The sequence below is a fragment of the Trichoplusia ni genome, chromosome 1 (assembly GCF_003590095.1).
Source record: "Trichoplusia ni isolate ovarian cell line Hi5 chromosome 1, tn1, whole genome shotgun sequence".
NCBI lineage: Eukaryota > Metazoa > Arthropoda > Insecta > Lepidoptera > Noctuidae > Trichoplusia > Trichoplusia ni.
In genome coordinates, this window is record NC_039478.1 from 17,506,741 (window position 1) to 17,616,307 (window position 109,567).

The 109,567-nt window shown below is 33.4% G+C and overlaps 1 protein-coding gene across 2 annotated transcripts; it reads right to left on the reverse strand.

Annotated features, from left to right (window-relative positions):
- Nucleotides 1-4,148: 4,148 nt before the first annotated feature.
- Nucleotides 4,149-72,870, reverse strand: LOC113497649 (prolactin-releasing peptide receptor-like). Of its 2 annotated transcripts, none has more exons than XM_026877289.1 (3): nt 72,697-72,870; nt 7,908-9,359; nt 4,149-4,991 (listed from the first exon to the last, which is right to left on the reverse strand). In XM_026877289.1, the coding sequence occupies exon 2, from the start codon at nt 9,308-9,310 to the stop codon at nt 7,910-7,912; it is 1,401 nt and encodes a 466-aa protein (XP_026733090.1). In that variant the 5' UTR covers nt 9,311-9,359; nt 72,697-72,870; the 3' UTR covers nt 4,149-4,991; nt 7,908-7,909. The 2 variants fall into 2 exon arrangements, with proteins under 2 accessions (XP_026733090.1, XP_026733101.1); XM_026877300.1 differs by lacking the exon at nt 72,697-72,870 and adding an exon at nt 24,886-25,002.
- Nucleotides 72,871-109,567: the final 36,697 nt, after the last annotated feature.

A 109,567-nucleotide genomic window follows, 5' to 3' on the forward strand; every position in this document is an offset into this window, starting at 1 on the left:
TTTTACGCTGTTAATTAAGGCTGATAATATTTTGCTGCCATTTTAACTGAATATTTGGTAAATATGACTACGTATTAACTCAATCAACCGTTGGATGCGAGTAATGCGGGAGCGACCGTGATGAAAACTAGGAGGTATTTGTTACTAGCTTTTCGCCCGCAGCTTCACCCGCTTCAAGGTCGGTTATATCGCGTTTCCAAGAGAACTCTTCAAAAGTCCGGGATAAAAACTATCCTATGTTCTTTCTCAAGGCCAACTCTATCTCTGTACCAAATTTCATTAAAAACACTTCAGTGGTTTAGACGTGAAAGCGTAGAGGACAGACAGAGTTACTTTCGCATTTATAATATTAGTAAGGATTTGTCCACATTTTATGTTTTTTTTTTGTTTAGTAGGTATACACAAAGTATTTTCATTTCATGCCTCGAATTTTACTTTCGTTAGTGTCGTTCCACCTAAAATAAACAATTACACTCTCAAAAGAAAAAACAAAAAAATAATATTCTGCGGAAATACTTAGCATATTGGCACATACTCATTTCAAACACAGGTTGGATATAACTTGGCACCTATCTGCATACAGCTCGCTTTATTAACGAAGAACAATGCCGCTCTGGTGGCGAGCAGGCCGCGAAACCAATAAGAACGCAATCAGCGCGGTATGCATGCAATTCACATTGCCGCAGACATGAGCTCGCATCATTTCATGTGTTCGGCTGTGGAGCCAAGTCCAACAAATTCAATAAAATTAATTTAAAATGCTGATATGAAGAAATAAGTTTATGATTGTTTGGACTTTTTTTGGAATGTCTTTTATGTCAATCGTATATTCGTTTATCTTGGCTTTGGGTTAATTAATTTTGTATGAAATATAGAACAGTTTATTGTATTACAAAAGAAATGAGTTTATCATAAAACAAAAGCCTACAGCGTCATACAAGTTTGTGATACATATTTTAATGTATTACAAAGTTACGTTAACTACAAGACTTTTTATCCAGTCAATATTTGAAATATTCCTTTATAAGCGGACTCTGATTTCCCCGGGGCGATCAACCCTTTGATACAGAAGCGACCATTCACTTTTATCTTGCCTTTGTAAATGGAGACAGACTATTAAATATTATTTGCCTCAACTTGGCTGCATATTTTCATTGTTTAAAAAGTTCGAAAATTAAATGATTGTTTGAAATTTGATTGAGTGTTCAACTCGTTGGTCTAACGAAAATATTTTTACATCTTTCAAATTAAAATGTCTGGAAATTGTAATTTCTGACGGCCTAAGTAAGTACTTACCACTAAAAAAGCAATGTATTTAAAGCGACCCTGAACCGAATATCATAATTGAATATTATTACAATTTGAATGAGTCATTTTGAATAATTACGAATGGTACAGTAATTTGAATTCAAAATTAATAGTATTTTTCGCACAGGAAATAAAATAGATTCTTTCTTGCTTTTTCATTGTTTGCTATGCTTGGATTGCAGCAATCTTGCTGGCTGATTGAATCCAATGTTTTGCCAACTCAAAGTCACATGACTCGAAAGAAACGATACTTATTTCTTGGAAGGAATATTTGTTTGTCTTGACCCATTAGATTGGCGTTAACGGTTGCAAAATATCACTTACGTTTACGAACTAATCCTTGCCCAGGAGAAGGGCTTATTTGGTCATCATTATTATTATCAAATCATCACACAAACGTTGTTTGTTGCTTATAATCCCTGCACCTGTCAAAAATTATACACAAATTTAGACAATTTCAAGATTTTCCTCAACATTACAGTTAAATAGCCTTTCCCTTACTTTGATACTTATTTTCCGAGTTTTATCGAAACACTTGGCGGTGCTTGTGACCAGGTCACTGTAATTCGCCATTAAGCTAACTTGCCTTACTCGAGTGAGCACCTTAAGAGGTCGTTCCTTGTTCAGTGGTGTCGTGAAGGCTGCGATAAACGGTTATTGTCCTTTTACAGAATCTCGTTGCTATAGCAACCTTAGGGCATGGTGAAGTGCTTTTTTAATAGTGAATTAATACGGGGGTTAAGTGGTTAGGAGGAAAAAGGAGGTTTAAATGTTTGCAAGACGAATAAAAAAGAAATATTATCAAGACATGTTTGAGTCCAATAGGTCCGACCAATGTTCTTGTGGAATAACGGTAGTGGAAAAATATAAAAACAAACATAGCTATAGTTGAGAGAAATCGTCGTGATGATACTTTAATTTCATGGAAAAAGGGCTAGACTCGAAAAAGCTACTACGATTTATAAAATTAAAAAAATATATTTGAATAAGATTAAAATAGATATTTATTTTATGGAAATAGTATTTCTGTTTCGAACTAGCAAAATAACACTACATTTTTTGTCTTTGTCTTCGAGAAGCTTTTCGTAACGAATTTTATTAGTAGACAGCTAAATCCTCTTTGTACGTGAGATTCCATTCTATTTAATCATTCATGTTTTCTAATTAATTTACACCGTCTGAGAATAACAAAAGGGGTTTAATTTTATGTTTAAGATCTGTTCACCAAAAATGTTTTGATACGTTATTCATATTTCAATTTAATGTATAAACCACTTTTGTTTGTTTAATCCTTTACATTTAAATACATCGAGCGTCAAGAAAAGTCATTAAGTCCGCATTGTACGAGAAATTTAATTTTCCAAATATTTCCAACCCCTTAACCTCCTTTTAAGGGTTGTTGTCCCTTTTGTCATCAACAAAGCATTTTAATTAAATATTAATATTGCCACTTATTAGCAATAAGTTAAAATGGGGAATGTGAAAACCGCTGAAAATTTAAACTTCACTCAGTTAAGCGTCCTCCTTCCGGCTCATGTTGTCCTTGTCTCTATAAAGGGGAATGTAGAGACAAACTTGAGGCTAAACTATCTTAAGAGATATTCAATTCAGGTTTATTACTGACTTAGCTGACTGGTTTGGATCTGATGTAGAGTTATTCGGGCGTTATATTTTTTTTTTCCTGCTCTAAAGCATTTATTCCCTTTATCGCGATGATTTTACAGACAAGTCGTAGTAACTTCTAGCACACGTGAGACCTACAGGTTTTAACTCTGACACTAGGTTGTACTATCAACGACAGGATAAGAAGATGTGCGAACAAAACGTGCCTGTAAAAAATACATTAACAAAAACAATTATCGTTAGGTTTGAAGCTACCCTGAAAATTACAGCGTTCTAGCTTATTGGGAAGTGCCTCAGAATTGAGTTACAAAAATCCTACCGAAACGACAAACAAACAAACAAGAAAGTGAGTGAATAAAAACGTGGGAAAAAGCAAAAACAAAAACAAAAAATTGAAATAATTTGTTTTCATATTTACATTTATCAATTGACACTGTTCATATACCTACATTATGATTCTATTACCCAATACTTACTTGTTAACAAACGCCAATCTTTTTCTTTTAATATGAATTAATCGGAATACATAATACATTTTTCTGGATGGATGAGGTCATTTGGTCCATTTTAATAAGCATCATGGTTGGGTATGAAAGCCAATCGTGACGGCCGCGGCATCGCGTCATTCGATATTTCAATTGAATTTATTAGCATGACATATTTTTGGTTAAGTAATAAAATGAATACTTGTTTATTAATATATCATTAGATTGAACCTAAAATATTGTAAATAAATGTATATTTAGATATGATCTAATTTGTTTTGGTCTATAAAATGCGTGTATTTATTGCAAAAATATCTTATGAGTTTCAAAAACTTTTTTTTAGTTAGCCATCATCTATGAAATTAAATTTTGAATTTAGTCAAGTGTAAATATCTTTCAACGTTTACGCTAAGACTTTAACAATCCTAATCTGAACAAAACTCTTGTGGTTTCTATTGAATAAGTTTATTTACTTTGCTTGGATTAAGAAGATTCCACAACGGCTACGGTCTATACTTTTCCCATTATTGTCAATTCAGTTCTATTGGGCAGATTCTATTTATTTCTAATCAATGATTTGGAATCGAGTAGTATTTATGGAGGGTTGAATATATTGCCTACGTGGGTAGGTAGGTACAAGCTTGGGTTCGAACCAGCAACGACGTGGATACGAATCTGGCCATTGCACCGTTAGGAAGGAACGCATTAACAAATTTCAAAGAAACAAAGACATACAAAACAACCAACCTCCTTTTATTTCTCCACAAATGTAACAGTAAACATGTATACTAAGTACTAAAACATTGATTTAATTAATATTTAGATAACACTACTAAGCGGTTAACGAATACTTCAAACTTACAGTTAAATTAAATCTATTTACAAAACCTCACTACTTATAGTTAAGCACTTAATTTTGTACAATTTCGTAATTATATGAGAATTTCTATAGATATTTGATTAGTGCTTTTCGACAAACTCAAAATTTCAAACGTCGACGTTTTTAGCAAAGAAAACATTACAAGATCATGGGTCGCTTTCAAAAACGTTTTTTAGCTAAAGAATTTTCTGTACAGTTTTAAACGAAGGAGTGAAAGAGACTATTTTGTAATATCACTATCTCCTTCTAATAAGGGACGACAAAGTAAAAACATGTCTCCAAAAGAATTTCTTCACCACGTACGTACGTTACAAAACTATATATAAAAGCTAAAAATGGTGACGTTTGAAATCGGGCTCAACAGTTCAATCAAGAAACACCAATCAAAAAGAAACCTTATTTACAATACGTTAAGACATACATTCTGGCAGTCTGACTGCCATCAAAATAGAAATTAATGAATAGGCCATTTGGATACTTGCTTTATTTTACTGACTAGGTTAAAAATTAAGTTTATATGACATAATCTACTGATTTACATTTATTTACATTACAATAGCAGCGTTTAGTTACATAATCACAGTAAGCAAAGCAAGTTAATTTTCTATACATGTTGATTCGATAAGATAAATTAAAATTATAGCTAATATGTTACAATGTCAAAAGTTTATCGATATTATGTCGTTGTCTCGAATCTGAAACAAAAGGAAGCAAGATTAAATCAAAACATATTTTGACAAGTTTAAAATCTGTTAGGATTACATCACAGGTCAAGATAGTTTAAATGAGCCTAAAGTTATTAAGATCGCGTGGTGTCACTACGGGGATGACAATCATCTGGTTTATATGAATGTATAGACGTTTATTTGTGTTAGGATACATAAAATGATTAATTTCGTGAGGATAAATCATAATTTAATGATGCAACGGTTTACAAAGACGTACTTTTTTGGATTCCCCGGCCAGTTCGACTTTCGACCCTTTCGCTGCGTCAGTTCATGATAAAAGACTCCGGTTGGGTGCGACACTAGGCGGGCAATACCTATAAATACGCGTGATTTAATCGTCGCACCATTTAATTATGAATCATCCTCACGAAATTTAATATCTAAAAACCTTAAGCATTTTATGTATCCTAACACAAATAAACGTCTATACATTCATCACAAGTTTAATAAAAGAAAAATACCTGAAAAAATTCAGCCAGAGAATTAGCTCCATCGTTTCTCATGAGACTAATAAAACCATTATCCCCAAAATATATTTGTGTAGCACTCCCCTGACTACCCTTACAGAGGAAGAACGACTATTCTTAATTATGTGGAACAATCAAAATAATGATAATTGCAATCTACCGAAATGCCTTCCGTTGACGAAGCAATGATACTGATATATGGGGCTCAATGGGGCAATATAATTGAAAATGTTCACATTTAACGTGATGGATGACGGATGAAACCTCAAACTTCAACTAACCTTACTAGTCCTTCACGAATTTGTGGAAGATAAAATAGTTAAAATTACAATTTTAAAAACTAAGAATTTACAGACGGATTGGATACAAATTTAAATTAACAGTATTTCATCGTTATTATGAACAAAACTTTAAATGAAATACTTCGACGAATGCTAACTGAATTTCGACAAACAATGGCATAATTTACTCCGTTTCACTTCATATGCAAATATACGGCGCGTTTCTCATAAATTATTATAGATCGTTAGTTTAATTAACACCCGCTCTTGTCTTCCAAAACTATGGGTATTGGAATATTTACCAGCTGTGAATGTTCATGTTTTTCATGAAGATAAATGTAAATGTATGTTTAATATGTTCCCAATGTATTGGGAAGTATATTCCTGATAGCAAAAATAACCACAATTTAAGGTCAAATTAACGATAAAAAGGTCAAATCATAGTGGTGAAGTTAAAGAACGTGAAGAAATAAATTAAACAAATTCAATTATACAAAAGATCGTTCTAAAGATATGCAAAGCTTTCATAGAAGACAGGGTATAAACGGACAAAGAGACGTGCATAAAATTTTATATTCGACTAGCAAGTGCATAGATATGGTCACGCTAAGAAAAGGGAGAACAACAAGAAAAAGTCCTTATCAGCATAGATAGGGTAATAAAAAACAAAAAAAAACAATAATTGATAATCATAAGATTATGGACAAAAATGAAATTTTTGAGATTTCTTATACTAACCGATTCGCACTTGTTAAGTTTTGTAACTTATGATAAAGCATAATCTTTCCTATACAATATTATTGTACAAGTGACTAGGCTTATGTACTACGACATCATCTAGGCCTTATTCTATCTTAAATTACCCCAAATTCTGGGGGGAATTACGCGAAGCCAGTATCCAGTCTTCTTCTCATCAATACCTTACACATAATAACACAGATTCGGTTGCTACGAGTATATAATCATATTCTCGATTAATTCTCATGTAAATTGGTTTCATGTTAGTCATTGTGATATTCATAGTTGACAAATTGAATTGCCGTTTCCGGGTATATTTACTGTTCGCGATAATTTGATGGATCATTGACAGATTTGAGGCTTATTGTGAAATTGTCACTGATACTATTGATTGATATAATTAAGGGCTGGTTTGATATCAATTAGGTTCAGAATGTTGGACGAAAGAGATTTGCTATTTATTAAAATTACTGACTGCATTGTCACGTGGTGTTAGGTACAACAACAATAATACCAATTACGCTGAGGGATGATATGCTACATTTTCGTTTCCGTTAGAACAAACTTTTGTGATCCATAAACGTCCACAACGACTAGGTATGTAAAGGGTTTGTATAAAGAATTCCATTGCCTTGCAGCCAAACCAAAACGTGGAAAATGTAGCAAGACGGTTCTGGGTCACTACGTAACAGTCTATCTGCGTCCTCTCTGAAGGAAATGGGTGTCTATGAACGTTACCTTATCTCACCAACAAAAAAAAAGAAGTCGTAAAGGAAGTTTTCTTTTTAGATTAATAACACGTCCAAAACAACCATCCTCATAGTTTACTAAAAATTGGAACGAACAAGTCAATAGAGGGCAATAGAAGAAAGCAAAAAAATATTTTAAAAGTAATGGTCTAATAAACCAATAAACTTTTTAACGAAAATCTGATCTCTAATTTAATTTCCAGCGTCACATTTTTACACCTAAAGTTTTTTTATAAATTGACAGCTATAAAGTCACGCCTGTAATTGGTCTAAAAGTTTGAAGGCGCCTATAACTTCTACAATTACGTTAATAAAAGGGGAAGGTGAGAATTTAAGGATTAAGTTACGTAAAGATTTCGAAGATCGAACTCGTATTTAACTTCTTGAATATCGTCACGGAATCGTTTTATTTAACGGGATCGGCCTTTTGAGTTTAAAATACTTTTATAACACATTTGGGGGATACAGCTGTACGTCTTTAAATTCAGTGTAAAAGTATGTGTCTCCATTTCTTTGTCAAAACAGAGAATAGTTGTGCTTTCAGCTTGGAGCCTGGAGCTCTGAGTCCTATTTCAATCTAGAAGAGTTCTGTAGTACTGTTGTTTCATTTAAACGACAAGCTTACTAAGTAGGTAACAGAATACTTACAATTATATAGGAGATTTCGTCTCCTTTGGATCACTTAATTGCGATTCCTCGTCTATTAACTGTAGGTTCACATTTTCACTTTTCGTGTGAAACGTGGCTGAAATAGTCTTATCTTCTAAAAGGATGTTTTCCACCTCAACACCGTTATCCTTTTTTCCATTGCCTTCTAATATCCGTTGCTTTATTGAAGGTCCTCTATTGAAAGACGATGCCAACAATGTCTCTTGAATAGTATCGTTACCGTTACAAATTTTGTCGGCTTTGTGAGTTGGCATACGGCCGGAATGATAGCTGTTCCTCACTCCACCCGTCGACTCAAAAAAAGGAAGCACCTGTTTGAACTCTTTCCTAAAGTTTTCGTTCAGCCATGCGTACAGGAATGGGTTGTAGCATGTCGATGCCATCGCCATCGAGTGTGCGAGAAAAAATGACACGAAGTAGTAGTTCCACTCCGTCATTTGTGCGTAGAAATCGTTGAAAATATTTATCAAGTTAAGTGGTAGCCAAGATATTCCAAATATGGCTACCATCGATATGAGCATTCTATTTGTGCGTCTCTTTCTATCCCTGTCCGCCTCTTCTCTTCTGGTATTCTTAGCACCTGGTTTCGACCTCGCTCGGTCATTCAATCTTATGCTAACACACGTGTAACATATTGCTATTATTAAAAATGGTATTAGAAACTGTAGTACAGTAGTGAAGACTCCGAATACTTTTCTTGACTTATCGGAAGGCCAACTTTCCTCACAGTAATATGTTCTATTATTTGTCGTTTGTATTCCCATGAAAAGGCCGTATGGGCAGGTGACGACTAAGGAGAACACCCATATAAATATTATTATTAGTATACAAGTATTTAACTTCATTCTGGGATGAAAGGGGTAGATAATGACAAAGAATCTGTCAATAGCTATCGATGTTAAGGTTAGTGTGGATATGTACACGCTCGTGCCTTGTGCGTATGGCATTAGATGGCAAAGGAGTCTTCCAAAGACCCATCTTCCTAGGAATGTGTACATAGGTGTTAAAGGCACAGCAAATATGCATAGCAATATATCCGAGAGTGCTAGGTTCGTTATAAAGAGGTTGGTGACTGTTTGCATCGCTCTGTTCCTGAAGACAACATAGCAGACGAGGACATTTCCGAAGACGCCAAGAACGAAGATCACTGTGTACAGGATGCAGAAAGCTACTTGGACGACCTTGACGTCGATAATATCTGTTGTTTTATTGGCCTTAGGTTCGTCTATCACTTCTACTGATTCTCCTGTGAGGGTCTTGGTGAGGATCAAGACCCCCCCTCCAATAACTGTAGTTCCGTTGAGAGACATAGCAACAGGAGCATATCGGCTAGCTAGCGCCGCCACGTCATTGGCACTGCTTGTGTTGAATAACGACAGCATGTTAACTCCAAAATATCATCGAGGCCTGATCTGGATCTTGCCAGTCCATCTGTGAACAAAAAAATAAATGTTTTATAAACCATAAGTAATTATTCTTGAACGTAATAAAATGAAATGTGTTCAAAGAGACCAGAAATATTAATGAGCAGAAATATTTTAAACAAACAATTCCCAACCCTCGCTAAGTAAATTTAGACTTCATTTCCTTATTTGAACCTTCTTCCATTATGCATAAGAGTTAATTTTGTTAAACTTATTTTTAATGCTTCTAAGATGCTTGTAACTTCGGCGGTAACCATGGCAACACGAACGATCGCCATTAAACCCGAAACATTATTGTGGATGTGTTCTATATGACGTCATTTTCTGGCAACATGTGGATTACCAAGCAAACCTTTTGCTTGAATTACACATGTTTTTGTCAAGTTTCGGGATGACATTTATATCCTTCATCTGTTTAATTACCCGGGATCAGAGGGCTTGGACCGTCGTTTGTTTTATTTTGTACAAACGCAAAATATTATTAATACTATATGGTAGCCGCTGGCGAAAAACATCGTGAAGAATCCTAAATGATATATGGAATCTGGTACTGCCAACTCGCAGTGAGCCAGCTTAATGATCGATGCTCAATCATCACTTAATACTCAATACTCAATATTTTTATTGTCACTTCGACTTACGAGTAAGTCGAAAGGAAGATTAAATAATTCATGTTACCGTTTGATTTCACTGTAAGTCTGTTTGTTTTGTAACAGGGATTAACACAACAAGAAGGATTCTGGGAGATATAGTAAACCCTGAATATTGTTATACTGTTAACAGAATAACGACTTAACATTTAAGCACCTAAAATATTTCGGGTAACGTGTTCAATGTTATCTAAAATAGTCCTGGGGGAAGGGGACATGGTGAAATATTGGCGGAAAAAATATTGTGGTTTCGAATGGAATTTTATCCAGCTGTGTTGCAAAGAAGAGAGATGCCACTATGTGTTTTGTAGTGCACTATTCTCTTCCGCAAATTGCAAGAGTTCCCGGTAAGGACAAAAATCTAAATTAATGAATGGTGATATGACTTCATCTAAAGCTTTTCTGTGATCTTAATCAGATCGACGGTCCACCATGTAGGGCCATGTTGGACTGATCTTTTTTTGTTTTTAAGAGAAGGCCTTTCTTCAGCAGCGGACGTTTCCGGGCTGATATGATGTTGATGAATATAAATACTTTAAATCTTAAAAGTTATATTCTGTAAACGAATATTTAGCAGGTAATTAATTCGAAAAACCAAAACCGAAATAAACGCAGTTAATAAATGTCAGTACAATCCGGTATCAAAATTTTGACTAATTAATTTAGACTATTTGCTAGATAAAGGTAGACATCATAATAATATGAAAGTTAGTAATTATCGAGTTTATTCATCCATAAATTAATTCCTGGAATTTAATTACGAGAATATCCTAGAAATATATTATCAAGTTAAATGTCAAGAGTCGTTTTTGACATTTATACGTTAAAAATTATTTTTATAAAGTGAAGTTTCGAAATGTTTGAACAAGAAAAGTTTGTCCTTCCAATTGCAAAAGTCACGAAAACGTTTTTCTTCAGATACGCTTTGTTTAATACTTAATTAAAATGTTATTAGGAAATGTAATTAATTTGTTTTAGAATTTTGATGCCTTATTTTTGTTTATTATGCGTAAAGAAAATCTTTTTAATGTCGATGTTTTTTTTTTTCGTAAAAACTGAAATAATTTGTTTTCCTATAATGTTTTGAGGGTTCCGTACCAGATGACAATCTGGCTGTCATCAGGTAATTTAAGAACCGTGAAAGGTGGACAGATAAATTCCCAAAAACACAATTAACGATGGTACGTACGCAAATTAGTGTCAAATTTTCTTGCATAGTTGTATTTCATTGCTAATTTGTAAGCATGGTATTAATTTTTACGGAACCCTAAGCGTCGCGAGTTCAACTTACATTCGATCAGTTTTCTCGTAACTTAATAGGAGAGATAGGTGGACAAATCTAAGTTTCAATGGACAGCATTGTAACTTGGCGTAAAAAAGCTCTACTTAGTAGTCTAGTTTGACTTTATTTTGATTTTGCTTTTGAAGAGAAACGGCATTTAAAATATAACTGTGATTCACTAAGTTTCTCAAATGAAAATGCTTATAATGCGATTTCGTCAAACAAGTCCTTCCTCTTGCACCTTCTTGAGAAAATACCTTTTAGTGTCAGATATTAAAATCTTGAGAATAGGAAACTACGGACGCTGCGAAGAGCTGATATTAAAATATAAATAGGACTTAGCAAGTAGAAATGGAATATTTAAAATTGTAGATGAGGAAGCTGAATGTACTTTTCTTGAAAGAAAGAAATATATGGTTCTGGCAAAATTTAGCTACTATAGTTTTTGAACCCTGTACTCGTGTCGTGTATAATAAAAAATACTCTAGCTATCCGTATATAATATTCAAACAGCATAGGTACCAGACAAAAAATCCATAAACAGTCCTCAAAAACGATTCAACTGTTTGCGACAACGTGAATTTCCATTTCAATCAAGTACAAAATGATTTAAGTCAAACAAAAAAGTTTGAGGAGAGCCAAAACCTCGTTGGTCTTAGTTTCTAAGATTCTTAAATGTCTTTGATCAAACCAAAAATACTTAGATTTTGATTCAATTTAAAACTTTGTTTCAATATTGGAGTCAGTTGGTTTGATGCTCTCAAGGATCTTAGACTATGGACGTCACGATGTTACGTCAGTAGTTTTCATAAAGGTCTCTCATACGTTTCACTTGACAGTAACATTACAAAGTGCGACACAAACGCAGTACAATCAACCTCACTACTCTGGTTACCTTTGATTCCAACGTCGCCCGTATTGAGAAGCACTTAGGTCTATTTTCGTAATCCATATTTCCATTGACGTTTTGGTTAGGGTACCACAAAATGGTCGTAAAGAACTAGAGGATTGTAAATTTACAGCTCTATGGTAGCGTACGGTAAGTGATTGGGCTTTTGAGGCAACAATACAGGCACGGGAACTATATTTGTGTGAAGTAAACAGTTAATGAGATTTTGGCATTTCTCTACGGGTATCTGCCCAAATAATACACAGCTATAGAGTTTGTAAATGTATCAACGATACACGAGTAAAATTTCCTGTGGCACCACTAGCATGCTAGAACAATGCCATTTGTCTAGTTTGTGCATATTTCATTTTGATGGCGCTTTCCGAAAAAAAATCTTAGTCCTTTTATTGTTTATTTCGGCAACGGTACCACCGTACCACCAATGAACAGAGTTCAGTTTAATAGTATTTTTATACGATCCTAAATTTAGAAATGGTTTGTTTTTAAACTGTTGAGTTTTAACTATGATTCTCATAGGAAATGTACACCTACACAATAAGGCACACCTTCACCTAAGTACAATATTCATGTTCAGCTAATTTTAATTTATAAAAAATGACTTACTGCACGCTATTAGCCTAACTTTTCCCGACTCTGTCAACACGGAAATGAAACACTTCTAATTCTAGAAAAAAATTGTCCTACGAGACATTGAAACACCTATGGCTTTGCATGGCAGCACTGGATTAGAGACCCCAATCGAGTATGAGCACTCTCGTATTGAGACACGTCTTGCTTTCACCTACAAACCAAGAATATAAGTAGCTTGGCTCTAAAATCATTAGTAGATATCACAATATAGTTCGCTCTTCCTCTTCTTTCGTTTTTTCTTTCTCCTTTCTCTTTTTATAGCCTTGATTTGGTCTCTGGTCCAATATGATGCGTTCGAATTCGTCCAAAGTTTTCTAATAGCAAAAGACGTTGGTTTCTTATTTGGTACAGTCTAATACATAGAGCTCTATTGTGGATAAATAAGTTATACGCACTGTAGGTACTAAAACATCTTTATTTTTAGCATAAAATAGAAAAGCGCATTGCAGTGTTGTCCATTTGTCGAAGACCTAGCAACGCAAAGAGCGGCGTTCGTCTGCCAAAACAAATACACGTCGCTTTCTATTTAGTTTGGCATTTATACAGCTTGCCATCAGGTGGCGTGCTGGTATTAAAAGTAGATTTATTGTTTATATTATTAAAATGTCTTTAGCTTAAGGTTTTTGTTTTCGTGCGATTGGTTCATGATGATTCTTTGTGAAGAAAAATCGAATGTAGAACTAAGTTTGCCTTTTAATGTTTAACATACATTTTAGGTCAACATGATCATTATGGTTTACTTCTGAAGTATTCATAAACTACAGGTCTAACAGGAATGCGTTGACCGCATTCACTGTTATGCAAATATGATAAGGACAAAAAAATATTTTTTATTTTTACTCTAACTTTAATTTATCTAGAATTTTGTCTCCTGCCCTAACTTAGACCACCACTAACTTCGCTAGTACGTACAATTGTAATCGCTTCACGAAAACATCTAAAGTCGTTAAAACAGAATTAATGACGTCACAAATTAACGAACAGACTCAAATTCTCAATCCTTCGCACATTTCAATTGAGTTCGTCCCTTCTGAAGGACATCTACATTGAAGACTTTATAACTTCTCACGATTTATTAGAGAATTTGAGATTATGGGCCGTTCTCAAGCCATGAGTGTTTGAATTCGTTAGGCAACGACAATTTAGGACGAAAATACTAACTTAATCAAGGATTTTGCGAAATTATTGAATAGGATCTTGAGAGTGACGGGTAAATAGTAATTACAATGTATTCTGTGCCAACGCTGGACGTTTTAACTTTCTCTTTGTAAAATTTTTTTTTTTTTTTCTAATTTTCTAAATCCGGCATGTAGACACCTTCGCTATCACAGTAGAAACAAAAGTTAAACAATAGAAAAGTTCATTATTATTATATGACTCACAGGGCATGCGTATGATTAGGAGTGTTCGCTTTGATTATTAAATTTTGGTTTATCTTTCATCCTACGGCAAAAGTCATGTCTATATAATAATATTGTATTTATTTTCAAACAGATGAAGATCACGTAAACGGTATCGCAAATCGATCTTACTTCGAGTAAGGAACACCTAATAACTTGAAATTGGATAATAAATTATCGTTTTACGACACTTGAGGCCTGTATCAAACGTAAATACCAACACAAATTGATGGGTAGCCAAGTTTTATGGGCTTCAACGTAAATATGTATGATGGTATGAAAACACGCACTTAGCTAGGGAATGTGTAATTAAGTTAAAAGGTACGACTATCTGTATTATAAGTTTAAATATTGCGGCTTAGTGGTGCAGTGAGCGGTTTTGTGTGCAAGCCATTGTCACCTGAAACCAAGGCGTACATGGAATTGTACCAAAACTTAAAAAAAAACAACTGCTAAACGGAGAAGGGAAATATTCTATGGAAACCAGGGTTGTGGTAGACGACCACTTTGTAAATAATATTTATGCAGTTGTGGTACAGTACACTGCTTAGAATAGATCTCTCGTCAAGACAGAAATGGAATATGAAATTGACAATTATTAAAATGATCATTGTGTCATAATTAAATAGAATGGAATTTGATGGGTACTGCACATAATATTCCGACATCCAGTGACACTATTCATGCATTAAATGAACTCAATATTGTCAAAAACATTACAATATTTTCGTAAATAACTATTTTACAATATTATGACAAGGCTTGATTATTATTTTAAAAATTACCAGACGTTAGAAGTTTATCATATTTGAAATATTGCATAGACGTTAATGAAAATGAATATTACTAAAAAACAATGACAATAGCTTATCCAAAAAAACACTTAGATATCCAATAATAATTCTGTCTCCATCCAAATTTTGTGTTATAATTTATAACTTTCTATACGCGAGTATTTTCATTTCAATATTGAAATATAAGGGTGACTTTTGCCCTTTCATAGTTTCATAAAAATACAATCATCATTACAATGATATTCTTTTCAAGTCAGCTGGCGAATTGCAAAACAATAAACCACTGTTTCCTTTGTTTTCAGTCACTGTAAACAATATTATAATAATGCCAACGAAATTGACAACAATAGTAAGTTTTAGTGAATTTGTTGGCAACTTGTCAAAATAACAATGGCGTAATAAAATAAATGTGAATAAAAATACTAGCCACATATTTATGTTCACTTAAATATGACATAAATATTGCTGATATGAAAGCCAAAGTTGTTGCTGGTTCAATACAGTTTGAAGGATAAAGATCTTATTTCCATGGTCTGTGTTTTCAAGGTTAGGAACTCGAAATCCTATTAAAAAGGAGTTAGAAATGCAAAAAGAAAAACAAAAAAGAAACATATAATTCGTACCAACGGCATACAACCGGCTTCAATTGAACCAAGCTTGATAAAATTTTGATGGGACTAAATGACAGGTATTTCACGTTAAATGAAAAAAGAATAAAGTCAGAGAACAAATTCAGTTCACAAAAAAAAAAAATTGACGTCTTGAGAACCTTTTTGAAGTCGGTATAAAACTTAATTTCAAATAATTAAACGAAACCAAAGTAAAAACACAAGTTAACATTGTAAGCAAGTCAAACAAACCAAATCGACAAATAGTGATAAAACAGCAATAATTGCTGCTTCGGACACTCGAAAACCAATCGCATTCTATTTACATCGGGTAATCTCTTAAGTACTGCTATCACTAGCCGCGATGCCTGCTGTAAGTAAATCCATTTGGCTTAATAATCCCACTTCAGCCCCATTAGAACTTGGTACTAAGACAAAACTACAAGCAATAAGGAAAACACTTGTGTTTGGATTGGGACTTGAACATTCTTTTATTGAGGAGATTTTTATTTGGTATCTGTCTTCCTCCTTTTTTATATTTTATTTTTTTGTCATAGTTTTGACCGCGCCGATGTCCATTAAAGCTAGAATAGCATGTTCCTCTCTTAACGCAGTCGGATAAAAAACATTTTTGTTAATTTATAATATTAGCTATTTTCATACCAAAAATGGTGTCAAACATACATACAAACAAATTTTCGCCTTTATAATATGAGATTGATTAAAAGTTAAAGCAACTGCAGATATTGATCCATATGTGACAGCATTTTGACATTCCTTTAGCGTAAAGGTTTATATGAAGCTGATTGAATTGAGAAGTTTCCAATCATGCGTCTTATCCTAAAGTTTATCGTTAATTTTATGTATATTTTAAGTTTTTTTATATGATTTTGACATTAACTGTACCTATTGATTTGGTTTATAATTCATTTAAGATTCTTAATGATTTCTTAGAGTTCACAGATTATATTTAGATTACATCATGTATACATGTCATAACATCACAAATTGGTGTCGAATGTCAGATAGATAATTGGGCTATATTAAGTGCCATAGATATGAACCAGTTATGAAAACAGGCCAATTTAGTTTGTTGAACGGCGTCAAAATGAAATTTTGCCATACATTAAAGTTCTAACTACATAATTTGTATCAAATTCCTAGAAGACTAACAATCAAATCAATCAAAAATGTAAAATAAATGTTGTCTTTGGCAAACAGCCAAAGACAACATTTATTTTACATTTAATTGATGATTCAAATTATGATAATACAGGCAATCAATATTTTGCTAGCGGTCGCCCGCACCTTCACCCGCATGGGATATCGCGGTAAAGTCTAATCCTTCCATTTTAATTTGAAGTTAATAAAAACAATCCCTATGTTACTTCTAATCCCTCAAAAAACATGTGTGCAAAGTTTCACGACAATCGGTACAATATTTTTCGCGTGAAAGCGTAACAAACAAAATTACATTCATTTCTATAAATTAGTAGGAAAATCTAAAACATCAAGTGCTACACATAAATAAAACGCAAAACAAATATTGTCTTCAGTGAATCGCATCTTCTATTTATCGGTCTTATTTATTAGAATGAGCAACTAACAATACTGGGAAAGGTAAAAACAAACAAATAATTCTTCTGAATTTATTCGATATACAATCTTGCAAATAAAGTTGGTTCACGAATTGATTCTAAGGGCACCTTTCTACAAGACAAATGAGTTTCTATGCAGTAGGCAGAAGGTACTAGGTAGAATTACGTAGCATTTTCTTGTCATTTTCTCATTGTTTTTGCAGAAAATGCATTGCGTCGGTCAGATAAATTTTAGTGTAAAGGGGTCTTTAGTAAAATAGTTCTCAAAGCCCAATATATATTATGTATAATATCAATAATACTTTTGCTTTATTTTCCTTCCAACGTCTTATTTTTTACCAGAGTTAAGTAAATTCTGCCGTCAAGGGATTAAGCTTTCCAAAAAGATTTTCAGTGTCGAAATATAGTTTGATCTAAATACAGATACCGTGATCGGAGAATCTGTATCACCTACGCATCGGGCCTCATCCTCCTACGTACGAAGGTAAGGTTACAACGTTCTGTAATTTGAGACGTTTTATCAACGTGAAACTTTGATGAAGATTGTTTCTAAGTCTTTTCATTATTCATCTCTCTTTTATCTTAGAATATCTTATATCTACGAAAATACCCGGTTTTTTGGAAAGTTCACATGTGGACGCAGAACTGTCATCGGCCTTTTGTTTAGAACTTGAATGTCAAGTGGGACGAAATACTATTAAATTTTTAAATATGAGTATTGCAAGTATGGAGATAATAAAAACTGGCCAAATGCGAATCAGACTCGTGTCAAATCGGTAATAAACGACTACCAATCAAAATATCCAACCAATTCATTTCTTAAATGCGATTTCGATTTATAAAACATTTGTTGCTATAGTATCAACAGAAGACGGTTTGAATTTTACCTAAAACCGGATTCATTTTAAAATGCCTATCGTTAAAAGTATTCAATGTATAGTGTATAGGTAGTATCTGATATAACAAAATAGTCAATTTTCGACTCGTAACCTGACCAGTTGTTTATTAAGTACCTTTTAAGAATCATTCATTACTTTTTGATTTTCCAAATTATCTTCAACCCACGCACATCGTAAATTGAGCAATTTTAGTTTCACAGATTCCATATAAATTCCAGAGAAATATATTTTTTCTCTCGGAAAATAATCCTTCATTATCATTACTGGAACTTTTCAGACGAAGCAAGGCAATTTCGAAGTGCGACGTGACTTTGGCAGTTTGGTCTCAACATGTATCTGTCTGTGTAACTTTGATGGTTGTAATAGGATCTCCAAAGTTTTGGCTGTCGATAGCCTATGATATTAGAACCTAAAGATACTGTTATAATTGTTATTATAAAGTATAGGTGTCAGGTCATTTCGCCGCTGGAGTTGTCACATGAAATCGAATTAAAAAGTATGCATCTCAGCATACTCGTTAGGAGTGATTTAAACTTAAAGTAATACTGCTCTCCTTTTAGCTAGTAGCTCTTCCTCATGTACTCCTACGAATATCTTCTTGGTACCACCCTCATAAACACTTACTACCTTCTCTTTGATTTACTACGTACCTACCTGTAGCTCCTCTCCAAGTATAACTCGCATTACTACTAATGCTTTCTCCCCTGGTACTGATTCGGCTAGCGGTGAGGGTTTTAGAGATTAAACATTCAACTTAAAACCGCCAACACTAAAAAGAAGGCCCGAGGAATTAACATAATATTGTTTTAATGTTCTGACCAATTTTGACCACAGCAGCCAACCGGGTGCGCGGAACATAACTGTATAGTGCACAAACACAGGTTCACTATCTACTTCCCTTAGTCTTGGGAATAGCTCGATGGGACGGTAATCTTACACGACCGTAGATGAGATCAGACGCAGGACCCACATTTTTACCAACCATCCAAAACACCACACTAAGCTCTTTAAACAATATTTTTGGCACAGTCGTTTAAAAGCGAAGTTGTGAACATCCAACACATGTTATTATCTAGAATGAAATCAAAGATAACACATCGCTTTCAGATAAGCTTTCCAAGCACTTCAAACTTTATGTTACTGGCAGCGTTTCAAACTCTTTAAAGAGGTTGCAATGCAATGCTATTCAAGTAGCCGACTACAGAGTAAGTGGACTATTAAACTTATCTGGAAATAACAGTCTGTCAGCTATAAGTGTGTTTTGATTTAAGATCTTAAGTACTACCTAAATAATTGGATGAGTTTAAATAAATCTAATTTTAACTATGCTTTTAAAAAACATATTGCATTGTAGGATTTTTTATTTTATTGAGTAAAGTAAAAATAAAATAGGCATTTTACTTACAGTTATTATTATGAGAAATAGTGTAACGTCACTTACAAGTACACTATTCATCGAGAAGTGACGTTGTAAGCCACCTCATATTTTACTACCTTTGATGCGTTGTATCTTAGAATTTGTAACTGTTTGAAATATATTTCTTCTCAAATATTTATTAGAGCATCGTTTTTAATCATTTATGCGATCTATCTTCTAACTTTTAAGTTAATATATAAATTTGTTTCAGTATTTCTAGTCTATGCCTGACAGGCCTACTCGTATGTCAGAACTCTCAGTTTTGCGCGTCCGACTCGCACTTGACCGGTTATATATAATCATCACATTACCTACATATTACCATAATTGAAACAAGACTCTTTTGGACCTTATACAAATCTGACCAATACGAGGATTTTATCTATTTTCAGTCATCTACAAACTATGACAACAAAAAATTCAAGTACGGTACAGTACTGGAGTACCTACCTACGTATTCAACTTTTCCTAGGATCTAAGTTAAATCGAAATAAAGAAATTTATCGCCCACACGCCTTATTTCAGACAGTTCGTGACATTAATGTCAGAGCCTGCTGTATTGTAAAGTAAACAATGGCTTTTATTTTTTCCTTTGCTAAGTAAAGTTGAGACACATTACGAAAATGACAGTCTATTTTTGTTTTTAAGCCTAAATGTTATTTTTCATCTTAGTTTGATCTTAAACGGTAATGCTTAAACGATTTGTTATATTTAGAGTAAAAACATAGTCAATGTTGTAAATCTGTTTAGAAATTTTACCTTTTGTATCTCGTTAGCGTAATTAGGTGCTCAACCTCGGCTCAATTAAATTTTATGAATTCTATGATAAGTTTCCTACTACAAAACTATTATGTAGACCGTATGTCCTTATAAATTCAGCCTATAATTTTGTTAAGTTTATAAAAATCACTAAACTTTACATTCCCATTGATAATACTTAGATGGACAACCAAAATATATAAAAAATGAAGTATTTCTATTATTCCTTTTTTGATAATACTAACTCTTATTTCTGCTTCATCCGCATGGACATCAGTTTCCTCAGCACAAACTTACAATCAGTTTTTCGGGATGAAGCCTATTCTATTCCAAGCCAATATCATCAGTAATTTCTGCTACGGTAAAAGCTTGTAGAAGTCACTTATTTATAGTTGGTGTACCTGTGGCATAAGCTCTCTCAGCAGTACTGCTATGTATGTGAGAGCAGGACAGAGCACTTCATTCCCTGTGTCTTCCATCTTGCTTCCACAGCGGTACTTCTTTAAGAGCTGTTCATAATCACGATGGTCCTTGATAAGAACCTTTTTTCTTCAATTATCGACGAGTCTGTTTCTAATGTTCCATTGATTCTCGCTTCATATCTCATCGATTACAGAAACAAAATGTCCATTAAGTTCTGTATCTATTTTGCCAAACAAATGTTCAGTATTTGTCAGTCAATTGTTTTTGGTCAATGCACTGTAGAACGTTGGAGAATCGTCTTATAAACGCCTTTATTGCTGTAAGGTTATTGGCCATCATAAACTGTCTAACACTTTTTGATCCCGCAATTTCATCAGATCCGTTAAAATACCTGTATGTATATGAAGGTGTATAGAATTGGACCTACACAAAATTATCATATGTCATTCGATATTTTGGGGAAAAAGATTATATTCCAAATTCATTGTGATCCCTGACGTAATGTCGGTCGTATAAGGATCGTTAAAGTAATGGCTTGTATTGTAAAATTCGACAATCAAATATCAGATGACACGACTCGATGCGTACTTGAAGACAGGAATTCGAAGGATAATAATGGAGGCCTACATGTACCTACTCATAAAAAATAATATAAAGGAAGGAAGGAATTATGTTTCTCTGTCTATGACGCTTCATGGACAAATGACTTGCTTGGTTGACGATGATTAAGACAATGTTTGCTATGGAATAGCTGAATTCCAAGAAACAACAAAAGTAATTTTTTATGATATCTGATCCACACAGGAGCAGTTATGGTTGATTAAATTCTGATGAAAAATAATGAGTGACATCAAAACTGTCGTTGGTTTGATCTTTTGAGAGCAAAAGCCGTTGTAAACGTTGTGTACTCGATCCCTAAATTCCTTTAAGCCCCTATTTGTTTTGGTACTCGAATTATTTAAGGTTGAATTGCGCCAAAAGTGTACGTTGGGATCAAATTGTGGATGACGGAAGTAAATATTATAGGACTTTTTGGGAGTAGGTAATGTGAATGGTTTTTAAGTCGTTATATACATGTTTGGGATCTGACTAGAAGCACGACTTACCTGAAATATAACGCATTTTAGAAATAGAAAAGGCAAAAAGATTTTTTTTTACCACCTTTTGTCAAATAAGAACATTTCTTTTTGGATGGGAAATTTTCAAATAACTCCTTCCGTTTTGGGTTGAACGGAAGGCAGTGTCAGATTCCTATTGACTAAAACCTACTCATGTTTCTTCCTTTGCCCTTTGTGTACCGGGGCCAAGTTAACCCCTTCGGACAATCCCGCTGCCCCGGCAGGGTCATTTAGAAACTTAAATTCTGAATTTCGGGCTTTATTGGATACAAAAAACTTAATTTTGTGGAAATATTTGTGTGGAAAACGCGATTACTATACTGAATTTATACTCTTCATCTTGTATTGAACAGTAACTTCAGTTCGCAAGTCACTTTTCACTTTAATTCGAATTCCACTAGTTGGAATGGCTTGACAACAACTGATTTAAGGAAACTGCAAACGTCGTTTGAAGTTTCTCAATCGGTTCAGTGATTGGCCCAACGCTAAAGCGCTAAGCTAAGTTGTGTTCAATTCATTTGAAATAACTTTAGACTACTATTTGTAGAACTAACTAAATATATGTTTTTTTATGAATCTTGAATTTGCCTGGGAAATGCATATAAAGGTTTTTGCCGTGGTACCTCGAACCACCAAGAAACAGTAATTTCAGTCTAAGACTCCACCTGGCTCCTGGGATACTGCCTTTCAGAATTCTAGAAATGATATTTCAACAATTAATAGAATCACTTCATTTTAGTTTTTTTCTTTTTTATGTCGCGGGGTCTCACGAACATTCAAATCAACAAATTCACACAAATTTTTGTCCTAGGGTATGCACTGGCAATCGAAACGGCGACGTGGCGTGCAGGTTTGGCGTGGTGGCCTACACCATTACTCTCTGTAAAGTCATTTTGTTAAGATTTAATGATTTTATACCACACCCTCGCTACGTATGAACTTAGCTTACTGTAGCTGAACTTATTTCATGACCATTTTCTAGTTAAAAGATAAAAATGTTCTATATAATGAAATATACTAGAATAACTCGGTCTGTGCTCTCATGTATTATGTAAGTTGAGTAGAAACACTTACGATCTCGGATGTTGGCGGCGTGCCAAGCAAATATAGCTAAGAAAAATCTAGATTCTACAAAATGATTAAGGTATCTGACTCTTGATATTGTTACATTTTAGTAAGAACGGAATATCAAAGGCAAAAAAATATTAAAAAGTTGAAATGCTATTATTTGATAATCTCTTATTACTGCTTTTAATGTTATACCTGACGTTAAGGCGAATGCTTTAGGATACCTAAAGAGTTTAGTAGATTCTAAAAAGCAATTCGTTTTTACACATTCTACTAAATTAACGAGGTAGAGGAAAGCGCGAAAGGTAGTATGGATGTTTGTTCCTCTTTCACGCAAAAACCACTGAGCGGATTTAGACGAAACTTGGTAGACAGATAGTTTATAACCAGAATTATAATGTAATATTATCAACCAGGATAGTTTTATCTCTATCATAGATTTATTTTATGTTCCCGTGGGCTCGTTTTTTGTAGCGGGTTTATTCCACTCCCCATTCCACACAACAACAGTGTTAACCAGTCATTATATTTATTTTGGAATTGTTACCTAAAAGGCAATTAAAATGGAGCTTGCCTGGTTTTCCCCGTTTATATAATTCCTATAAGAATAATGTTTTTTACTAGTAAAATAATAAAGTGATTGTTTAAAAGTATTAAGTGCATTAAAATGCAACTAAGAATTAATTATAATATTTTCGCAATAAAAGCTCAATTTATTCACATTAACTCTTTTTATTATTATTGCTTAATGGACATACTGAAAGAGTGTTTAAATTAACTTATGCAACAGATTTCGGAAAACGGAGAACAATTCAGCAACAAATTCATTTGGAAAAGAAGTCGATTAGCGCTTTCAAACAAACAAACTCTTCAGCTTTATATATTAGTATAGATTTCAGGAATAAGATAGAAAACATTTTTGCTGAAAAGAGCAGTTTTGTGGGATTTATGCAATATTTGGTTATTACGTCTAGCTCTATTACTGTATTTAAAAAGTTGAATATTCAATTTGATAAAAATGGCCTATTCATAAAAAAAAAAAAACATACAGAGTAACCTTAAGTAATGTTTAAATTTCTTAAAAGACTCCGTTACATCAATGTTTACGATTGATCGGATACTCCGCTTTTGTGCCTTAAAAGCAAGGTCTTTGTTGGTTGAGTTACCCTAAAAAATCAAACCGTACCTTGAACTAGAAAAGGACCCCAATTTAATGTTGAATAAAAACAACCTTCATCAATATAAAATGTTGACAACACAATAAATAAACATCCATCAATCGTGAAGTTAATAAATCTTAATAATTGATTAATTAGCTGTAAAGAAGATTTACTCCGCATTCTGTTTATGTTTATACATCGTAAAACGAACAATATTTATTATAGTGTAAACACATTGAAAAGAAAAAACAGCTGTACTAATACTGGCCAAATATGATAATGGTTAGCGAGTGTAAAAAGAAAAACATATGCAGGAGGTGCATGTTTGACCAGTTTGACCTCGACGAAGCAAAGCTCTAATGTGACTTTGTCAAAGTAAAGTGTGTATATGTTTTTGAATTATTCTAAGACACTACTGACAAAACGTTGAAGGAAACCCAGATTCCATATATTGAAATCTGATTGAATTTAAGCTTGTAGTGCTAATATTATTTATTATATATTTGGGCATCATGGATCACATGGTCAATAGCGAATGGGAAGGTAAAAAGCACACCTGGGGCACGTAGTTTAGACATGAGGTCCACAGGGTTGACCATGAAAACCGCTTTTTGGTAAAAAATAAATAGCAATAATCATTATGTAATCGATGAATCCTGATGATTTCAATATGATATATATTTAGCGTATGACAAAAAAAGAGTCCACAGGCACCAGAGATGGGAAAATGTTTGCAATAACAACTGTCAAACCGTAACTGCTATATTTAGGAAATCACACGACAAATGACATTCGAAACAAACGCCAAACCTCTTACCAGCAATGTCATCCATAACTCACACACTGCGCAATCAGAAATACGGGTCTCATAATACAAAACTTTTTATACTAAACACACATATTTATTGATTCACAACAAATACCCGATACCTCTCGAGACTAAACAATAACTGACGAAACCACACGATACAGATCGGACGATAGCTAACAATGTATGTTAACAACAAATCTATTGCTTTCGATCAATCATGAACGGTAATAGAATGTACTTGACTGATTAACTATTATCTGTTGATAAGCAGTTGTATTGTATGTGTTGAACTTGAATACAATACGATAAATATTGTTTCTTGATTGCTCGGGTAGCCTAGTGGATGAGATCGCCACGCCAAACCCATTGTATGCGAAGTCTCACGGGTTTGGTCCCCAAGTAGGTACGACAGGCACTTGTTTTATCCACAATTGCTTATTCTGAGTCTGGGTGTCTTTTTGCATGTAACTTAAATGTTTCTGAAACTCCCTGTGGAAGAAGGATTTATTGTTGGAACGATTATTGATAAAACCACACAAGCTGACTGATGATAGATATTATTTTTTTGACACCAGTTAATCCACGGCACTTTTTTCATGTTACATTATTCATATTGAACGTTTATATTATTATGAATATGAACGATATCCGAGCGTTCAAAAAAAATGGTAAAATACGTCACAGTCCACGTTCAACCCTTAAGCTTAGCTGAAAGATTACCCTTTATTTTTTGAGACAATCGTTTTAATATGTCAGACGCGTGTATCCTATATACTAATTAACAACATTAAATAAAATCCAAGGGCTTATTACATAACCTCCTGACACAATAACAAAACAAAAACTTATTATTACTTTGTTAAAATATCCCAATAATATTGTTTTAACTCTGTTAAGGCAGGACTTCCGAACATAATGTGATTAAAACATTTCAACTCGTTTTTTATCAAAATCTTCCCGAAGAATAAATTTTAAGTCTTTAAACCTAAAAGCCTTTTTTTCATTGGCTGATGGAAAGTTTTAAAATGATTTAAATTGCACGTGACACTTTGTGAAGAATGAGCCGATTATTTAATTACAATGGCAGAATCTATCAAATTAATTAGTGTTTGATGAGTCGACAAGTCCATTTTGAGATTTGTGTAATTATATAATACAGTATTTTACTATGGTGTTCCACTCTTGGGCGAAGGCTTCAAATAAGTCCGCCCACAACTTTCTACACGTCAACACCTTGAACCAGCCTTCACCGTTACTCTCCATGGTACAGTTTTTCTTATTAGCACGTTATCATATTATTAGCAATTGAATATTTTAAATACATAGGCATTTCGCTACAAAACTATCCACAATTACGATTTTTCTTTTTTTTTCACTAGGATCTCAGCTATAAATCCCCGCAGCATTTTAAACTATTACATTGTACCGCATCAATTACGGAACTATATACGTTTGCCAAATTTTAACCGCGTAACCTCTACGTTGTTAGCTAATGCATGTTAGCCGGTTTCGATCGCGTTTAGTATTCCCATCATGGCAAACTATCGATATTACTGAAACCATTTCCATATACATGAGGACGACGTACAAGGGATTGCATATAATTCGTTGATATGTTAAAAACGCCTTTATTATTAAGTAGTAAGCTCCAGTTTCTGATTTATCTATACTTAATATATAAAGCTGAAGAGTTTGTTTGTTTGTTTGAACGCGCTAATCTCAGAAACTACTGGTCCAAATTGAAAAATTCTTTTTGTGTTGAATAGACCATTCATCGAGGAAGGTTTTAGGCTATAAACCATCACGCTGCGACTAAAAGGAGCGAAGATACAATGGAAAATGTGAAAAAAAACAGGGCGGGCATATATCATAACTTATATTTTCTACCCACGGGGACGAAGTCGCGGGCAACAGCTAGTTGTAAAATAAACTTTTGTGCCTTTTTTTGGGTGAAACGCTATTAACTTCAATTTACGTTGTGGGTATAGGTTGACGCTTTGCACGACTCTGGCCGGTATAATGCGCTATTGAACTTCTAAAGGTTTGTGTAAAAAGCCCACTCCTAACTCATTGTAAGAAGAGAGCACGGGACGATGCACCCTTCTCCTTCTTGGTCTACTGACCAGGTAACAGGGCACCCTCCCAACCACCCACAGTCTCGACCTTGCGGTGGTCACAGGTCGTCAGAGATTTTGTAATAATAGCGTACGTGCGCAAGAATGACACTTTGCTAAGGTTTGTTTTTATAGGTCCATTTGTCTCTATTTGACACTAACAAAGGCGGACTGTCACCCAAGGACTTACAGGTGACTTTAAACAATGCATTTTTAGATAATGCCGGGAATCATTTTTAACATTTATCTATGCGTTAAACTACTACTGATTTCCTAAATTACAACACTAATACATACTGTTGAGCACTGGCCTCTATTCATATAAGACTTAAATCACCTTGTTATACCTAACCATTTCTCTCAGTCTTTATAAAAATATTTTCTAAGCAGAAATATTTTCTTTAAGACTTTGTCTAGTGCAGCACACTTAAAATCCTAAGAGCTCTAGTAAGCTCCGCTCTTTGCAGTATTACAAAAGGCGGAGATTCTAAGAAGTCGGTCCTGGTTTTGATTGATTTACCACTAGAACAACAGTTGCTCTTCTAGATATTTTTATAAGCTCTTAAGGCATTTGTTGATGTTGTGGAAGAGATACGGTACGAAGCTAGCGGAACGTGTAGTACCTACAGACGAAGGACTTATTTTAAAAGGAATATAAAAGTTTAGTGAATAGACGATGTTTTTATTTCCTGTCATGTGCGAGTCGGATTTGCGACACTGAAGGTTCGGTACACAAAACTAAAGACAGACAAATTGTGAAATAAATAATAATAAATTAATCCTTGTGTCGCATGTGGTTTCACAAACATTCTAGTCACATGCAAAAAGAACCCAGACTCAGAGCAATTCGAGAATTGAACAATGAAAGTAGCAACAGAGGTGGTATTCAAACATCTATGAACATATCAACTGTTTACCTTATCTCGGTTCATGGGGTAAAGCGTGTGCCTCAGGTAGTGTGTAGTTTTAATTCTTTGTGAACGGAATGCTAAAGACGGTCGCTTTGATGTAGCTATGCCTTTTTGTGTTGTACTCGTAAAGTACGGTATCGTATTTGTAACAATATTTATTTGAGCAAATATATTTACTTCAGCAAACATACCGTGCCATGTCAATAGGTATGTTATTCTTTCCTTGTTATTTTTTATTTATTCTATAGGTATTCCGTAAATAATAACATGAAAATATCTCCAGCAGACGTTTAATTTATTCTACTGTTTTTTTGCGGATAACTTCTAACCATGGCTTGTAGTTGGGTGCGAGCATCTGCATAATGCGGTTTCCTGATTGGTCGGCATCCACGGAATTTTAATCATGGCTACCATTTGTGCTATGAACGTAAGAGCGTTTTGAATTGACCATTGACGATAATTTGAAAATATAGAGATGAATATATTTTTATTTTTTCCATGGAGATTAATTATAAACCCTCTGTTACTGTTACTTACTAAGACTTATGTTAATAAAACATTTTCAAAATAGAAACAAAACTTTTAGAAATAAAACTGTTATCGTAAAACCACAAATGGTAGTAATGTAAATATTCTAATTACGGTTATACGGGTTTAAAACCACTTCTAAATATTCGTTTAAATTAAAATATTGCAACCAGAGTAAAATAGAATAAGAAAACCGGTGAAGTGCGGCTGGGTGGTAAACTTTTTTATTTAAGTATTTGGTGTTAAAGTGGCAACAGAATACATTATGTATTAAAAAATAACTCTCTGACTACATAGGTTCATGAAATACAGCCTGATGGCGGACAGATATATGGAGCGACATTAATAGGGTTTATTTTTACCCTATGAGAACGAAACAAACAAAAAAAAGAGTAGTTATGTTTCTATTAAATAGTACCCAATAGTAGGACCTTAAAAAGGGCATTACACCAAAGGGTGAAATGAAAAATATGTAGCATAAATTACAAAAGCATCTGTTACTTTAGGGTGCTTTAAAATAAATTGGATAAATTAGAACTTTCATATTAAAATCTGGTCTAACAAACGTTTTGAGAAAATACGTTTTGCTACTAAAATCACTTTTAGTAAGTGAGTTTCAAAATTCGAAAACTTTTTGGAAATCTGGTTGGAAAAGGCGTTTCAATATGAATAAAATTATCTCGAGATAATTTTATTTGTAAGTTGAAAACTTTATTGCTATTAAATCATATTTTGGAGCGACTTGAATCCAATCAACATATTTTAAGAAAAAAAAAGGTTTTTACAATTGCGTTATCAGGTTTTTTCTGGTACATAATTAATAATAATAATATCTATTATATTAACTATATTTATATTTATCTATATACCCATGAAGCTATCCCGTGCATAAAAGGCTAATAATAATTATTCTTCAAATAAAAACTACTGAAATAAAAATACGAACTATCATATAACTTATGTCATTAAATCTAAAATATATATCACACGCACTTAACCTAAAAAAATATCCAAGACTGTTTAGGCACCGTTGACAATCCAACAAAATATATTTTCAGGACCACAACACGAACTGACTTGTAGCGAAAAAATAAAATACCCCAAACATTTAGTACCTACCAACTTTATTTTCTTTTGCTCAGGTATAATTAATGAATATCAATAAATGTATGTGTTTTACCTATTTTTATTTATTTTTACCCCTACCTTGACACTAGTGACAAAACATCAATCAATCATTTTTGTAATGTTTTTTTGTCTTTTTTACTATCGAAATCTATTATGTATAAGTCTAAGTCATAAAGATTTATTTAGAAGATTCGCGCCACGTATCGTTTGCCAAGATTGTTAAGTAAGTATATTGCACGAATAAATAAAAAAAAAATATCAAAAGAAAACCGCAATTATAAAAGATCTGAAAACACCTCACGCTTAACAATTCCATGAATATAAATCTGTACAAACAGAGACAAAAAAAACAACCAATAACAAATCCTTTAAATCCGTTCTCACACAATCAACTAACTCAAAAAACCGCCTTCTCACGTCAACTTACCCCATATTTCCACAACACCGATCAGCACTTACAAACAATAATATCGATAAATGACGTCATCGAAAAAATAAATGCCACGACATTCATCGTCACGGCTGCAATGGGGTAATGTCAATACCGTGAGCTGTTTGCTGTTACCCCGAATGTAAACTATCGGTAATGGACACCAGTATACGTGACATTAATATTCGTGTGATGACATTCGATGGAAGAATGTGAGTTTGTATTTGAATGTAAACACTTTTAGTTTGTGATCTTTTTGATGGATTTGTTACTTATATTTTTTTGTTCAAAAATAGCGTAAGTGTTTGTATTTGTGACAGGAATAGGATTTTGGACAAAAAAAATGTTTAGTCCGTTACACGGATTCAAAAAAAATATTGGATTGGATTGGATGCAAAAAATGAAGTAGATAAAGCAATTAAAGCCATACATTTAATAATCCTCTACTTTTTAATGATATTATTATGATGAAAAGAAAAAAAGGCATAATAATTTTTGGGAATCTGTGTGACGAAAAAAATATATTTATATTAATAGACTATGGCAAATATCCTATTTGTGAAAACCTAAAAAAAAGAGGTTCTCAAACGAAAAAAATAAGTTTTCATAATTTCACAATTTAGTTTTGACAATAACCATACTTATTACCCTTGTCTGGGGGTAATAACTACAAATAATACAGTAAGTCATACTTAGTAAGATAAATTGTAAGTCATGAATATATTAAGTAGGAGTTGGCTAACTCGTAGCTGCTACGCTTAATAAGCTTTAGCGTAGCGTAGACGGCTCGTAGCCGTAGTAACTCTGAATGATGTAGAGTTAAGATTACGATCTTATTTTAGTGGTTAGATTTTTCTTAATACTCCTGAGTCATGGTAAGTGAAAAGTATTGGATTTAGTAGCTTGAACATAAAGAATAACATACAAAATAGAGCTATATTACAAACTAGCAGGTACCCGCGACTTCGTCCGCGTGGTTAGAAGATATAAGTTACGACACCTTCGGTTACAATATCGCAGTTTTCTTATCGAAACCTAATATTTTTGAAATAAATTATAGCCTATGTTCAGTGGGGATAATGTAACTCCTCAACATGGAAAGAATTTTTCAAATCGGTCAAGTAGTTTCGAAGCCTATTCGTGTAAAACAAACAAATTAATATTTCCTCCTTACGATATTAGTATAGATTAAATTGTTTTATAATTGACCACGCGTTAAATAGCACAGTTATTAATGTTTATTGATTTATTCATAGCTTGGTATCAATACAAACAGTTTTGTAGATAGGCATACGTATATGACTCAATATAAAAGCATAAAATCACATTCCATAGACAATAAATATATCGCAACCATTGATTACTCCGTCATTCAATTTACTCCAGAAAATCTTAATTGATTCACACTATTATTAACATTTATCTGCCCATACATTGATACATGTACTTGTATCCTATACCTAACACCTCCTCACACTAAATACACGTCATTAAATTCCACTTAAGGGGTTCAACCTATTTTAAACTGCGGAATCACGACACTTGGTCTCGATATAAACCCTTAACCCAGATTAACTTTGTTGAGATACAACACTAACTATATTTTTCGCTCGACGATAAAAGAGCTTTTCCGACCTCCTTGGGGTAACTTGTATTTTAAACGTGTTTGTGAAGGCAAAAGTTTTCCAAGGAGAGTTTAAGTTAATATTAATTTTGTGTATACTTAATTTTGTTTTTGGTAAAATAAAATACTTGTTTTCTGGCCTGGCGGAAAATAAAAATTGCCGAGAACATGTTTTAGTTTAATTTTGTAGTTATCCCACCTCTATTGCAAACTTCATTTTGTATGTAAAAACTCCCCTGAAGAAAAGATTATTTTAATTATTTCAAATTAAACATGACCTTTTAATTTTTTGTTGGTGTACTACACAAAAATACAATTTAATTAAAAACATATACATATTTAAGTATATAATATGCACGAGTAAACACCTGAAAGTTTACCAGACAACCTGTTTATTCAGCCACAGATAACCTATAATAGGACAATGACCCCGCTTCACGGAATGATCAATTGCTATCTCGTGCCAAATTATGGCGAGTGCATCCCATTTGTTGCCAACTCATTCGGGATTACGTATTACCGGAATACATCATTCCCTTATAATACCTCGTCACAATATTATTGCGCAAGAAACAACCCAAATCCTAACATAACAAATTTTGTCATAGGTGAAGCAACTTTTCCAATAATTCTCATTTGGGGTAAGATCCGATTCGTATCACAGATGGGACTTAATATGGGTCGTATTAGGAAAAACACGCGGTTATTTTATAGATATTGGGGTAATGGGAAACCTGTTAATATAATAATATGATGGATGGAACATTGTGTTGAAATTAATATTTTTACATGAATCAACAAGCATTTATGTCATAGAAAAACGCTTGTTCTGAGTCACTAATCTGAGTTACAGAAACTAGGTGGATGAAACAAAAAACGAAAATTAAGGAGTAAGATAGTGTGTTAAAATTCTTCTTTTTCTAACATATAATTACAAGAGCCATTCCACAGCGAATATCATAAGATTAGAGGATTACAGTGCCTATTACCTAATTGACAAAATGTTATACGACACCTTCAGTCTGAATACCTCAGCCATTAATTATCAGCGTAATGACAACCTTACTGCTATGGTAATAAGAACCGTCTAATTGAAGGTGATCCAATGACTAATTGTTCTTTCCTTAACTTCCGACTGACCGTTTGGAAGGGAAGTAAAGAAACGGATGAATAAGTTTGTTGAACTCCTTGTGCCAATAGAATACTTTTCCAAGACAGTAGACAGCCCAAAATACAATTCCATCTTCCTTACTAATTCTGTTCCGCTGATAGTATTTTTTTTAATATGTATAGGTGAATATGTTTCTAGAAAGCCTGACAGCTACATCCTGACCTTTTAAAGCCTATGTAAAGTAAGGAAAGTAGCACATAATTTGTCATTTATTTGGTCTTTTTCACAACTGTTTATCGATTTTAGTAAATATATATTGCGACTCACCTTAAAAAAATCCATACCACAAATAATTCGTAACATCACCAAATTTCAACACCATATTGTACAAATTCAACCTCACAACCTCTTCGGTAATAAAGCGATTGCGACACAATTACGTTTATGATTTTAATGGCTTTATCTACGAGTGTATTCCGTGCGTGGGTTTTAACGAGCTTTTAACGATCCTGCGACAAGTCAAACAATCAAAATTCGCAGATAACTAGAGCTGAAACAAGGTTCAATCGTTGTTTTTTCCTGATTGTAATCGTATCCGTCTTGATAAGGGAGATTACGTGTGATGTAGTTTTTGTAATGTTATTCGAGCTAAGATTAAGCTACAATAGCACAAGTTGATCAATCACAGGATATATCCGTTATACTCTGAGGATATAACCGCAGAAGTGAAACGATCACAGGTTAAGCTATGCTTGACGCGGTTGGTCCGTAGATGGGTGACCATCTTTGTCATAAGGAGTTCCTCCGTGTTTCGGAAGGCACGTTAAATGGTGGATCCCAGCTGTTATTCTTACATCTTTGACAGTCGTTACAGGTAGTCAGAAGCTTGAAAAGTCTGACAACCAGTCTAACCAAGGGGTATCGTGTCGCCCAGGTAACTTGGTTGAGGAGGTCAGATAGGCAGTCGCTCCTTGTAAAACACTGGTACTTAGCTGAAACCGGTTAGACTGGTAGCCGACCCCAACATAGTTGGGAGAAGGCTAGGCCAATGATGAATAACTGTGATTAAATTCCTTACTAAGCCTGTTTTGATACCACATACTTTGGTAATTAAATAATAAGTAGTAATATAGAGTCGACTGGCAGGAGCTGGAAGCAAGCAGCCGAAGATAGACCTCGATGGCGTGCAATTGGGCAGGCCTTTGTCAAGCAGTGGACGAATATGGACTGATGATGATGATGAATATAGAGTCAGTACATAACGAAAATATTTTGTTGAATACCTACTTCAATAAAGCTATTGTCGAGAGACCATAAAAGTTGACTAACTACAAAAAAATAACTAACCAATTTATTTTTAACGAATTCAAATCAAATTGGTGTTCATTCGATATTAAAAAATAGAAATGAAAATCGTGTTATTACTTTCATTAGTTTAAAATACAGACCAATGAATATTGAATCTAGATTGGGTTTTAAAAAATCACGCGTAGTTTAGGTAATAAAGAATTTGATTTTATGAAACATTAAAAAAAAAAGAATAGTTTTTGAATAATTATTAAGCTTCAGTGCTCTTAGAGCAAAATAGGAATCCCGTTATTAAGGCTCCATTACATACATACATTACATTTAGTTTAGATACATTTTATAAAGTTACTTTAACTACGCTTCACAAGTACTCTTAGTGTCGCGAGTCGCTTTTGATAACGTCCAACTATTTGATTTTAACACGTAACTAAGTTTGTCACATACAGCAATATCGATAGAAACAAACATTTACATTCACTTCAAACATTTATATAATAAACACCTATTCGACGGAATGTTCAAGGCAATATGTTCGTTATCTCTGGCTAAACTATCAGAAAGCTTCAGTTTCAGTCAATATTTACCAAAACTTTTGTTTGCAAAGAACAGTAAGATTAAACTTCGATAGATTCTCTGGTTCCGCTAATCTTGCTGAAGGCTAGAGAATATTGAAATCGAACAACAATATGAGTGTTTGATCTTCAAATATTTCGTAAAGACTGACTCATTGCTGTAGGAATATGAACCTTATCTAAATTTCGTTAGAGTTCAAAATCGTCTTCAGGATTTTTGGAATTTAGTTTAACTGAATTTGAGTGAAAGTTTATTTAACAATCACCTGGTAGTATTTTAATTCAATCTCAGCAGGCTTCCACCTTAAATTAAAATTCTTCAGATGCGACAGAAAGAGCCGCTGTCACGCTTTCTCAACTGCAATAATATTAATCATTTATAAATAAATACATACATTTATGAACACAAACAACTTAAAGTTACATATTATACGAAAGAGGTGTAAAAGGCATTCTTTAAAAATCTCTTCCAGGTACTGTCATTTTGGTTACCAAAATCGGGATAAAATATATCATTTATGCATTAATCCTGCTTATAAACTATCTGTGTACCAAGCCTCGCCTAAGTCCACTCAGTATTTGTCAAACGGAACACACATCCATACTTACATACATTCGTGTTTATAATATTAGTAAGATAGTAATCCACCTATGACATACATATGTATATAGAAACCCTATATAGTATGTAAATAAGTAAGTCTACATATTGCACATTATGTATGTTTAATTAAGATATATATACACTACCTTACCTTTATTTATAGGCACACCTACCTCTTGATATCTCTGCATCACCCTATGGTTGACTGGTAGAGAATGCCTCAGGAATTAAGTCCGCCATTGTACATTTAATGTATAAAAGTGTAAATAAAATAAATAAATATCGCTTACAAATAAAACTATAAAACTATCCAGGATCAGGTCACTTCGCTTCATTATTGTTACTCAGGTAAATAAGTATTAATTATAAAAGAGACAACCGCAGGCAGTCTGTATCCAAATTAATAACCAGTACGAGTTCATATTTTTGAAACAAAAGCTTTCCATGCATTAATACACAAAAGCGAGCCATTGATGAGAGGAAATAATTACTGTTCTGAATACCGCAACCATCGGTACGTAATTAGCGGGTTTCGATCATAATCAACGATTGGCGAGGCTTGGTCATTTTTTGGGTTTCGTATCCCGAAGTTAAAAAGGGAACCCTAATATAAAGATTTCGCTGACTATCCTTCCGTGATAGCTCTATAGTTAATTTTCATAGACGATATCTTTCTGTAACCGCTGTAACAACGAATGATAAAAAATTGAAATAGGCTTAAGCAACGGCTGGTCTTTAATTTGATGGTAATTTTCTTTTCAAAAAATATTTTTCTCTAACGTTTACGTTAAAACTCACAGTCATTGTGAAAAAAGGAACAAAGTATGAATCCAGATTAGGTAATAAAAAAAATCTTCAGTTACATCCAGGAAACTTATTCTCGTGGGCTTTTTACAAACTTTCAAAAATTAAATGTAAGCATCATATCTGTGCTAAATAATCCGTAATCACGCATATCCGTACACGATTCCTAGTCCTGCGCAAGAATCGCGTGTTCTGGCGTAGTAGCCTAGGTTTATAACTCTGCTGTCACTCAAATCTTTGCAGGTATTGTTATTAATACCTGCAACGATTTAAGAATAAGAAGCAAGAAATAAACACGAAAAAATAACTTAATACAGCTAGCGGACTACAACAAAACAAATGACATTCGTCCCATTTTCTAATTGAATTATTCACGTCACGAACATAGACCCTCGGAATCCCACAGGAGAAGTCAGGAGCTCATCGCCTGGTCAATATTAAACTACCGCTTTCATTATAATAGGCCTTTAACCTAATAATAGAAACAAAGGTAACTATCAAAAGAGTTTCATTGTTTTGAAAGTACCATAATTGGTTTGTAAGGGTAAGAGAGATTAAGAGAGATTTATATTTAATTTTTTAAAAGGACTTGAAATAATGTTTGAAAATTAAGACTATTATCGTATTCGATTGACTATACTATTCTCAAAAATATAATGAACCGACATACTTAATTCATTTACTAATTAAGTTGTACAAACACAAAATACATTAACATGTGGAGCTTACAGTTTCCAACTAAGATTCGTGTATATAATTGTCAAAATACTCATATCAAAAATACAATAAGATCATTGCCCTCACAATCCACTCAACCAATTAACTGTTAGTCAATTAATCACACTTTAATACCCGTCCTGAAAATCAAACGGATGACCTCGAAATGAGGCAATATTGACGCGCGTATGACGTCATATTTTACGTACATGTAATATGTGTGTAAGGATGTTGTGCCCAAATTTAAGGCCGTGCTCTTCCTATATTATTCATTTTCTCTGAATGTGACGGGATTATAGTCTTTTATTATGTTTGGCTGGAGTCAGGAGGCTGTATGTTTGTGAATGACTTTAATTTGGTAGTAAATATTATTCATATTATTTGGCTTTGTGTAGGGATGGTGGTTTTCGTTTCTGGCTGTATAATTATGACAAAAGCAGGTTTGAATAAGTGAATAACGAGAGAGTTGAAGATTTATTACGATCCGTATCAAAAATAGAAAGACAAAATATGATAATCTTATATTCCATAATCACATCTACATACATAACTTTATGAAGTTATAATATAATATAAAGGATACTCTCTCCACCAAAAGTTCAAGAAAATAAAGCGCTAAAAAGAAAAACATTTGAAATACGATTAAAATAAAGATGTATTTGTTTACCTGCCTTATAAATGGATTCTAATATCCTTAAGTAAAGTTATACGTCCGAGCAAAGTAAAATATTACGGGATTTCAACGTGAGGTGAGGTGAACTAAGTTTGTTTGGTAACTCATTTCGGAACGTGCCCTCAGGTTTCTAAACAAAGTTTTCTAGTAATTTGTTTTGAAGTAATAAAATCAAATTTTCTACAGTTTGCCCTCCTTTATAGCGTTTGATGATGCAAACATGCTGTAGTTAGTGTAACGTGTAAAGTGTAAGGTTGCCTTCGGACTAATAGAGATTATTTAAATATCCACACACGTGCCGAAGGGTTAAATATTTTTCATGGTTGTTTGAATAGAACAGCTAAATTATGTTAAGTCAACTTAATTGATAAAAAAAACACATACACATTTCTAGAAACATTAAAAAGCACTTGTGATAAAGCGAGATAATGCAAAAGATCAATGACTTGCTTTAAAAAAATAATTATCCCACACAATCGTCTTCTACTAATTTTCGTATTACTTAAATCAATATTCTTCATTACTGTTTAAGTAAAGAACAATTCAATTAATATAATGACGAAGTACTGAAACAATGAGCAAGGATTTGTTACATAACTTCGGTTCCCTAAAAATGAGGGCGCCGCGGCGTGCCAAGTTTAACCAAATGGAGCTTAAATAATTAAATTGACACCGCAATGGACTTAACGAAATCTTTGCGACTGGATGGAATTTGGGTTAAGATATTTTTTATAAAGGAACAAAATATAAAACACGTAAACGCTGTATGAAAAAATCTTTCAATTGATCATGACATATTAATGCTCAGATTGGGATTGTTTATATAAATCTGTAGATTTATTCAGTGGTGAATTTTCGCAAATGGCCTCCGACATATTCATATTATTCTATATATACTTCCATTTATTATCACTAATTTGATTATAATTATAATCAGTAGCAAACTTTATATTTACACGTGTCCAAATTTAAAGTACAAACATTACTTACCCAATATTACAAATGTACTTAACTAATTTTGTTTAAAATCCCGTTCATCCCATTCAAAATTAAATAATCTCTTAAGTAGATCCAAAAACCTTCGAGCCGTACATTACTTGGGCTGCCAACGTGAAAAGATGAAACAATTTAATTAAAATCCCAAAATAAAAACGCCATGCTTACAGATATAACGACACAAGCGTCTGATTAATGAAAAAGGTCTAATTGCGAGGGTCGTAATTGATTGCTATTGAATCAATCAATCAATATTGTCTACAATTTGCACATATTGAAAATGCTCTGGCAAAATTTATTAACGATCGTGTAGTGTAAACAATAGCAAAATAAATTGCGTCAAGGACGGGGAAAATCTGGAGGATGCTTGCCCAGACTAAACATAAACGCCAGTGATTGGCAAAAGGGAAATAAAGAGGAAATTTTGTTGAAAATCCGAAAATTAAAACTCAAGAGACGGCAGAAAAAAATACTTTTTTCAGATAATTTTCTTTTCACTATTCTGTTATACGAGCTATACCTATATCCTCAAAAAGCCAAAAAAGTAAGTAAGTATCCACATGAAACTAGATCCATAAGAACGGAAGGCAACAAATCACTTGAATTTCAAACATCCAAAGCGAAATCAAGAAATCTTCGGATCCGGTGCACTGCCGGTCCTTTAGCACTGTATTTACGAACTGTAGCGATATTTCTAAAGTAAACTGCAACTTGCACGTCTCGAACCTCGCCAGAATGTATCGCAAATCGTTTACAGCATACCTTAGTGTTTGCTGAAACTAATGTTTTCGATACAAGATTTATCGAAACATTTTCAAGCTTCGACTATTTATTGTTTAGAAACGTGGACTAAAATGTGTATTACTTCTTTTATTATTTTATTTGAGTTGCTTGTACTTACGTGTGGAAACATCCGTTGTTAGATTAAGAGTATTTAAAGTTATAACTGGAATGAAGGATCCCGTCTCTACTCTATCTTTTCTCAGAGAGGAAAGGGTACTTACCATCCATCTCTACAAAGAAATTCAGCTCACGGAAGCCACACAGTGCAAGTGCTAGTGATTTATTCATTCCGGCAAAGGCTAGGAGGCAAGCAAAGAGTTTTTATTCAGTCAGTTTGCAATGACCGGACGCCATGTGATCAGTGAACTGGAGTCTACCTTCTCACCCCGAAAACGAAAATAAAGTTTCACTAGGCCATTCGGAGTGGGCGATCCTAATTGAAATAATTAAGGCATATTCAAAGTAAAAGGAAAAGTTTTGGAAATTTTACATATTGAGAATTTTGTTTGAAATTTCTAGAATTTTAAACATGTTAAAAGTTTACGTAGATAGAAGGGTACACAAGATTTATCTCTCTGAATAACATTTTCCTAGAATATTGCTGACACGGCGTGGGTTTTGATTACTAATATGACTTAAATATACTTACGATCACTTTGATTCCTGGAATAGGAATAGGTTATGCCCACGTTTTACTAACATTAATAATGTTACATTCAAGTTTCGGCTGAAATTTGTAGCGTTAATAAATTAGAAGGCCAAATTGAGATACCAAAATTTATGGAAAATGATTTAATTTTAAATTGAAATTTATTTTCAAACATTTTGTAAATAGAATAAAGGCATGAATACGAACTTCTGCCTTTTGAATTTATACTGAGTATCACCAACTGTAGGAAAGATGAAAACAACTTTAATATGACTGATCAAGAATACAGGCCAGAAAATTTAATGGTAATTTTTTTTGGGACACGCGGTTTATATTAAGAAATACTGATTTATAAATGAAGTTGCATCAGTGAAGGCTTGAGCATGATCTAATGAAATCTTATATAAGAATTCATACACGAGCTATATAAAGGCCTACTTATCCGTTAATATGACGTAACGACGAATGACGAATCAATATGATACAGATAATTTCGAAGATGTATAAAAAAATGAATAACATTTGTGTTAATAATAGGCTGGATACCTTCGGTGTCATAAAACCCTATTATTTGACGCAATAATGTATATTTTCGTAATCAACTTCGAGAACGAACTTTTTTGATTTGCTAAACATTTTTTGCTTACTACACATTCCATTTTCAAATTTCCCATTTTACTTTTTTCGTTTTCAAAAATCAGGCAGATGGAATTTCATTGGTTTTTATACGACCAGTTTTTTTTGTTCGACGGTTGGTAGAACGTAAAACTTTTAACGGAAAATCTTTCATCCGTCGTTTATTTGAGTTGGGAAAAATCATGGTACGGTATTCAGCCTTTTTTCTGTGATTAGGTTCTATTGACGAACGAGTACATTTCCAACATCTATTTAGTTTGACGTATAACATTTCCCATTAAATAAATAAATAAATGCGGACAACATCACATACATTGTTCTGAACCCAAAGTAAGTTGCTAAAGCACTTGTCTTATGGAATTCAGATACAACGAAGGTACCACAAACACCCAGACCCGAGACAATGTAGAAATGTGATTTTTTACATTGACCCGGCCGGGGATCGAACCCGGCACCTCAGAGCTAGCGACACCTTGAAACCGGTGCGTGCGCCACTCAACCACGGAAGTCGTTTAGTTTACATGATTCTCAGATTATATTTCTATTACAAAAATACGTCTAAAAATCATATAAATTTTTACATGAATAGCTTGTATTACATCGATTCTTGTTTCTATTTTATAAAGGAATAAGTAAGACTTCCAAAATACATTATAATTATAAGTGACACCTCAATACAAAAAAAAAACCGTTTCATTGAAAACTTTGTAAGGTAAAACGCACGAAAACCTTTATCATGTAAAAAGTTCCAACCAGAAAATGTTTCTTTCATTTATTCCTTTACGAAAAATACCTAATCTCAATAACAATAGAGTTCAATGGTAACATATCACAGCGTTGCCATGGCAACCCCAACTTCTCTGCCACTCTCATGGCAATTGTAAATTGTTATTCTTTTTTTGTATCGTTGTACGTGCTTTTTCCTTGTTAGAATGGGAACAACGGCATTGTGACGCCGACAAGCGGTAAAGGATATTATTATACGTTTTTTCTCTCGTCAAAGACGAGTGTACAGAATGATTTCTTATGCACAAGGTGACATGGAGTTTGAGTGACTTTCAGTAATGTTTTGAGGAAATGGAAATAGTTCTGTGGAAGTTTTGCTAGTTACTGTGATGCTGGAAAACCATTTGTAAGCCATCGAAACAAATCTATGTTGACTCAAGTTTGACTTCAAACACATGATTGTTATTTTTAGTTCGTTGAACAGCTGTTGCGATACGCAACACCTGTAGTTAAAAAAGAGTATTTATGTTAACTAAAATTACGAAAAGATTTATATTTGGGTAGCTCGCTTCTAAAACGCCGGTAGCAACAATTATAATTGGGTTCATATTTCTTTTTCCGTTGTAGAAGCAAGATGCCGCTACTTGCAGTGTAGTGTCATCTCGCTTGCACACTGGCAATTGTCCTGTTATTACAGCTCTTGGTAAAAGGCACACTGGTCAGCCGGGCTAAAAACAATACCTAGTAAATCATTGTACGTATAAACAACAATTCGGACAAGCATCTGGAATTTTTGAACAATTCCATCGGAATGAAATAGTTTAAATACTTTTATTTTATTTGTTGTAGACTCCGCTTTGTTTTATTATTTTTAGATTCAGCGATGGGAAAAATATCGTACGTGTTGAAAGATACCATTCATAATATATTTGACGCAACGTTTTTGTTCTCAACCGTGAGGAAATATTATATGTATCTTGGTTTATTTTTATGAGATTTGTGTTTTGCCTTATTGTTTCGAAATAGGGGTCAATGAACTTATTATAGTAATCCACATCGGTAGTTTTTTTTACTATTGATCCTTTCAGCATTTAATCATGATTGTAGTTATTATAAAAATGAATCTAATCAATTCAATTAAATCCTTTTTTTTATGTATAGCCTTTGTCAGATTCAACTGCAGGTAAAAGGCAGTTTTTCTTCCAGACTTTCTTTTGCGATTTCTGAACACGTAGACAAGTCATTTTGAGCAAATGCATCCTGACCAATGAGCAACATTTGCCACCCTCTGAAACCCACGGAAAAGTCAACGTCGCTTAACTTTTGATTATATACAAACAATTTCTAGCAAGCAAACCTTATTAAGGCAATGTTTTTTACACGTAAATAAATACTTGAAACTTCATACGACGTACTGAGTAACTGAGTAATTTTCGTTAAAGAGCTTTAACGAGTTTCGCGGAACTTGAATGGTGAGGCAAATTACTTTAATTTTCTTATCGTGGAATCGATACCTGCATTTTATAGTTAAGACCTACAATTGAAGATAAAACAAGTCACTTGGCATTTAATACATTTGAGTAATACGTATCATTTCCAATGCTTGTGGGGAGCGTCTATTACAGTGTCTTTTTAACCCTTGACCTTAATGTGTGCCCGTCTGTGGAACCGTGGCAACTAAACGGGTGAATCGAATGAAATAAGATTTCTTATGCGATGAGGATTTTTGACATGTTCCGCAACATGGGTCCAGACATTTCATGGACTCTTTTCTAAGAATTACGAGTTCGTCAGCCTGTGTCTATATATGTATGTCCGTGGGTCTGTCTGGGACATCGCAGCTCCAAAACCGGTAAGCCGTATTACATTGACCCAGATAAATTTTCATTTCATGTATTTGTTTTTTACTTGTCAGTTCTCTGTTTTACGGGAAACGAGGTACAGTGTGCAAATCAGTATAGGTCCTTGACAAAAGCCGTCTTCACATGAGCTGGTCTATATCTAACTGCACTACGCATAATATACCTATACACGACGTAAGTGTATGTGACTGGTTACTTACAAAAAAAGATAATACTTGGTGTAACAGAAACCCCGTTAAATGCCAACGTCAAGCAGTTTCGTTGGAACCATTAAAACGTACATCTCTTTTCACTTTATAAAAGAAAGATAAAGGTATCAAGTAATAAGTACTTACAAACGGAGATCATTTGAAAAACAGGTTTACGAGTTTACTGCTCAATTACATTGGCTGGGGGCGGCCATTTTATGTTCCAGCGAAGTGAAACTTGACGGACCATTAGACGTGTTGTTCTTGATTTATTGTCATCGATGTTTTTGTCATTAGCTATAGTTTGTATGGATTAAATTGTTGGTACTAAACATTAAGGACCTCTCTCTATATCTAAGTGGTACTGTGATTCATTAATTATTCGTCATTTTTTGAGGTCTGGCTTTTATTTCTATTCTGTGTACCTGTGCCCATATGTTGGGTGGTTGGTGTTGCGTACAGAAATAAGTATTTTTCTTCTTAATTTTGGTACGGCTACGATCCCAATTATTTTCTTTAAAAAAATAAAATTCCTACAATAGTACAAAATGTACTAGACAGGAAAGTTAAAAAATTGGTTGACAAAGAAAACTAATACATTTTACAAAAAAGAGGTACATTCAAAATGCTACATGGACAGTATGAATCGGACAATTACGGGAACTCTTAAAGTATTAATAGCTAAGACAGTTCTCATTGCGGTGACAGTATCACACCACTTGTATAGTTCGTTACGACATTCTGATAGTGCTATAATCGTCATTCAGATGTTTTTGAGATTGTGTACCTAAATGATAAAGCTGAGGTAGAGACGTCATAGTTTTTACTGTTTAGAATTATTTGTTAATTTTTAAATAGAGAACTGGTCGATTATTAGTCAGATTCGCAACACTACTGGTTACGAAAGAACAGGCTACCAAAAAAAATGTTTAAAATTTGGTCATTCATCAGATTTATGACTGAATGGGACATACCCCTTAATTAATCTCAATTCTATATGGTAACCTGAGAAGGTCCTAACAGTTTCTCCTATGTTTAACTTTTCTATATTCTAAACAAAACTTTTCAAATGTGAGTCGGACTCACAACACTGAGGAATCCGTATAAATCGGCTTTTTTTAATGGTCACTCATTTTATACTATATCCACACTCATACTATATCCAGGCTTAGTTTTCCTTATGCTACCTATATTTCTAAGGCGCATATGCATAGTTCGTCCCATTTCTCCTCTATAGTAGTTATATTGCCTCTCTCAGCTCGCTTTATTTCGTGGGCCATGCGCTTTGAGTTCGAATTATGGCCCAATTGCGGCATAATTGAAACAGTTCCTGTTATGCTTTGGGCCGACCCACGTAATTCGTGTTTGCAGAGATTCTGTTAATGCACGGTCAACAAAAAAATCGATAGACACAACGACGTGAACAAAACAGTTATTCTGAATCATGGGTATTTTTAACTGCTTAGCTAGGCAACAAGATAGTGTTTGCAATATAATTCTACAGAAAGCTTGCTAACCTACTTTTCTTACTGACTGTACGTACTTTGTGTTACATTTTGTCTGGCCTTTTTAAATGAAAGTGTTAACTATATTTTCTCGTTGGTAGCTCTTGAAAGAGGTTTTCAAAAGTAAGCATTAGATCGGGATTGCCCGACTAGTTTCTGACTCGACTTCGCCCCGCCATCTTCTTTTGGCATCTTCGATGTCTAATAATATAGTTTTGTCATTTATAAGAAACAAAAACATAAGTAGTTTCACAAAATTTGCAGATAATAGAGGTCACATGGATTTGTTTTGTGATATATATTACGAAACTGAACGCTAAGCTGTAATGTATCATTCTAAACTAGCTTCTGTATTTTTCTTATAAATATCAGAAAAAGCTACTTTTACGGATTTTATCGCGGTTTAATTTTAGATTTTAGTTCCCGACGTTTCGAAACCTTTTCAGTCTGCCCGTGACCATGATACCTGCAAAGGTTTCGAAACGTTGGGTACTAAAATCTAAAATTAAACCGCGTTAAAATCCGTAAAAGTAGTTTCATTTCAATATCAGAAAAAGCATTGTTTTCGCTGTGTACTCCCAAATTGTAACTTCATTAGTAACTTTTGGTATCTTGGTAAATTATGTTTTTTTTTTGTCGTTACTATTGAAGAAGAATTACATTTTTGGTAATAAAATAAATTTATATTGCACACTTAATTATGTAGTTATAGTACTTAAATGTATTGCTGTTTTAATGCGACCAACAAAGTGTTTCTATTTAAAGATCTTTCTCAACTCGAGCACCGTGAATTTCGACGTGACGTGACGTGTGTGAAATAAAGTATTAAGTCATTTTTTGTCACAAAAACCGACAGCAATGCAAACTTGCTGTAGTTGGTATACTATAATAAACAAACCAGAAAATATCAATACTAAAAACATTTAACGTTGAACATTGCGGTAGACGCCATGATCCAGTCCAACATAATTGCATAACAGGTTAATTCGATTTGTCCACAAAGTTCATCCGATAGTTGTTTAATTAAAAAACGTTTATAATTTAATCGTTGCATCAGAGTTCATGTTTCGTTTGCAGATTAATTGCTCGGACCGCATCGCTTAATGTTTTAATACGCTGATGTTTTCAAGCCATGTTTTAAATGTATTGAATGTGATCAATTTTTGATGTTGATAAATGTTATTTACTGCTAACGTGATAATTTGATATTCTTTTTTATCAATACGAGAAGTATTTTAGTAAAATCTCTTAGGAAGGTACATAATCGAATTTCACGCAATAAATTTCATAGACTTGACAAAAGACACTTCAATACACAAAAATACTTTTACTTAGGGGGTTAAATTGCAATATTTAAGTCAAACTCTTTGAAATATTTAGGTATACAAGTTTCTAGTTATTCGATACAACTTTCTATAGGTAGTTAGTACCTACCTATTATACAATACGTTGCCTATTACATTCTAAACACAAAGGGGAGGTCGGCGGAAGTTTGCGGGGCGACTGTGCCACTGATTTCCTGTGCAACCTACGTGTAATTACTTCTAGAAGATTTAGTTTAAAGACTTGTTAATTAAAATTACATATATTAGTGAATAAAAATGATTATTAGAACCTTTGATTGTGGTACGTATATCAAGGCGGTGGAAAAATAGGTCACAGATAAAATTCTGTTTGTTTTTTAATGTTTTGATTGATTTGACTTTTGTATATGAAAATAATATAAAAAGTTTGGTTAGTGGTTCTAGATGCGCTTTTGTTTTTAATTTATACGATCCAAAGAAAACAAAATTTTTGGAAGAATACCATACCAAAATATACCTGAATCAAATATTTGAATAAATTGCAGTCTTAAATTATAAAAAGACCCTTAACATAAAGAAACGAAATATATAGTAGCACTTATCCAGTTACATTGAATGTTAATTAAGTATTTGTTTCAAGAACGCCCTATTTACTTGTTATCAGACTACGCGCCCAATTTGCTCGAAACATAAATCTTAGGATAAAACTAGGCATGGGGTGACATATATTCAGCACTTGACCCCATTCTCGGGTCGTCGACTGAATTCAAGTACCTATATGTATAAATAGTAGGTATAATAGTCCAAGAGGTCAGCATCTATTAGGTTACCACGTCTCTGGATAAGTCAGAGACAAGGAATCTGACTCCTTATCAAGCGAATCAATAAAATCCGTAGTCAAATCATCTAATCACCGAAGTGTTTAGTTGACCGTTTAGTAACCTCTATATGAAGACTTTTTAACAATCACGTCGATTAGCACGACATTTTATAGTTGATTAAAACATTTTTATGTATTGAAGACAATCATTTTACATTCCGTTTAACATGACTCTCGCAGTATAGAATTTAATCCTTGTGTTGCGAAGAATTTACACACATTAAGGTCACATGCACAAAACACCCTGACTCAGAACGAGCATACGTGGATCACACAAATGCTTGTCCTATGCGGGGGTCGAAACTGCCACACGAACTTTTTATTATACATTCGGTCGTTTTTTCTAAGTCGTTTAAGAAAATACTATTATGAAGCGAGACTGTATTTTAGTTCAATTAAAATTCAATTCAATATCTAGCCCTGAGATTGCACGGTGCTAAACAACATTATTTATTCAATATCGTTCTGATCTAGGCAGCAATCTACGCAGCTTTGTCATGAAGCCGACAATAGCGCGAGAAAATCAATTCTAGTGACCCGTTTGAGAAATTATTCAATAGTCAAGAAAATTAATGTGACTGTATTTAGCAAGATTTAAGATAAAAACGTGTTATAAACAGTAAAAATAGTTCATTAGGAGGTACATACGGAGGTACCGAATTGATTGAAAAAAAATGATCTCTTTCATAAATTGTGTAGAAAATTATTGTTTTCATGTATGAATGATTTATTGAAAAGATTGTTACTGAACTTCGATCAAAACATTTTGCATGATCAAACTTTAATCATGAAAGTATGATGGTAATTTCTTGTTAATCTTCGGCTACATTAGCCAGCTCCATCTATCTTATCTTCGTAAGTTCAAAGTACCTAAGTAAAAAATTGGCCAAGTGCGAGTAGGAATAACGACGCTTTGCAACAAAATTTACATATTCGATTTTTGATCTTGATAATCGTTGCTTATCCTTCATTTTTTAACACGCTTTTATTAGTTTGTAATGAAACCTGTAGCATTAATGCATCGCCTGTGAAAATTGTAACTATTCATGAGATACACCACTCAAAGTTACTGCTAAGCCTTAAGCCTAAAATATAGAGCGGAGTCATGCTCGTTTTAGTGACCGTACATAGTATAATAGCTATGCGTTACAAATCTTCTGTAGCCAGGGGCCTAGTGGCAAATAGACAAGCCGACGGATGAAGAAGGGAACCCTAGAAAAAGTGTTTTATTCTTTAGTTACGGAACCCTAGTCTGCTTCCGTGCATGTCGTGCGTGTGTGCTATTAGCGCAGCATCGCAATGCTCCTGTTTCTTTGTTTAGGGAAGACCGTAAGAGTACTGACTGTCGTTTTGTTAGGACGAGGAAAATGTAAGAAAGTGCTCTCGTGACTAAAAGGAATTCTTCATTTTCTCACAGCGAGTCGTCTGATAAAGTTTTTGTTCACTATTTACTGAACAAATAAGAATATACTGGGACGGGCATTTTTGAACAACCAGTTTTACTTTTACTTTACTTAGGTAGGTACTGAATAAAATAAAGAAAATAACAAAATCTCGAAAAAAAAAAATATTATATAGGCAATCCGAACAAAAATATTATTAACTAACATGGAATATTCAAACGAGATTTAAATATTATATATGCCACATAATACTCTAAAGTCTTTAGAAGATAAATTAGACCCACAAACCATGTTGAACTTAAGAACTAACTTAACCTATATTTAACTTCGGCATTATTAAGTGAACCAGCTATATCTAGTCGGAAACATAACTAATTTATCTTACGAAGTTACCAAGTTAAACTTGAACTGTAGTTCACTTCAATCTGCTTGTTTGATAACGTATCATTTTCAGTCAGTTTCCATAACTTGGTATTTGAATAGTTGAACTTCACTCTAGTATAATGCATTGATTTGAGTGATAAGATTCAAGTGATATGATTACAGGGGTCCTGCTACCACGTTTGGTAGGAGTATCACTCTATTTGTGGAAGTGTCTCAGCGCATTTTTTAAACTTCTTCCTCAGTTAGGAATTTAATCCTCCTTACACACATATAGACAAGGGTTTCACAAGCTTAAAAATTACGTGCACAATGACACAGTCTCAGAACAAGCATCCGTGTATCACACAAATACCCATGTCATGTCTACATACAAGAATTGTTTTGAGTATGACAATAGGAATGATAACAATTTTTTTTATAAATCAATTTTTTTTACGTGTCTCATACTTTTCAATTATCTAACTGAGGGACTAATGGGGTTTTTTTTTATACCCAGTCATCATCCCTATTCACAAAAGAAATTGATATTTGTAGGAGTATACCTAGAAAATTGCATAAGGCTTCAATTTATTAAACTTAGGCTTTTAAAGTCTTATTACCCTAACCAGTGGTAAAAAAATATACTACTCGATAATATATATCCACACCAGAATAATAACTTCGAATCCTAATCGAAAAAAAAATATTTTTCATCGCAGCTAACCTATCCTAAACTACCTCGACAAAATCCTTTTTTTCTGTAAATAATCGCTACCTCAAACTATTATAAATGAATAACTAAAGACTTGCTTTAAATCCCAGGCTTATTCTTCGATTCAGGTAACCAGAGAAACGCCAAGATTCTTATAAAAATGAGGGCTTTTCGATAAAGAAATCAACTATTTCTCTCACCAGTGTCACCATTTTTTACGCTTTCACACTCACTCATATACTCATTGAGGTACTATTGAAGAGTAGTATTATGATTCCTCAAAAATAACCCTATTGTGACCTATTTAAACAAATTAAACGATCAAAAAATATATCAGCTTTATTGACACATCACAGAAGGGTCATTAATCACATCCTTCATTTATCATTTTTATTTTATTTATTCATTTAAAGGGCACGGAAAGAGCGTGTTTATTCTTGAACATAAAAATAATAGCCTTGAGGACTTTCATAAAACGACAAAAAAACTGCCAATTATGGTAGAAAACGCACATTACGATCGGACGAAATTGAAAGCATCTAACAATCCGTTTCTACCAAAAACCTTGAATCCAAATCGCATTTCCTTCTTTACGCTCCTACAAACTTCGTTAATCCAATTGAGCAGTTGAGTTCTAAGTAAAAATTTCTCGATGACCTTCATGAATATGTTGGAAAATTCTTGAGTAGCAATCAAAGGTTTAATGGTATCGTCCCTCGTAGAAAGAATTTAATAATATCCGGTAAATCACGGATTACGTGAAATGGTCGATTTGGAACATATTTGAGAATATGGGCAACATTTTTTTGTGGTTATATATTCATACTAGCTGTTGCCCGCGACTTCGTCCCCGTGGGTAGAAGATAAAGTTATGATTTATACCTGCCCTGTTTTTTTCACATTTTCCATTGTATCTTCGCTCCTATTAGTCCCAACGTGATGGTTTATAGCCTAACTAAAGCCTTCCTCGATGAATGGTCCATTCAACACAAAAATAATTTTTCAATTTGGACCAGTAGTTCCTGAGATTAGCGCGTTCAAACAAACAAACAGACAAACTCTTCAGCTTTATATATTAGTATAGAGTATAGATTTGAACAATCACTGCAGCCACATCTGGTGAAGTTTATGATCAAGGAATTAAGTAGGGTCTAAAACATGTCAAATAGTCCCAAAAAATTGTAAGCCAATTACTGTTTTGGATTATGTATAAAAAAGGGTGAATAGATGGACGTCAAGTTTCGGTCAAAAAACTGAATTCATCCTTCGTTATCATCATCATTATCAACCTTGAATAGCCCACTTCTGGGCCTCCACTTGTTAATGCCGTTCACGTCTGTTTCTTAACCTTCACATAAATCACATTTCTACCATTTTTAAATCGTCTGCCATCTCTTTCTCGGCTTGCAAGGAGTTCATTCATAGTAAAAGATATTCAAATATAACCTTAAATGTCGGTTTCTCGTCGCTTAACCGCTGTATCTGACATCCATGACCTTTGGGGTTAGTTATTTATAGAATTTGTGCTAATTGAATACTCAAAATGTCAAAATAAGGGAACTCCGGTTGAGTACGAGTATTAGGTAGAATTCGCCGTTTAATAATTAAATTACCTTAAATTGGAGTTTAATAAGAAACAACGTCGGTTAAGTGTAGTGTCTTGATCATTAGCGAGAAGTCTTTATTCTAGCCGCATAAAGCAGACACTTACCTAAAACTTGGGTTATTTGACAGCTATGTGTAAGAAAAAATAGAGTAAAATACCGAAATACATTTCTAAATAGAAGGAATAGAAGGTCGACTAATTTCGGACCCAATCGACGTCCTTAACGTCCGAGTTTATTAGGGGGTGTTGAGTTGAAACTAGTCAGGCGATCCCGATAAATACGAGTTAGTTAACAGTTATAAAATAATTACAAATCCGCCTGACAAAACTCATTATAATGAAATGGTCATCACTACAAAAACCATTGTTCCTCTCTGGTATAAATTATTTAAAATGCAGTAACTACTCGAGGAGTCGTGAATACAGATGTTAATTAAGGATAACGCTGTAGAACAGATAAATAAAGTCGGTTTCACAGATTACAAATAAATTTCAGGTAATGGTCCATTTAATGGTAGGAATCTTGATTGGTTTTTCCCGAAGTGGTAATATTCGCTGTATGCATTAAATGTTCTCTTCTTAATTAAAAAACTGCTTTTAACCACTACTGAATTAATATTTATAAAACAGTTTTTAAACAAAGATTTAATACCGTAATGTGCTCTTAATCTCTTTTTCGTACACTATATTTCACTGTCTGTTTTAAAATCGAAAAACTGTAATTGTAAACTTTTAAGTTTCATGCGAAAATCATCGCAATTATTTTCACAAAATGTTGAAAATGAAAATGAAAATTAGACCGGGTGGTCTAATTTTCGCTCGCATAGAAAGGCGTGTGGCAAAGCGTTCTCCAAACCAAAATTGCCACAGCATATTGTGCTACCACCACCAAATGATCAGACAAAATTAGCCATCGCAGGATAAACTATTCTCTGTGGCGATGCGGGTCAAAAGCTGTAATTATAGTCGAGACCGAGACACAAAGAGTGTACCTTTTCATACACTCAGCACAAACATGAAAGACCAGTAATGAACTTTGTTGAATTCAAATATATGTAGTTACATAAAAGCCCTAATTAGCGTTCACAATATGGCGACGGATTGCATCACGGCCGAACGCCTCTGCTTAATGTTTTATGTTTTATATATGTACGCAAAACTTTGTATGTATGAATGTTTGTTAATCTTTCACGCAAAAACTACTGAACGAATTTAGAGGAAACTTAGAACACAGAAAGTTTATTACCAGGATTAATACATAGGATTGTTTTTATCCAAATTGTATGTCCCCGTAAGATCATTTTGGATTTCGAGCAGGCGGGCCCGCAGGCAACATCTAGTGTTAAATAATTTTAAAAATTATGTCATTCATTTATCATTCTTAGTGCTTGCGTGAACAAGTTAATTTCGCTCGTTAAATCTCTTTGTAACTATATGACAGATGACTTAATGGGCCTTATTGTGACTGTTAAAGTCCAAGGACTGTCTTCTCAAATTTTGTTTTGTACCAACCATGTTGACGGCGGTTTTATGTGTGTTGTTCCGGCTCCATTTACATGACAACGGTGTGCTATGTTTTGTTGTGATTTTAAAGATGTTTTCGTTCCGTACTCAAGGGGTGAAAACGAAAACCTATCTCTGAACCTCTGTTCTCTGTCTCTAAATCTAAAATCATAACAGACCGTTGAAATGTTCATAGATAACGTACTTTGTTATATCAATATTAAAAATGATATTAAGCTACGATTGTTATGCTGATGAAAAAGTTTTTGTTTAACGAAAATATTAATCCTCTTAAGTCAAGAAAACTGTTCCAGCTGTTTATAACTTGTCTACAACGTATAACGTGCAATGTAAATAACTCGACTGAATTTGTTTATTTGTATAGGTCATAACATGTGTAAAGAAAGAGCCGAGTATGAATACAATGTAAATGAGCGTGTTAACATTATGCGTATAAGTAATTAATCTTGTCAATGGGAGCACTGATTGATGGCAGCTGATATCACGACGCTATTCAACAAACCTATATACAAGTATTATACATATACATATAATCATAGATTTATTAAGCAATCGGAACGAACTAAATTCAAATACACATTACGATACACTGAGCGGTCCATACAACAACTGGCACAAGAAAAGAAAATGTTAACTGAAAAAATTTAAATACTACTGACTAACTCGGGTAGTATACCAACAAATTTATTTATCACACAACAAATGTATGATCTTTAAAATTACTTGCGTTCGTCTTTATTTGGAGAATCATTTGAATGTCATATAACTTTAGACTGGGTCTCACTATCTGACCGTAACAACTGTTGCTTAACCTTGATTGTTAATGTGTGTAATTGAATCTTTAGTTTTTTTTTTGTTACGGCAGCAACAGAAATATATCATCTGTGAAAATTTCAACTATTACATGTTATGGTTCATGATGTAGAGCCTGGTGATAGACGGTCGGACAGACAGACAGTGGACCCCAATAATGGGGTTCTGTTTTTACCCTTTGGATACAGAGAGCAGAGAGTTTGTATATAAGAAATTATACCCATATAAATTTAAAATTATAAAATATATTGAGTAAGTTTTATATGTTACAGAATATCATGCTCGGCCACGCCACAAAAAGGTTATTAATTAAAATTCATACGATGAATAATATGTTTACATCAAATTATTTTATGACCCTAATTATACATTGTTGTAGTGGGATATTTTATTTTTAGACTCGAAAATCTGACAAACAAATCAAAATAAGACCAATTTAAAACACATTACGATAAGTAATCTTTGAAACCCGTTTAACTGTCGCTAGTACATCTAGCCATTGCCCTCTGCTTGTTAAATCACAATGACAGTACCAATGGCCTTTGTTTACAGACAATTTCGTTCAAGTAGTTGTTGTAGAACAATTTTCTAATCTGTCAAGCACAGCTCCCTCCCTAGTAGTTGGCCGCGACAAGGCGTTGCCATGGCAACGTGATAACAAAGTTGTATGGTCAATTCAACTTATCTTAACGCGAGGCGCTATGTGTTCATAAGAATAGAATAATAATAATATGCCACGGCTTTCACACGACGCTATCTAGATTCTAGACTCAAACTAAGCAAACCATGTATATGAGTACTAGACAACTGTTAGGCATACTTTTAATGTATTTCTAAATACATACATAATATAGATAAATTACACCCAAACATGGAACAATTCATCATACTTATCACAAAAACATTTGTCTTAGGTAAGAATCGAACCCACGACCTCCGATATATCAGTCAAGGCCACAAACCACTAGACCAACTGAACATGTTAATATACAGTGACGTAATATCTTGATATGTCTTCAATTTGTGTGTCACTGTCTCACAAATCTGAGCTTCAACAATAAACAATGCTGTCAATAGCACGCACGCATCGCCACCCTCCCAGACGAGTATCTGACAATTGTTTTTTTTTCTGATTAATGCCTTTGACAATGTGGATATTTTTGTATTGTATATTGTTTTGTTTCTGAATTAAGAATGTTCATTGAGTACATCAATAGAAAATAGGTTTTAAAGTTTGTAAATAATTTTATCGTGATATTTTTTAAGATAAAGTTTCATCTTTAATTCAATAAAGTATAAAATACTTACACATTTTTTGGCAGAAAAATAGTGTTTCTTAGTTTACAAAAAAAAATGTTTTCCAATAAAATGTTTTCCAAGTTAATATATTACAAGTTACCGTAGCGATTTCAAATACAGAACAATTGATTTCTTACAAACGAAAAGAGGAAAAAGTGGATGTAATGGATCGGGAGAACAACCAGTAATAGAAAATGGGATCCTATGTTACTTGCCTAATGACCCGTAGTCCATTAATATTTATTCCTTTTCAATAGCTGGTCGATCGTAGCGTTTGCACCTGTCGTACCTTTTTTGGTCCCGGTTTTGTTTTAAAAAATTGATTATGTCAGTATTAGTCCATTAGAAAGAGTAGGGAATTTATAAGGAATTTTAGAATATTTTTACATATAAACATAAAATAAATAATCAATTGTTTTGGTAATTAATACTGCATATAACTGGTCTGCTTTTGTAAGACGACTAAAAAATCACCGTGTATATGTTCCTATGTAGGGGTTTATCGGAAGGCACGTAAAAATATGGGTCCCGGCTATTAATACATCCTTGACCGTCGTTACGGGTAGCTACTAGCTACATAGTCTGACAACCAATCTTACTAAGGGGTATCGAGCTACTCTGGTAACTAAGTAGAGGAGATATAGGATATAGGAGGATACTCCTTGAAAAACACTGGTACTTAGCAGCTGGTTAGACTGGAAGTCGACTCGAACATTGTTGCTAAAACGCAAGAGTGATATTGCTGTCATATAGCTGATAGCTAGATAGATAACTAGCTGTTGCCCGCGACTTCGTCCGCTAGGTTAGAAGATATAAGTTATAATTTATACCTGCCCTGTTTTTTCCAAATTTTCCATTATATCTTCGCTCCTATTAGTTACAGCGTGACGGTATATAGCCTAAAACATTTCACGATGAATGGTCTATTCAATACAAAAAGAATTTTCCAATTTGAATCAGTAGTTTCTGAGATTAGCGCGTTCAAACAAACAAACTCTTCAGCTTTATATATTAGTATATATATAAATATATAGATTAATTCCAGTACCAACAATATTCCAAAGTAACATACAATGATAGACTTATTTTCAACTTAATCTGTCAAAGTGTTAACGTTACATTCACGTAGCCGAGTAAGACCTATTCCTAAATAAACAGCTGTAATGTTGAGAAAATAGTACAGAATAAGTATCTTACCAAAACTAGCTTATCTATTTATCCTTACAAGAAAACAACATTCTCTGAATTCAGACGAATATATGAGATAAGGGTAGGTTACAACTATAATAGGTACAAGCAAAAACCTTGTTAACACAGAACACTATTACCGATGGCTGCACTGAGTGCTATTTCTTAATTTACTTTTATTTTCTGTAACAGTTCAATCTTATATCAGACAGATGTGTTTACGGACAGTGCCTCCGTTTCCAAAGACTTAACTGAAGCGATGAAATGAAGATGCGGTGAAGTGTTTAAGATAGTATTAAGTTTCAAATTGATTTTATTTTGAAATTGTGATACAACTATTGTAGTGATAGAATTTTTTTTTTTAATTCTAATAGAATTATAGCTCTCTGTGGTGCTTTCAACGATAATAGTCTTACTCTAGTCTATTAGAGTTCATATCACTTGAGATGGCTCACTGCACTACGTAGCGTTATCTTGTATAAAAAAAGTCAACTTAATTTGGGCAGACTATAGTCCAATTTATAAAGACATTGTGCAAATTGACCAAATTATCAAGTAAATACGAGAAGACCCACCTACTGTAAAGCGCGACTCGCATCTCAAGATTACCAAGCTGTTATATTTTTAAATGCCACCCAAAAAATACCCTCGGGATAAAAGATTTTATCTAGGCTACTCCAAATACTAATTGATGCGCAGACGAAGTCGCGGGCACCAGGTAGCACCAGTAAGTAATAATGTCAACTGACAAAATGTTCTCTACTACGCACATAAAAAACTATTCAAAAAAAGTCGCTTAGCTTTTAGTTTAAACAAGTTGGTACACGAGTTTATGGGTACTGAAAGTAGAAAAACAGGTAAAACCGATTTCCTAATCTACTACATAAACTTTGGACGTAAACTTCTATTCATGGGTAGGAAATATTTCAGGGAACATCCGACAGGTTAATTTGTTAGAAAATTGTGTGCGAACTCAATTTATTGACCGTTGCTTTTTTTTCCTTCGGGCTTTAAAAGTTATCGTTTAATTTTGAGACCTCGTAGTAACCCAAGTTTATCTCCGGGTTTTGATGTATCGTATTTGGAAAGTTTGGCAAGATTTTATTTAATATACTTTAAAGGTTAGGAGTTTGTTTTTAATAAGATACCGATAAGCAGTAAGACGTGAGGATTCTTGTTGGTCTTGACGTTATTATGCAGGAGAAGTACCAGATTAGGTGAGAATGTCATAAAGTTGTTAATTAGCGATAAGAAGAATACTGAATACGAAATAGGACTATTTTTATAAAAAATAAAACATATCATCAGATGCTTAGAATAATCATAATAATCGGTAAGTTCAAATGGAAAATCGTATGCAGTTTACAAATGTCATTTGAAAGAGAAAGAAAGAAAGAAAATACGTATAATTGCGTAGTTGAAGACGGATAAATAATAAAAACAGCACAAAGACGACACAATAACAAAATTCAGGTATACAAAATCAGATGAGTACATCACACAAATCTTTGATAACGTCCTGTCATATTAGCTGCCCTAAGCTGACTAATCGGACATTACGCCGTCCGGCAAATTGCGCGGCATTAAACATGAACGACGCGGATTAGATAACCGTGATGCTGTGATGAAGGCAATAAACTGATGTTATCTGATACTATAGGATTTTTATCGTCGTTTTTTTTTCTTACAAATCTGTGAAATATTTGTTTTGTTGTAAATTCTCATTTTTTGTTACCGTCACTGAAATCACAGTTGACATTGTTTTTATTTAGAAATATTTTGTGTTTAATGGCGACTGGCAAAAGATACTGATACACAGGAAGGAAATACTGGCCAAAGCACGATAAGAAATTTAAACAAATTAATCTAGTTTTGTTATTTTTTTTGTAAAATGCCTAATTGAATGTTGTTGAAAAAAATAATGTCGACTTTCTTTCGGCATGGCACGTTTGCAACAAAACAAGTCTAATTCTTTACGCCAAATTATTGCCTGCAAATGATATTCTTATTCTGCATATTCGCGAAAAGAAGTATATTTTCTAGCTTCTTTCTTTACTTGAATAGAACTTTAATGAGGTGGAAAAAATCGTCTCTCCATAAATATGAGACAATTTATCGTAACGATGATTGCTGAGGATAACAGATATACTACAAAATAGAAAATTCAGGTTCTTACAACTTTAATGCATAAAGGTTTTGGTCATTTTTTTCTTTGATCATCTTTTGAAAAGAGTCGAGAAGTAGGAATTATTTTAAAACTTTTTTTTCCGCTGGAATGTGCGATAACAAGGTTCCATTATTAAACAGACATTTGTTTGAATTAATTAGTAGTAGATTTTATTTCAATTTTGCGGCGTCAAAGATTACAAAATGTCATATTTATAAAATCAATCTGCCCGTTGACACTAGTTCATTGATTGTTCTAACCAAATCATGGAAGTACAGATTAAGAATCACATTCACAGAATACTTTAAAGATATTATATTAACTCCCTTTCTGATCGGACAATGCCTTTGACTGGCTGTCTTTCAATAGAGCAAGTCATTGAGATGAAATATGAGCCAAAGCCTTGGAAATGATTTATATACATACTAGTAGACTTATTGTTACATTAATAGAAGTTAGTCTATTGATAGTATGTTCCATTTTTGTTCTGTCACAAAAACCAAATAAATACAGATTCTTTATAATGTTTTATTTTTAAGGTTTCGTACCCAAAGGGTTAAACTCTACTACTGAACGTCGAATGTAGGTCCGTGTATGCGTCCGTCCCTCACGAGACTGTATCTCATAAACCCTAGTAGATAGACACTTGAAATTTGCACTGATAATTTATGTATGTTGCCTCTATAATAATAAACACAAAAAGTAAAGATTAACCTTTAGTAATGGTTTTTACGTTTCATAATAATCGTTATAATTTGCGGATTAAAATTCCGGAGGGAGAGGAATAAAATTGGCCGATAAAAATTTACTATCCCCAACTGATTTGTTGTCTTTAGTCTATTTGTAAGGAACCTCAAAGTCCCAAGCCCGAATCGCACCTGACCAGTTTTTTATTCATTGATTTTTGTTGTACACCTAAAGTTATAATTCGACTTGTTCCCTAAAATACACAGTTTGAACATACGAAACCAATTTGATTGATCAGTCTTTTCATATAAAACCTTATTTAAGATTATTTTCGTCAAAGCTAATTTATTGAAACACCCACATAACGCCAACCCGAATTACGAAATACAAAGCGAGATGTACGAAAATAACAATTACTTTCAATAGCAAAATTGAAAAGTATAAGTCGATTAAGTAGAAGTTTCAAAAAGCTACTTGTTATGAACGATCTACATTTATTACTTAACAACTTTCACGGCTTCAAATCTTGATTGAGGACTCTGGTTGAGTGCGAAACTAGTCGGGTGATCCCGATCAATACACACCAGGAAACTGTTCTTGAACAAATTTTAAATTGTTACTTCAAACTTGAACTATATATTAATATCAACACTTGAAATTACAGTGTTACTATGGGACAACAATAAGTGATTTCTGGCAAAGGGTGCTGTTATTGCAATGGTACGTTATTCAGTTCAGCAGAACTGCAAGTCGACTCCAAGAAGGCTTCTGACAAATCTACGTACAAAGGAATACCAATAACAAAATAAAATCAATCATTACAGACAGACAACACAAATCAATACTAAAATACCTACCGATACGAAAGATGAAGAATAATAATTTTAATTATTTTTTTAATTTTACAAAATTATACATCCGATTACAAATAAAAACTGTTGAGCCAAACTTGATGACATTTTTAAGGGACCAAAACACAGTCTGAAGTTCTGGAGTAGGTATGAAGCGTAAAAAAAAATACCGACGACTTGAGAACGTCCTCTTTTTCGGCTGGAAAAACGCACAATTGATGCTCAAATCAATAAAACATTAATAATAGTTATATGTCAGATGGATTCGTCTATATGGATAGTACAAAAAAATAAATAAAATGTTAACGTGATCTGGCTGGCAACCAACACATCTTATTCCGTAGTTACGAAAGCCCCGTTATATTGATTTGTGCCTCAAGAAGTGATACGAATGACTAATTTGTTTTTACGAGATCGCGTTCGTATATGGGCTCTTCATTTTGATTTGCGTGAATATTCTGAAATGTCTGTTTACCGAAACCATGTATGGAATTTGTATTCGCGCCAGTGCTTGAATTTAATTTTAATTCAGTCTCAATGTAACGGTTAATAATATCGAATTTTGATTAAATTACTAGAATACTTTATTACATACTGAATTACATTATTCAATTTACATAATTTTGTAGTTACAATGGCGAAATTAACTCTTTAAAAGTAAAAAGTATATTCGATCTTGTATCATGTAAAACTATCAAGAAACAGTAAACAACTAATCAATTGTGTCATAATTGTTTTAATGTTATGTGATTATCTCTCGAAAACTACAATTAATTGACATTAAAAAACAAGAATTCAATCCTGAAAACTACTGAACTACCTCAATACGGAAGGACTACTGCAGAACGCGTAAAACGGGTTGTATTACAAAAACAAAACGAAGATTACAATTCAGACTTTGACTCATTACAGCTGATTTCTCGGAAAGCGCAGAGAAACAAATTAAAGGAGAAGAGAGACATAAAATGCACCAGTCGGCAATCTTCTCGTATCGTAAAAGTTAATCTCAGAGTTTATCGTACTCCAACGATGGGACATATTGGCTCCCCATAACATATTTAATCAAGTTGAAATGTTAACGGGACCCGATACATCACTATTTGAAAAGATGAAGGGATGATTAATTATTCTCTCGTTTGTGGGATTCCCAAGAGAGAATGTCCCGTGGAAAGGTATTTGCGGAACCCTCTGGGAGCTAAGTGCTTCGAATTCCTAACTGAGTACACAGACTTGATTAATATTTTAATCATCCTTTGCCTTTTGTGCTTTGTTTTGAGTTTTTTTTAGAAAGGAATAAGTTTCAAATAAATTTATTGTGCGCTTTATTCTTCGCAATGGCAAAAAAGGCATGTCAAAATACTTAAAAATAATTTTATGCCTTGATATGAATATTTTTATAGTTAAATGGTGCCGCAGACTAGCATTTAATTAGCTGATTTTCAACTAAGTAGTCTTGTAGTTGAGCCTATAATTCGTTCAGCAGTTATTTTTTTTCAAAAACTTTATACTTAATAGTTGATGTACAAAAACAACGTCAATTATTTCGGCCAGAACTAAGTATGAACTATTTTGAAACTAACTTTTCTCAGAATTAAGTTACGTAACAAATTAGAAGACAAAAATATTTTAATTCAAGCTTTCACTATTTTGGCTCTTCAACGACATCTTTCATTCAAAACAGCAAGTCAATCAGTTATTTTGTAGAGCAACCTACTAAATATTCATCCGAGTCAAAACGTTTCAGGAATTTCACTGTGGTTTTTGATGGATGCTATAATATTTATCTTTTAGGCTGTGGAACTATTCTACGTCGACTGTCGTTTGCTCCACCTTGTCTTTCAACGAAAGGAATAAATAAAACCTCATTATTATTTTCGAAACAATTAGTAAACAATCTTCAGAAAAGGTTATTTCAATTGTTTTTATCTGGTATTGTTTACCCGCTCTCAACGCCTACTTAATTTGAATTTTGTGTTTTAGAAATTGAGTTACTTGGGATATTCTTTGTTTCAATTTGATATTATGGGGCAACTTTATTGTTTTCTTTTTGTATCTAGCTCTCCACGGTAAAAGTTAAATTATAATGTTGAAGTTTAGAGTATCAGACACTCTTCAAAATTTCTTGCCAGTTAGTTATATCTAGGTATAACGATTTTAATATATATTTTTAATGTCTTGATTTTTCTAGCGTATTCAAATATGGTCCTTAAAATAAACTTGTTAAAGACGAATTTGATGTACTCAATAACAGAAGCCTTGATGCAAACGTGAGCCAACCCTTAGACACGGAATTACGGTCGGCGTTGATTAAATCATATCTGATATTAAATTGTCTTCGATTTTGTGCCTATGTGCTGGGAATTGATGTGGGGAAATAACATGATATAATAGAGAATCGAAAAACAGAAATGCTAAGAAAATGGAGTACATGAACTTTGGCATGTCTGACAATGTACTTGTAGATATAAACATTTATTGAGTATCATTATTTTAAATACAAAACATTATGTCAAAGAAACAGGTTCAGTAATAAATTTAAATTGTGTTGACATAACAAAGTACCAAGCAATCGCCACTACTTTATAAAGATGCTATTATCTTTATTGAAATTCAAGCACACTCGTAAGACAGGAATAGATCATTATTCAAATCCCTATGATACATAAAACTCAATAAGATGATAACTTGAACCATGTTCCGCAACGAGTCAAGATTATGTTTACTACGGTTAGGTAAACTATTCCATACTTAACTTTCAATCCCACACATGTCACATCGTCAATATCATCCCCTAATTTGATTCTCTGTCAAGGCCTTTATCAACAAACTAATCACGCACAAAACAAAAACAATCTATACTTGAACTAGTAGGTATACCTATGCCTATAAGTCAGAAATATACAAAACCTGTTAACAAACCGTATTAGGCATATTCGTACACATAATGTTTATAAATCTTTGATAGTCCATACGGGAAGACAGAGGCTAAAAAATCTGACAGTAAGTCCGACTGAAGGGTATCGTGTTGCCCAGGTCAAAAGTCAAAAGAATGTCAAAATAGGCAATCACTCGTTGTAAAACACTGGTGGTCGAGCTAGAAATACTTGGGAAAAGGCTAATCATTATTTTATAAGTTCAATTACATATTTCCAACTGGATTTTATGAGCGGTTTACTTTCATATAAATCGCGAACTTATCTCGCAATATATTTTTGGTTGTAAAACTATGTTTGCTCAAAACCTGCCACCAAATATCGTAAGACTCAAACATTCAGATAACGTATCACGGATCATGGTATTAGGGGATTACTCTGCTATCACGTAACGTGAAATTAAAGGTTAACGTTAAGACTTTGTTGTTTACCGCGGTTCTGTGAAATGCTTGTGATATGAGTCGGGATGTCACTACCTATAAGTATATTGAAAGAGAATCCAACTTCATTTCAAATTGCAAACAAGGTTCAAATTATGATAAAACTTTAATAAAAATAAACTTTTTTTTCATCTGCTATAATGGAGCTCATTTACAGGGTGACAAAAAAAACATGATTTCACAAAAAAAAAAAATCATTTTCGCTATTGCATAACTTTCATTTCAACACACGTAAATATAAAACTCATCAGAACTTACATATCTAACAAATTAGCTAAATTTTGGCCAAACAAGTTTTAGCCTCCAGAATCTAGGATCCGAAATTCTGTGGCCTTTATACAACATCTGGCCTGGGCCAGGCAAACGGCGCTCGAAACGCCAGCGATCGCATTGATCCGACGTAATGACAACGAGCCTGCTTGCAAATGTTCCTATTGAACATCGGGAATAGACAAATGAGTATTGAAATCGACGAACAGCAAAATCTGAATACGGTTTAACAGTTCCAATCGGGTCTAGGAAACATTCGATGATACTAGCCTTATTGTCCAAAAATATGCTTCGATTTTTTTCTGTAAAGCATTTTGTAATATAATAAATGTGTGTGATAACATAGGGAACGGTTTCATATTCAGAGCGATAAAATATAAAACTCCATTTAGGTTAGATAGATTTGGTCAGCCATGCATAAAATTAACTTTTACATGAACATCAAAAATGGTTCTAAAATAAAATTTGAACTTCGAATTGGGTCAGATTTTTTTGGTACTGGCACAAATTTGTGTTTTTATTTATTATGTTTGTGTATTTAAAAAAATATTTGTATTGGTAGGTATCGATAATTTTTTCATCCACTATGTAATTGTACCAAAAAGTTTTCGCCAAGAATCCTGAATACTAAAGCCTGCCATCAATTTTAGACGATCAAATAAACAGAAAGAACAAACGATTCAACTTGAGTTTCCTCGATTACTCTATAAAGTGAATCTTTACAACTCAATAAAACGTTTACAGTAGACATTCAAAGGAGGCACAAACACCGTTCTAAGTCCCGTTTACTCCGCCGACTCATCCTTAGGACATAGAGCTTTCTTTGACGTTAGTTAGCATGGAAATTGAGTTCGCTTGACACGTTTACTGGGTGCTTCGGGCTCACACATGTTCGTAGAAACCTTTGAGGCGGTGATTTAGTTTTAAAGAAAATGCTTAGTCTTGTTAAACGCGTTTCGTACGTGTAGAGTGGCTTTGCATAAGCTCCTCGTTTAAAGTGTGATAAGGTTTAATCCGTGTTACAGCGCCTTCAACTGTTTTATGTGTTGTTATGTTTTGCTTGTATAAATTTTTATCTTGGGGTCTTTGTGAGATGAAAGTGGTCTTAATGTTTTAGGTAATTTACAGTATTAAAATTGGAAAATTTAATTTTTAATTTATTTTTTTAATTATTAAATAAAAATTGGCAAAAGCTTTAAGTGACGTTTTTTGGCGATATTTTCAATTTTCTCAAAAAGTTTACGAAAATCTCATAGCAACATTTCTTTTCAAACATGGTTTACTTGTAAGCACACGAATTGTACTTTTAAAACACTTAAAAATTTATACTATCATGTTGTGCATATCAAGAATTAAAAAAAAACCGATGAAACGTCTTAATATTATAAAAAAAATTGCTTGCGTAAAAAGCGTTGAGATCTTACTTACATTAAAATAACTTTTAAATGAAATGTTTGATCTTTAAAAGTTCAATGTTATCATAAAGTATGAAAATAGACGACTAAGAAAAAAAAGAATTTTCAGTTTCAGTCATAGTAATATACAAGTTATGATATAAAACTGTCTGCATAATAGTAAGCAAAAAGCAGCATTTTTCATCTTTACTTATTAGTTCTTACAATATTTCGTAACAAAATATATTTTAGATAGTTTATTTAATTAGGCAATTGATTCTTAAAAAACAATAGAATCATCTTACATGGCTTTAAAAACGCTTTTTTAATAAACGACTCCCGCAGTAAGGAATTTAATTCTTGTGTCGCGGGGGGTTTCATAAACATTCAATTCACATGCACATAGACACCTAGACTCAGGACATCAGGATGACACAAATGCTAGTCCTACGCTTTATTCCTTCAAATTGACCTGCATTTGGTTATTAAATTAGTTATAGTAAAAAGGAGGTTGAATCACCTTTTCTATTTAAACACGTTTTATTGCTGATATAAAACAACAAATTTTTATACCTCTGCTGAAACTTGTGGTTGGTATTAAAGTGTTCCAGTTACAGCGGGATGTGGTTTCAGTGGAATGGTATCTCGAAACCAGGTGATACACATTGCCAAGTGGTATGCCTCACATATTTATAAAACCATTGGATATTCAAACATCAAACTAAAATGTGTTTTGTGGTAGACATGTGTTAAATCTTGTGAAGTTTCTTAGTTATGGCAACTCTACATCTTGATTTACATCGAATACATACATTAACTCTACTCTTGGAAAACAAGTGGCTTCTTAAAAAAACATTTTCTAGGTAAAAAACATACCTAGATATCACGATAACACAATATGTATCTTTTGTGTTAATCCAATGTGTCAGCTATCATCCTACCAAATTTCATCGAAATCGGTATAGCCATTTCTAAGCCAATTAAGAGCTAAGGTTAAGTCCGAATCTAGTTGAGCTATCCAGACAGCTATGCGTGAGTATACGTCATAAACACTATGAAGAGGTAAACTAATATGCATCCACTTACACAAACACACACAGATAGTTTCGCATCTATAATATTAGTATAATAACTATACACACCTATATATTTATCTTCATACGCTTGTCCTACAGAGATTTACTGCTTTATACACCCACAATATTCCAAACACAACTTTAGTAAACAAACATGGCTGCAAAACAAACAGTTAAGGATATGTAAATTTAAATCGGATTCATCCTAATCGGTGTTAACAAATCAACTGGCCCGGTAAGCCGAATTAAAGCAATAGGTTTAACAAAACAATATCAAACACTTGACTTTACACATTCACCCTAAAGATTTAAAGGTCTTGGTTTTATTAGACCTGGTTTCTGGAAAACAAATCGAAGTAATCGGTTAGCGAATAGACTGATCACGACTTTGGTTGAACATGTGACTTAAATATAAGGTACCCTATCACAGCGCTAAATGTGAAATGTAAGACGATTAACAAATTTTCTAGTCATCAGCGTTCGAGTAACCGGCTGTGAAACTTTTTTAGTCTAGTTCGAAATTACAGAAATGGTGCCGACTTTGCTTCGTCCCTAATTACTTCTTCAGACTGCCTGCGATGTCGTTAAGACAAGTTTTTGGACCTAAAGCGCTAGTTTCAAGTAATGGAATTACTTCGCAACCATTTGAATCCTTTTTGGTTTTACTGTCAGATTAAATAATTTTTATTTTAAACTTGTTGTTCCCGTGACTTCGTCCGCAAGGAGTTTAACGAAAAATACATTCCTTTATTTTATTTTAGATTTTTTTTCCAAATTGTAGGTAGTCCAAGTAACTCCTTATTTCATTAGCTACCTGCTAGTGAAAGTCATTTCAAAATCGATTGAGCCATTTCAGAGATTATCAGATATAAAAGGACTAACAGACGGATAAAAAATTATGTAATGAACCGGATATATTCATATAGTAGATAAAAACGGTTATTTCAATGTTAAAAACAGACGCACCATATTTACATATACATACGTATAAATTAAGTCAATCAATTTTAGACTGGGCAAATAATAGAGAAAATTGCTTTTGAATCTGCCAGCATTACCGATCTTTTATAGTTATTTTAATGCCATGTCCAATTAAAATGTGGAAAAAAAGTGTTTTAATTAGTCGATCTGAAACACAATGCAAAATCAATGCGTCTGAACTCATACCAGTGCATTTCGAACGGAACAATAACTTTTTCAAACTCTCCAAACTTTATTTTCAAATAGCAGTGAAAATTTCGTTTCAATTAAGCGTTATGAAAACAATATACAAATTCAAAAGAATGTTCAATTAAAATCGATCTATACCTGTATAAATGTAGAACTACGTTCAAATACTTATGTGAGAGTATAGCAATACTTTTACTAATTTTGTATGTTAAAAATGTATCAATAATAATTTTAATTTCCGCCAACTATCTTGAATCTTGGAAGAGGAACGTTAACATTTATAGCATCCTTTCAATGCCAGATTACTGACAATTCCGGTAAGTCAGTTGCACGCTATGCGGTGACAGCTACTTTCAAGAGGGTACACCCACAAATTCGTAAGCCAGTTTCCTTGTTGGCGCGCAGCGGGTTAAGGAAGTCATATTTTATTTTGTTTTATATCGATTTGTTTTCGGTAACGTTAGAAATATGAAAGTGGACGTCAAAGCCATCTGATGTTTTACGATCATTCATGGACTGATTAAGAATAATAGGTAAGTGTATAATTAACATTTCTGCCCGTGAGCCACTTCTAAAACATACCTAAGTACTTTTTTCTAGGTATTATGAAAAAAATCTTGTAACAAATGCATACAATTTATTGTGAGCTCAGATCGATTTCGTTCGATGTATGTAACTGACACATCTTTTGAAAAGAAATGCCATTTCCATACGTTTATTTTTCAATGAGCTATTTCTAGCATTACTGACATTCGTAAATAGTATTTAATATGTTACATGCTTAAAAGTTCATTGTATTGTATGTATCCAATAAATCAGTTATTTGAAACCACTGGGATAGTTTCCCGAGTGTTAGCCTCTATTATAAATACTGTGGTTTTGAGAATGACTTGTATGCAATTTCAATTATTATTTGTAAAACTTTTACTAACCTCGCCGTGTCGCATATCCCTGTGTCTAATTACATGAGAAGGGAAAATGCGTTCACCGTTTTTAGACGATAGTGGTACCATTTCAAGCATATAACATCTATCCTATATGACACTTATATGAATGACTAGCTTTTCGCCCGCGGCTTTGCCCGCGTCGATGTCAGTTATATCGCGTTTCCAAGAGAACTCTTCAAAAGTCCGGGATAAAAACAATGTTCTTTCTCAAAGTCAACTCGATCTCTGTGCCAAATTTCATTAAAATCAGTGGTTTCGACGTGAAAACGTAACAGACAGACAGAGTTACTTTCGAATTTATAATATTATATTAGTAGGCATGTAAATTCTATAGGTTGGACAGATGTGACAAACTGAAGAAATCCGCTAATAAAGCTAATTCCCTAAAAGCACAATGTTATATTTTCCGAATTATAAATTGGTCGATGAAATCTCACCTACCGGTCGGTTTTATGAATAAAGCGTATTACCTTTTCAACTAAGAGACATGAAGTGTTTACAAAAAGTGCGGCAACTATCCCAGTTTCACTATACTTTTATTAAACTCTGATTTTAATACGTGTTTTCCCAACAATAACTTCCGGGAAATCTCTCATAATTTTGTTTTCATACCGTTAATACTAAAGTATTACGTGCGGCGGCCATTTTAATTCGGAGTGCACTGAAAGTTATGCGTTTCAGTCAAGCGGGCGAACAACATTTATCAAATTAAGTGCGCGTTTATTATTGTTCCGGATTATAATTTTCGAGTCTGTTTTGTTTTTTTTTACTGCATAAATTTATAAAATAAATTCAACAGCAGACAACGTGGGCGCTCAGGCTAACTAAATCAGATGGGGTCAGTAAGCATAAATATAAAACTAGATAATTCAAAGTCAACAGCCCATACTTGTAAATTATTGTTAGAAAACCCAACGATTTGCACAGAAATTAACATTTTAGCATAACATATTAGCATTTGGTTTTATTAGGTATTACGGCAAATTCAAACAGTATTTTATATTGTCTCTATTTTCCTGTAAAATATTTAATCCCCTAGAAGTAAGGTGAAAAATATTTTATAATCCACAATCAAAAATTTTCTGAAATATTTAGTTCTATAACTACTCAAAGTATACAGATATGTTACGAGTTTGACGTTTCACTTTTGTTTCAAGCAGAGTTCGAAAAGTTTGTGAGAGACATTTGTTGATTGATGAGTATATCTATAAGAAAATACCGAAAACTAAAACAAAGTTAAGAATATAAGTCTCTGTACGTGACCTAAAAGTTTCCTTTTATCAGAAGGGATCCGTATAAAACATATAGGAGCAAACAGACAGTCGTCTTTGAGATTTTAAACTTACTTATTAATGTCTAGAAATCTTTACGATGTACTTCTTAATAGTACTCTCTCAGTCATCACTAATAGGAAAGAAAAAACATATCTGGAACTCAGCTAGTATTGCCGTAGCAGGCTTTAATGAGCTAAAAGAAATACATAAGTAATGATTCATCCTGCGCACATAAGAAAAGCCATTTTATATTTAAATTCTTAAAATAAAAAAGAGATGTCTGACATCGTTATCAACTACAAAAACAAATATTTATAACAGTATTTTTTCTTAATATATTTACAAAATACTTAACTGTTACATTCCTATATCAATACAAATACTACCTATTACGCTGTTACGTAATATTTGACGAGTAACATTTTGCTATCTAAAAATGTAGCGTCGGATTTGAGTGTTGGTACTCGAGTTTTTTTGGTAACAGATAAAATATTGATATGAAATATTGGTTGTAGGTGCCGAAATAAGTTTGTGTTATAGGTTACGAAAACAGAAGTGCTTTTTCATGCTACAGTAATGTGATAAAACTGGTTAAGTGCAGACGGATTTGCGTATAAAGTGATCCGTCGGTACTAGATAACACAAGTCGGTATTTATTATTATTATAACAGGATCCAATGATTGATTTATTGAAATGATTGATTGAGGGCCAATGTACAGAATTGACTGAGCGTAGGTATATAAATATTTCCGGGTAAATACGTGATATAGTTTTTATATTACGATTTTTAGCTACAAGTAAAAATCATTAAGGTTGTTTTTTTTTGCTTCATTAAAAAAAGATTGAAATATTATAAAATAATTGAGGAATCAATGGTATACTTTCAAAACTTAGTTATCCGTAGTAATATTATAAATGGGAATGTAAGTTTGTTTGTTACGCTTTCACGCAAGAAATACTTAACCGATCGTCATGAAACTTTGCACACATGTTCTCAGAGGAATAAGAAGTAACATAGGATTCGTTTTACTTGACTTGAAAAAAAACAGGTAATGATTATGCTTTACTTTTTCCACATGGTCAGAGTCGCGGGCGAGCGCTAGGCTAAAATAAATTACAACCATAATATTTGTATTTAAATTTTAATTCATGCCATAAATTATGAAAACATCACATCTGTTGTGCAGAAAACGTTAGCGAAAGATCTGCAAATAGAACGACAACAACCAAAAACGGTTGGAAGACATGAATAGAAAATCTGTCTTCATTTTATATGTATTTTCATGAATCTGTTACACGTTTCCCTTTATTTATGTCCTATTCACAAGTTTTCAAATGTATTTCAAAAGGCTAACGATGTTTTTTAAAGCTTAGCTTCTTTCTCAATCGTTGGGATAACGTCATTTTTATTTGCAACAGAGATTCTGAATTCGTTCATTATGAGTGAGATAGCCAGTTTGTAAAAGGAACACTGTAATTTGTTTCTTTTTTGTTTTAATGTAGTTTTGACGATACGATCGCGAAAGAAGGTTTTATTCAGAGTTGTGTAAATAAATTAATAGGCTTATTTCTTTGAATCGTATTAGTCAATTCTTTCTTCTTTTTACTTAAACTTTGAGTACAAAGATTTTTTCGGATTTTTCATTAAGACTATTTTTCAATTTTTAGAACAGTAGTCAGACCATCATTAAGCCTCATCAAATACTATTTTGTGTAAGATTTTGAAAATTGTTAATGCACGAATATTCCGTGTATTTATAAAGAGACCTGTCGTATAAGATACTTAAACTCTGCAGATTGTTACTTTTGTCTTAATTAATTTGATCTTTTATTTTGCACCAAATTAACTGACATCTCCTGACAATATTATATTATACAAATATTACCTTTTTCCAAGAGGAAAAAGATCCAAATCACATTGTACAACATCGGTACGAGTGACCTAGATTCACTTATCTCGGCTCTCGATATAAATATATTGATTTACAAACATTAAATGTAAAACTACTGATACCTGTCAGCATGGACCGGCTGACAAATCCACGTTTTGTTTCACGTATTAAATAACATATTTTAAGATATTTCAAATTATAAAAAAGAATGTATAAGTTATTATAGTTACCTACCAGAGAACGGCAGTGACAAACGGCTTTTCCAAGTCTAACAGTAATTAATATAATTGCATCAGAATATGTTTTTTGCTGTACCCCGAATTTTAGCAACAATTATAGCTATACATAAAATTAGACAAAGAAACAGCTACTACCTACTATTTATTTCATTCTTTTTAGATCGGCCCCTTCGTGAAAAAAAATCGGAACTCTCAGATTTGTACCCAGTCTAAAGTAAAATCGTAAGATCTTGGAGTAATCAGTGCACTTACATACACGTAAAAAAATACACAGCCAATAGAAAACAAGTACCTTTTTGGATTCGGTAAAAAAAACAGTCATAGTTGTTATTAGTAATAATTGTCGATTCACTAAACAGAAAACACGTTTTTAATAAAAATCGAAGTTAGTAGTAGAATGTAGAGGAGCACGCAGATAAAACAGCAAGGCTCGACTACGTTATACATAATATTTAATATTATTAAAAGAATTATAGTTTTCCCCAGAGTACTCTTTATGTTTAGTCTACAAACCAAGGGCAAACAACGTATCATATGTGGACTATAACTATATAATATGACAAATTATATTAACGCGGTCCTAATCAATAACTTAACGTTGACAGTAATGTAGTTTCTGTATTCCTGTGAACCTAACGAAGTAATTGAGTGTATAATTAATTTGTACTGTCGACTATTAAGTCCTAGATGATATATTTCTTATCATTAAATACAGCCACAAAGTATCTCTATTTTTTTTCAGTGATAAAAAAATATATTCTCACGATTTATTGCAAAAAAACTAAAAAAATTGTTTCAAAAGACAAGATACCAATTGACAAAGAAATTAGGATTAAAAAAACCGTAATTATGACAGTAATTAAATGTGCCGACGCTTTTGTAAAACCGATAGGAAAAAAAGAACACCAATTTGTAACCATTCGAAAATGGAACAAGATTATTTTTTAATAAATCTTCATTTTTCCCGGATTACATGCCAGCATTCGCTTTGTATGCGAAATTTGACATTAGAGAGTTGATGACATTCATTTAAAAATGGAATCTTTTGACGGCAAAGCGCGCTTTGAGTGGCATAATGACATTACGGAACTTACCGACAAAACCAGATTTTAGTCGTTAAAACTTTTCAGGTCCTTGTTTTGTAATGTCCCAAATCCAAACGACTGGTATAGTGTTGCCCTGTAATTATGGTGTAAAGTTGGGGAATTTTGGGGAAACTGTAGACTTATATGGTGGCTGAATTTTTATGATTTTAAATTTTGTTAAATTAAACTTTCGTTAGTTATTTCTAGATTAGAAAAAATGTCATAAGTTCATTCTACGTATAGAAATACATATTGCATAAATTGTCTTACATTTTATATAAAATATCTTGTCGTTTCTAAATTATAGTTAATTCTGTTTCTACATAACTGTCTTTGATAAGAACACACGAAAAGTAAAACAAAACAAAGAATTTTCAGAACTAAAACGGACTTGCCACAAATGAAAATAGATAAAACAAGATCCACAAACCTTTTTACGAGGCAGCTCGTTCGGACGGTGCACCACAACACTCGTAAACAGCCACAAACAATAAAGTTTCAGTTATCTTCGGCCAATATATTCCACAGTTTCTATTTTACTTTCAAAGTTTAAATAAAAAAAATCGAACACTTCTCGAAATTAATAAAACTTTTTAAGAATAAAACGTATTTAAAATCTTAAACCAGTAGTATTTGACTTTAGTTTCTTTTATTTTTTTAATTAGAATTGAAGTTGTGCTGCGTATTGCGCTTACAGCCAAGTTTTGATGTTTATCGTGTTGTTGACGGCTTGTACCGCTACAGAGGTTCGCATCGGTCGCTGGCTGTGTACAGACTGAGCGAGCGTTCGCCTACGCTGCCCGTCCGCACCAGCCTACGTTCATATTTTGAAAATATGAGCAGTAAGGAACTAAGGACTAGAGTACACTTATAAATTTGTAAAGAGGTTGTGTTAATACTAACCTTTTTGATAAAAATTACTATGTTGGTTAAATACTTTAGATTATAAATAGAAATCTAAATTAAATGTACTCGTGCTTCACATTTTAGTAGTTAAATTAATCTCAAAACGTTAGCTTTATTATTCCAAGGAATTTATGCCTAGACATAATCATGTGTAGTATGTGTGAAATGCTGATATTATTCAAACAGTTATCGTTAGACGAAAGAAATTCTCGGCACGAATTTCGAAATCTTGGCTTCCAGCCAAACAGAATATTGAAGTAGTAAAAGGTGTAATATACTTAAAATTGTTCACAATCAGAAATAGTAAGTCAGCGAGATATCTTAACATAGAAAGATGTTAGATATCTCATCTATGAGATAACTTATCAGAAATTGTTTGTTTGTGTTCGTCACTTTTGAGGTATAAACAAAAATATATTTTTGTTGGAATATAACTGCATGATTAGGATCGATGATGACTGTATACAAGGATTTTTGTAATGCCAGATCATGTTTTGAGTATTGATTCAATCATGGAAATATTAGCGTACCCAGATAATGGGCACCTGATGTCAATTTTAAGATAACATTTTTAAATAATAAAAACAAGTTACCAAGTTCTTGAAAATAATAAAGTGTCTACCAAAACACCAGTTCCAAATTAAATAATAATATGTATGTTACGAAAATACAAATTCATTTTTCATTCACTTACTTTTCAACCAATATTGTTTAGTGCATGAAAGTCTCCCATACACAACTAAGGCTACCCACTCACGGTCCACTAAAACCGCGAGCGGTTACTTCATTCCGGGATTTATTATTCAAACATTTTGCAAAGACTGGCCGCATGTGGCCGGCAGCGTACGTTAGGCTCGAAATGTATGCATAAAGTAGTTAAATGTTTGCTAACTAGATTGGTACCGTATTGTAACTAGCCGGTTTCAAAACAGGCATGTGCACATTGACCTTAATTGTAATATGCTTAGCTGATTAATTCGTACAAAAAAATTGCAATTTTGTCTTTTTTGACAGTATTTTTATAGTCACTATCGCGAGAATTATACATTTTATGAATGATGTAACGGTTTACTAACTCAAGAGTATAATTTTGTCTTGTTTGACAAATTGTGATCAATAGATAGTAATTGAGTAATTTGGATCGATAGCCCGTGAGATGGATTTTTTAAAGTGATGGATTTTTTAATATATTTTTAGTTATATTATTATAAAAAATCTATTATTAATGTTTGGAATACAAATGCATTTAGAAATATATGTAATTCCTTCAATAGGATCACAAAAAAACTAGCAATCACGATGTAACTACTCCAGTGGTTATTACAGGGATTAATTTGAAACTCAGAGACACAGATTATTCAAGATTTTATTTTCCGAAATGTTGTACACAGGCAGTGTTACCCTGTGTGGTTTAACAAACATGACGGTTACCCGACCGCACTTTTGCGTTGAATTTGGAACGTCCTTGAATATTCCTTTTGTCTAGCTCAAAGTGCAAGTGTTTTTTGTGACAGTAAAAATGCATATAGCGCGGTGACAACTGTAGGGATTGGTGCAAGGTACTTTGTGTAAAAGGCTACGCCAGGATATATAGCACATGACTCATTTCCAAGCCGTTTGTATCGTGGTAGTCGCTGAAAGACGAAGTAGAAAGGTTTTTGTTATTATAACTGTCCAAGTTTTTATACGGCATGTTAGACAGTGAATATTTTTTGAGTTTTCTTTTAATTTGTTCTGTATATGTTAAGCACACATATTTTCCCATGTTGCAAATTGTTTTAATTTAATGCAACACAGAATATCAGGGCACTTTTTTACCCATCAACCGTGTAGCAGCCCTAAAAATGTAAAACACGCAGCAAAATAAACAAAATAATAAACGGCTTCCGTATTTCTTGGTAAAGAAAAGTTATTTTAAGTTTTACTTTTGTTTACTTTCGAAATAAAGATTATTTTTTTCTGGAAAACGTTCCGCTTATTGCGAAAATTGGTGACTTTGGGACGAACTTTGACTTTTACTTCTTCGCGAATTTAAAAAAGTATGCAGAATTGCCTTTGCTTATTGATTTATGAAAATATTTGTACTGTACTATGTTTTTTAGTCTCCTCTGTCAGTATCATTTTATTTAGCATGAACACACGTTGCCGAGACCGATAGTACTGATAACTTTATTTCACGCTCAACACTACCTGTAATTCGTCATGAGCCTATGATTATAAGCCCCGAAAAAAAAGATTCTGGTCACATGTGACTTAATAAGGTCTTTATGCATGTGGCTTGAATGATAATATCCCCTCCCCGCTCAAACACAAGGAATAATTTCCAATAAGGCTTAATTAAAAGCGATCTAAGGTCGAAAAAAGAACAAAAAACAACCTTTTTTGATTAATTAACAAATCGCTAATCCCATAATCCTAAGAATATTTTTGTGACAATTTCCATATAACGTCTCACTCACAACTCTTCAGATACCGTATAAAACAAACTTTGGAAAAAGTTAAAGCTTTTAAAATCGCGACTAAGTAAACACAGCATTATTATTTTAGCATAAACATAAATATTTGCGTGGTACGGCTTCACCGGTCGAGTGGAAACGGGTTGGCGAAGCACTATTATATTGAGTTTTGTGAGGGATATTTCTGTCATCAAGAAAATGTATGAATAAACGGGAAAATCTGATCATTTTTGAGAGATTTGTTTTGGTTTTAGTAAGCATTAGGTTAGACCTACTCTTGAAATATAAAGTGCTTAGTTTTAGGCACATTATTTTTTATTTAGGGAGTAACTTTGTTTTAATGTTCTTGAAACTAGTATTATAGAAATTATATACCTACTGAATATCCGTTTGAGTTTTGAACTTTCGTGTCGAAAAGTGTGCAGTTTTAAAACATCTACACAATACATAAGTATAGTTTTTATTTCATGTTAATTACACAATAACAACTATTATTTTGAGCAAGCAATAGACCGGACAGAGTGGAAGAATCTAAGGGAGGCCTTTGCCCTGCAGTGTGAAAGTAACGGCTGAAAAAAAAAAACTGTTATTTTACTAGAATAGCTTCACACACTTTGCCGAACTGTTGATCAGAATCGTTTAAAAAAATCCAGTCATAAACGAGTAGAACTCGCAATATTTTAGTACACATATCTTTAAAAAAAGGTAATATTTTAGAATGTGAACCAAAAGCTGTTTAGTTTAAGATTAAAGAAATTCGAAAAATTTACCAGTCCGGTAGTAAAGGTTGTATCTCATAGATAAGCCTGGTGACAGACAGGGTAAGAATCACTCTTTGGAGATAATCATTATATGTATATGTTCATTTCAGCTAAACATAAATTCAGTTAAACAAAGTGCAATGAATACATAAGAGTGTTACATATAATTATTCACAATCCAATTCTCTAAACGAGCGTACTTCACCTTATGAGGCAATTCTTCGTATACAACGTGTTATAGCGCGGTAATTTACTTTGAGTGGGTAAAAAACGAGAGCTTAAGGTATGTTGGTATTATTCCAAATGTTTTCTTCTTTCACACATTTGTCGGTGCTGTTGTTAAGCAGATTGCTTTAGGAAAGTGATTTCAGTTTGTTTGAGGTAATGTTAAACTTTTGTGCTGTGTATTCTTTTATTTACTTCTTTTAACCAACTTTTTTTGAGCTCTGCTTTGGTCGGCTTCTGACCTTTTCTCTTAGTTTCTTTTTGTATGGAACGGCTACCTACTTAAATCGTTACTATCCGAAATCTGATGTTTTTTTATTTCACTCAATTTCGACTCGTATATTGCTCTGTTTTTTTCTAATAAAAAGAACTAAATTATTTTATTTTATTTTTCTTCCACGATGATTCACACTTAATTTGCGTGCTATATAAGATAATTTCTTACTACAAAGATGTAAAAGGGTCTTAATATGATAAGAAAAATGAAAACAATATATTTGTCGGAAAATTGTACCGCATGAAAATGACAAAGCTTTTTACAAAGTCAAATGTGATTTGAAACTGAAGTTGATGTAAACTAAAGAATTTGAAGACCTACACTGTAGATTATTTTAAATATAATTCTTTGGCAATCATTTTTCTTTCATCTTCTTTGTTTTGCCACGTGCACGAAAAGTGTAAATTACAAACACTTCGTTATGAAGGCATCTTAACATAACACTGGGTTCAGCCAAGAGCCGTGTATTTGACAGACACATTCTCCGCATGAACACTTGTACTTACAGAATGTTCACCGCCTCGAACAAGCGTGTATTGTGGAGAAAAAATGATATCAAATGCGGCGGAAATACAGTGCTTTAACTTGCGGTTTTTACGAGAACAATTGTGTTATTTATATCCGTATTCGAGAATACGAATAAACAATTTTGTTTCTCGTTTGGGAGTGTGCCGTGATTTAAAAATGTAAAAGGACGATCATTTTATATTGAAAAAACAACATTTTTTTAATAACCAAAAATAGTGACGAAAAATATTGAATGAGATTATTATTCGTTTTTTCACGACTGTACTTGTAAAAGGGAATTGAATCATGTTTAAGGCTTCATCATTAAAGCTTGAAAACGTGCGAGTTTTCTTTTTCCACCAAACCTTTTCAACACAATAACCATTTTGATGTTTGGATGTAAAGTTTAGCTATACATTACAAATATATTTGTAGTAGCTACAACAATTTTATTTCCGTTCAATTAGATAAGATTAAACTCTAAAATATCTCCAACAATTATAACAGAGCCTTGTATACTCGTCCGTTTCTACTTAATACGTTTAAGAGGCTATGTACCTTGCGACTTAAGAATTCGAGCTACGACAAGTATCGTAGCAATGTACCTAAGGCTACGAGTCCTCGTAGCATCGTAGGCAATGCCTTCGTAGATAAATTACATTACAATAGAACAACGTGTCCTGAATTGACAAACAGCCCACTTTGCATATCGAATAGCCAAGGGGAATGACATGTTACTGGAATTGTTTTTGGTGGCAGAATATTCGAAGTCTCGTTTTCGTATCGTATCAATAATTGGATATTCGTAACCACATATCAGTAAGCATAACAATAATATGCTGATTAATGCTGATCAATTAAACAACTTTCAGAAACAAAGTAACAAGACTTTATATCGAGACTGACTTAAAAAATAAGTTAGTCAAATATACTGATTGAGAAATGATAATGTATAAAGAAGGTTGTATACCTATTTCGAAAGAAACATTTAAAACATCTTTACCGAAACACATTTGCATATCATCTTCAAGTATCATTTTTATCTAGGGGTTTTTGTCAGAAACATATTAAGTTTTTTTGTAAAAATGTCAGCAGTCTAGTACTCATAATAAAAGCTTTGCTTAGATAGAGACTAGATGGCGTTGTGTGAAAGTTGTGGAATATTATTATTATTAAATTACAAGCGGCAGATTTTCTGACTGTCAAGAATCATGGGGTAAAAGACTGTGACTGTTGAACCTTACGAAACATTAATGTCACCATTCATGTCACTTTAGATATGCATCAGTCATGACTTTTATTCAAATGAGGCTCTGAAGCACTTTTTAACGTCAAGATTACATAGGATACGCCTGCCCATTATCGCTGACTAAGTGCTCTAGCGATGAAGAACGAACGGCACGACAAGCTTGCTTACAGTATGCAACAATTTTATTATAAAAAAATATATTTATAACATTTTATATTTCCTTCTAGCGACACATTTTTTTCACAAAAACAGGGACTTTTCTAAATTCGCAGATTAGAAATAAGTAAAGTGACTCATTAATTCGCCTGTAATTAATAAAATGCTTCCATCTTAAAAATGTTGTCATTAATTGAAATGATTTGCCAAATAGAACTTATGCATAAATTGCTGAACTTGATACCTTAATTTCGTATAAAATTCTTGTTCTTCTACCTCTCTATAGATTTCTCTTATCATGTGGTTCATGTATAACTGCTGTCAGAGTTTCAACCACTCATAGGCCAATCCCGTGGCTTTACATATTTTTGAAAAAAAAAACAGGTTTGGCAGTTAAACCTTGTTGCAGTAAAAAAGTCCTCACCGTACTCTACATTTTCATTTTTATTATGGATATCACGGCTATTTTAACGTACATTAATTATCATAAAGGCATACTAGAGCTAAGGCTAAGCAGGTTTGCGTCAAACTCTCACATTTGCCTACAAAGCCTTCATTAGCAAGCCCCTTGGAATACAAGTGGTCATTACTGGCTCAATTTAACGATTTCTTACTTTCTTACGTTATGCTCTTGTTTTTCATGTGTTTAATGGATTGTTTTAAGTCTAGTGTTTTTTAAGAATATCAAACAGGTTTTTTTTTTACAAAGATAAAATACTCTCAGACTGAAAAGAACACAATCAAATGATTGAGAAGAACATACAAACATTTGTACTGGGTGGGAATCGAACCCACGACCTCCGGTATAGAAGTCAGTGTCACTAACCACTAGACCAACAGACCGGCCCATTTACGAGCACTATTTCAACTTATATTCAACTACCATATCTTAGACGTCATACGAACTAAGCCAGTCTTACAAAACTTCACGATGTAATAAATAATAATTATAACAGGATATTAAATTAAACGTCTTAAACCGTTAATGAACACTATTAACGTAATGATTCATCCGAACATAAAAGTTATCACACTCTAAATTAACGGATCAAGTTTATACGCAATCAAGTCATAATAGGTCCACGGGTGGGCAATACCTAGGGTATTATAGTAGAGCCCTCGTCGTAAAGTGGGCCTTATTAAGGACTACTAAGGCACACGCGATTAAGGCGATAAAGCGTGACATTTTTGTGGCGTAATTTGGCACCCGACCGGTGATGATAAGCGTTCACTTTGCAGCTTGTATTTTTTCGTGTAAGTAATCTTTTGAATGAACAATGTGACGTGAAGATAAAAACCTCGTGGCTAAATATTGCAGATTGTTTTTTTTTGTTTTTCTTTTTTGGACATTCGTTAGACGCAGTAAGATAGCAGTGCTAGCCTAATGGTATGCCTTTGAATTGCCAATTGTCATAGGTTTAAAACCTGGCACACAATAATTTCTTTTTGAATTTATGAACATACTAATGACGCATTGTCTGTTTTTATATAATCGCGCGGCTAAAGCAACCGATTTTGTTACTATTTTGAAAATAATTCGTACTCGTACGAAAAACGAATTTAATTTCCCGTGAAACATAACGCAAGAAACAATATTTGCGTAAAGTACTACAAAAAAAAACTCACATACTAGTTAAGTATGTATATCACAAAACCACTTTCAAACACAATTAAGACAGCCGACACTCAACGACATAACTTCATATTACTTTTAATGAAACGCTGCAAAAAGGTTCTATTTTAATCGCCATTTTAAATGCTTTATGTAAAAAACTCCATTATTTTAATCGCCTCAGTTACTTACTTAAACACGGTGAAGAATTTAAGTAAATTACAAAACATATTTCAGTTTAATAAAGGATAGGTAGAGGTTTAAAACTTTGTTTAGGACTCTATATGACCTTTAAAAAAACCCCGTGCTATACTGGAAAGATGTTTTTTTAGAAAAAAGGTAACTAATTTATATCAAGTAGGTCTATACTGCTTAATTGACCTTTTTTTACTAGAACAAACGAGATTTTATCTGGTTCAGGTAAATTCTTTGTTTGATTATATCGCTAATAGATATACGAAAACCTGCGTATTACTTTTAAATTTAACGTGTTCCATAAACTAGAAATAGCCTCCCATAATTTAGTACTTTTAATTCGAGTCTATTGAATATTACAGCAAACTTACGTATGATACGTGCTACCTTACACTAAAACTTTTTCGTAGAATCAATAATATCACTTTTTGAAACGAAAAAGAGCACTGTTTGTTCCAAAATAAAACAAGGATCTCGGAACCTTTCATGTTATTACTTTCCTTACACTTCCATAAAACCTAATAAATTCTAATCGATTCTAATGATACGATTCTGGATAGTACAGTCAGCTACAACATTCAGTTCACAAAATATCTGCATTTTTTTTCAAATGTAGGTGCTTCTTTTGTTTTAACTGTCCGAGGTCAAAATCAAAAGGTTTTATTTTAAGTAGGCCGTTTTCAGGCACTAAAAAAACACACAGTGATGATTCTAGAGATGCACGATTCTAAAAAGTCATTCCAAACTATTTTGATACCTTAAAGCACAATTAACTTAATTGTAAAGTTGTCTTGAAAATTTGATTTTGCTATCCCACTTTCGTTGCTAACCGTACGCATCGTAATAAGAGGCTAATAGTTTTCGTAAGCAACCGTTCTTGCCGATAAATATCCGACGTACATCACCATTGCCTCGCCAAAATGTCCATTATACGAAATTGCTTTTGAAAATAAGCTTTATTTTTTGTTAGGAAAAATAAACCAGAGTATACGCATTGTATATCAAGTACCTACCTATATAATACAGGATAGTGACCACTACCTTCGGTCTATATAAATCCGATTTACTCTTTATCAATCTGCCCATACCCTACTTAGAGGTGCTTTATATTTTTGCTTATTTTATACAAGCTGTTGCCCACGGGCCCACCCGTTAAATATCAAAAATGATCCCCGGAAACATAAGAACGGTATCCTCCTTCTTCTTAGTCCCTCTGTTAACCCTGATTATAAACTATCTGAATAACAAGTTTCATCTAAATCTGTTTAATGGTTTTTGTGTGATAGAGGAATAAACATCCATACATACAAACTTTCGCGTTTATAATTTTAGTAAGAAGTAGGATATAGTTATATTTTTGTCCTCATGTCTTATGACTAAGTATTAACTAAGTTTAATTGAAGACTATACATATATTTTTACATAAATATAGGTCCTGGGAATCTAAACAGGCTTTCCAAAAAATATTTGAATGTTCATTACCATCTGCACAATTCTTCAAATTCTTCGAAAGCCTCAATATTTCTTGATTCAAAACTTTTATACATTCTCCCAAATTACGTTCATGTTGAATAGAATTACGACGAATCAAAATCTCTCAAAATCATGCTTGAGTTATTTCAAAGATTAGTTAAAAGTTAACTTATTAAGTTGTACGTAATGGGGTTCCATTGCAAAATTACGTTATTTAAAACCAATTCGTTGAAGAAGAGCCTGTACACTTACCATATAAACTATTGAAAAGGTATTAAAAAAATCACCAAATAGTTACATAATACCTGGTACTAGGTTGGGTGGACATTCGTGGACAAAGCGTATCATTTTCTGTCATTGCAGTATAAAATAAAAAGCTAGTAAAATAATATTATCAGAATTTGTACTACATAAGTAATTAATTGAGTTCGTGGATACACGAAGGAGGATACACGGAGGAGCTCGTGGCTAAGCTATAACCGCATATGTGATTCGATCACAGGTTAAGCTATACTTGACGCGGTTGGTCTGAAGATGGGTGACCATCTTTGTCATGACGAGTTCCTCCGTGTTTCGGAAGGCACGTTAAATTGTGGGTACCGGCTGTTTCCTACATCCTACATCTTTGACAGTCGTTACAGGTAGTCAGAAGCTTGAAAAAGTCTGACAGCCAGTCTAACCAAGGGGTATCGTGTTGCCCAGGTAACTGGGTTAAGGAGGTCAGATAGGCAGTCGCTCCTTGTAAAACACTGGTACTTAGCTGAAACCGGTTGGACTGGTAGTCGACCCCAACATAGTTGGGAAAAGGCTAGGCCGATGAATGATGAAGTAATTAATTGAGTTATTTAGTTACTACTACAACGGTGACTACTGTTTGTTCCCTACGACTATTGAATAACAAATCCTGAGACTGCCATGAAAATACTTATTTAAATCCGCCATTTGTATTAAGATTGTCAATTCGATACCTTCAGAAAGCAACTGCAAACACTGCAACAATTTATCCAAACCATAACTTAAACTCTATCATCTGAGTAAGTTTTCAAATGCAAGTAATAAAAGGAACAAAGTAACACAACCTTTGTTGAGAACACTCTATACAGAGTGATACTCTCTCGTAAACCCTACGTCACAATGCATTTCAGGTCCAGTTGTGGAGCACAGTAGGCTGTAATGCCCGCAATATAGATCGCTAATGCATCGAGCGTAGAGTTCTATAATTTCCTTTCTTTCGTTAAAACGTGACCTTACTCTATCGGTGGACTGGTATAATGTTGTACGTTTGTTTTTTGTATGCGGTTTGTCTGCAGTGTCTGGTAAGAACAAAAGATAGATCGAGATCGGTGGAAGTTAGTTAGTTTAGGCTAATTTTAGTCAGTACTCTATATTACTTAATAAGATTTCATTGTATAATAGCCTTTAAGAAATTGAAATAAATGATTTTATTTGAATAGTCAATTTTATTTCGCACTGGCTTATATTGCAATACTTACAAAAAAAAATATCCTTTGTTTATTTTTTCTTTATTAATTCACATAGAGCAGAGATACATTTTGAACTTTAAATATCAGAATTGTCAGATACTTAAACAAAAAACATAAAGGTTTAAAAAGTAAAGGTCCTCTCTTATTTTTTCCTTTTAAGTAACAATCTTTATACAAACGATATTTATCAACAAGTATACTAAAAGCTTCCTCGTACAAAGGATTGTATAAAACCAGCTAGAATAAGGGTTTTTGTTTGTAATGTATGCAGATTTATGCTGTAAACTGACCCATGTGATGCGCTCACGAGGCGCAGTGACGCATCAACACGACTGGCTGTTGACACACTTCAGAACGCTATGGCCGGACCTAAAAGAAAATCCTCTCTAAATTTATCCTGCATGTAGAACACCAGATGAATTTTCCTTAGTATTTTTTTTTGTTCCCTACCCAAAGGGTAAAATCGACGTTCGTCCGTGAGTCAACATTTCATGAGGCGGTATCTCGTTGTATGCAACGCCTTGCCATACGCCGACACAAAAACGCGGATGACGTAGCACGGCGGTTAAGTGTTAGTCAGTAAGAGTCTGACACTATCCATTTTCTGCCTCAAGGGAGTCCATGAGGATTCCCCACCTTAACAAATAAAAAAGGCCGTGTCTCCAGACCCATGCCTTACAGCTAGACTATTGAACTTTTCGTAGATAATAAATTTCTATTGCTTCTATAGCAAAAAATATACTGCACTCACACTAGATTGGTTTTATGGTTAGGATTTTAAATTAATTTTCTATTACAACACTACTAATGTTTATCCAGTGTGTAAGGTAACTTGGAAAAAACTCTAGATCAAAAGGCGTAAACTCTAAAATAAGTTAAATCCCTATCCTTAATCCTTATTATCTTCGTTATATCCTAAACGAAACAAAATTGAAGAAAAAAGTTTTAATTGGAGCTTTTATTATCAATTTTAAACAAAAACCTAGGGATTTAAATTTCAACTTGAACACGCTTTAAACTCTACCATTCCGAAATCCATGCATGCAGAGTACGAATAAAAGTATGCATTGATCTGTCCCGTTTCCAACAGTGGAGTGCGCTTAGTGTCACATAACTTACTAAGAAACTCACTGCAATCGAAACGATACTTTTAGATTACTGAACACTTTCGTTTGCGGAAGTAAGTGCTTTGGTATTGCATCTTGAATCTGAAGCTGGGTTTAGTTAAAAACTAGAATAGGTACTGGTTTAATGAGTAACTTTAAGTTATAAAGTGTTTTATATTACTAATAGATATATTTTGCCCCCTCGGCCTAGTGGTAAGTGGACCTGAATTTAATACTAAAGGTCGTGGGTTCGATTCCCACCCTAGGGAAATGCTTTTGTGATGATCTCGACCATTCTTTCGACCATCAACCAGAAATTTATTAGAAATTACATAAAGTCAAAGTTTAATTTCGAGTAATCATATATACTAATTATTTACGTACAATTATACAGGCAATAGGTGCAGGAACTAGGAACGTTGGGTCTAATTTGTCTAAAATACATGGCAGGTTACCCCAATGTTTCTACGTTTTTAATAATTCCAGAGTTGGTGCTTTTATTTTAGCCAGATTATTAGTTGAGTGAATGATTTAAAAAAGAGACAGGAAAAATAATTGTGACAATATTAGCTTACATTTTAATTATTGAGTTATTTTGTCAGCCTTACGCTTACAGGAAAATAAGAGTTCTGTAGCGACATATGCGTAGGAAAAAATATTCCTATTTTCATCAACCTTCCATGACAAGAAAAGCTAACGTCAAGGTTATAATAACTAGATTCTATGTCTATCTATTTATAGCATGAAGGTGATGGAAGATTATGGAAGGTCAGAGAAGATTTAGATACCGAGCGCGGCGGTGCCTCAGCATAAAAACTATTTATTTTAGACCTACGAGAGTTCATGGAATGATGTTAGTATTACAGCATGAAAGAATTTTTCTGTTTGTTTGAACGCGCTAATCTCAAGAACTACTGGTTCAAATTGAAAAAATCTTTTTGTGTTGAATAGACCATTCATCGAGGAAGGTTTAAGGCTATAAAACATCACGCTGCGACTAATAAGAGCGAAGATACAATGGAAAATGTGGAAAACACGGGGCAGATATAAATCATAACTTATCCCTGTAGCCACGCGGACGGAGTCGCGGGCAACAGCTAGTCTATTATATAAAATACCCGTGTCACGATGTTAGTTACCGTACTCCTCCGAAATGGTTTTACCGATTTTTACCAAATTTTATATGCGTATTCAGTAGGTCTGAGAAACGACTATCATCTATTTTTCATACCCCTAAGTGTTAAGGGTCGCTCAAACTTAAAATATTTATTATATTTTTTGGACGAATTTTTCTTGGTTTTATTTTTTTATACACATTATAAAAAAATAAAACTGAAAATAGCTGGGTCAGCTTGTAGAAATATAAGCAAAGCAAGTAAAGTTAATAAGCAACACAAATGGTCTATAGAAAAAGAAATCGGGTGGTTTACAATTAAATTTGTCGATACTCAACCAGCACAGTTGACCAGTATTGTGCGCACGAGATACTGTGGAGTTGAGTAATTAAAACGGATGGAAATAGAAATACAAATATACACCTACATCGATACATTTGTTTGATTTTCAAATCAATTTTGTAACGCAATACGGGTTACGGTACGTTATTGTTCTGTCCACGCGTGGGCCCCTGTGGGCAGACAAACTGACGGTATTTCCATTTTTAGATGACGATAGGGAAAACAGCACTGGAGGTTGTAAGTCGTGGGCGGACTCCCCATATTCTCTCAAACTTTGGATATCAAAACATTTGTCTATGATATCTGTGACGGCTATACCCAGAATTCGAATGCTTAATAGTCAGTTCCAGCTGCAGTTCTTAGATGGTTCTGCGGTCTTAGATTTGATGCCGTTGTGAAAATAAGATGGTAATGAAGATGTTCGTACATGAATATAACTAGGTAGTTTATGTAAGTCACCGAAAACATAAAATGAAATGATAAAATATTATTATCACAATTTAGTGGTTTTTGGTTGAGTGCGAGTCAAACTCGCACCCCTGAAGATTCCGTACTAATTGCTGAAAAATAAGCAAATAAATTGTCAACTGCCTATCACGTTTCAGACAGACGGACAAACGCCTCAGTATTAAGAATCCGTTCTTTACCCTTTGGATACAGAGCTCCAAAAAGGCATTCTACTTAGTAAGTATATAATGTATAGGTACTTATGCTATGACTTTACCATAGCGACGCTAATACAATTGATCGTGTAATTAGAAGCGACACACCGCGACTCACACGTCACCGCACATTATGCACTTACTGTAATTAAATTCCAATAAATATTTAATGTCGTTACGATCTCGCGGTTTCATCACACTTCTGTGAAATACCGCAATACTGGACATCAGATTTAATGGATGATTTTTGTATACACTTCTATACCTAGGTTTTGTTCATACATTATATTAAATTGACTTCGATACAGCTATATATTCGATTAAAAGATAAAACAATAGTTAGAATACTCTTTATTGTACACCATAAGGAAAAACAATTTAGGTCAATACATATATATATATATATAGTCCTCCTTATGGTTTTCGATAACGGCGACCATTGGCAATTCACCTCCTAGCGTGAGCCCTGATGTGACTGGCTAGACCGAGTTTTTATCTAAACACTCGGTCGCAAGCGCTGCAGTAAAGTTGACCCGCAGAATTGAGAGTATAGGTCAATACATACAAATATCATGAGTACAAAAGGCGGTCTTATCGCTAAAAAGCAAACGACTGAATCGTTATTTAAGACATTTCAATAGAAGCAATTGCAAAATTCTTTTCCTTTTACAATTATTCTATGATAAAAATCGTTTCTTTTATTGCAACATCTAATATGTTGCAATAAGAGCAGAAAAAATGGTTTTGACTGATGACAATCCTTTTCGAATAGAAAAAACCCTGATATTTCAAAATCTTATATATTACAATAGATAAGGGTACATATTCAAATTGTAATTAGTGAGTATATTAGAAATTAAAGATTTTTAATATTGTTAGATGTTTTATGTGGCCCAGAAATGTCTATCTAATCCTATCAAAATCTAAAATGATTCACTTGTACTATATGTTCGCTGTGACCGAAACCTTCGCCTACACAAATTTGTACTAAAATAACATCCCTTTGACCAATGTACGTCAGCATTACATTTAAATACCAGTTTTTGATTACATTACGTTGTCATGTTTCCCGCAAAACATGATATTTTCCATATGTCGTAGGAGGTCCGATTATGATACAAGTTTTTTTCCTTCATAAGAAAGGCATTCTTTATAGTTGAAGCGGCAAAATAATTGGAATTTTATTCTTTTGTCGTAGTCAAAGTGGTATTTTTTATTTGGTCTCTGCAGTTAACCTGTATTGAGGCTTTGACTGTAGCACCGAACTTTTAAGGTGGATACTAATAGTAGTGGAAGTATGGCAGCGTAAAATATAATATAATATGAATCACTATTTTACACCATATAATTACAGGGTGTGACAAAGAAAAGTAGTTACATGGTGTTCAATGGGCGGGCTACTATAGTGTACTAATACGCCCTGCGTTAATATTAAATAATTACTAATTAATTACTAATATGGTTACGGTACTACAAGGGACGAGTCAATCACTCTGGTGGTAAGAGTAAGAGCCTGCCCCACGGCGGAGAAAGTTTATGAGGACTTCTCCGAATAAAAGCGGCTTCTGGACTACAGTAATTTAAATTTTCCTTTCCTGGGGACCAGAGTGAGAGTACCCCTCATCAATGACAGTAAACTGTTGTAGCTTTAGAAGTGAGACGTTTACTTTGCTACAACCACGCCGTTGATTGTCAGCTGACTAATCTTGACTAATAAAAGATATATTCGCTTATTTAAATAAAATAAGAATAATGCGAACACTCTTAAGTATGCATAACGACGTACAATTTTTTTCTTTTTATCGCCACACGTTTCAGACACACATTTGCTGACGTAGGGCTCAGACATTTGTAATATGTGAAATTGTTCTGCTAGACTCCGCCTAATAATATAAAATATTGACGTTAAACAGTTCACATAATGTCAAACACATTAATGACGCATCTGCGTATGCTCGACAATGTTATTTCATTTTACTTTTGTTCGTTGTGAGTATGACGGCCATGATTTTGTTTATTTTAGGAAAATTCCGACAGATCGTTGTGCGGTACGAATTTATAAGAGCAACAAAAGGTTATACAACTCAAGTTATTATTAGATAGATAACTGTAAAGTGTTTTAAAAAGGGTAGTTTACATGTTGGAGCCACGTTAGTTATCAAGTTCACGGTCATAAAACGCAAACACGCCTATTTTTGTAAAATGTTCCAAAACAAAATATTGACATTTTAAATGTGAGCAAAAGCTTCGTAGCGAACTATACCATTAAGAGTAAAGAGAATGACCGCAAAAAGATTCATCCACTACCACAATATTATGAAATAAAATCTGAATGTTTATTTTAGACCTTTCAATTAGCAGAATTCACCTCCACCACCACTAAAACTGACAAAGACTCATCCCTATTTTTATCCAAGCATGGTCACAGTACATCTGCGTTCGTTTTAACACGTTGTCATCGTCGTTCATTATGCACGGGTGCTCGCGAAGGATTCAAGCTTTACGTCACTGCCCGATTACAGCCTGCAGGCTTATTTTATCCTGTTTTTAATACAGTACATTGTGGTTGTTATTGAAATTAATGCCAGATTTATTGGTTTGATATATTCGAATGAGTTGTTTTTTAAAGTTCGTTGGTAAACCACGTTTATTTGCGTGTGAATATTTTGCGTTTCTTTAATTGAGGTGACATATTTTTTTGTCTTGAATAATTTCAAGACAAAAAAAAAGTTTAAATAGAATAAAGAAAAGCAAAAGTAATTAGGAGTATAAAACCCGAGAACTTTTTATAGCCGGCCAGTATGTTCATGAAAGTACTTAAGTCGAGTTTCACCTAGACATTTAGCTATAAAGCAAGAAAAAAGAATAAAATACTCTGTCGACTGCGAAGGGTAAATACCTACAAAGGAGTATGCATAAAGTATCCGTAAAAAATAAGGTTAAGTATATATGAAACCTCTTTTCTACATATATTATGAGATAAATTAAGAAACTTATTTATACACTCTACAGCTGATGGGTCTACTATTAGCACTACTACTCTAAGGCCCGATTTTCCAATCGTCAGATATGTTTTATCCGAGGAATTAATATGGCCGTTTGACTTATTTTCTATACGAAAGCTGTCAAACCGTCAAACATATTCGTCGAATAAAAGTTTAATCTTTTATATCAAGCCTTACAAATTCTTACTACCTTATAAGGATGAAGGATTGCTAGACTATCACTAAGAGTATATAAGTCCTAGAAGACCTTGCTTTTCTACCAAAGAGGCTTACCTTGTGCCGAAAACACAATGGGTCTTATTATGAAAAGCCAATTTCATCTAACCCCAAGGAAGCATATTACAATATTATTTGATGCAATTTGCGTAAACTCCGACCAAAATGCATTCGAAACCGAAACTAAAAACCAACCTTAACACTAACAAAATAAAGTACAAAATCCCATAACTGACATTTATTTAATTCTGATATCAGCAATACGGGGTAAAGTTCCACATCTTCATAGCTAGTTTTATAACCACATCAAAGTATTAAACTTATACGAGTTCCAAACAATACGGATTCTCTGAAAGCAATCAACACAGCTCCGTGGACCGCGGCTTCGTACTTCAAACGGGAACTTACGCTGAGATGCAGCTCTAGAAAAGATTTACGGAAGCAATAAGTTAAGTTACATACACACATACATATACATTATACGTAATGCATACGTGAACCGCTCTCTCATGGAAGTTACGTACAGCCGGCAATAGAAGTCTTTTAACACAATTACCTAATACCAACCAATGCCACTTAAACGGATTTTTGACCGACATGTCTAAGAACACTCGCACGTAATGCATCACTAATGCAAAACAAAACAAATAGATAATCGCTGAATCCGTTCGGCAGCTATGGTGCCACAGACAGACAGACAGACATATCAAACTTGTAACAAAAGATACATCCTCTTTGCATAGGGTAAAACGAAACAGTCCTGACACTCTATAGTTAGAACATACTGAACACCAATCCGAACATGACTTTAAAAATATTGACCTTAGTAAATGGTTTTGTTTTCCAACTTTTATCGTTGAGTGTACATGTTTAGTTGTTAGATGCATACATGAACAAAACATCTTCGATATGGAACTCCGAAGTAATATAAGTTTGTAAGCTAGTCACGTTTGTGAAGACTTAGGAAGTGTAATGAAAATCTAGATTGCAGGTGATATAACACCTACTTACTTGCTAATTTCTTACGGCAGTATTGTACCAAGGCACTGAGATTAAAGTCACCCGTAGTGGCTTGATGCCTCTGTCTGTTCTAAATAAAATTTAGGTTCTTAATTCTGAGGTTAATTGATGGACTTTAAAAACACTCTTAGTGAAGAACATAATCATCATAAGCTAACCAGTCTTTCACGAGGAACGACTATCTGAACTCCTCTACCCAGTTCCCAACCTGGGCAACCCGATATATGTTGGTTAGTCGGGTTTCTAGCTCCGTAACGGCTTTCAAAAGATTCTTGCAATAACAGCCGAGACATTCAATTTAATGTCATGGTCGCCCATCCCCGGACCGGGCGTGTCAAGCGTAGCTTTAACCAGCGGTATAGTTCCGGTTTAGACACTTACAATATAAACTGAAAATTACCTAAATAATTTTTTATACAGATTTTTAAACGCTATTTCTAAAAAAAACTGCACTAACTAACATTTTAAGTTCGTTTATAACTCTACTGTGGTTTAGTTAAGAAAATTCATGAAAATATTTTAGGAGTCATAAATCTATTTAATTAGTTTGTTTGCGGCTGGTGGATACAAAGTCATTAAATGTTTTACAGACGTTCTTCTTAAACTAAATGTCAGCACTTTGTAGAGAATTAAACACTAGGTACGAGTATGTACCTACCTAACTAAGAATTAAGATTTAAATAATTAATGTTCTTGAAATTTATATCAAAATAATTACCACAGAATCTACTACATAATACGTCTGTACCAACCCAGCTAGATTTAAAATATAATGTGTTTTTACAGAAAAAGGAAAAAGCAATATATTTTCGCGACTGAACTGAAAATAGCGCCATCTCTGGAAACATCGCTGAACTAGGTCGTACATATGAGTGATAGGCGCCATTATGTCAGAAACTGAGGGCGTATCAACAAGTGGTCCGTCAAGTGGGTAAATATTGCGGAGATTATACAGGGAGGTCGCTCTCTTATACTTATTTTATTAGGATTCTTTTAGCCGATGGAGTGTGGGTTTAGGAGATGTTTGTTTGTCCTTTTCCATCAACATTTTCTTTGTATGTTTGCTTTTCAGTGGTAAACAACGAATATCGTAGCTTATCCAGGTATTTAAAATAGTAATAAGTACCTGTTCTTAGTACGTACAATAATATGGGTTCTTAGCAAAAAACTTCTAAATAGGTTTAAATAGTGAGTATTCGCAAAATTTTAAATTAAAAAAAATGCATAAGGTCGCTCTATTCCATTCAAATTCAAAGATCATTCTTTTATATTTCCACAGTTATAGGTATTTTCAATACTTTGATCCCGAGTTACGATTCTCGTCAGATCCTTAGTTGTCGCGGCAGTTGTAACGACCTGTCAAAATTGTGAAAGTCAACCGACAGTTGATAATTAGGTTGTGAGGGTCCGATGTCAAACGCCACGTGATGAATACTGATGTTCGGATGAATATGGTTAAAGGGAACGTGAAAAACGTTATGAAATACAGGAAATTGTTTATATTGCATTGAAAGAAAATCTTACTGAATGCTATAAAACTCTAGTAGTCTGCTGTGGTTTGGTAATAAAACCAGTCAAGTGCGAGTTGAACTCGAGCCACTGAGGGTTCCGTAGGCTGAAAATTATTTTAAGTTAAATTAGTAATTAACGAACGTAACAATATATTTGCTGAGCATCTGTGAATGTTTCAACCACGCTAGCCACGGGGCGAGGAAAAGAGACGGACGTTAAGCAGAGCCTCAGGAATAGCGTTTTATTTGACCCTTTTTGTTGGGAAATAAATATTTTATTTATCTAGAGAAGTAAAAGGAGATAAATAATTGAAACTAGAGAAGACGAAGACAATTCCCAACTTTTCCTAAAACCTACCAACATGTTTTTAGTAAGACTACACGCCTAATAAGCCGCGTAGCCTCCTGTCTCCCTCTCACAACTGCAACTGAAACTGTAGCTACAATTATCCAAAAAAATCGCACAAAAATTATAAATATTTATTAATCTTGATAAAAACCAACACCATTCACAATCCGTTCCTAAAATAACCCGCTTGCTATTGACTTGGCATATTGATACGATACTTGCCCTTGGCGAGAGTCATTATAAACATTTCCGCTGAGCTGACAGTTTGCACGGAGTAACGAGTACACGTGTATTTCAAGTAAAAGCTTTCGCGAAAATAAAAATAGAAAGGAGTTTATATGGAAAATAGAATGGTTGGAAATAAATTTATGTTTAAGTAATACACTTTATCATGTTTGTGGTGATCTTGTGGTTCTACCTATGGATTTTTATGCATGAGGCAGCAGGTTTGATCCCAACGCCACTGGCAAGATTTAATGCGAATTTACATCTAAGATTAATTTAAGATCTACTTTTTTTTGGTAAATGAAAACATCGTGGGGAACATAGATTATGATCATTCAAATCTGAAGTAATCGACCAGCAACGAGCTGACAATGTAAAGAGGTCTCCACCCAACAGTATGACATTTATAAGCTGTCTTAATTATATTTATACAACAACAATTTATTGCTTTCATAAGTCATTATAGGTTTGAATGAAAATAAGCCCATTACATTAACGACTTAAGTCACCCATTCGCTTCAGACCGACCACATGATTAGTTAGTAGGGTCTTTGCGTCTGGAACTAAGAAATTTATGATTACTAGTCACGATACCTTTGAAACAAAAATAATCGGATAGAATGCTATCATTTTCAAAACTTCAATTTCGGTTGTGATTTAATTAAGCCAATATCTTAGATTAAGTCTTGGAGTAACACCTGATGAGCTCTCTACAAATCATTTGCAAATATTATTTAGTTCTTATTTTATTTTTCTTTCAAATAAATTGAGAATAATTAAACATTTTTAAAAACCTTGTCCTTTTTGAAGTGACTTTAGCGTCATATTTTCAGTGCTATTGTGAAATTTTCAACGATAGTATATTTAAAGTCAAATTGAAAACTAAACAACGTCAGTACAAACCACACAGGCAAAGATGGGCACGTAGTTTTGTGTCCTATTTTAAAATTCGTATACGACACAATGCAGCTGAACAGAAATCCAAAAGGTATTTGAAAACTGTGACAAAATCAAATTGTAGTCTGTTGTATTGAGTCCACGCTCCACTTAATCCGCGTCGGGCAGAGGACACATTCTATGCAGCTTTATTCTGATGCTGTCACCGGAAAATATAAGCCTTGCTTTGGAATGATATTTCGTTTTATAGAAAGCATTATTTAGGTAGCTGCCGGGGTAAGTACTTTCCACTGTATTATTTTTAAAAATATTTAGAAATCAAACTTATCTTTGGGCATTATCTGCAAGCATTTTTACTTAATTTGGTTTTATCGATATCAGAGCGACTCGCAACTCCGAAACTAGTCGGGTGATCCCAATAAATGCGCATGAGTAAACTTTTTTCAGCTCAGAGGTCCTTAAGCGATCATGATTAATTAAGCATGGTAAATCAAATCGAAAACCTTCATAGTATTGTAAATTTTAAAACGAATTATCTAAAAAAAAAGGATCCTCCAAATCGGTTCGTAACCGACGAAGTTAGGTGGAAACAAACATAAAAAAAAACCATTTTATACAGACAAATTGAGTAACCTGCTTATCTAGAAGTCAGTTTAAAAAAATCACTTTGAACCAACAGGGTAGACATTATTTACAAAAGTCTCTGACTACAATAACACATACACTAATTCACTCGACATTTCATTGTGCTACACTATCATAACTATATCAAGGTCTTTAGGGAGCGAACATTGAAATGTAACGGTATTATCTAATTGTTAATTGTATTACGTGCCAACGTAAGTCTCTGGAGATCACAAATTATACTAACTAATATGAAGTATCCTTGAGGTTCACCGCCTGCCCCGTTGTGTGACGTCAGTCGTCGATTGGAAGCCGATAGGCATTCAGCCGAAATGATGAACAAGTCCAGACATATTGCATGATAAGGTATCTGTAACGATAGTAGGTCTTGGTCCCAGAGGCAAGCATAATGTTTTGTTATTTTTTTTTTCGCGATTCATGAGATATTGTATCGTCTAGTGGCAGAAGCTTAGACAAACGCACAGACAGGGGTGATTCAGTAGCTAATTAGATTCCGTTTGTATCCAATCGGAAAACTAAATACTAAAAAACTTCTGGCAACTTTTTCTCAATTTATTTTTATCTTTAACACAGTGTAGGTATAAGTGTACTAGGTATAAAATATTTAACCCTCTTGCGCTGACGGTAATTCAATTGAACCGTAGAGACCACGGCTTTACGTGACGTTCTGAGAGAGGAAACAGAGTTAATCTAACGGCTGGTTTTAGATCGGTTCTGGGCATAATAGGGGTGATAGGGTCATCCAGGGCTGGAGCTTCAAAAACAAATTAAATATTATTATGGTCGTGGCAACGTGATATTGGAATATAGCACAGAGCGGCATCTCGATGATGCACAATCAATAAAAGTAATATGATAAAACCATAAAGGTTATTTTTAACTTATTACTTATGATAAATTTAAGCACTTCGCACTTAATTAAATCATTAAATCCGTTGCCAATGACTAATAAATTTATACATATCTGAAATAATATTATTCTACAACTTACAATGGCTTTCTTGAACCCACGACCTCTGTATAGCAGTCTCCGTAGACCTCCGTAGACATGTTGGTCTAGTGGTAAGCCACTAGACCAACAGGTCATTCAAATCCTAAGGAATGTTTTTTGTCCATCGGCGATACTCTTACACTGAGACCGATCTCAATCGGCAGCATGAATGAGTATTGTTAACATATCGATAAAAGCTGAATGATAAGATAATGCCATAAACACAAAATATGAGATTCAGAAGAAGCCGCCAATTGATTGACGCACCTGATTTAGGTATATTAATTAAATATATAAAACACAAAACATTAAAGTATACATTTATTTACAGAGCAAACGTGTACAGAGGCGGACTTAATGCCTAAAGCATTCTTTACCAGTTGACCTTAGAGTGATGTAGAGATAAAAAACATGGTAGGTGCACTGTAAATTATTGAGAAAATAAGAAACAACTATTTGTATATTATGAATATACCTACATAAATAGGTAAAAATAATTGAAAAATACATTAAATGAAGTTTAAATTAAAGTACATATGTACAAAAATGTCTAGATAAATAATAAAATAAAGTATTTTAATAATTTACCTTACACCTCTATTATCAGAAACAACGATAATATTAAGCTAATAAAACACCGCTAAATTGGCCTATCTGCACAACTCAATCACTCTAAAGATGAAGAAAATGATGCCAAATGCTTAGAGGTAAGTATAATACTTTCTACGGATGAAAGAAAAACATTTTCCCTCTAAGGAAGTCTGAATAACTTTTGTCTCGAGTGCCTTATTTATTAAAATGCCTGTTACTTATCAGATATCTTTAGAAATTCATATTCACGAATTGAAATGAAAGCATTTTTGTGTAATACACTAAACGCAATATCTTTTGCTTTGATTATTTTGTACAAGACTCTTCGATATTGAAGTCAGCTTGAATGTTGATGGAAATTGAGTGAAAACAAAACTGTTCATTAACTTTATTTCTTTTGGTGTTTCTTTATATCTCTAAGACATTGATTTCGGATTCCTCATTGTTTTTTTGCATTCTGTACTAGTAATTTGTCTTCTGGCTACACCGATAGCTGAGTGAAACAGATCCCCTTGCCAACGATGCCTACTGAGCGACGTGTTGCGAGTTCAAACCCCGAATGAAACTAACAAAAAATTGTGAGATCCACAGACGCTTGTTCTAAGTCCAGGTGTTATTGCATGCCTTCCAACAAAACCTTTATTTTCCAAACTGGAGAAGCAAAAAACAAAACAGCCTAAACAAAGAATATTTAACAACAAAATCGTAACCGGTTTTAATCAACAATAGCTAATGTTTATTTTAATAGTAACGTTTTAACTGTAAACGCCACGTCTGGTGTTCTGAATAGTTTATGGTCAGTAAATCACAGAAACAGGGCGAGGGTCAAACAGTGGCCTTGGATAGGTTGGTATTTGTTTTGAGTCTGTTTCATACAAATATTTATGGAGAGCTTGGGTATAATCTTGGATTTATAATACTAGTATTAAACGCGTACCTACGTAAAACACAATTCATAAATTCAGTAGTTAAAATGATTTTTGTTATTTTAATTATTGGATATTATTGTCCTTTTACCCTAATATCTATGCTATTGGAAAGTCAGATGAAATTCTTAAAAAAATACATTCTTTCCGTATGCCTTAATATTTTGTAGATACCCCCGAGAATCGAAACTACAAAAGCTCGGGGTTTGAACAGCAAATGAATAAAAATAATTTTAATTCCAAATAAAGAAGATTAATTGATAATATAGTTAATTAATAGAAATAATTAAAACGTGATTGTGTTCTAATTTAAATTGATCAATTCTATTCTTTGTTTGACATAATTAATTATGGAAACGAATTAGCATTTGCGTTTCAAATTTATCTAACCAGCTTAGAGTAATTAATTATTACATTTATATTGCATTTGTGAATTCAATTTACTAGTTTCAAATATTAAATTTCACATTTATTAACCTACTAGCTGTTGCCCGCGACTTCGTCCGCGTGGTTAGAATTTTCCCCATTTTTTCCACATTTTCTATTGTATCTTCGCTCCTATTAGTCGCAGCGAGATGTTATATAGCCTATAGCCTTTCTCGGTAAATGGTCTATTCAACACAAAAAGAATTTTTCAATTCGAACCAGGAGTTTCTGAGATTAGCGCGTTCAAACAAAAAAACTCTTCAGCTTTATATATTAGTATAGATTCAGGATCAATGGATTAATCTTCTCCAATTTGAAATGTTATTTACCGAAATAGGCAAAATTCGATTGTTACTACGTTAATCTTAAACTAAATGTGTATTATAGTAATATCATAATAATATTATGGATATTCGGCAATAATACATCTTATATTCGTCGACCATGGTTAAACTGAAATTCTCTCCTTGTTGTGGGGTAAATAAGCTTGAATCTTAAACCTAATTAGTAACAGAATAATGGTTGCTCATTTTTCTAATGAGTTAGCCATTCTTCGACATTAGTCATAATATAATGTGTTAGCAATTCTAAAGACTATAATATAAAACTGATATCTACGCGTAGACACGGGTCTACGCGTAGATAGCAAAATCTAGTAATTAATAATTTGAAAACTTACGCAATATTCTTAAATCTTATTATTTCAATAATTATAATTATCGTTATACTGGACAAAGACCCTTCTCTCTCATCACGTGCCTCGAAATTACAATTAAATAACTAGACGAGCAATTTTCGACTTATTAGTTAACAAAGCCCTCAATTAAATTGAATGTAATAAAATATAATTCGTGGAAATACCTCAGTTTTCATGAAGTGTACTAAATTGAGATGTTTGGGGGAAAATGATAGATCTTTGTGTGACGCGGGAAATATTTTTTACGAGAATAACTAAGCTTTACTAACTAAGGGTGTGATTATAATGATAGTGGGCGAGACAATACAAGAATAGCATTAAATGTTGCAATTTCGGGCTCAACCGGACTCCTTAATCATGAACTGACATGGCGGGATCGCGAGTCGAACAGCCTCCTTACCATAAAAGATACAAAAATAGTTAAAATCAAGTATAGAATATTTGTTAGAAACAAACTTTTCAGATCATTGGCATGTATCGTTTGATATACCAAGAGACGTTGTAGTTAAAGAGCCAGCAGTAGGGTCTCGGCGGACTAGATATATTGTATAGTCTGGCTAGAAACATGCATTATTCCTGGGATCAGACTCAAGAAAAAACCTCAGGTGCCGTATAAAAACGCTTGTATTTAAATATCGCCTTGTTCGTAAAGTCATTAATATTAGCGTAATTTAAATATTTGTACATTTTTTCTAAACTCCCTCCAAACGAAATTGTCAACTTTTACAATAAGATACAATCAAGTCGCTGTACAGGAACCTTTTTAATCATAAATTCATACTTTTCTTGTGACTTTTGTCTTAATTGGTTTTTGTCCAAACTTCAAATTCTCAGGATAAATACGCCCACATATTTTATCTTTTTCTCAAATCTAATAACACAAAAACAAATTGGACATTTATTTTAAGTCTAGCATTTTGGATACTCATTATCTATTTCGATGCCTTATCACTGTCCAAGATATTTGTATCTTTTCAAGATATTTTCAATAGTATCTTTAATCAATTAAGAAATCACTTATATCTAAAAAAGTCACAGCCTGCGTTAGGACCTAACCTCTACCTCGATAATAAATAAAAATTAAAATACTTAGTTTTAATGCCTCAGCATATTGTTCTTTTGGATATCATTAACTCAGGCTAATTCATTGTAGTAATCCATATTTAATTTGCTGTAGAAAAATGTGCGGTGGAAATTTTAATAATTTTATTATAAGAAAGTGCGTTCAGTTTTCATGCGAGGCAAATAAATTAATTAACTAATCTGTGTGTAATAAATCTCATAACCCCTCTTATGGGAATTAGTCATAATTTATCGTTTTCGTATGATATGCCTGGTTGTTTTGTAAAGGGGAAGATTACGTGCCTTAAAGGCTTTCGTAAACAAGAGGTGTTCGTATTTTCGGCAAATTTTATTCAAAACCATTTATCTTTTTGTAAAAAGTAAAGATTTGGTAATCATTTATTTTACCCAATTATTCTATATCAAAACTCTATTTATTATTATTCATGTAACCTTTTACAAAATTATTTGAGAGTTTTGAGTAATCACGAGAAAGGAAGAACGTTTATGTAGTTACTTACTTTACCTTCTTGATATATTTTTTCGAATAACCTGCGTCAGGTCACAGCTAGGCAAAGAACTTAAAACGTTTCTACGAAACCTCTCAGTCTTCTCCAATATCTGGCCATGTGTGCCCCACATATCTCACATACTATATTATTAAAAATGGAAAGATATTTCAGAGCCATTATTTTTGTGTTAAAATTACGACAGTGCACGTGAAGTGTAAATTCAAGACTTTCTAGAGGTACCTCATCGTTAAGTGCATCCAATGTACAGAATAATGAGACTCCCGACGGAATAATGAGAGTTTCAAGAGCATTTCCTTTCAGTTCATAGATACTGCAAAGACTATGGAAAGTTTAAATTTTAGTAGAAGGTTTTAAGTTACTATTTATACAGTTTTAAAATGTTCATAGTATGGCCTAAATTTATGAACGTAATTCATTTTTTTTACGTAATGTATTTATTTGTTTCTATATTTAACCATCTCAGACTAACGTGAAGAGGACCATTGTAAAGAAACCTAAATCCTTAAAATTGATAGGTATTTGGTATTACAAACCCGGAATGAGGGAAAGGGTTATCTCAAAAAGAACGATGAAAATGTCATTATTACTACATTTGAACAGCCTACAGTACTATACCATTATTGGAGCAGAACCAAATGAAATCCTACAGAAAAACAAATGAAGCTCCAACTAAATGTAGCCAAGAGATTCTTTTAAATTCCTTATAAAAAATCTCAAGCCGAAGTAAGGGGAACTTTATCTTTCGCGAGGCAATCGACAAAGTTTGTTCGGCTTCATGATAATAAGCCTTTTGAAGAAAAACTAAATGTTCGGATAGTTTATGGAGCCATTCAACTTTGAGCCATAAGTCTTAATATAAAAGGTAGAAGATGAATTATTGCGACTTCAGCCGCCTGTGTGGTTCCGTTTATGGCTTAATTTTGGTTGTAAATTATTGGATGAAGCAAAATATTATTTCATAGTTTGAAAAAGGATTTTTTGATTAGAAATTTATTTAAATCTTACTTGGTAACAATATACCTTAAGTATGAACAAATACTACATAAATCTAAATTAAACATTTTGATTGAGATCGATAAAGGATTTTTTTTAATATTTACACAGCGGGCAGCCGCACTTAAAGGATATATGTATATTATCAAAAAGAGTTTGAAACCATTTGCGAATTTCGACTTTTAATGTTTTAATGATTCAACAATTCTTAATCTTCCTGTCACCAGTCCAAGTAATACAAATCTCCGAAAATAAACACATTCGCAAGACCAAAACGTTTAGGTTGACATCTCTATATATTAGCGGTTGCAAAATAGAAAGGATGGAAAAGCGTGAGAACGGTTAAAGTCGGGAATGGTCCACTTGAATGCTTATTTTGCTGAAAACAGATTTGTTCACGACTTCCCTTGTACTGTAAGCTTTCGTAAAAGTACCTTCATCAATCCTTGCGAGGGTTAAAAGAAACCTTTATCAGGGCAGACCCAGATGTCTTGTGGAACTTTGAGTTGATGGAAAGAAAAGCGTGAATTGAAGCATACAGTATAATGCTATATCAATTTCTGAAATATCTGGCTATATGTGGTACTACCAACTACATGTTCGTAAGTGGACATTGCAATTAGCAGAAAGATGTTGGATGGAGGACATCAATCTCTACATGGATTACGCTGTTTCTAAATTGTTGTGAAACTTTCTTAATGGGAAGTCGGATTGACTGCGGCTCTATCTATCTTTAATAGAAAACTTGATTATTTTCAGACCGACCACGCAAGAAAATAAACTTACGTAAGCATCTGAAAATATAAATACATTATATTATTATATCGTATTCAATTCTGAAAAAAGCTAGATTTTCGGGAAGCCAAAAAGGTTCAAAATGCTTTGTTCCAACAATAGCTGATACAAAAACATTATGCTCTACATTTTTGTTAAATGTATTTTTAGGAACAAGCTAAGCGTTCATGCAAATTTGTATGTAAAACCAGTTTTATTTTAAACAAAAGCGGCGCAATCTCGGTATACAGTGCGATTGTCGAATGCGGTAAGCTTTAAATTACAAGAAATAAGAAACATTGCCTCTACCACGATATCTTTAACAACAGTCGTTGTGTAGACGATATGGGGCTCTACACTGCGCGTAGCGGCTTCTCGTTTACACAAAAACAACTGGCTAGTTTTAAGATCTCATGGTACGCAGGATGCACCAAAAGCATATCTCTTTGGTGCCATTGTTTTGTGCGGTCCGCATGCTTTGTCTCCACAACTTTTCAATTAAGCTTCGGTAGTTTACTGCACAAAATGGACAACTTCGACGTTTCATTATGAAGATTACCTCGGCTTTTGGTGAAAATTAATAAAGAGTTGGCCGACATTCAGAAAATGGGAACGACAGTATTTTCGGTTGTATAAAGTATTTTAAATTTTATCCACTTTATTTGGCTCTTGTCGGTGTAGCTCTTACTAAGTTTATTTAATCTTTTTCAATACTTTACCATCTCGTAAACTTTCTTATTATTTTGTCACTTCTGCTCATAATTTACCACAATAGGTAAATAAGCAATTTGTTTACCTAAAACCTAAAATCATAATTGCTTAAACCTCGCATAAAACTTCCACATATACTAATTAGTTTATATGAAGGTCATAACCGCCAATGCCATTAGCGCCATTATAACGCTGTTTTATATATTTGCCCTAATGTAATGACTAATGGAACCTCATACGTTCGAGGTACTATCTCGCTCCCTCATAGTCCTATTCTTGAGATCAATCAATTTCCCATCAGTGAGCCGTAGGGAATTTCGTCATATTTATGGGTTATGTAAGTACATAATATTATTTATGGAAGCACAACATTATTTTATACTTCTCCTGTATGAGTTTTTGTAATGCATTCAAACTCATCTATAATAAGTGTTTAAACATGCTTTTTCTTACTTAAATTTAAAATCAGATATTCCATACCTAAATGAGAATAATTATTTTAAATTATTGAATAATATCGTAATTATTCCCTGTATTCATAAAAATTATTCCAATTTCTCTTGTTTTTATTGAACATTTGTTTTTGTAATTATAAATTCATGATTTAATTAATATTCTTGCATTTTTAAACCATATTTCGTGATTTATTTGAAACCGCTTTATGAAATTAAGAATTAATTGTCTGGTATTTTTAAAATCAATGTAAGCAAACCTACCAAAAATTTGTGGCTTAATTATCTATCTGTAAGTAATATATCATTTTTTCCATTCTAAATGACGACCTCCGTGGTCGAGTGGCGCACGCACCGGTTTCAAGGTGTCGCTAGCTCTGAGGTCCCGGGTTCGATCCCCGGTCGGGTCAATGTAAAAATGCACATTTCTACATTTTCTCGGGTCTGGGTGTTTGTGGTACCTTCGTTGTATCTGAATTCCATAACACAAGTGCTTTAGCAACTTACTTTGGGTTCAGAACAATGTATGTGATGTTGTCCGCATTTATTTATTAAAAAAAACACAGGTGAATTCTTTTTATAAGTTTAATATTTATAAAATTGATAACAGTTACTGCTTAACTCTTAAAAAGACCTCTCGAAAAAATACATCATTATGTCACAGTTCATGTTCATGAAATTTCATGTTCTTTATTTCTGCTTGTACCCCATACCACTTCCTTACAATCCAATATCAATAGCTATGCATACATTACAGCTCAGTCAAGTCATGCTAAAGACAACGATAAGCCGCCTGCATTCATCGGTGGTCGGAATCCAGACTATCCATTAGCATTACTCCGTGCTATTAGACCTGACATGAACAATGCGTGGAGCGCTAACATGCCTGCAGCTATGTGATACCTTGCCGTCTTATCGTCAGTCTGATTTACTACTGCTTGTATGGATTATCGTAGATGATTGGTAGTTTACTTAGATATATATTTAAGTACACAAATAAAAGTTCTAGTTGTATACTTATTTCATAAAGAAGACTTTTGGGAAAAGACGAAAATGACTTTTACAGAATTATGTTAAAATAATAAGAATAATTTGGAAGAAGATTTTTTTTTCTACAAATATATGTTAATCTCTTTTCTTTCTAACAGTTTTTTTTGTGACCCGCTTGCAGTCAAGAGAAAAAGAAGTTATATTTTTCCTAAAAAATCTTTTTACTCTTTCTATTTAATTTTGTTGCGGATTCAACAGCAATCATTACACACAGCTCAAATGCTTTGGCGATATATCTTGTTTTTATGTAGATCCTGCATAACCGGCAGGTTTGTCTCAAAATAAATATCTGAATATTCACCATTTTAAAATGACTCTCAGTTATTTGTAATTCCCATAGTTTTCGCGGTAAATTTTTAACCACCCATTTATTGGCCACATTCACAAAAATCGTTACTCATTAAGCTGAAAGTTACCCCTAAATATTTAGCAGAATATTTACGTAACGTCCAGTCATCGGCATCATTTCACAGATTTGGATCGAGGCTGGGCTGGATGTTAACCTAGCCTCGTTCCAAATGTTGCATTCAGAATCCGGGGTGTAAATTAACGAGCTGTAACATTACCCGACCGCACTGTATCGTTGGTTATCAATGAGCCGTATTTACGGTGAAAACTTTAGAAATTGAAGTTTATTAATAGGGCTTAAAGTACTTATAATATATAGAGGAAAATGATGAGGATGTAGGTAATCTAAATAAAGCTTAAAGTACTAGTATATAGACTAAAATGATGTAGGTAATCTAAGTAGGCCAAGTAAGTTCTTGATACGGTTACAATTCCAATACAGTTTAATTTTAGTTTTTTCACTCAATTAATTTCATTTAATTGTTGGTTTTTTTATTCATAAAGTTGTGACTGAATAAACGAGTCACAAAAACAAACTATTAAAAGAACATCGGCCTTTAAAAAAATTGGAATTCTATTCCTTTAACTAAAAGCCACATTAAGACGATACCAAAAAGTATTGTGCGAGTGTATTTCTAACTACATTGAACAGCCGCGGCTTCCATAGAACTTCTCCAAGTTCTGGTATCAAAAGTAATATATCATAACCAGCAATGTATTCTAACTTGAGCGATATTTCTTTCATCGACTACCAACTTTAAGACACCAGGCTCTATACGTTTACATTTTGACCTTACTCAATCAGTTTTAGAAAACTTTTCACCTTTCTCCTAACTAATAAAATAGATGCTGAACATATTTATAAAATAAATTAATTAGCTTAACAACTATCTGCGTGTTTGTAGTTAATATATTAACACGTAGTTCAACGAACACCTATTTGTTTCCAAAAGGAACATTTAGCTATTAAGTTCAATGTTTATTGATAATTAAGCTATGCTAATGTCTTATTCGTCAGCTTCAATGTCAGTTTCTCGTGATCGATACATTTATAAAAGGTTTCAGTTTATTGAATTGTAGCATTATATCATGTTACTTTAGTAAGTTAATATTATAACAGTAGTTTTGCTACTCGTGAGTAAAACAGCTTAGCTTTCATTTATTGTTTTCTTGGATAATTCGAGATTTTTTTTTAACAATTTTTAGATGTGAAAACGGAATCAAAACAAAAAAAAACACTGTTCAGGTGCCAGTTGGACTATTGACTATCGTAAAAGTAATCTAAAAATAACCAATCTTAAGAAAACGAGCATACATCAAATCTATGATTGTACCTACGCATGCTTATCCTTATTTTTTATTATTTATGTGAAAATTTTATTTGCCTACCCATAACGGCTCATGAGATGGGCGTATATGATGACAGACGGACTTACAGACAAAAAACAAACAAAAACGTGCGAATAAAATACACTGTGTACAAATGAACGAGCATCATAATAAATTAAATATATTATTTTTGCTTGGCCATCATAATGCAAGCAAAGTGTATTAATTAATTAAATTAATTAATTCGTAGAGGAATAAGTGTCAAGAGATTGTATATATTTTATTATAAAAACATAAACGTGTTTAATCTATCTAATGACTTTGCGTCATAGCATACATTGTATTATGCACATGTTTACAATAATTAATAAAAACAGTAAATCAACATACATATTGCAATCTTCTGCTTGGAAAAGGTTTCTTTCAAGGAGCCACAACACCTGGTTTTCCGTCTTCCGCATCCGGTCTCAATCAGCCGCCTTTTTAGGTCATCGGTCGAACAGGCTGGACGTCGCTCAACATAACGTTTCCCAATTCGTGGTCTCAACTTAAAGACTCCTTTGCTCCAACGCCATCGGTCCTTTGATAGACTTAGTCTATTACCCCTGCAGCTTAATAACTCTACAAGCTATGATATATGATACAATTAACAACGACAAGAATCAAACAAATTACAGAATAAAAAATTCATTAGGTACGTATATATTTCACCGAAGAAGAATAGTCATGAAATTCCTCAAGATTTCGAATTATTTTACTTATTAAAAAGTTCTAAGTTCTACTACGAAACTTTGAGCTTAAAAGAATAACGCTAAAGACAGTTAATTAAAAATCTAAGTTTAAAAACCTCTTTTAACGGCGTTGAATTTTACACTTCCACGTTAGCTGCTCTTCTAACCGAAATGGCAAAATTTAATCTGGTATTTTATTCTGCATTTGAAAAAAGTTGTTGTAAAAGTTAGGTCATGGATTTTGTTGGTAAGATCCTAGTCATCTATTACTGATTCCACGACACTCGTCATCTGCTCAGCTAATGAACTTCGGAAGTAACTTAATTGTACCGTTTATTGATCTCGCTATCTGTCCCGATGATTCTGATTGGCTAGGCGCCAGGTGATTTCAAAATGAAGAAAAGTTTTTGCGAATTTTCTATTTGCTTTTGGTGAGGAGTGTATACTCTGCAATAAGTGGAAATACAGTTTCTGGAAACGTATAGCTTCGTCATCAACTCTTATAGTATAATTTGGAATAGTAACATCCTTTTTGTAATTTTGCCTTTTGAAACCATTTTTGATGGTGTAAAAAAAAGTTATTAAGCGCACTGATAAGGTATTGTCAGAAGCAATTTATGTAGAGTTCCATTATGGCTATCCTAATTTACTAAGGATAGGTATAAAAGCTTAAAATCAACCAGCAACGGTCGAAACAGCGGCATAAGAACTCTAATCTTCTCTTACAAATCTGCTGACACCAAAACAAAAAAAGGGATCGATAGTCATTCGATACAAACATTAGATATCGATATAATGCCGATGATACCACCTAATCCCTCTGAAGAATCAACCTTCGCAAGTAATCCTTAAGCCGAAAACGAGACTGGAGTAAAAACGGTTTTTTAATCTCTAAAAGCTTTCACCGAAATTCCTTGCAGTAATGAGAGTGTTTTTTACTCCTGTTTTCATTAATTGTGATGAAATTTCTACTGACTTAATGATAAATTGTGTTCATGATTTATAGAGAAAAATCCTTTTTCCGAATGTTTAAATATTTAACAAGCAAATTGGTTTTCTAAAGTTCTAAGAAAACTTCCTCAAAATCAGACAGTTCATTCGTTTTATTTTAGCCGAATGAGTGAGTTTAATGAAATTTCATTTTTTTGCTTGTACTTTAATTTTAACTCATGTTTTATTCTCTTCCTATTAAAATGTATATTTCATTGAAACTGTTTATTACTTTGGAACTACTTATGTTACTTATAAGTTACAATAAAGATGACTCACTTTATCTGGAATGTTATTTTCAACTGGGTATTTCACAATTACATTTTTCATAGACGGATTCATTGAGAATCACAAAGTTTACAGCGAAAAATTCTCTAGACAACTATACCATACGTAGAACACTTGACCAAATTGACAAAAAAAAAACGAAAAACATTTTTTAACTGTTAAAGATATCAAATAAGAAGTCATGTTTATTTAATAAGCGGCCATCACGCTTGTTATGTCAGATTTTGCATCGTGAGAGGGATTTGCACGAACGTTTGACATTATTATATTAAGGCGCCTGACTTGAAACGGGTAGCGATCTCGCCCAGGAATATAGCTGGCACTTCGGTTGCAAAATCCGCTTTTTATTGGTTGAAACAAGGTTAACCTCTAACTGAAACTGCTCATATATGGCCCCATGGCGTTAAAATAAAATATGTGGTCAAAATTTAAATCATTTTTTTTAATAAAAACTACGCGTACGTTGACTGTGTGATTTAATGTACAAAACCTCACAAGTTCGATTCCAAGGCAAATAAAACGGGAATAAAAAAATTGCAGTAATGAATTGAAATAGTTTTTAACGTAAGATATCGTTGTGATGTTATCCTTCAGCAGGTATTTAACCCGCTGAAGGATAAAGGAATGAAACCTAAACTAGTTTTCAAATATTGTAATTTGGAATCGCCAACCTCAAAACTTCCTTATAATGCGTAGGGGCCTCGGCCAAGGAATGGGATAAGCTGGTGATTTTATAATTTGTTACAATTTATATATGTCTAAATAATATGTCTTTGCAATTTGATTATTAATTATAATAATCATGAATTGATTATTAATTATAATAATGATTATTAATTATAATAATGATTATTAATTATAATAATCAAATTGTAAAGAATGTAAACACTCCTACAGGCACATAAATCTCATTACACCCCTCGCGGTTTGCACCCATATCATTCTGCCATCGCTTTTTGGGCATACCATCTCGGCAAAGTCCTTTGGCTAACTCCTTTTATATGATGAGCAGTTATAAACATACATGATACTAACGAAACATATTTTATGAATTTTATACGGCATACTTACAATAAGAGCATGAATGTATATTTATTAATTCAAATCTAGATTTAAGCACGTGAATCGTACTAGCCCAAGCGAGACTAAGTGCTATGTACATGACCTGAGATATAGTCTATAAAATAGTTGGGAAGACAGTGTCGTCTTTGATATGTTTATGATCACATTAAACGTATATGCGTTAAATGTGACTCTTAACACGGTATCTTTATAGCTTGCATATAATTAATTTATCATCAGACAACTAAGGAAAAAAGATTATTATAATATTGTCACTTTGAGCATGTTTGTGTGTAGTTTTAACCAAATGAAGTCGGCTCTCTGGACTTGTAACATAATACAACATAATGACAAATGTTTTGTTTAAGCTCATCGAATTGCTCAAATTAGCTTGATAAATTTTAGTCACTTGATTTGTCCTACTGAACTGATATTTCCATATATTCATTATTATAATTCCAACCTTTGTATTGCGTTTTCAGGCAGAGCTCATCTCGTAGGGTTTATCGTTGTCAAAAAAACAGTTTACAAAAATCCATGTTATATTCAGAAAACATTACAATAATTTATACATTTCGAAACAATTCGACATAAAACATTTACGTAAAAATGCAATTATCATAGCGCCAAGTTAAATACTACTAACCCATATTTGCTTACGATGTCTCTATTACTTCATACTTTTATCTGTAGTGTTTATTCCTGGGTAATGGCTCTTAAGTCACCGTCGTCACTGATAACCCGATAAAGAGAATTACATTATCTCAATATCACGCTACGGTAGACATTTTTATTTTATAGTCTTATTTTATTTGAACTCGAGGAAATTCTCTTTGTTGTTAAGTCATTATTGATTTTGATAAGAAATCAAACAAGAACTTTCTTATTTTCCCGTAAAAGTTTTTTTTTTAATTTTCGCCTTCAGCAAAAGCCTAATTAATGAAATGCTATCA

Bases quoted from the DNA above. Each gene is read 5' to 3' on its own strand.
- LOC113497649 (XM_026877289.1), bottom strand. From the start codon at position 9,310: ATGCTGTCGTTATTCAACACAAGCAGTGCCAATGACGTGGCGGCGCTA.